Raw genomic sequence first — 144,179 nt, forward strand, 5'->3', positions numbered from 1 at the left:
TCAATGTAATGTCGTTTTTCTCCCACCCGATTTTGGATGATATGCCCGTTTGTTCTTATTTTGCATAAATAATTTTATATTGAACAACTTTTTTCATTTATTGAAGAAAACGCCTAACTAGATATATGACAAGGCTGTTGCATTGATTTTAGTGACGCCTAAAATCTCGATGATTGGTGAACTTGAACAATATTGAGGTCTATCTGGTGCTCGGACAAAACTCTTGATATGAAGTTCAAGTTGGTGTACATGTTCAAAAAAACTGTAAAGAATGGTCACCTCTTTGATTTCTTCCTGATAAGAGTTACGAATACACTAAATATTAATTACATCTTGTGTGGATTACTGTAATGCTAGATTGACCTATGACACCGTCACACGCCAGGTCAATGCAAACACGGTTACTAATAACCGAGATGCAAATCAAATCAACAGTTCAGCCTCTGCGATCGCTATCACGGGATACGGCGTACTGGAACTAAGCACTTCACTCCGCAACTTTTAAATACGCACAATACACTTTCACTCAGAGTTATCACAAGAACATATTAAAGCAGAGGAGTCGTCAACTGTGCATGCGTCAGATGGCCTTTGCGTTTTTAGGGTGTGTTGTTATCGTCAATTGGAACTCAATTCCCGCGCGTGCGCAGGTGACGACCCTCCCGCTTTAAAGATAATACAACAATGTGAATAAATCCAACAACTCAACAGCGTTGTAAACTTTCTCATTGTAACAAACTGGACTGTCTATTCGGAAACTCAGCTTTCAATGGTCAAAATGTTAAAATATTTGTTTCTGCAAACGTAATGAAAATATTATTATTAAAAAATAATAATATATACACCTGTCTGTTAGCTTTCAGATCACTTTGAACTTCGACGCTATGCGGCATGCAACGTGCTCGTAAAGAAACAATAATATTCATGTCAATAACGGACAGTCCCGGCAGAGTATGACTGATCGTATGGGGGACATTTTGTCTTGCCTGATACTTGTCTTTTGGTCTGGTGGACTTTTGATCCTGACACCCTTTATTGTAACTCAAGTTTCAAAAATTAACGTTTTCGACTGATATGAGCAATATGCCAGAAAGTGCTAACAAACTCTTTACGAAATATTCCCAAATATGAACTATCATATAGAAAATATGTGCTATAATCACAGATTTTGAAATTCGTGGCGATTTCGGTCCAGTACTTTGTCTTCTCTATATAAAAATGTTTGAACCACGTAATTATAGTTCAGTTTAGTTTAGTTTTCCGACACGATGTTGTACAACATCTCAGTTGTCCGACACACCAGTTGTCCGACATTCTTCTTTATCAAACACCCTATTTGTCCAATCTCTCACTTTTTCAGAACACCACAGCCTGTTTTCCGATGGCGGTGCCATCAATGGTATAGCATATACCAATATACACTGTCGTATTCGCTTATATCTTAACTTTTAAATGATGTATACGTTGTTAGCATGCTTAGTAACTTTTAGAGATTATCTGAACCGCAGATCAATTTTAACACATTTTTACCAGTTGCTACCCTGTATATATAATACTTGAGGACGAACAGGGTCTGCGAGGAGGTGAGGCGATGACCGAATACTAGTGACCATATTGTGTGTCACTTATGATGTTGATTGTTTTTAAATTCAACATACTTGTATTTCTTCACATACGAGAACACCACACTCACCCAAACCATGTCGTGTTTATATTTATTTTATTCCGGAATATCTAGTCCCTTCAAAACCAGACAATTATTACCGTATCTATATCGCAGTGGCGGCGATAGAGGGGACGGTCGCTCACTCGAAAAAATGTTGGTGGGCTCCCCCCTCCCAATCAAGCTTAAACGCCTTGTGTCAGCAAAATTTGCCCCTCAAAATGCAGGAAATAGCGTTTCAGAGAGTCTATATATTTCAAAATTGTTAAGGGGTGCATGCCCCGGACCTTCTATTAAGGTCGTGCCTAAGGCGCAAAGTGGTGAGCAGATCTCGCCCCGTCATGCAAAATTTCGTGATACCACCTCTGCATTTTGTACTATCATATCATATTGTACTACTACTCCCATGACAATCTGATTTGGTATGGTTTGGTAAAAATATATAAAATATAAGATTTTTTTTTAAATAATTTACTACATAGGATTGGGTGTGTGTTTGTGTAAGGATTATGAACATAATTGTTTTTTAATCTATCCCTTGATTGATTGGATGACCTATAATAGACCATTTTCCGTTTACTGCGAGATCCCGCGTTATGCGTGAAATCGAATGTAAAAACAAAACAAACAAAGGCCATAGCGTCACAGTGGCGACAACAACCGCGGGGGATTCAACAACCGCGGCTGACGTTCGGCGCGCATCTTTCACGCAAATTGCGAGATCTCGCAGTTGAACGGAAAATCATCTATTACATTGTGAGTTATATTAATCACAATAGAGATTAAACATTTTTTTAATTTTAGTGGCGGGATCACTATACACCTCATAGCATGCCGACTTCGTTTGTTAACACGCATAACCCCATGGCATTTCATTAGAATAGAGTCTATACACGTACACCTACATTTAAGTGGGGTCATCATCTACTTATATTATAGAAAATCGTATTCAATTTTTCAGCTTAATAATAAAACCTGCTACGGGACAATGACGTCATAGTTAAGATTTTCCGCTCTCTTGTGAGTCAGGTCACGAGCTCTGTTACTAACATAAATGAGATCGAACGTTTCAATTCTAAGTCACATATCGAGCAAAAAATTGGATTTGTGTCGCACTTAAGGTAGGAGGTTATCATTAAAACAAATTATCATGTTTCTTCAACATTTACAATATTGGTTAAAATTACTAGTATGCTTTTGTTCACCGTACGCAGATAACAATATATAGTTACCGAACTACTTTCCGACAAACATAGGTGACATTTTCATGCAAATATTAATTTTGGGGCAATTTTTCATTGTTTCATACGGCATAGCGTTTCCCTAAAACTAAGTATTATGTAGTGACAAGATTGGTACTCATATGGCCAAATCAATAATTGTGTACATTTTCAAGTTTTTAAACCAAAAGGAATCGCGATAAATTTCCGCCTATATTTATATTAGGTCGAATACCCACGAACGACCTTAAACACGGGAGTGGCGGTACTACCCAAGTGTTTAGTCGTGATCACCGATATAAGAGCGTAACCATGGCGATTATAACTTTATTTTATTCCGGATTGATGAGGGGCCATCACTGTGAACAATTTATGCTGATTCGGTAGCGTTGCCATGGAAATATTAACGTCATTTATGAACTTCATTGTCACGAATTAGGTTGCAACATCACGTGACATGTAATCTTTTGAGTCAATCTGACAAATTATAATAATTTTATTCAGTCTGACCTTCTTAGTCAATTCACTCTACAATAACAAAATAGAATAACATATATGAAAAATAAATAATTAAATACTTATTTTAAACAATTAAAGAAAAAAAAATATACAACTAGAATCTGAGTTCAATCGAATTGCCATTATGATTGGATAGTTATAATGTCTTACGGGAGAATGTTCAATATTCGCAAGAAGACGAAAAATGTCAACGGCCTTTTTTTCATAGATGCGCCGGTGCGGTGATTGTTTTCTCCTGGTTAACATGGCGTTGAATATACGAGGATGTTAAGGAATAACGGATAAAAAGAATCATTTAAATACGGACAAACATATATATTTACGGTATATATTGTACTATAGCTACATGTACTATGGCAAATTTGAAAATCTATCCCATAGAAAAGCTATACGGGAATATATGTGCTGTCCGACTGGGGTGTCATTTCATGCCAGTTGGCATAAAAGGGAGTTATGCCCGGGAGGGGTACTCACATTGAAGTGCTATATATATATATATATATGCCACCACCGTCCCTCGGGGCCTCGGGCGGTGGTGCCGCCAAAAGAGGGTCCCGAAATTACCACTTCTGTCTTAAAAGGGGTATGTTATTTTACCCTGTCTGTCTGAAAAGGGAAAAGGGATATATTTGTTCTGTCTGAAAAGGGAAAAGAGATATATTTGTTCTGTCTGAAAAGGGAAAAGAGATATATTTGTTCTGTCTGAAAAGGGAAAAGAGATATATTTGTTCTGTCTGAAAAGGGAAAAGAGATATATTTGTTCTGTCTGAAAAGGGAAAAGAGATATATTTGTTCTGTCTGAAAAGGGAAAAGAGATATATTTGTTCTGTCTGAAAAGGGAAAAGAGATATATTTGTTCTGTCTGAAAAGGGAAAAGGGATATATTTGTTCTGTCTGAAAAGGGAAAAGGGATATATTTGTTCTGTCTGAAAAGGGAAAAGGGATATATTTGTTCTGTCTGAAAAGGGAAAAGAGATATATTTGTTCTGTCTGAAAAGGGAAAGAGATATATTTGTTCTGTCTGAAAAGGGAAAAGAGATATATTTGTTCTGTCTGAAAAGGGAAAAGGGATATATTTGTTCTGTCTGAAAAGGGAAAAGGGATATATTTGTTCTGTCTGAAAAGGGAAAAGAGATATATTTGTTCTGTCTGAAAAGGGAAAAGGGATATATTTGTTCTGTCTGAAAAGGGAAAAGGGATATATTTGTTCTGTCTGAAAAGGGAAAAGGGATATATTTGTTCTGTCTGAAAAGGGAAAAGAGATATATTTGTTCTGTCTGAAAAGGGAAAAGGGATATATTTGTTCTGTCTGAAAAGGGAAAAGGGATATATTTGTTCTGTCTGAAAAGGGAAAAGAGATATATTTGTTCTGTCTGAAAAGGGAAAAGGGATATATTTGTTCTGTCTGAAAAGGGAAAAGAGATATATTTGTTCTGTCTGAAAAGGGAAAAGGGATATATTTGTTCTGTCTGAAAAGGGAAAAGGGATATATTTGTTCTGTCTGAAAAGGGAAAAGGGATATATTTGTTCTGTCTGAAAAGGGAAAAGGGATATATTTGTTCTGTCTGAAAAGGGAAAAGAGATATATTTGTTCTGTCTGAAAAGGGAAAAGGGATATATTTGTTCTGTCTGAAAAGGGAAAAGGGATATATTTGTTCTGTCTGAAAAGGGAAAAGGGATATATTTGTTCTGTCTGAAAAAGGAAAAGAGATATATTTGTTCTGTCTGAAAAGGGAAAAGAGATATATTTGTTCTGTCTGAAAAGGGAAAAGGGATATATTTGTTCTGTCTGAAAAGGGAAAAGAGATATATTTGTTCTGTCTGAAAAGGGAAAAGAGATATATTTGTTCTGTCTGAAAAGGGAAAAGGGATATATTTGTTCTGTCTGAAAAGGGAAAAGGGATATATTTGTTCTGTCTGAAAAGGGAAAAGAGATATATTTGTTCTGTCTGAAAAGGGAAAAGGGATATATTTGTTCTGTCTGAAAAGGGAAAAGAGATATATTTGTTCTGTCTGAAAAGGGAAAAGGGATATATTTGTTCTGTCTGAAAAGGGAAAAGGGATATATTTGTTCTGTCTGAAAAGGGAAAAGAGATATATTTGTTCTGTCTGAAAAGGGAAAAGGGATATATTTGTTCTGTCTGAAAAGGGAAAAGGGATATATTTGTTCTGTCTGAAAAGGGAAAAGAGATATATTTGTTCTGTCTGAAAAGGGAAAAGGGATATATTTGTTCTGTCTGAAAAGGGGCCCATATTTCCCAAAGACTGTCTCTAGAGCTTGAGTCAGGAGAATGAAGCTGATTTTTTCTTTCTGTAACTTCATTTTGATCGTCAAAGCATTTTAATTTTTTTTCTTTCAAGTCCACCTACTGTTCCCTTGGTACCCTTATGATTACTGTCTGGAAAGGGGTGTCAAATACCACAGTTTGTCTGAAAATGGGTAGACAATTTGAGTTTATTTCTGTCTGATAAGGGGTAGGGGTTTCAAACAACCAGCTTCACACCCTTTTCAGTATTTGGGAGGGGTATGTCATTATTGACACGTTTATGTTCTAAAAGTTCTAACAATTCTTGGGATAACGCACGAAAACTGTTATTCGGTAGTCGTCTTTGACCTTATCAGGTTTCCCCAACAGTCGATGGGAAGCCAAGATGGCTACAACTCGTAATCTTTTTTTTCAATTTTACTCGATTTATTATTTAATTTTTTTTTACACATATCCATTTCTGGGCAACATAAACTAAAAACACAATTGTGTAGGTTGGCATTTCACAGGCGATTTTAATTAAAATAATGTTATTTTAGATGAAGCGCTATACATGTATTTACAAAACGAAAACGTCTTTTATCAATCTTTTGAATCGAAGGCTTTCTTTTCCAAGGCAAACATATTAGGTGGGCTATAAAACTAGCTGCAACAGCTATTTATCAAATGACTGTCATTTACTGTATCCTATCTCTCTTAAATAACGTAAAAACTCACCTGGCAAAACATTAAATTTAATAACACTCATGTACTTTTTTTTTATGTTTTTTTTTCTGGTTTGGCCTTCTTGAAAAAGGAATTCTTTCCAAAGTGTTCGGCCAATCAAACTTGATTATTTTAAGTTCGATAGGGGACCCTAAACAAACATGGCGGCGCCCACGGAGTAACTTAGTAGTTGAAGCTCTCATTCAAATATCGGCCGAAACGCACAGTGATAATGAAATTTTCTTAAAATATAATGTCTCGACTTGTGCTTGTTGGATTGCGTTCAAAACGGGTGAGTAAACATGGTTTACAGTTTGTTTAAAGACGGACACCGTGTACCCAGCACGTATTAGGTCGGGACACCGTCCCTCAAGGTGTTGAGGGACGGTGGTCGGGATAAACGGCAACGTCGGTGTACAGTCCGGACCCTGAACCCGATGTAGTACTACATGTATTGTGTAATCCTTTTTCATTACTCCGTGTACACGGCTGTTTAGAGTTTTTTTTTTCTTCATTTGTACTTGATGCCTGACGAGGCCGCGTGTGTTGCGCCTTCCGCGCCGCTCCAAACCCAACACACTTTAATAGTGAGGTCAGATGCCGTTCGGCCGGCGTGGGCCTACTGACGCCCACATGCAAGGCTATTGACGACAAGGTCCCAATAAAAACAAGCACATTCACAGACCTACAGAGATATCCTTTAGTGTACTAGTACATAGATTTCAATTTATGCTACGTGTAGTTCAAAGCATCCAAGAAATGAAAATAATAATTACTACCTTATACTAAAATATGTTTGGATATTTAGAGTACTAACAAATTTCCACTTCCGGTCTGGTTAGACCTAAAATACACCACGAATATATATTCACTTTTGTGATATAATTTTTGGTATGTGTTGATTCTTGGATATTTTATCTTCGTCGTCCTGTACTTTGTTTAGTAATTCAAACTTCTCAGTTTGTGTGAAAAGGGCAAGTTTCGCGATTTTGACATTGAAAATGCCTTTGCTTCATTATTTTCTGAGGGACGGCCGCTTAGGTAAGTGCTTTGTAACTTACAGCACATGAACCTAAAAACGTTAGGTAATCAAACAAAAATGACGTTGTACTAAAGTCCAAAAAGTACGTTCAAGGTCTTCATTTTTTTCGTAGCATAAAAACGATTTACTCCCTCGCTTATTGTGACACCCTCAAATCAACTGAGTCAAAATGGTATAAGTATCCATTTCACGTCACGACTGGAAAAAGTAATTTTTTTGCTTGACGTGTTCATTTGCCTTCAATTACGTTTCAGTATTCTGAGTCTTGCCGATAACATTTTGGTTCAAATCCACATAGCTATCGCCGAAAATTTCTCTGTCAACTAACATGCCGGAAAAACAAATTAGCATAACAATGCGTTCGAAGGTTGTCGCCATTTTATTCGACTGCTTTCCACACCAGTGCCACACCACATACATGTACAACTAAAACATTTAAACGTTTGTTGGGAAATTCACGTGTAAATTGCGTTTTTAAGTCGCGTACCATAAATTGCATTTTACAGTCCCTCAAGTTTGTTCTAAAGACTGCAGTCGCACCAGAGATAACTAGAATATTGATTCGTTTCAAAAACGTTTAAAAATGTTTTTGACCTTTGTGAATTGATGATAAGCGAACAATCATTGTAGATTGGCCCTTACTTTCTGTCGATCAGAAACGCAAGGGAGATAAGACTCGATTTTCATAGACGCAGGTCATTTAGATCGGACAGCTACATTGTTTCAGGTTCGTTTTTGTTTTGGGTGAATATAGAACATGTTCAAGCCCAAAATTGTAGCAATAATGTTCATGTCGCTGTACGTTAAAACACACTCTCGAACTTGACAACATTCACTTACGGACCACTAAGATTGATGATCCGATTGCTGACTGGGATAGCTGCATTTAGTGTTCATTTCTATGCAATATAAAATCATATCGATGCTGTGGGCGACGAAGGCTGACAGATTGTTTTGGTTCTGTAGCCGGCTCACATGGCACGGGCAACTGACATTAGCTGAATTTTTTTTACTATTCTTACTATTCTAGCATCATTGCACTGTATTCCATTAATGAACGAAGTTTACATAACAATCTTATGCTTACAAATCATCCCATAATTATTGACAAGTTGTTACTAGCTTATACTAAAACAAGCCGGTAGGCTGGTTGGCAATTGGCTCCGCTCAAAAAACAAGCAACATGTTTTCGGTTGTTGCCATGGTAGGCACCGGGCATCGTATACAAAGTTCACCAAAAAAAACACTCAGTCTTTAGAAGTTACTTTATTTTATTGTCAAGACATATTCTGTTGTTAAATTTATTATTTCCAACCGTTTTGCGATAGTATTTTCTAGATTGAAGGCAGCATTTACAGTTTATTCAAAGTTCAAAGTTGCATTGGGATTATGTTGATACAGTGTAACAATGTCGGCGCCAGTGATCCCTTACCAGTGTGCAACGTAGCCAAAATAAAAAGCATGATCATTTGAACATGGCTATATTTACAAAACTTGTAGGAGAAAATAAATGTGGGGGAGAAATATTCAAAAATCAGTTTTTGGCTGTTGCAATGACAGTGCTGGACCAGGATTTTTTTCCAATTAGTGACAGTAAAACCTACCTGTCAAGTATGAACAAAATCAGCCAAGCCAAAAAAATCACAGAGGAGTTAAAAGCCATTGCTGATGAAAAGTTACCTCCACTTTGAGGACAATTTTCTCGGTAATGAAAATAGACATGAGAAAAACAAACACCTAAGCTGAGTATAATGAGCTACATGTATGGTGGGCCAGAATTTGTGTTCAGATTTTACAGTGAAGGTGTGATTTGCCTGCCAAGTTTGAACCAAATCGGCTCAGCCAAAAAAATCACAGAAGAGTTAAAAAGCCATTTTTGGTGAACAGTTACCCCAACTTTGGGGTCAAATTTCTCAGTAATAAAAAAAAAATCAAAAATTCAAATAGTAACTTTGTGCCCACACTCAAGCTGAGTAGAATGAGCTATGTTAGTGGTGTTTTAGCCCAAATATCCCAGATACATTTGGCGCGAAGCTATCCAAAAAAATTTGTTTGGCTGCTGCTATGCCAATGGTGGGCCACATTTTTTTTCAGATTTTTTCCAATAACTAGGGTGAAGGTGTGACATACCTGCCAATTTTGAGCGAAATCTGCCAAGCCAAAAAAATCACAGAAGAAATATTTCGTGAAAACACTGGAAATCACACACACACTTATACAAACCTACAAAAGTGATTATAAGGGCAATTCCAGCGGATCGCCAAAAAGTGATTTTAAGGGCAATCCTAGCGGAGCGGATCGCCAATATGTTATTTAGAGTACTAACAAATTCCCATTTCCGGTCCAATTAGAATTAAAAACACCACGAATATTCACTTTTGAGATTTTCAGCTTTGTCGTCCTGTACTTCATTTAGTAATTCAAACTTCGAAATCGAAACCGCCTTGGCTTAATTATTTGCTGACAAGTTGACAATACCTAATAGTGCTAAATCGCCAGTTGTGAACTTTATCAGGATTCCCGTATGAAGTTATACAATATTCTGGCAAGGAAAAATATTGATTACTGTTATATAATAAACTATGAAATAATTAATATTTCATTTTTATATCTTTATTTATTAAAATATATACACATTATATCTAATTGGGGTGGGTGTTGCCAAGCAAGTTTATATAATATAAACAAATATTTTCGTTAATAACACTGACCGCGAAATACGCCTTTGAGAAGTATTACTATTTTATATTGCAATTTCTTTCAATTTGAATTAGTTGTATTGCAATGCATTAGTAATAATGTAAATATATACATGTATATACATTTTATTATTTCATTGTTGAGACTGAGTTATACAGTTTGTTACATACTACAATTTATCTATATTTGAAAACGGTTGTGGGGATAATTAATTTCAATAAACAATATTCAAATATCCTTTAAAATCATACCAATAAAATCATAAGGATAATGTTTACTCGTCTTTGAAACTAGAGGCATTATCAGAGCATGGGTCTTATTTTGGAACTCCTGCCAGGATGGTATTCCCAGAATAGCGCCAGTTGTTAAAGAAACATATAACTTTAATTCATAAAACATTAAGGATGAAAGAACCAGTTACTGAGACAGAGCCCTGCTCCCCGAAAACTCACTTACCGCGAAACTCACCGTGAAGCTACTAGTAATAATGAGATAAAATATTTGTTACCACATCTTCTACCCTGTTTTTATTTTCTGTGAATGACGATTTATTTTTTAAAATGTGGTAGTAACATTGTTCTTCATGATAATTTAGAAAATGATTTCATCTATAACATGAGAAATACTGATGCGAATTAGTTCAAATTTTCATTGTGCATTTTATTCATGTATATAATTGTAGTAATGGAAATTAGAATGTTACAAATACACATAAAGTGAATTTATTGCCAAAAATGTTAAAAAAATAAAAATCGTTATTTTAGTCGTGAAATATAGAATGACACTTTTTTGTCACCTTTTTGTGGTCAACAGGTAATATATCACCTATATACATTGTAACCTACTCACATCGGTAAATTCTATACAATATAAGGAAATTTGAGCATTTGGTAGAAAAACATAAAATTGAATATTTTCAGTTTTGTTTCCATGACAGCTATTTTATATTAGCATGTTTGGCACTAGTGCCTGTATGCTATCATGTTCTAAACTTTCAGCCAATTTGAAGTTCAACTTTTGAAGTTATAGATGAAATCATTTTCTCAATTTCTGACAACAGATTCTATGATGTCATACTTTACCCATAATCCTTTGCTGAAGAATCAAGATGGCGGACTACATAAATTGATGAAAATTTGAATATCTAGAGAATGAAAATGGATATAAAAAAACTGTAAATTGCATGTTCGTACATTTGCCAAGTTCTTTTATATGGAAGTATTATGTTGTTAGCATTGACTTTCTTTTTAAGCAGTCTTGCATATACACGTATGGGTTGATCACAAGTCTCTGTGATCAAAACACATACATAAATTAAATAGTTTTGCGACTTACATACGCCATCTGTTACTCAAACTTCAATCATTTATGAGTAAAATGTGTTTTGTTAAAGTAATTTGTATACATATTCATAACACTTTTCATGTTCTCCCATTTGGTTTTATATCCCTTTTGATAATGGTGTGATCCGGCACTTTGAAATCTGACACCAAAATTAAAAAATTCATATAGCTGAACAGTTACATGTAGCTGGTTTGCTGACTGTTTTGCAATGTATGTTTACTAAACATTATGACACCTGGTGTAATGAGCCATGTAGGCATCAATGACTCCTACTCAGATCCATACACCATGGAACTTTAGCGAGGTTTCCACAAAGTCACATCTGTTAGTGAATGAAGCTGAGACAGTAGTGAGAAAACTTGGTCAGGGTTTGGATCAAAACTCTTTATGCTGTACAGCTCCAGGTAGGATTTGAGTCTAGGAGGTACCATGCATGTTGATCTGGTATATAAAATGCACTATGTCATCTGTTGCTTGTTAATAGGGGATTTTCCGTACAATTGCGAGATCTCGTGAGATGTATGAAAAACGCGCGTCGAACGTCTACCGCAAAAATCGAACGATTTGATTTTGAACTAGAATTTCTTTATTTCGTAACTCACATCGACTGGCCGATCTTCGACAGAGGAATATTGCTTCTGAATACCCTTACTTAATCGAAATTGCCTATCATCAAATGTGGACAGCACATTATTAAGCATGGAAATGTCCCCCAAAATACTTCGCGTTTGTCGAATCCCACGCGATGTTTGACGCCACTACGACGCTATGACCTTTGTTTGTCCTGTTTTTACGTTCGATTTCACGCATAACGCGTGATTCTCGCAGTGAACGGAAAATGGTCTATACATTTGCACATGTACAGGTCAATAACCAATCAGCACATTCATGTTCAATGTCACTGGATTATTTATCAACCCTTCGAATGTTATTGTCAACTTATGGCCTCATCTACAAAATAATTTTGTGCAATCTGCTCTTCACCACATGAAAAAATTGACAAACCTTTTGATTAAAAACTAAAACCAATATCTGAAACAGTCTGTATGGTCCAAAATGATGACGAAATATAGTGATTATTTTCAAATGTAGTATATTTGCACTGTATTTTGAGCAGGAAAAATATCTGGCACTCAAATGGTTAAGTGGTGATCACAATGCATCATATTCAACGTCGGTCTCATACATGTACATGTATATACAACGCATGTAAAATACACGGAATACATGTATGTGCTGTGTTACAACCACCTAGTTTAACATCAATAATTATTATAGACCATTGTCCATTCACTACGAGATCCTGCATTATGCGTGAAATCAAACGTAAAAACAGGACAAACAAAGGTTGTAGCGTCGTAACACCGCGTGGGATTTGACAAATGCGAAAGTATTTTGGAGGATATTTCCATGCTTAATAATATGCTGTACACATTTAATGATAGGCTATTTCGATGAAGTGAGGGTATTCAAACGCAATATTACCCTGTCCAAGATCGGCCTTTTGATGTGAGCTACGAAATAAAGAAATTAGAGTTTAAAATCAAATTTTTGCAGCTAACGTTTGCTGCGCGTCTTTCACTCAACTCGCGAGATCTCACAGTTGATTGGAAAATCACCTATAGGTAATTAAATTAATTGAAATACATGTATTGTTTATTTCAGGTTGTGTTCCCGCACAGGGCTTGGCTCTGTGCCTCAGCTCTTCCATGTGCCGGACCATTCAACATTCAAACTGTGAATAGTTCTACCCATACATCACTGTATGAAACACTATTTTATAAAGACTCACCTCCAGTTTGGTTTGCCCAACAAGTACTTGAAACAGGACACGATTTCACCAATCTGCCATGGTGGGCTTCTATAATATTAACCACTTTTGCATTACGAACTGCGGTGACGCTACCATTTGCTGTTTATCAGCATTACATCTTTGCCAGATTGGAACTTTTACAGCCACAGATTGCGCAATATGGAAGGCAGCTACAGGTCTATGTCAAACAGAAAGAAGTTGATGAAAATTGGGGAAAAAATAAATCAAGAGTTTATTTCAAAATGCAGGTACAGTATATTGTATCTTGATAATATACAGGCTTTAAATGGTGTGCTTGTTATCTAGTTTAGGCTTTTTTTTTTCAAATACGTAATTTGTTTATTAATTTATCATATATTTTATTTTAATGCATTATTTATTTACTGATAATTTTGGTAATCGTGAAATTGTATAATCACATCGTTAGTCTATCATATATGACAAACTGTATACACTGCCGTGTTAGGTTTGTGATCCCCTTTATTTTGTTAATTTTTTTTGAAGTATTACAGAGTTTCAAACAAAGAGTATAACTTTCCATTAGGCCAGACTTTTTTTATTCCTTGTTTCTCGAGTTTTTATAAGGCAATTTTTTTGAGGAAGGCGAAAAAAAAATAAAATTAATTCTTTTTTTTCCATTAGATTTGTGTGATTCCCAAAGAATTGTAAATGAGATCATTGATCAAAGAGAAGAAATGAAATAACATTTTATTCCATGTATAACCTTGTTTCTCATCTGCGCAAGACTTTGATCATGATACTCCCATGAAAATGCAACTTGGGTTTGTTATGTGGCGGGCGGAAACAAATGAAGATAAAAACAAGTTTTTTTTAGCAATTTTTTGCACTTACAAGTCGGCGGACGCGAGAAATTACGCTGAAATAAAATTTAATTTTTATTTCATTTTCGGCTCCTGTTCATTCAGCGGGTTCGCGAAACAAAGGATACTGTGGAATACTTTATTTTCGCTGGAATTTATTTTCGCTGAAAAGGCTTTTTGGGCGTTTTGCTTGGAATATATTTTCACTGATTTTTGATGAGATTAATGTAAAATATAGGGAAAAATGTATATTCGCTGGATTTTATTTTCACGGAATCATCCCTTCAGCGAAAATAGCGAAAATAAATTCCAAGCGAAAATAAAGTATTCTACAGTAATAAAAGTCTGGCCTTATTGAACAGATCATGATTTACTTTTTTCTATTTAGTTTTAACTCCATATTTATCTTAAAAATTTGGTCTGTATACAATGTAGCAATGAGTCTATTCATAAACTGAAACTACTGAACTAAATGGTCTGAAATGTTCTATAATGATAGGACCCCACCCTGGTTTACAAGAATTTTGATTGGTCAATTGATTCGGTAGCCATCTAGGATTGGGAGTGGTCAATTGGTTCGGTAGCCATCTAGGATTGGGAGTGGTCAATTGGTTCGGCAGCCATCTAGGATTTAGAGTGGTCAATTGGTTCGGTAGCCATCTAGGATTGGGAGTGGTCAATTGGTTCGGTAGCCATCTAGGATTGGGAGTGGTCAATTGGTTCGGTAGCCATCTAGGATTGGGAGTGGTCAATTGGTTCGGTAGCCATCTAGGATTGGGAGTGGTCAATTGGTTCGGTAGCCATCTAGGATTGGGAGTGGTCAATTGGTTCGGTAGCCATCTAGGATTGGGAGTGGTCAATTGGTTCGGTAGCCATCTAGGATTGGGAGTGGTCAATTGGTTCAGTAGCCCTCTAGGATTGGGAGTGGTCAATTGGTTCGGTAGCCATCTAGGATTGGGAGTGGTCAATTGGTTCGGTAGCCATCTAGGATTGGGAGTGGTCAATTGGTTTGGTAGCCATCTAGGATTGGGAGTGGTCAATTGGTTCAGTAGCCATCTAGGATTGGGAGTGGTCAATTGGTTTGGTAGCCATCTAGGATTGGGAGTGGTCAATTGGTTTGGTAGCCATCTAGGATTGGGAGTGGTCAATTGGTTCGGTAGCCATCTAGGATTGGGAGTGGTCAATTGGTTTGGTAGCCATCTAGGATTGGGAGTGGTCAATTGGTTTGGTAGCCATCTAGGATTGGGAGTGGTCAATTGGTTCGGTAGCCATCTAGGATTGGGAGTGGTCAATTGGTTCGGTAGCCATCTAGGATTGGGAGTGGTCAATTGGTTCGGTAGCCATCTAGGATTGGGAGTGGTCAATTGGTTCGGTAGCCATCTAGGATTGGGAGTGGTCAATTGGTTCGGTAGCCATCTAGGATTGGGAGTGGTCAATTGGTTCGGTAGCCATCTAGGATTGGGAGTGGTCAATTGGTTCGGTAGCCATCTAGGATTGGGAGTGGTCAATTGGTTCGGTAGCCATCTAGGATTGGGAGTGGTCAATTGGTTCGGTAGCCATCTAGGATTGGGAGTGGTCAATTGGTTCGGTAGCCATCTAGGATTGGGAGTGGTCAATTGGTTCGGTAGCCATCTAGGATTGGGAGTGGTCAATTGGTTTGGTAGCCATCTAGGATTGGGAGTGGTCAATTGGTTCGGTAGCCATGTAGGATTGGGAGTGGTCAATTGGTTCGGTAGCCATCTAGGATTGGGAGTGGTCAATTGGTTCGGTAGCCATCTAGGATTGGGAGTGGTCAATTGGTTCGGTAGCCATCTAGGATTGGGAGTGGTCAATTGGTTCAGTAGCCATCTAGGATTGGGAGTGGTCAATTGGTTTGGTAGCCATCTAGGATTGGGAATGGTCAATTGGTTTGGTAGCCATCTAGGATTGGGAGTGGTCAATTGGTTCGGTAGCCATCTAGGATTGGGAGTGGTCAATTGGTTCGGTAGCCATCTAGGATTGGGAGTGGTCAATTGGTTCGGTAGCCATCTAGGATTGGGAGTGGTCAATTGGTTCGGTAGCCATCTAGGATTGGGAGTGGTCAATTGGTTCGGTAGCCATCTAGGATTGGGAGTGGTCAATTGGTTCGGTAGCCATCTAGGATTGGGAGTGGTCAATTGGTTCGGTAGCCATCTAGGATTGGGAGTGGTCAATTGGTTCGGTAGCCATCTAGGATTGGGAGTGGTCAATTGGTTCGGTAGCCATCTAGGATTGGGAGTGGTCAATTGGTTCGGTAGCCATCTAGGATTGGGAGTGGTCAATTGGTTCGGTAGCCATCTAGGATTGGGAGTGGTCAATTGGTTCGGTAGCCATCTAGGATTGGGAGTGGTCAATTGGTTCGGTAGCCATCTAGGATTGGGAGTGGTCAATTGGTTCGGTAGCCATCTAGGATTGGGAGTGGTCAATTGGTTCGGTAGCCATCTAGGATTGGGAGTGGTCAATTGGTTCGGTAGCCATCTAGGATTGGGAGTGGTCAATTGGTTCGGTAGCCATCTAGGATTGGGAGTGGTCAATTGGTTCGATAGCCATCTAGGATTTGGAGTGGTCAATTGGTTCGGTAGCCATCTAGGATTGGGAGTGGTCGCTTTCTGAGGGTTTCTCAACCACTTAACCTACATGTATTTATTTGATATAAAAGTTGTTTTTGGCAACAATGACTAAAGCACATTTAAAGTTTGAGAATTTTTTGGGGGTTGGTTATGTGGTTTGGTCGCCATATTGGATTTCTACCAAACAAAAAGTAGTTTTTTACTGATGTCTCAGTTACCATATTTCTTCAAACTTTGCCATGTTGCATCTCTCAAATTATTCGGGTGATTTTTCCTGCCATCATTGATTTTCAACAAAAATGACTGAAAGTTGCTTAAACTCTTGAACATGATATTTTGGGAAAGAATGTATTGCCAAAGCTTTTTAAGGGGAATATAATATCAGAATAATAATTCTGATCAATCTCATGGTTTGGCTGCCATCTTGAATTTTTTGGGAAAAATGCCAAAATGTTACACATTTGTTTCTCATGAGTGCTTTAACCGACTTGTTATTAGTCCCTGTTCGAACGAAGTCCGACAACGGGGACTTATAATTCGTCTGTGCGTCCGTCCGAAGTCATATCTCAGAATCCCTTTGACCGATTCTGTTCATTCTTTGCATGCGCCTAGTACGTTATGTGGGACATATGCACATGCAGTGGTTTAGCGATTCGATTCAAAATGGCCGACTGGCAGCCATCTTGTTTCTTGAAAATGTTGTATTTTGGACATGCTTTGTCAGTTTTTATTCACACTTGGTACATAGATTATACATGTTAGGATACATGTCCATGATGATTTATTTCACAATTGGATCAAAGATGGCCGACTGGCAGCCATCTTGTTTTTTGAAAATGTTGTATTTTGGACATGCTTTGTCAGTTTACATTCAAATTTAGTACATAGATCATACATGTTAGGATACATGTCCATGATGATTTATTTCACAATTGGATCAAAGATGGCCGACTGGCAGCCATCTTGTTGTTTGAAAATGTTGTATTTTGGACATGCTTTGTCAGTTTTCATTCAAACTTGGTACATAGATTATACATGTCAGGATACATGTCCATGATGATTTATTTCACAATTGGATCAAAGATGGCCGACTGGCAGCAATTTTGTTTTTGAAAATGTTGTATTTTGGACATGCTTTGTCAGTTTACATTCAAATTTAGTACATAGATCATACATGTTAGGATACATGTCTCCGACCGTCCGTGAGTTCCTGAGTCTGTCTGTCTGTCCGTCCGTCGGTGTGTCAGTCTGTCTAGAGTCATATTTCAGAATCCTGTGGACCTATTCCGTTCATTCTTTGCATGTGCCTAGTACCTTATGTGGGACATATGCACATGCAGTGATTTAGTGATTCGATTCAAAATGGCCGACTGGCAGCCATCATGTTTTTTGAAAATGTTGTATTTTGGACATGCTTTGTCAGTTGCCATTCAAACTTGGTACATAGATTATACATGTAAGGATACATGTCCATGACGATTTATTTCGCAATTGGATCAAAGATGGTCGACTGGCAGGAATCTTGTTTTTTTTATGCGGTATCTTGGACGTGCTCTGTCAGTTTTCATTCCAATTTGGCACATACATGTACTTTATACATGTTAGGATGCATGTCCATGACAATTTGTTTCAAAATCTTGTCAAGGATGACCGATTGACAGCTATCTGACTTTTTGGCCTTACTACTATATTTCCACAATTTATGTACCATTTTCATTTGTATTTGGCACATACATACATGTTTCATAATCAGATCAAAGATGGTCGAATAACGACTGTTTTTATGGCCATATTACTACTACACGGAACACGTGTTTTGATGTAAATAAACAATCTGTTATACGCCAATTGGAACTCAAGTTTCAAGGACACGCTCCCGACAACCCCTCCGCTTTAATATGACGAGCACAAAGAAAACTTTCAATAATTTAACGGGGACTGTGTCCCCTTTTCAATGACTTGTTTTGTATATTACTAATATGGGTAAAGCTTCTTACAGGTAAAAATAAAATAATTTTATCAGTCATATGGTTTGGTAGCCATCTTGCATTTTTGGCAAAATTTACTACAATTTGGGACCTTTATTTCTCAGGAGTGCTTTAAAGGCCCAATTCATTTGCCCCGGGCAAGTGTGAATTGGAGGTGTGGCTATGTTAATAAGTGTTGTTAATCACTTGCATAGCCTATGACGCATCCTGTTTCAGCGGTCCAACATCACGTTACTGCAGCACATTGACAGCAGTTAATTATTCAAGATTAGTAGCGCGTCCCTTTCCCCGGTTCCTGTTTTTGACTTTTATCCGCCAAAATCTCAACCCGTACACTATTTATTGTCATAAATACTACACACAGTCACTGCTGTGATATTCATAGTCAAAATGCATCCACTTTGGCACGACATAATAGACCTGTAAGTTCGAGAAAACGCGTTTTTACCAGAGCTTGGTTTGAACTGTTTACTACAGCATGACAAGCAAGGAAATAATCCCTATTGTTTAGGAGCGTATTTATAGTATACCTGGGCCTTTAACCGATTGACTTGACTTAAAAAATGATTGATCAGTCACATGGTTTGGATGCCATCTTTGATTTTCAGCAACAATGACTGCAATGTTGTGCATGTGTGTCAATTTTGTGAATGCTTTAACCGATAAACTTGCTATGTTGCATGTATGACCAAAGCATTTTCTGAGAAAAATAACATATATATCAGTGTGTACACATTAACACATATTCAGCCATCAAACTCTGCAGCTTTAGTTGATTCTGAATTCCATATAGAATGTCATGTTCAAGATCAGACCGATCTGTCTGAGAGTAAATGATTTATTGCTGATAACAGCAAATTTATTTTTCAATTTCCAATATAATTTGTTGAGTGAAATAATACAGTGAATTGTTTTTTAATGAAAGACCATGTTCTGAATCGGCAGTTGTTCGGGACAACCACTTCTGTAGTAGGGCAACAAAAAATGTTTGTTCATTGTGACAACCTTGAAAAAAAAATGAAGAAACCACACTACACAGAGTAGTATTACCATAGTAACTGTATTATTGCTGATAAAAATAGTTTTTAAATATTTTGAGCAGAAAACACACAATTATTCAGCTTTATTTTGAAATATTATTCTATTGGACAATCAAGTATTTGTTTGTGAACTTTTGTGAAAGTTGAAAAATATTTGATTTACCAGTAATGTCTTGTTTAATCCTTAGATGAAGAAAGTTGTGACTGCGTTGTATATTCGTGATAACATCCATCCATTTAAAGCTAGCCTTCTACTCTGGGTTCAGCTACCTATGTGGGTATTCATATCATTTGCATTGAGAAATATGACTGGTGCATTTCCTGGAAAAGTAGCCCAAGGTATACTATCACGCAGTGAACTTTCAGATTTCATGCACGTTGTATACACAGTCAGCTGGTGCACAGCCAAAACCAAAATTGTCATCTAACTGTAATGCCCTCGCTGATTGGCCACTGAGTTGGAAAGAATTTTTTTGGTTTCAAATACCCCAGGAAAGTGTTCTATGTTCTTTATGTATTTTCCACACAAAAACGATGACTTTGAATGAATGTATTTAGCGGTTGGCTTAGTATTATCTTAATTGATCGTTTGGCTGTGAAAGATTGGTACTTTTTTCTGATTTGTAGGAATCTGAAAAATGCAATTCACAACTTGCCTCTTTCAAGATGGCTGCCCCCATAGAGTAAATATCACATCTATTTTATTATCACTTGTGCGCCAGCTGGCTGTGATTGTATACATCATTTTACAACACAATGTGTGCTGCTTTTATATATACTGGGTTGGGATGAACATCCAGCTGCATTATGGGATGAATACATTAGTAATGTGGCATCATATGGTTTGAAAGTTTGATTATATACTGTAGAATACTTTATTTTCGCTTGGAATTTATTTTCGCTATTTTCGCTGAAGGGATGATTCCGTGAAAATAAAATCCAGCGAATATACATTTTTTCCTATATTTTACATTAATCTGATCAAAAATCAGTGAAAATAAATTCCAAGCAAAACGCGCAAAAAAGCCTTTTCAGCGAAAATAAAGTATTCCACAGTATTTAAATTGTTACATGTGTATTTCATTTCAAGTTTTGGTGATTTCCCAGAATATCCATGAATATAAAACCCAGTGAATATGATCAAAACAGTGAAATTAAATATCTATAAATGTTAGTACTATCAACACAACAAATCCATGCCCTTCATTTTCATAAATTTCCTACTTGGCCAATAGAAAAATTTTGGAACATTTTTGAATGACACCATTATGCACTGGGCTCATCAAATGGCTGATTGGATTAAACTGGCATAGATATTTGTAAAAATAATGGAATGGGTTTGTTGTGTCGGTAGTACATTACAATAATTACACTCGATTTCTTTTTCCAGAATTTGGCCCTTTGGTACCATCTATGGCCACTGAGGGCGCTCTTTGGTTTCCAGATTTAACCTTACCTGATCCCTTTGTGATATTACCAATCATTCTTGGATTGAGTAATTTACTGGTGATTGAGATGCATGCATTGAGATCTACAAAACCAACCAAATGGCAAGGAAGAATTACAAACCTCTTCCGCTTTTTCTCAGTTGCTATGGTACCATTAGCTGCATATCTACCTACAGTAAGTTGGCTTTTGCAATATCTGTCTATGGTGGTGGTGTTGTTATTGTTTTTGACTCCATCATAAGTTACAATATCCAATTTTTTTTAAACTTAGATATATTAATTGGTTTGAGAGATTGACAAAGTGCAATTTTGGTATGTGTTCCATGTATACTTTACTCAAAATAGTCTTCTTGTTACAACAATTTATATTTGAGAATCTTCAAATTTGGTGCAACTAGCAAATGGAATTTCTAAGATATGGGGTCAAACTTGAACAGAATGAAAATCAGCTGTTAGTAATACACTCTCCAAGTGTACTAAGCAGATACAAGGGTAAATATAAATCAAAGACAACTTTGAAAAAGCCGAGTGTGCTGAGATTATTGGAGGCATATTATAATTAATTCCAAAATTTAAAATTAGCCTTGCAAACAATCTTGTCAGCTATTCGAGATGCACAACATAAATAAAATGAGATCCATATTATTAAAGTTTATAATATATTATAATAAATTTGATTGTACATCTGTGGTTTGCACTCTAATTTATTCCAGAACACCTCTACCACAAGTTCAATTTAAATCTGTCTAATAATAATTAGATAATCAATATGCATGGTTTTCAACATTAAACTAATCACGTCTGGATTATTCTAGAGCATCTATGAACCAAATTTCATTGTAAATTGGGAAATTAGTATGCTTAAATTTCAATCCAAAACTAATCAGGTTCAAGCATTGTTTCCAGGCTATTATATACCAAGTCTTATTGAAATGTAATAATTGTTTTTTGACAAATTGGGTAATTACATGTATTATGCATAGATTTTAACCCAAAACAAATAAGGCCAGAGTATTGTTCCGGGGCACATATGTACCAAGTTTCATTAAAAAGTGGTGATTACTTTAAAAAAACTTTATTTTTGCTAATAGAATGATTCAGTGCGAATATATAATAATTTTTTCCTATATATAACATTCAACTTGTCAAAAATCAGTGAAAATACATTCCATACAAAAAGTCTTTCTTTTCAGCGAAAATTTATTCCAGCTAAAATAAATTATTTTACAGTACTGAGTACTTGAGATATCAGTTGGAAAGCCGAAAATTGACTAATTATGCAATTATTATGTATGAATATTAACCCAAAACTAATCGGGTCTGTGCATTGTCCCAAAGCATCTATGAAATCTGACCAGCATTTCCTTGGTGGAACATACAAAATGTAAGAGACTTCCATTGTGTGCTTAGACATGGGAGTCAAAACTGCAGGGTTTTCCCACCTTTTTCCAAATCTGGCTAGTATTTTATTTTGCACAGGACATTGAGGTTAATACAATATATGTAGTATTAATTGAGCAACCCGTTGGCCAGTACTTTTCTTGCCAAATTTAGCTTAGATGTGTTGCATTATTCAGTAAGGCACATTGAGATTAATACAATATATGTAGTATTAATTGAGCAACCTGTTGGCCAGTACTTTTCTTGCCAAATTTTGCTTAGATGTGTTGCATTATTCTGTAAGGCACATTGAGATTAATACAATATATGTAGTATTAATTGAGCAACCTGTTGGCCAGTACTTTTCTTGCCAAATTTTGCTTAGATGTGTTGCATTATTCTGTAAGGCACATTGAGATTAATACAATATATGTAGTATTAATTGAGCAACTTGTTGGCCAGTACTTTTCTTGCCAAGTTTTGCTTAGATGTGTTGCATTATTCTGTAAGGCACATTGAGATTAATACAGAACATTACATTTTTCTTGTCCATTTAACATGGGAGCCCTTCCTAGATGACCGATAACATTTTACTCAATCTCTTTCAAGGGCATGTCTCTGTATTGGGCATCATCGAGTGTATATGGACTTGGACAGAACTTACTACTAAAGTCGCCCAAAATGAGACGAATTTTTCAGCTTCCACATGTACCAAGCGAAAGCACCACACCATACAAGGATATGATGAAGCTGGCAAAAATAAAGTTCCTGCGACAGTCTGAAAGTAAATGATTGCTGGGACATGCATGAAGAATCTGCCGATGTCCATTTAAGTTAACTTCTGACATTTCATTCACATTATTATAATAAAGGTTCTTTAATCACAAGTTAATACTACATGTATTTCTTTCACAGCTACATTTAACAATCAATTCAAATTTCTACAGGGCATGCAAAATTATTGTTTATACAGATTTGCACTCAAAATTAATCAGTCTTGTCTATATTGTATGGATGTTGGAGGCTATGGTTGTTTGTAATCAGCAGTGGAAGGAATTTCATTCTTTTCGATTCCCCGGTGCCTTTGCAGTTAGTACATTTGTGTATAAGTCTGTTCCACCTGTGCATCTCAAGAACAAATCAGATTTCAATGAAAATTCTTGCATAGATGCCCTGTTCTTACTAATTAGCATAAATTAACCACATTATAGGTGCTCCAGACAACTGGAATACCACTCCTATATGCAGTTGCTTTCGGGTTGAAAGCCATGCATATTAATCCGTTTGTCAATAAGCATAACTAATATCTCTGGCACTGTTGCAGATAGGAACATGCAACTGGTGCTATAATTTTGTCTGGTTGTGATTTTATTAAATATTTATAATTGTTGTACCATAGACACTTGTAACCAACCTAAGTTTTTAAATGCCTTACCAGTTCTATGAGAAGCACGAGTTACTGTAAATATAAATGACAAAATTAGATATTTCAATGATTATGCATTTCTAATATCTTTTAACACACTGGAATTCAAAGTTTTCTTGGACTTCACCCTACTGTTAGCAGGGATTAATTTTTCCTCTAATAGTTTCAAATTGATTACCATTTATAACTGCTGGTGCATCTGACAAACTACCAGGACAAGCAACCAATTTGCACAAGTTTGTTGGATTGCATCTCATTAACATTAGTCCTAGAAAGCAGTTTGTAACCAAATTCATTCCTCTCATTCAGCAATTTATTTCATATTTGTGCACAGAAAATTGAGGTGCATCAATAAATAAACACTCCATAGATTCCAGGCTACACATCACAAGGAGTCTGTATAGTGTGGAACACTCCATAGATTCCAGGCTACACATCACAAGGAGTCTGTATAGTGTGGAACACTCCATAGATTCCAGGCTACACATCACAAGGAGTATGTATAGTGTGGAACACTCCATAGATTCCAGGCTACACATCACAAGGAGTATGTATAGTGTGGAACACTCCATAGATTCCAGGCTACACATCACAAGGAGTCTGTATAGTGTGGAACACTCCATAGATTCCAGGCTACACATCACAAGGAGTATGTAAAGTGTGGAACACTCCATAGATTCCAGGCTACACATCACAAGGAGTCTGTATAGTGTGGAACACTCCATAGATTCCAGGCTACACATCACAAGGAGTATGTATAGTGTGGAACACTCCATAGATTCCAGGCTACACATCACAAGGAGTATGTAAAGTGTGGAACACTCCATAGATTCCAGGCTACACATCACAAGGAGTCTGTATAGTGTGGAACACTCCATAGATTCCAGGCTACACATCACAAGGAGTATGTATAGTGTGGAACACTCCATAGATTCCAGGCTACACATCACAAGGAGTATGTATAGTGTGGAACACTCCATAGATTCCAGGCTACACATCACAAGGAGTCTGTATAGTGTGGAACACTTCATAGATTCCAGGCTACACATCACAAGGAGTCTGTATAGTGTGGAACACTCCATAGATTCTAGGCTACACATCACAAGGAGTCTGTATAGTGTGGAACACTCCATAGATTCTAGGCCAACAGCCATATGTATTGCAGTCACAACCGTGTATAGCGACCAACCAAGGTACTTCATTAAAATTGTTATTATATGGTGGTATTGATTTTTACAAACTGAGAAGGTACTGTTGCAACAAAAATACATTTATTGTAGTTGATCAAAATCAAGTCATATCAGCAAAAATATTGCTAAATGGTTGATCACACAAGATGTGCATCTTTAAACACACTTGGCGCCTCCAATACTGCAAAAGAGAGGTAACGTTTGGCAGATGGTCACCAACTCAGGTTAGACTCTCGCATTTATAAGGATATCACTCTTGCACACTTATTAAAGCAAAGAACAAACAAATGTACAACATTTTATTTAAAGAGAAGTTATATTCATGGAACACTGAAAAGTTACAATAGCAATAGGAATTTTTTTTTTTTCAAATGAAATGGTAAATGTTTTCCTTGTTTGAAATCTGGGAAACTTCTATTTCTTCACTTTTGTCACAGTCAGTAAAAAATGTACACGCATTTATTTCTCGTTCTTGGGCTCATACATTTTTTTTTATGTCGGATCAAATTTGCAACTGCTGCAAAAGAGTTTGTTCTAATACCTTGCCATCCAAACTGCATGTATGCAAGATTGTACTACAAGTCAATGGGTTTTCTTTATCCACCATTAACATTGTATTTACAATTGAAAAGAAAAAGGTTGAGAAAGGGTAATTTCAAGGAAACTAGGTTAAAGCTTTTTATTGTTTAACATTCCACTGCGAGACAATATAGACTGATTCATTCACACAAAAGATAAGCTGGGAAACACAGAAATATGTGAAGAAGCTTTAGTAGTAAGAGAATTTCCAAGAATTTCCAAGAGAAGGGAGAAGAGGTAAATATATTAGTCTAGTAGTCACACCAGGCAGGATTCAATACTTTTTACATCCTTTGACAGCACTTGAATTAGAAACAGAGGTGAATCCGAGGACAAATCTGAACATGTATTTAACACTGCTTAGCAGCTCGCATCATTCCCGAGAAATAAAATAGCCCAGGGAAAGAAACTGACCATAGAACAAGTCACCTTTGTTGAAATACATGTTTGGCAAGTTTTGATTAAAAATGATTGTCATGAAATTGTATTCTAATTTGTGTATACAGCCCAAAAATGTTGCTCTGTGGAGTATCTCTGATGGCAGGGTTTTACAGAATGACGAGGGAAACAAAGATGAGACTAATCCACAGAGCAAAACACTACCAGCTTCGGTTACTCTGCCAAAGGATGACAAAGCAGATCGCCTCATTGCTACACTACACAGCATCACGTTTACTTTTTAAAGACTTTCCATGAACCACATTTACAAAATTGCGAATACCAAGTAGGAAAAATTGACCATTAGTAAGAATAAAAAAGGAACGCCTTTCATGTTTTTAAAAATTCTAATGAATTTTTTCATTGCTATTTTTTTTGAATGCCACGTGGATTGCCTGAGTATTTCTCCCATCTGCTCCTTAGCGATGTCACCATCACTGGTACATTCCAGTTTATATTTTGCCAAGCACCGTAAACTTTTTCCCAATTTATCCAGCACATCTGTTTTGCTCAGTGCCTACACAAGAATATCAAGCAGTTTTGCCAAGTTCAAATATACAATTACATGATAAAACAGGCGCATTTTGAATAACTGTAAAAGTCACATTTGTGTAGCTAATTCCACAAAATACATAAAATGGGTTCCCTCTTAAAGTTAACCCAACAATAAAAACATCCAACATTTCACAGAAAAGAAAATCTTAAATAATTTAAACCAATTGTATAACCAACTTGACTCCACAATTCATCAGAGCCTTAACAAAAAAAAAAAATCAATTTTCACCTGATCAAGGTGCTGATGCATTTTATTACAATATCTAACACTATTTGGCAAATAAGTGAACAGTGTTTTTAATGAAGAATACAATAATGTCCCACATATAGTCAAAAAGTATAAAAAAAAAAGTTTTGCTTTTCACTGAGGAGCTTGGCAAAACAAAACAGACCTCTGTGGCGGCAATCAGATCGTGTTCAGTGACAAAATTCAATCCACATGGTCCTAACCATTTGATTTACAAAAGTTGGCTTAGGTAGCTTGAATAATTTTTAAATCTATAATGTTAAATTTTTTTTATGTTTTATTTTTTATTATTTTTGAATTAAATAATGGAATATCATTATGTCACAAGAAGTGTAATAGTCGATATGGGAAAAATGTCTAGTATGTATGCACAGTGTACCCTATTTCAACAAAGTAAAAAAATGGTGGATTGCAAAGCACTGATTCACTTCCTTGCAGTCTCAGATTGTTGGCCGCCTTGTGATAAAACACGTCTCTCCTCCCACTACGACACTGCACAAACCCCTCAACATATAGAAACATAAAAGACTTCCAAGTAGAAATATTCCCTGCCCATTAATGAATTACACAAAAAATGTCTGAAAAAGAAGTGATATGCACAAATCACAAATTTCTTGATTATTGAACCAATTTAAAGCAGACAAGACAGATAAATACAGCAGGCATAGAATTACCACCCACCCACAGAAAATGCATACCCTCCCCTGACCCTACCCATTTAACCCCCATCGATACAAAGCTCACTATACCAGTTAGCAAACTGTGTACCCTGTCTCCGCAAAGACAGATAAGAGAGGGGTTTTTCCTGTGCCAGTGTCTTAGCGCTGGAGTAGTGCGTGTAGTCATAGTGACAGGTAGTAGACTGTTAGGAAGCTGCTGGTTTCACATCCTCTCCCACTGAGCCTCTACGAGGTGGCATTCTCTCGTTAACTTTGTCAAGTCCCTTGGCTTCTTCGAAGCTTGTGATTTTATGAGATGGAGAAAATCCACTGATTGCTGTAGGAATACAATGATATCAAAACTTAAATATCATATCTGAAATAATCAGGATTGTGTGGCTAAATTGAATCAAATGTATAGCAAAAATAGTTCCTTTGTTCCACATTTGGAAGCCTATTTTGTACAATCAGGAACAAATATCGAAGATTATATATTTTCATGGAATCATAACTTTTTGTTTCCAAAACAATCTCATTCAAATTGTGTTTTTGACATCACTGCAGGCAGGTTATTCATGCACATCATTTTGCTTCAGATTTCATTTTTGTAGTTTGCCTATGTTTCTCAGATGCACTTCCATCGATCTTGTTTAAATTTGGTACAAAGGCAAGACATGGTTTGCATATTCTCGTTTGGTCATGATAAAATTTAACAGCCTGTTAAATAAACAAGCATGATTGGGTTAATTTTATTCAAACTTGGTCTGTACATCACAATAGATAGGTTACTCATGCACGCCATTTTGTTGCGGGATCTGACTTAAAAAAAAAACAAGTCATTGTTAATGACATATTCTAACGGGGACTAAGGGAAAATGTTATTCATGCCAAAAATCATTAAAGTAATACATGTATGCACCAAAGGCATAGTTAATAATTTAATAAGTGAATAATTGGCTGGTTTAGTATCAACAGAAATTAGATGTATTAAATGATGTAATATATGGTCAGAAATTAAAAAGGATATGCTATTCAAGCATCCAATCTGAATATCATTTGTTCAGATTCATGTACAGAAAACACAAAATGTATCATGGACATGTATCTCAACATGTATAATGTTGAATGAAAAATCGACAAATCCTATCGAAGATACCACATTTTCAAAAAAACAAGATGGATGCCAGTCGGCCATCTTTGATCTAATTATGGAACAAACTGACATTGACATTTATTCCTACATGTACGAATGATGTGCCAAATATGAATGAAAATGGTCCATAAGCTTGAATAAAAACCAACAAAGCATGCATAAGATACCACATTTTCAAAAAACAAAATGGCTGCCAGTCGGCCATCTTTGATTAGTTCGTGAAACGAAATCTTTGAAACAGCGGCACTAATCAAAAATTATTGGTATTAATTTAAACCTCGTAAAAAGGAAGAAGTGAAAGAATACAAACCACTTGTAAGAGTAGCTTTTCCTCCTGATAATGCACCAAGTGGAAGAGTACCGGTCGGTGTTAGTCCTTTGAGCTGCAATACGCTTTCACTCTCCTCTCTGTAACAATGATATGGTGACGAGGAAAAAAAATATATGGTATTAGGGACCTAGTTTTCAGTAGCATTAATCATTAAGCATATGTGCAAAGAAAAGCAAAATGGGATTGTCAGTTTTACCAATTTCTCGATTTTCATTGATATAATCAATGCTGTCCAACCACATTCACCACTTTTTTTGTCTTGCGAAAAAGAAAAACAGTTTAAACAAAGCAAATAAAGTTAAAAAAACGACTTGCCTCAGTACGGAGAAGACTCTTGCCATTTTACCAATTGCTCGTATCTTGTTTCTAATAATCTCTTTGCGAGCAGCTGCTGACCCACCTGACGGGGAGACTACATTGTATCATAGTGCATGGACAAGTGACTGTCACAATCACAAAAGTTTAGATACTTACTCATACATATCCATTAGTAATGGCATGGATGTAGGGGAAGCTACAGATCAAATGAGTACAAAATAGTGCATCCATGATAAGGAGGCTGCCAAAGAAAAGTTAACAGGCAATGAATCTAATGTCTGCAAGCTATGCCACATCATGCAAATGTACCTATAGTATAGTGAGTGCAACAAACCTATCCAACAAAGTGAAATGGTTAACTTGATTAGCAATTTTTCCAAGCACGCACATGTCTGTCAGCTATGGATAATTTGAAAGAAAACAAAATTATGATAGGGACTGGGGTTCACTCAGATTAATCTTTTTAAAAATTTGAGGAATCAGCATGATTTTTTGAGACTATGACATGGAAGCCATCTAAGTATTACAACATGATGAATATATTAAAGCAACATTGACTTGGATATTGCACTTTTACAAGGCTATTTACTTTTAAAAGCAACTCTGCTACTAATCACTCCAGAACCATCCATGTATTGCCATCACATCTTGTGAAAGATGAAAAACGTCTCAGACACAGACACATCAAATATTCATGTAGAGATTACAATAAGCACCTCATGAAAATCCTTCATGGTGTTACATGCTGAGATGGTGTGAATGAGAAGAGACATACACATGCATTACACTCAATGTTTAGTCAATGAGAGATAGGTAAAAGTTACAAATTGTAGAGGTGGTGATGAGAAGAAAGATGGGAACGGAATCACTTACCGTTGCTGAGGCCTGCACGTAATAGGGAAAAGTAGAATGGGGCAGAAGCAAAATAAAAGTGTGGGTTAGTTCAACAACAGTACAGACCTTGTATTAGGCAAGCGATATTAGCAAGATAATGCCTGATGGTAAGGTAACTTGGACTGCGTCACCCAAGACCATCCCTGTGCACGTTCCACAGCAAACGTTAGCTAGCTAGCAACTGTTAAGGGCATAAAGCTGTCTAGTCATTCACTTCAACTACTGTGGCACACAACAAAAAACACACACACTTACTTTTACTCTTTACACTGTCGCCTATCAATTCTGTGATGTCAGGACAGGGTAGGTGGACGGAAGTAAGCAAAAACCAATCTCAGTACGGGCAGTTTGTGATCAAGTACAAGCCTATACACAACACACTATTATAATAGTAGTTGACTCAGTACAATCCATAGTTGGCAAACAGTGCATCCTAATGCTTAGTTAACTCCACACACAAGATACCATGCATTGTGTCCCATTGCAGCAAAATTTAACCCTCAGTTGGTCATTTTAATACTCTCTTTCGTAAAAATTAGTAATTGTTGGTAATGAGTATTAAAGAATAATTATAAAACCCATGCAAAGTAAGAAAGCTAGAATAACCTTATACAGTAGAAATATTAGTGAGATAAGCATGCATTAAATGTATGCAGCTGATGATCTGAATGCAACGAGTTCAAGAGAAATTGAAGCCTAACTTCATAGTATTGAACAGTCACATATTATCTAATCTTTCTAGTGTTCAGAACATGCTGATAAGTAACAGCTCAAGTAAGAATTAGGCAGAGCTGAAGTCTATTGTCTTGCTTATCAGATATTGCATGTAGCAAACAAGAATCGGTATTCAGATTGTACACTTGTAGAATCAAGATAAATCTAAATCCATTCATGGATTGGGGAACTCTGCTTTACAGTAAGAAGAACCTCCAAGGAAAAACTAAGCAATTTAACATGTCTGTTATCAGCAGGCAATATGCATTATTTTTTTCACTTAGCAAAAAGTGCTTTTCCCCAATACACCAGGTTAAGCAAGTTACTGCAAGTTATATATATTGAAGCGTACATTTCACTGCGAGTAAAGCCATTTAAAGCTATTAATTTGATTTTTTTTAACAAATTTTACAACAGTCAATTATTAGAGCACTAAGAATTATATTAAATGTAAAAAAAAAAAGTCATCTGAGCTAAAATTAAATCAAATTTACTGCAAATCTTAAGGCATTCAAAAGTCCAATTTTTCTTCAGCCATGAACGACAGTCAAAACACATTACCTCTAAATATGGAAAAATAAAGGTCATCAAAATCTTCCCAGTGCATTTATTAAACTAGTGTTGATAGTTTAGAGTAAACCTGTCTTGTACAGTGTATAATACACACAAATGCTGATAGACTAACAGTTTTTGCACTTCACTGTTACTTCAATATTTTGAGAATAAAGTAGTCTGAGGAAAATCCCAATTATGTATTGCAGAAACATGTTAGCAATCATTACTCCAAATCTGAAGTCAATTTAACAAGCCATTTTGGAGATCAACTACTTTATAGATCATTTTTTGATTGGCAGAATTAGAACAAAGATATAGACTAATTGGCATACATGTATCAATGGATGAATAGTGCAGTTGCTAACGTAACATCGATTTTCTTTTTTTTTTTTTTAAATGGCATGAAATATGTGCCTAATGTTTTATGGTAAGCAGATGGAAGAGCATCTTCATTTTTTTTCATGTGAGCTGTATTAATTACTTAAAATACTTGCAAATATACTATCTGCAGTTCCATTTATGATGGAGCTATATAAATTCAAAAGTATAAAATGCTCATTTTAATCAATTTGCCAAAAAAGGTGCACATCACCCATAAACAGTGTGTGCAATACAAGACAGCATCACTTTTCATTGGAGAGATGAATGCTAAGGTGTTGACAAGTTGTTTTGAACGTGGTCTGCCAACAAATTTGATAAAGCTTCTATTAAACGAAAGAAATTCCTATTAGAGGTTAATACATGTCAATGTCTCCAAATTCTGTCATAACATAAAAAGTCAAATTGTGTGAATGGCGTACTACCAGCAAAGATTCTAGACTCTCCATGCATTTTCTACATATTTAGGAAGGTGTCATATGGTTACACAGTAGCTAAAAATGTCCTAGCTACGAGAATTAATATGTAAATATGCCCTATGGTTACATTACATTACACAGTACCAAACCAAAGAGCTATTATCGCATCCTATAAGCAAGAGACCGAAAGAACTGTTTTTAAATTGAACAACCCACTCAAGAAGGTGGGCATGGAGAGCAAGGAACGGCTGAAAGGGGTAGGGACAACAACAATGCTACAAGGATCCACACATGAATTATTCAAATCATGCCATGCACCAACATTCAATTACACTTCAAAATTCATGCAGATACACCACATACTTATCTTTTTAACCAAGTATGTAAAACGATATAACCCAATGGGGTATTTCAAGATTCTGAAAACCTGACTAAACTAACTTCACAGCTGTAAAAACCTTTGATATTTCCTGGCCATATGCAAATGTTCTTTTGTAAATTACTAATTAATACACGAACCTTAAGCCAAAATATTTACCAAGTACTTTCTATTTCTGTATAATATTAAATTGCTGTATAGGCTACACATGCTGTTATAATTGCTAACTGAACTAGTGCAATTACACATGCATGGAGTAAAAAATAAACAAATGAAAATCACAAACGCTGCAATTGAAAGTGAAGTCATCATGCACGATAATCTACTCTATGGGCAGTGATCAGAGCCAAAAATATTTTCATTGTTTTACTTATTTTACCATTTGATTTTCTGTCTGAAAAATGAGTTAGCTGAACAAATATGGAGGCACACATCAATAGACAGACCTCATATTGCTATTAATAAAAACAAAAAATTCTGGATTTCTAAGTAAAAGGCAGATGATAGATAGTACTAGTCACCGTGCCATGTTGTGTTTGAATTTGATCCCATGTGAATCTGATTGCAAGCTCTTGTGCTTTAAATGATAAAATGGCAGAAAATTCAGAACGAAAAGAAATATTCTACAGGCTGTGACCTTCACCCTTATTCATTTGGCATGTTCTTTTATCGCATAAAAATCTCACATTTCGAAAACTAATGATTGCAACACTTTCAACAAAAATATTCAAATTAATACTTCATTTTAAGTATTCATGTGATTGATATTTCATTGCTACAATATGATACAATAAAACCAAAGACGGTTACTTTATTCTCTGTTAATTTGAAGTTTCATACGACTAAGATAAAACAGAACCCAAGGTAACATGACACCTGACTTGGCAAGGATGGACCAAAGATTACTCAAGTTATCATTAAAAGCTGAAAAAAATCTTGAAAACATTGATGAGGTTTTTATAGTCGATATAATCTAATGAAGTATACTATTAAAAATCAATGCCAGTTTAAACGAGGCATGATCTAATAACCCCCCCCCCCAATAATAAATTAATGCATTTGGAGCCAAATTTTAGACAGTTTACTAACTTTGATTAAATTACAAAAATGGGTCCTCAACTGAACAAAAACAATCCCTAAAAATCTTATTCTTTTAAATTTTACATCTTGTGTGCTAAGAGGCTAAGAGGGGGCATGACCGCATTAATTTGGATATACTATTCACCTGAATCTAGCTATTGCAACTCAATAAAACTGACATGGTAATGAAAATATTAATAATGCACAATATTATTAGAGTGACCTTTATAATTTTGATCAAGGACAATGAGGCACTCTATAAAACAAGATTTTTGAATGACAGTATGTGATTAGAATTACTGATTTTACAGCTGTTCTGTTAGCAAAGGGCAAAGTTGCAAGTCAGATTATGAGGACAATCATGTTACAAAATTCTAGTTAACTCTTTTGGGCGACAGATTTTCCATGCCAAAAGTTTAGTGCTACATTTTGCCTAATTTTGGACCAAATGGACGCAATTTTCTTGATCTTGATCATAATTTACAAAAAACAAAAACAAAAATGTGGGTTTTATTTTGTAAAATGTGGCAAAAGTTGGAAGAGAAATGCCAGCGGGACCTGAATCAACAAGCAGGCATTGCTGCAACCAGTCAAATTTACCAACACGATATTGTGTATGGTACCCAAGTACTATCTTGCAAGTGTAGTGATAGTGATAGTATTAGTACAGGTGGGTGCGTCTTGTCTGATGAGGGCATTCAATTTGACTTGAACCCCATGAGAACAGACAGTGTCATTCTGGTGTAAATATTATGTTTAAGTGGTTGTCAATGAGTGGAAGCAGAGACATTAGGAGCTTTCTAGTTACTAGAAATGGCCCATCCATACCAATTAACTAGGCATTACCATATTTTTGCATTATGGAAATCTGTTTTATCTTCGTTAATTGCTTTTTAATAATTCATGCTAAGATATGCAAAAAAGTACGCACCTTCGAATGAGTCATCACCTTCTGTCATTAGCTCATCGTCTGAACAAATACTCAGCACGTTCACTAACATTTCCGTCACTATTAACACAAACGCATATGATCATTTGTAATAAGCTTGTAACAAAAGAGCAACCTGCAAGGTCAGAAAAACTAACCTCAATCCTCTGAGGGCCATCATTTGTCTAAACTTCTTTGCTAATTTTAATTTTGCACAAAACCAACATAATTTTCTATTGCATACTAATGATGCAGGCATATGGAAAGTGACAAATATCACCATCATATTTTAAAAAGTTGACAACCAAAACTTTCTTAGAATTTAAATTAGGTTCAACGACTGCATGTCAAATGTTAAAGTGTGATTGAAACCAGAGACATCAGATATCGGGGTGATGATAAAAACGTAGAAACACTGGCTTTGGGCATTAATGTACATGCATCTAATGTGGAACTTAATATACCCTGCTCCCATGAGCATTGTTAAACATCTGCACCTCAGGGTTGACACAAAATAAGAGCTACTTATAAACAAAATTTGAAACCTGTTTGACACATCCAAATATATTGCAGTTGTAGTACAATTGTCAAACATCAATAAATTGGACTACACAATTCTATTATTATGCAACCGATTGAAAATTGCAGGCTTATATGCTCAAATTACAGTCTATGTGCATCAACTAATTGAGACTGGCAGGTGTAGAGATGACAATTAACTTGCACATTAGGTATCAAAAAACCCTATCACGATCAAATCAAATACTAACTGTGATACCCAACATGAAATTATCACAATGATAACTATGCATTTCTGCTATAGAAATAATAAATTAGTAAAAAATGCTTATTACCACTGCCAGCCAAGAGCTGCCTGTATTGAGAAAAACACCCCCACAATCTATTAATTTGGTCATAACAGTAAGAATCAAATGATTTATAACCCTATTTTAGCCACATTATAAATTCGTACAAGAGTACATGCAAAGGCAATTTGGGCACAGAGTGTTGGGCTCTTGAATATTTGAATGAAAGCACATGATTGATATTTATTCTAAATATATGCATTTATAAACTAAGGGTACAGCTTCCTGCCTTTCACTGTACATGTTTGAGACATTAATGAACATTTTGACCAGCAATATGTTGAATAGTGCATTGCAGAGTTTGAGCAAAAATCATAGTTCCACTCAAAAGCAAATTAACATTGTATTTATATTTTTTGTGTTTTAAGAAATATTACAAAACATAATTGCGAATATCAAATTGTTAACACTATTTTACTCTTTCATCCTAAATCCATTGAAACTAGGAACATTTTGCCACCCTTCTAAAAATTTCAAATATCCACTTACCCTTTTCTCCAACAAAAGGAAGTGACCACGTGAAAACATCCATAAAATTAGGTAACCAATACGGATGTGGTGAACAATTGAACTGACGAATATTCATAACATTGTTCTCGTATTTCAAAATAGCAGCTGAAAACAAGAAAAAGAATAACTTGTAGTAACTCGTATATTTATAATTTGGCAGCATAAAATATAAATTGTCCGTGAAATGCCATCTGATGTAAGAGTGTTTGAACACTTTGTTTACATCTGACGCAGTTACAATGCAGTGTGTGACTGAAATAGAATTAAGTCACTGAATGCAAAAATCGCGTTAGCAGGAATACACTTTAAATATTTCAACTATATTTTCACATGACTATAGCAGGAAAAGGATGAATAGTAATCACAAGAATACCATCATTAGAAACAATTGTTGAAGCGCATTGTACATTAAATGTATATATTCATGTTAAAACTTGCCTTTATTATTGTACACATCCAAATAATTTGGTGCTGAGAATAAGGTAATTAACACGGGAAATCCTGTTGTCTGACTTTTTCGATACATGCGGTAACTGTAAAAGAATCAGTTGCAATGAATCAGAGGCAACTAGAAAACAGAGCTCATCTGTCGTGCACATTTTGACAGAATACAATTAAGCAATGCTGTATTTGCTCTATTAGAAGGACATGTGATAATAGAGCACATATTGTAAACAATTTTTGCATAAATTGAACATTTTCCATCCAGATCCTGTGGTACGCGATAATCAAATACAAAAACAGGAAAGGTTTTAGCATCGTAGCATCAAAACATCACATGGGATTTGACAAACTATTTTCGGGTATTTCCCCGCTTACTAACGTGTTGTATACATTTGAGAATGAACTATTTTGATGAAGTGAGTTTCTCAATGCCTTATTTCTATCTGATAGGAATTTCAACACTGAACTATTAAAAAAAAATCAAAAATAAAATTATTTAATTTTCGCGACAGGCGTCTTCACCCATTACGCAAGATCTTGCATTTAACATCACCCATTTCATCAGGATACAAAATTTTCAAGTGCCACAAATCAAGACGGCATTGCCTGGGTTCAGTAGGGCCTTGAGAGGCACTCATTTTCCAAAATTGATAAAATTATCATACCGTAGCTTACGGGGATAACGGTGAATATTGAAGGGCATCAAAGTAAACCATATGGGCATCATGATGTTCAAGCCCTGGGTCAGTAAAGTGTTTTAAAACTGCCCTAATTGCCGATACTAAGAAAGTTTATTGAACTCCGCTATTGGCAAGACAGTAAAGAGTTAAATATCTGTTGAAGCACATTCCTGTTTTTGTATGCTGCCCTCAACGGTATCCTTGGAAGTAGTCTATGTAAACATGTAGCTATGAATATCAAACATTAAATTGCAGTTTTTTTTCATATCAGAGGAACATACAGGCACCTGTTAAGTCTCACTTTCATCATAAAGATCTGCAAATGAGAGTCTGGCTTATTACCAAATCAATAAAAGACATTTATGCAGACGTTTATTGTCTGGCATTACAATCCCCAACAAAACATCAAGATGTACAAATCCCAATGCATTAAGATAATATACTATAACATTAACCCCAGAAAGGATTCCCGGCAGACACATGAAAGCTTTACATAAACATTTCATGAGACTATTTACCCTGCATCTTGCGCTTCATGTGCTCGTATTATTGAAAGAAGATTGTTCTGTTGCAAAAATTCACAGCATGCCGGATAACTGCAATTAAAACAGATACAGTATTAAGACTGAATTGAGGACGGTGAATTTCTTTATACCTTCAATTTTAGTATTTTTTAATATCACTGAGATACAGACAATGAGTGGAACATCCATTTTCTCATTCACCTTGGTGTTACTATAGTTAAAGTGTTTGATATCTTGAAAATCAGGAACTAAAAAGGCTAATAACCAAACAGTATTCACTTTATTTCTCAAAACAGTCCTATTTTAATAATCCAGCAAACAAATGCTATGCTTACGTGGCAAATAACATTGTATTTGGTCTTAGTAGTAAATGGGCATATGTAAATTAAGGTGTAATATTTTGGTAATTCAATACAAACAAATGCCATTTTTGGTTTGTATGTGCTTCTACTGCAGATGCGATTCTAACAGCAAATTTTTAATTCAAGTTTTCCAAGAAATTGAAATTTGGAGTTTTTCCAGGATAATTTTGTCCAGATTAAATTTTATGAGTTCCAGTTCCATTACGTATTGCACATACGATCAGTAGCACACAGTAGCAGAAACGTGAAAACACACAAGTTCAGAACAGGTCTATTTGTATGCCCATTTTTTAAACACTAAAATTTTTTGACTGGCGAAAATGCTATTAAAAGCATTATTAAAAGACAGGTATTTGACACACTGCCATCCACTGCACTGTGTGCTGTCAATAACATATGGAGTCAAATGTATGTGGCAGTCTACAAGTTAAAACATTATCGTCCTTTGCACAGAAAGCTGTCAATAACATATGAAGTAAAATTTGTGCAGACGACATGTCAACCCAATAAGACTACAAAATGATGTCATGAAAAATGATTATTTGCTCAAACCAATAACTATTGAAACTGCTTTGCACATTCCATTGTAATTATTCAAAACTATACAATTTGAGATTTGGTTCTGCCATTTTAATATCTAAATCTTGTTGTATGACTACATGTACCGTTACCACTTCATGGAGCATACGATATAATATAAAAATAGCAATGCTTCACAGGATTGGATTTTTTGCTTCAACTCTACAATAGAGCTAGGACATGAATGGGCAATAAGATCCTATTAAAGCAACTGGACTTGCTTTTAGCGTTGACCTACATAACCCATGGTATTTGTAACAGTGGAAACAGAGAAAAGAATGAAATACTATTTGTGGCGCAGATCTCTACACATCCATTTGTGACCAAGTACTATCAAAGCTTTCTTGAGTTGAAAGAATAAATAAGCCCAAACAAATTAAGATAGACAAGTAAAATATATTTACCTATAAAAGTAGGAACACCCTCTAACACTGTTATGACTGAAATGTTCAGTATTCTTTTCATTGCCAAAATCCTCTAATGGATCAGACCATAATAAATCACACATTGGACCAAAAGCTGGCGGTTCCTTGAATCTATCCAACTGTAAGTAAAACAAAATGTGTATTTGTGAGTCACTGCTTCAATCTACAAAGCAGGAGAGGAAGATAAACCCAATACAGGCTGGACTGGAGCAGCAAGCTAGAAAATTAGCGACTTTTTGTCAACTTTAAAGTTTAACTTTACGGTTTATTAGACAGGTGTCCTTATTTGGACGTTTATAAAAATAAATAATGACAATGACATTTTGCATTTGTTTTGTATGAATCATTATGCAAATTGCACAAGTTCCAAGCTTTCAGTTACTATAGATGGTTTCATTTTAAAAAACAAGCCATAGGATTACCCCAATTTCAGGCTTGACTAAATATTTAGGCTGGTCTAAATAAGCCGTGCCGGGAAATTTTTCATCCCAAGTTAGCCTGGCCGGCACTATTAATTGTCATGTTCTAGTGTCAGGTCTCATCACTGTCTCCTAGTTTCACTCGACAGTTCAAAGCAAACCAAATCCTACATCAAATTGATTAGATTGTTTGTGGCCACTCTCCTCTCGCCATCTATGACTCAAATTAGATACGAGAACTCTTGGACAATTTAGGACACCATTATGATAACAAAAATTACACTTTCGTCAAGATTTGCTAAGTAAATACTGAAAAGCAGAGCATTCAGAATGGCCATGTTGGACACTTCGTACACAACAAATCTGCATTTCAAAAATAATGGAGTTTTCAATGAAACTGAACCAAATTTTAATCCACAGAAAAAATCTGGGCAGGCTTTATTCAAATATTTAGTGTAGCTGTACAGTTCTTTTAATCACATTTCCACCTCACTGACTCAAAAATTTAACATAATTATGTCTGAAGATAAAGCTCCTTATTTAATAATGACATCATTAATGAGCATAAATATTTGCTACAAATGTAATCAAGTAACTTGTCATAAATATTCAGTCATATATGTATATCAGTTGGTGTGCTCTGTACAGTGACCTCCTTTTATGTAAATTTACGCATAGATTATTGAATAAAGAACGCAGTATTTTTAAGATATGATCATATCAAATATGTTTTGCACATAATGATACTAGGATATAACACCAAGAAAAATACGTTTCTAGTTTTTGGGTTAATGCTAACAGCAATAAGCTGAGTGTAATACGACAGAAGGCTCATTTCAATCAAAATTGAATCTACCACTTCTGCCATTGTAAAGAAAGAAATTATAAAAAAAAAATAACTTAAAACATGTGTAAAACAAGAATGTTTAATATGCCATCATTTTGAACGACATTGATAAATGATTATTTTAACAAACTTCAAACTATGCTAAAACTTGCACTATAAGCATAACTCCACACCTATTCCTAAATTATCCCCAGGATTGAATAATCCAACAATACTGCACCCACGACATGTATAATTCAAAATGCCGTTCCTATGGCAAGACTTGTACCATATTCTACAAGCCAAATTAACGTGATACCCCCACCCCCCTGGCTTAAATTCAAAATGCAGTTTGAAATGCCCTTAACATGTGCCTCATGGCACCTGCAAATACAATAGCCAAAAATTGACACCTGTTGACAACATAGCAAGATTCGATGCATCATCACATGGAATCAAATCCCACCTTCAAGCAAAATATAAATAATCACGAATTCAATATTGAAAAACTAATCTAAAAATGCTTTTGTTTAAATCTGGTCTAAGAAACACTGATAAAACCCACTTTCAAAGGACACTGTAATAAATACATGTAATGAACACTGACAAAAGAAATGGTACAATCACTTTACTGTAATAAAATCTTTGTAACACAAAAGATGACATTAGCACTTCATATCATATGAGTAGAGTCGTGACATTTAAAATAAGCAAAACGGCAAGCATATCAGTCAGGTTTCATATTCCACGAAAAATTATTACAACAAAACCTCATCTTCAACTGGTTTTAAAATTCAAAATGCCAAAATCAACTTTTCACAATAAAAGTTGTATATAATCTTTCATATTTTATCTGGAGGTAAAAAAAGTGACAAATGCATACAAGTGTACAAAATGTTGGCAGAATAATTATGGCGTTCACATGATTAAAGAGCTGGAGACAAATTGACACACTGGTGATGAGAAAAGAAAATGCAATTAGCATTAATTTATGCCACATTTGGGTAATGTGACCTTTCAGGAACTTGTCCAACCAGTATAGAATTTAAATATATCGTAGAAATCAATAATTACAGGCAGTTATCAGTGACAAACTGATCAGATTGCACTGAAGCAGAACGATATGGTAAATAGGATGACAGCACACAATCTGGGGATGACATTAAGAATCATATCGCATACATTATGGTGTATCTGAAATTCAATTCAAAATTGATTCTTATGAAGGCATGGAACATTGATTTTACAATTCTATAATGTTAAAAGAGGTTATATTACATTCAAAATGCATATTAAACTGAATTAGATTATTTGAACTGCAATTACATGATGCACTAAATATATTTTAAATAGTGACGAAGATAATATCGGGTTAATATATACTATCCTTACTATTTTTCACCAACCATGTACATATGTAGCAGTAACGATAAAAACTGAAAAGAGGAGTCTGGAAGAGACTAGAAAATCTGATCACCCATCACTTAAAGGCGAGCACAGGTCTGGCTTTTAACACTCCGTACATGAAATTTGAGAACTATGAATGAATTCTGTCGATAAAAACAACTTGTATGTGCTGCAAAATACCCTCAATATCGAGTAAACATAGTTGAACTCTGGTGACCTTGTCCTTTGTTATATAATATAATTCCCTTTATCATAGTTTGTTTCAATATAAATATGCATTGTCATAATTAATTTTGAATACAAACAAGTTTTGGGGTTGAAACAACAGTGGGGAATCAGTCTACCGAATGTCCTTAAAAGATGTAAATATCTTACAAAAACATTGGTGCCTTGTTTAATTATTTTAAGGGGCATAATTTCCAGCTTTATTCAAAGTAATTCAGATATTTTAGTATAAAAACAAATGTCTCATTGCAAAAATAAGTGCTGCATTTAGATGTGAATAGATTCATAAAACATGCAAGATAACAGAAAATTTTAGCTGGCTTTAGTCCAAGTATTTTGTACAGGTGTGTCAAAAATTAATGATTCACTGAGACAAATATGAACTGCCTCATTGTGTGACTACTGTATTATATGAAAAGTAAAAAAAAACACCCTTTATGAATAGCTATCATGTTGCAAGCTCTGCTTTGTATGCAAATCAACTTAAATAGTAAGTTGGTGTCCAGTGGAGGGAGAAGTCAACAGTACTGTTGCCTCCTGAGAACCTACATCTTCAAACACTGCAATCTTTGTTTGAAGTGAGTTTTTAAACTAGTATTATAAAAACTCTATCATTCTGTTCTAATAGCTGAAACATATTCCTGTGAGTTTTCATTTGTCGAATGAACTGTTTGTCAAATACAGAATACATGTATTTTAGAACAATTTTCTTTTTAAAATGTGGATGAAATGTTTTGCTTTTAATGTATTTTTTATGTATTGTTTTTGATTTGATAACTTTGAACTAAACAGATTTTCTATTAGCTTCAGATCTTGATCAAAGTTAGACACCCAGTTCATAGGAGTGCTTATATTGATTTTCTGACATCTTGTTTTCTGTAAAGATTTTATTGGTAGGTTTGCAAATGTGTATCAGACACGAGTTGGTTTTGAAACCCAGTATGGGATTCTGAGATGCATTACCAAGGATATTATTACAAGATAAATAATTTGCTTCATTGAACACATACAACAATGCATATTTCCACTGAGATCAGTTACCTTTGATGTGTATCACCAGTGATCAGTCAAGTAGAAACAGTCAAAATATTTTATCAGATTTTCTCAATTTTTGCATGATATTTTCATACAGGACATCTGTTGTTCAAACTCAGGGAAGACTTTATACTGATGAATAAGATGACCAAGTTTGATAAAGTTTGGAATAGAATTAGTAAAGTTATTATGCACACAATAACAATTATTAACGACGACGACGACAACAACAACGACAACAACAACGACAACAACAACAACAACAACAACAACAACAACAACAACAACGCCAGACAAAATTTTTCCCTTAATATACCTTTCCCTTCCATCTTTGATGGCACGGGCAAGGTAAAAACGGGCTGTGAAGTAGACGACAAACGTCCACTTTGCCTGGCGATACTTCGCTTCTAGAGGGCCAGTCAAACTACTTCATCAGTGAACACTGATAATTGAACCCATTCATATGCTAGTACGTCAATCCCATAGAAATGCTACTATGAAGACCTTGTTAACTGACAATTTAAAAGTTGAAACATGGCGAGGTGTTGTGCGTATGAATGCCATAACGATCCATGTTAAGTTTCTCAAAATCCCAAATGAAAAATCATGTTGTTGGTTGCGAGAAATCGACAGAAGAACTAACCTGAAAGTGAAGACAAGTACGGCGTTCTAGAAAATTGACCATTTTCAGATAAAAAATTAATGAAAAAAATTTGTGCTAAAGTAAAGCAGTTCACAGTATTAGGATACAAAAACTGTACGAACTACCCGCTGATTCCCTGCTTTAACTTTGTGTAAAATTAAAATGGCATTTTCATAAATAATTGCCAATATCAGTTATTGCTTTGGATAAGGCAAGAATGCTGAATAAATTGGCATCAACAAATTGGTCAGGATTGTACAAATGAGCTTGAATTCAAGTAGTTTGGATACCAATTTTGTAAATTGCCTGCAAATACTTCAAATGAGATGAAAATCTATTTATACATTATTAATTCCATAATGCATACCTACAAACAATAGCCGACTTAGCACTCAGGATACTCAGCTCCCATCCAAAAATATCATAAATTTCCATTCATTACATTTCTTTGGCATTGTTTTATGAGTGGATTTTACACTTAGCAAACATAAATGTTCACAAAAAACAAAACACATTTTATTATAATTTTGCATACCATCAGAATTTACAATGTAAAAATTATTAGGACCGAGGGGAAAATAGTGTTGATCCTTATGTTCATTGTTTTGATATTTTGCAAAACGACCTTTGACCTGATTTTACTAACCAAGCAACCTGAAACTGCGTCATACTGACAATTCTTGCATATTGGCAATGGCATTTTTAAATTACAATACAGAAGTGAATTATCAATGTTTGAGTATGATCTGTTGATATTTGGCAAAAAAAAAAAAATTACATTTTTGAAAGGTCAACATAGTGTGGAAAAGTATTTAACACCTTTCATGGTCATTGCCTGAGCATGGTTCACCTGTTCATACACAATTCATGGTAGTCAATTTCCATAATAGCCACTATAATTTGATTATTCAAATAGAACAATGTACAATGACCAGCTCAGATGACTAGACAGTCAAATTGGGACATTTTGTAACATATTTTGCACAAACACAATGATTTTTGAATATTCCTAGTTCATCCATGTAAGTGATATGTGCTGATATACGATGGTAGCTCTTAGCTCTCATTTTTGTCATCTGTGAATGACATTTGCAATCAAAAGTTTTCATGTTGGTTTGTAAACAAATGATATCACATTATTATGTTTCTTGAGCATGCACAAAAGCTATGACGCGTTGTTTATTGCTATTAAATACACATACATTGGAAACTGTCTCAGTAGATCACGAACTTGTGCTTGTTGGCAAAAATGTAAACACAATATCTCGAATTCAGTAAGTATTTTACCCTTCCCCAATGTCTTACCTTTTTGATGTCATCCAATGTATGAATTTCCGGTGACAAACCACCATGTACACAAAGAAACTGTTGATTCATAAGAGCTGCTAATGGCAAACAGTCGAATGCTTCCATACAACTATCGTAAACTCTTTCGGTATACTTGATTTTACCTACAAATGTAAAGAAATTTAATTTTTAAGGCTTGAATTTCAATTTTTTTTACGTCACCAAGGCAATCACCTCAGTTAAATTACAAGTCCTGGTGAAACTAGTAATGAAGAAGAATATGGAATGATTAAAAGAGGCCTCATCATAACTGCAGTGTGGAACGTTTCACTGAATGAGAATATCTGAGTCGTTGTCTATTTTTTAAGTTCATGCAAGGAATATTTGTTTTTACAATTTTGTCAGGAATTGTAATTTTCAACAACAAAAATATAATCAAAAATATCTTTTAATATATATTCGTGTGCCTTTCTTACACTGGTCAATAGTTATTTTATACCCATCAATTTATCAAGTTTTAATGTACATTAAAACAAATTAAACTGCTTTTTGATTGGTGACTGGTGCTGGGTAGCACAATCTCTGTGTAGCTTTGCAACAACTCAAACGTTGGTTGGCCACTCAGATGAATGGAAACCAAAACAAGTCCATCGTTTTGGATTATATGTCTGATAAGAACCGATAAAAGACAGGAGATTGACAGATACATATTTATACAGATATAAGACAGGTACTTCCCAAAAGAGCATGGAGCAATTTGCTCTATATTCCAATCTTATGTATAAGTATTCAGATGATGTTTGAATATACAATACTGCACTAAGATCAGTAACACAAAAACCATAGACCAAAGCCCTTTGATTGACATGTTATTGATGTCATGGCTGTCAACGAGATAAGCCTCTGACTATTACAAGTAAAAGCATCCAATATAGGTGACTCGTGGGAGCCAAGTTTTATAGGGTATGGCTTACATTTTGCAAATTCAACACCTTGCAAGTGTATTTGATCACACATTAAAGTTTACTCTTGTATCTGAAGAGATTACATTTTCAGAAATCAATAACCGTCAACTCGAGTGGCGATGCTGGCGAGGCACAAAAAATATAGCTCCACAAACATGACAGGGCAGTGCTCTCCCACAGAGCTTATGGAAATAGGGTTTTCAAGTGTTTGCTAACAATCTATATTGTTAAAAACTACAATAAGGGGGGATTTGTAAGAGCTCAGACATCCCCCCCTAAAGACTTGATAACAATAAGGCTATATGTATAATGAAATAAAGACTGACGCAATAAAGGTACTGCAATGATAGGTACTTACATTCTTGTTTAAAGGTGAAGTATTCTGTAAGATGTCGACATTCGTGATTACCTCTTAGCATAAAGAATGTGCTAGGATAAAGAATTTTCAAAGCCCATAAATAGAGAACACACTGCAAAAAGAAGAGATGTGATTTAGTAACATAAATTGTACTCGTAATTTTCCACGAGTCAAGTTAGTGGACACTTTGGGAGTCTGAGTAAATTTAATGCAGAGCTGTAGTAACATGCACAATTTTTCCTCACAGTGAATGCTTTCTAGTCATCCAAACTGACAAATGACTAAAAAAAGTTGTATCAACTTTTATTTGGGGAGAAAATGACAACATTTGCTTTTGTTGACACCAGATGCAGAAATAACAGCATGCAATGAAACACATTGCATGTAGAGCCAAAGTTCATTAGTACTAAATTTATTGTTAAGGCCAGACTCTCGAAAAATAACTTTACTAACTCAACGAATTGTCTGCTTGTCAAATTACCAAAAATATGTTGAAGGGTAGGGGTGACTGGGTTTGGGTAGAGGTTTAATATCATGCTAAAATCTGTTGATTATGCCGATGTGGTTGAGGAAATACAAAATAACTGACAAACTAATTCTGTCACTGTAACACAGCTTGTTATAACATGCCTTACACAGTTCTTAATAGGAACTAACTCCTTTTTTTATACGAAAAAAAAATTAGTGCTTACATTATACAAACAAATTTTCAAAAATATTAAAATTACCAACTCTTCTCTGTAAGCCATCCAGTGAATAATACAAACTAGAATAACTGCTGCCAATAAAAGCTATGATTAAATAAATCGATAAATTTTTTTTTTTTCTAAATATACTGGCACTATCATGTGACCTACATTTCATCTGTTCTACCTGTAATCCACTCAATGCAAAATAAGGAATGGGTTATAATTCCTGAGCGGCTTGAAGGTTAAAGGTTAAAGGTTACAACAGACAATTTCCAATAGTACAGACATTAAAGAAAGTAGAAAACCATGAATAACACAAAAAGCCCTAAGACAGGCAACTGAACTAAAATATTTTATATATATTTCACTTTAATACAGGAATCTTTAAAAATCAAAAATCTATACATGTCTATTCGTGTTCAAGGTGGGAACTAAATTTGACTAAAACGGATTAAGAAAAATACAGAAATGTTAAATGGAAATGTGTTAAAAGACTGAAAAGAAAATTTGTGATGATAATTTTAGTACTATTAAAATATTATATGCATTCCTGATATTTTTCAGTAATAGAAATATATAGATAGAACAATCACCAGGAATAATATAGAGAATAAGGCATTGTTAATGATAAGATCCCGGCCAGTTTTTAGTGACTGTCAACATTGGTGCAGAGTAATTATTTACATTAGTGACAGACATGATACAAAAGGGGAGCAAGTTTATTTGTGCAATTAAAACATTTTTTAAATTGTAAGAAAGTAGAATGATTTTTTTCCATAATAAAGTTGTTACAAAAACAGCAATTTATTCTATCCAGTTTCCAAGCACCAGGTGAGCCGGCCATTAAAAATAAGACTGCACAATTAAATTCTACAATGCTATAACTTGGGTACTCATTATTTATAACCTACTGCACATGGTTTATTCGTACAAGCACATTGAAAATGCTTCAGGGTTGAGATGTCTTTCTCGTGGGAAATTTCTTTCCCATATGCAGCAAAGCCAAACTTAATCATTTCAAAATTATATTACATTGATTTATCATTAAGCAAATAGTTGACAAATAATCAGAAAAAAATTGATTTTTTTTTTATTTTTAAGGTAGATGAAGCTGACCAATTAAGAGTATTTTTACTCTCAATTTGCAAGCAATATTTTCCCAATTGCTAAACACAGACATTCATGACCTAAATAAACATGCAATCTTTTTAGTTTCTTAGCTGCAATGAAAGATTATCATCTTTTATGTACTTTTTCTTTTATGTGAATATCGTAAATATAAATCCAACAGTTCAAAAATCATAATTTCAGTAACGTGAGCACTGTAAAAAAACTGCAATAAAATTAACGGCATAAAGATTTATTGATTTCATGAGAGTATATGTAAATGAGTATTTTTTGGTTGACTAGTCTGCTGTAAAAAGTCATCTCCAGTTTTCACACCAGAGAAAATATAAATCTTCAACACTTGAAGAGAATTATCATTAATTTAAGGAATTACGTCGCATATTGAGTGAATCGCAAGTCATGATGCTAATTTACTAATCAGGGTTTAAGGCAGTAATAAAGGGATAGCATCAGTTCAAAGTTTGTCAGTTTCAACATAAAATCATGACATCAATGGTGATTATTTGTCCATTGATTGCAGAATAAATGTGGCGGTGATTGAGCAACACACCAAAACGGCTAATCACGCGAGGCAATTGAACAATTACCTTTTGCAGCATTTAACCACAGTGAATAAGTTATCAATGTGATCGATCTAGAATTCTTCTGTGCAGAATACAAAATAGCGCAAGCATTGAAGAGGAAAGCAAAACAAATTGTTTGAATTTATGCGAATGACTGATTTATATACATTTTCTTCTTGGGACGTACGATTTAGAACATTGCATCACTGTTCACTTTCGAGAAAAACAGATGCAAGACAAAAAATAATTGTGCCAATACACACAAGCCACTGGCAGTATCAACATACAGGCATAGAGTAATAACCGTGCACATAGAGGAATTGATAATCTTCAAAAAAATTACTGTATTTGCTTTATCAATATTGCATACACTTCGGTAAATTGACAGGGATACCATTTATGATACAGCATGAAATAAATGAATTTAATAAAATATAATGGCCGATTTTTTTTTCTTCAGTGTTCTCTCATTGACAGATCTTTTTTATGTATATTTAGTTAAGATACCCTTATTGATGCAATTCTATCTATTATTGAATGGTTTTTAACACCTATTCTCACAACTCTTGCATATTGAAGGCAGTCCCCTCACATAAACCCCCAGCAACCAAATTAAGTTTTTTGTACATGCTAAAAAACACTTACCTCTATACTGAAATAACCCCTGTCAACATAATCACCCAAGAAAAGGTACCGAGTAGTAGCAGGATTGCCTCCAACTTCAAATAATTTCATTAAATCGTAAAATTGGCCGTGAATATCACCACACACTGAAATATAAAAATCACTATCAATAAGCTGAGATTAACCACAAATGCAGTATGCTATTTTTAAAAGAGTTAATTTCAAATTACTTCAACCAGACATTGTAGTGACAAAAGGTCAGAACAACCTGCAATATAATCAAACTGTGACCAAATACAGGCATCACCATTCAGGCCAAATAAAAAGAAAAATGTGGTTAATTTTCAAAAATAAAGAAGGTAGGCAAGGTATACATTTTTTCTTGCTTATAATATTTTTTTTTTTACTTGCATACAGAAACTTTTTTTGCAGATGAGTTCATATATCATGCTTATGCTCATGTTTAAAGTTAACTTTGTCTAGTTTTGCACATTTTCAAAGGTTCCAGGGTTTGACAGTAAAAAAAAGAAAGAAAAAGTCAGGTAGGTTGGGTTATATAGGAACACCATTTTCTCTCCCTTGGCCTTACTATATAACCAATGGAGGAATGTAGGAAACTATTTTTCTCTTGAAATTTATTTGTATAGTCTTCAGTGAAAATAAATTCCAGCAAATATAACATAATCTAAAGTATTGCTTTAAGATTAATTATTCATCAAAATATATCCACAACATCTATATGTGCATTTCAATGTTGTATATTGGTTTTCATAATGAAGACAAATTGAATGGGTTTGAAGGTTCTGTAAACAATGATAAAATATTCTGAAAAACCATATGCTTTCATGAAATTTGAAAGCTTGTGTGTATTACTACAGTGAATTATATGAATAAGAAACAACTACAGTTGAAAAGCCAAGGTTTTCAAAGCTGTCAGGTATAGGGATTCCCAATATGACAACATAGCAATTTTAAACAAGTCATGGCATGACACAGTCCCCGTCATTTTATTTGAAAGACTATATTTGAGTGTATATGTACATAGATGTATCTGTATATTGTATGTATCTGTACACATGCATGCAATCTCTTGAAGTGTATTGCATTTTAACAACTCAGGCCTATTTTTTTGTAACAGATTTAAACCAAATCCATCAATGAATACCTGAACTATGGTATCATACGATAATACAGACGAGGAAAAATTCATTAGACAAATGCACCTGATGTTTGTCAGAAATATGGATCCAAAACTACATTTCTTTAATACAAAATGCATTTTGAATCTAATTCGAAAAATACAAGCATCAAGGTCCCATTGTGCTCAATGTATGAACTATGGTTAAGCTGAATTTGTTCATACACTAGATCCAGATCCAGATATAAAGGTGTAGGTATGTGCAAGATACAGGTGGATACAGAGATACAGATGGGGGGTGTCAATTCACAAGTCCTTGTTTTCAAACTAGATGGAATTCTAGTTTGGAAGACAAATATAGAACTAGGGTGACAATGATGTGAAACCATGGATCAAAATTAATACCTATGGCATGGTTTTCACCTAGAACAAATACTTGTATAAAAGTTTCTTTTCAATTAAACTTGTTAATTAGATCAGGAACTTTTATTCTCAAGGCTGGCTGACGACCTGACTTTCAATTCCTACATCCCAGAGCAACCATGCATAGACAATATAAAAAAAAACACCCATCCACACATGGAGAGTTGTTCTTTAACAGTCTGGGTAACAGATGACAGTGAATCAATAAACAGCTGTTTCAACAAAACTGAGGACAACCGAACAAATGCAACAACAGTTATATGAGCAAGGCATAAAAGCTGAGCAGTAGATGATGTAGGTTTATAAAAGTAGGGCACACTAGATAAGCTCAGCAGGTGCATGTAATATAGGTTTATATATGGCATGATCATGATACATACAAGTTTTACAGGAACTGAAATGCATCATCAAGATGTGTGGTATTTTTATTACATATTCTTTTCACAATTAAAGTTTGTTTAATAATGTTCAAATTTGTCTTTTTCACACATGTGCTTATGTTTGGGCTTTTGATCTTTTATTAGAGGAAAGGTGTTTCATTCCAAAAAAATCCTTTGTGTTTGCAGAGGGATTACAGCAGTTACGTTCACGTTAGTCGGGACCTACTTGGGACCCACTCGACCCATGCCGAAATCACGCCCTCATGCTTTGATCTATTATTTGACCTAAACATGGAAAACTATGCGCATATGAAAATAATTGCTATATTGAAATTATATCAAATTGCGGTTATGGTATTTATTACAAGTCATCGTGCACATCAGCGGCAAAAAAGATTTGAAAAACAATTATTTTTTCATGTCGATGTAGCATTGCAAAAAAAAAATTTTGCAGCAGCACATAAATATGTGTCGCCAACAATGTTCTGCACTCATTTTATTCATTACTATGGCATTCGACCATGTATAGCCACACTTTCCTCCATCGTATTGTCACACCAGTATGAATCTGTGTATGTTCTCTTAAATTCACCACCGAGAGCATGATTTCGGCTTGTGCCGAGCGTTCAAATTTCCGCATTTTTTTTTATTCGACATGTGCCGAATCTGTCCCGACCGCTCACATACACATTTCGGCACGTGCTGACTTGGTCCCGAATCTCAGCCAAGATCTCTAAAATGAACACCGCTATTATCCAGTCCCTCATAAAAAAAACAGCTCCGTTGTTAGGAATGCACATTTCAATTAACATGTAGAGAATTTAAGATATCATCACAAAATGAACAAATCTGAGAGGTCCCCCTGTAGTACCAATATAAATAATATCAAAGAAATCAGACTTGCAGTTTTCAACAAGTCGAACATATCACTTTTTACTCAAAATTACAAAACTCATCAAAATTAGAAAATTAAAGATATCATGAAATGAATAAATCTAAGAGAGGAACATATACACTAAAGAACATATACACTAAGTATCAAAGCAATCAGACTTTCTTGAAAAAAGTCAAATCAAAGAAAGCATAGAACTGCGCTGAGAATATTGGAGACATGGAAAAAGCCAAAAATTATGGATAAAAATCACTTGTATCTGCTGACAACAACCTAATAGAAAATATCGTGTGATTATATACATCATCTATAGGGAACAAGGGAACATGGACGCAATGCCCTCATGCCATCCATGGGCATGCATCCCCTTACCCTGGGGAGCAGATCCTCTGGCAACCATAAAATTCTGATTGACCAGGGATCACATGTGGCCACAGTCTTCAACTGTGACCTGTCTGGTAGTAATTTTGGTCCCAAGGAAGCCATAGAATGCTCCATTTTAAGTTAGAATCATCCAAAACTCCACACCCTGGTAGAGAGAACCCCATCTCCAGTGCTCCCTCTTGCAGTTTTTTTCTAGAAAAACCCCTGATCTATGTAACAAATTGTTTGAAAGATTAATGAAGTCAAATGTTCACAAAAATTAGGTCAACCTTTATGAAATGCAGCAGTTATCAACTAAAACCAGAAGATACAATGCAAATAAGGAAGGAGGGGTTGAAATAGGTGATTTTTCGTACAATTGCGAGATCTCGCGAGATGCATGAAAGACGCGCATCGAACTTCTGCCACAAAAAATCGAACGATTTGATTTTGAACTAGAATTTCTTTATTTCGTAGCTTACATTGACCGGCCAATCTTCGACAGAGGAATATTGCTTCCGAATACCCTTACTTAATCGAAATTGCCCATCATCAAATGTGGACAGCACATTATTAAGCATGGAAATGTCCCCGAAATACATTCGCGTTTGTCGAATCCCACGCGATGTTTGACGCCACTACGACGCTATGACCTTTGTTTGTCCTGTTTTTACGTTCGATTTCACGCATAACGCGTGATTCTCGCAGTGAACGGAAAATGGTCTATTAAATGTCCAAAACAATTTTTTCACTTACTCAAAATTGCTGTTTGGGTTTTTAGAACCTCTACATTTCTAACGAGATCAGATTTTGTTAGCAAAAGGGACATAAGAAAATGTTGATACTTGTGGTACTGAATGCATGTAGTATTGAAATAGAAAACATTCTTAGCATCCATGCAGTTATAATTAAATATTACACACAATCAGCATACCTGTAACTGGTGCTTCAATATCTATCATAGTTTTTTCTTGTCGTAATAAAGCTGCTCCTTCATTGATGAGTCTAAGTGCTACTGCTTCCTCTACCCTTCCTTCCACAAGGAAGTGTTGTTTTAAAATGTCAGGTTTAGGTTTCCCATGGCTGTCAAATACTTCTTTCATAGTCAAACGACTTGAAGGTGGAAACGGGACACCTAGAACAAAGTGACAAACTAATTTAATATTTAGTTTTCAAAAACACAGTTGGCTCAAATTAAAATGATACATATTCCATAAAAAAATTACACAAACTCATATATACAGTATATATATACAGTGGCCCCTCGCCAAGTAACCGTGTCTGGATCGAAGCAAAAACCGTGACTTCCCAAGGAGTCTCGTGAAAGAGGGGTTTATGCATTGAAAATTGATAACAATCACACATGGTTTTATTTATAGCAAGTTTTCTTAATTTGACAACATTACAGCATCCATTTCTGCATGGATTCATGCAACTCATTGCAGCAAGTTTTGTAGATCTTTATCAAAGGGGAACAACCAAGAACTACATAAAGTCAGGACCTTCATACCTTGTCAACGACAACCAGTAAGTGTTAACAGCCAATTAAATGCCCGCGACTTAGCTGAAACCGCGACTTATTGAAGCACGAGGGGTCACAGTATATTCAACTGTCTGAAAGCCTCAAATACTTAATCATATTTTTTGGTGCCCCTTCCCATCGAATCTATGGCACACTCGCCCCGGATTTTGACCCTTTTTAATGTTTTCAAAGCAAAGTAGTATTCGAACTGTCTACCGATTACGAGTATGATGCAAGAACCACTATGCTACTGAAGATCGGTACATACATGCAACTACTTTATTAATATAGGACCAAATGGACATAATTTACCATTGCTGTTAGTTATGATAACTATTAACAAAATATGCAAATATACATTTTTTGGTGAAACAAAAATTTGGCATTCAGAGGGTTATTTCAGTTTTTGAAACACCAGAATTTTTTGTATACTAAGGGTTCTATTGTCAAGGCCAAACTATATTAAAAAGCGTCTTATATAGGAAATTCAGGCATGCTTTCTACAACAATGGGCATTGTAGACTCCAGGAAGTAAATTACAAAATCTTATACTAGTACATTGTTTTGTGTACACACAAATACATGTTTATTCAAAAAGTACATAGTGGGATAGAAGACTTGCATACATTGTCTACTATATTAAAAATTTAAGTTACGTTCTAACCAGTAACTAAAATGAAATAAAAGAAAATGGGAATGTTTGCTCACTGGACAAGAAATTATATGCATAGCAAGATATCAGGTATTACGGTAACCCTTTTAGATAAATGTATAAAGTTACGCCATGGATACATGTACATGTAAAAGGTATAAAAGTACATTGAACACAATTATAAGTCTAGCCAGAAAATAGGCCACATGGAGATGATAATTGATGTTATCGATAACATTCAGGGCATCCTGCATATGATCAGAGGAAAAAAATAACCTGTATCACAGTATGGTAATTATGAAAGCAATCATCCAACATATACAGTCATGGTTTTGTAGTCAAAAGACAGGTTTAGGTTAGGTTATAACCAAGAAATTGTGTAAGCAACCAGTTGCTGACAGTCTTGGGTAACCTAATCTTTCCAATGCCAACTCAATGATACAGTTATCCCAGGACGTCACAAAAGTTTGAAATGAAAAAATGGGGGGGGGGGGTTAAGTGAAGTGCCTAAAGCTAACCATTCCAAAAAAGTATCTCATGTCGCCAGTTAGAAATTGTACTGATGGAGTTATTTTTTCACAATCATTCATTACTCCACATTTGTAGTGTTTTTTTTTGATTTCTGCAATTTTTTTTTATCTTACAACAAAAGTTTGCTTTGGTTCGCTTTGATACATGTATTCCCTAAATAATTTCTATAAAGCTAACAACCATTTTGTAAATTATGGCCTTGACAATGGGTGCCCTCCCAATTCCAAGCCCTGCATTTGGGCAGTCGTATATATTCTTTTAGATTTATAATACAATCTGAATATATTCAATGTGTTAAGCTGGTCCATGATAGTCCAAGAACTAACAATGCAGATAGAATGATCAAGAAAGCGTTTTTCCATTCGTAACTCACTGAATTACAGCAATATCTTACTTAAACCATATTCAAGTAGATGGATAATTGAATTGCAAGAAATGACCTGTTAAACAGTTGGAATAAATGGATCAAAAGTTACTGTCTAAAATTATTTTTACTCCTAATTTCAACATTCCTGCTGGAGTAAAATAATTTAAATCATTTTTAAAGAAGTTATGATCAAAGTTATGGTTAACAGAAAGTGTAGACAGCATAAAAGTTGGCAAAACGAGTAGTGCTAAAAGGGTTGAGAGGAGATGTGTAAACTGTGGGAGGACAAGTCTGAACTAAAATCATCAAGGATTCCAATGTTTACACAGCACTCTAAACAAAGCATTAAAAGGATTATTTGATCAGTATTGTCACTATTTAGCAGAGCTTATTTCTCAACAACTGTAATACAAGTGATGCTGATGGAACATGTTCTAACACTAGCATAACAAGATCAAGCCAAACATTAAGAACAAATATTTATTGTCTGCAATTCACTGGTGAAAGGATGACCCCACCTTTTCATTCTTACTCAAAACCCTTTCTCTGCTGGTAGGAAAAATAAAAATCATTGTTAGGCTCAGAGTTGAAGGAATAGATAAGTTGTGAATACTTTTAAGTTGCTGCAAAGCTGATTTTTCTCTTGAGAAAACCCAGTTGACATAGCATAAATTGTTTGTTCAGAACTGGATGCCTATCTCATCATAAACACTATTAAGTAGGTCATCTAGGGCAACTAGTATCTCAATATATCAGGTTGCAAACACCCACAGTTGTAATATTTCCCAACTTTCCCAGCTAAGGTACACATGCATGAGGGATTATATTTTGGACGAAATAGACAATTCCTTTAAACCTTTTATCTGCTCACTGAAATATTCCCCTATATGCAGGAATTTGCATGTAAAAACAGAACAAACAAAGGTCAAAGCATTGTAGTGGTGTCAAAACTTTGCAGGTGATTCAACAGAGAATAAAGTGATAAATACCACAACATTTGATGGTCAGTTTTGATGAACTAAGGGTATCTGAATGCCATATCAGAAAGATCAGCAGTTCAAGTCTGTGCTACAAAAAAAAAAAAAAAATCAAATCATTTGATTTTTTTCTTTACATCTAACACAAAATCTCGTAGTGAACGGGTAAATTAACTACGTCTTGATAAACAGTTTTGAAAAAAAGAAAAGTTGTATTGAAGTTCAAAACAAGCAGCCTGTCGGCTGAGATAGCTCTGCTGTCAGCAATGCACATCACAATTAAAGAACTGAAGATATTATTAGAAAATAAACAATATGTATATAAAGGGCAACTGGACAAATCTGAAAGAGGTCCACATGTAGTGGTAATCGAACATGCGGTTTTCAACAAGAAGTCGAAAATATCATTTTTCCCCCAAAAATGACAGAAATAATTATCAAGATTAGATAATTAAAGATATCATCACGAAATTAACATATCTAAAAGAGGTCCACATGGAGTACCTATATAGGTAATATCAAAACAATTGGACTTGCGGTTTTTAACAAGAAGTCGAAAATATCACTTTTTACCAAAAATGACAAAAATATTCACCAAAATTAGAAAATTTAAGGTATGATCAAGAAATGAGAGGTCTACCCAAGGTACATATACACCAAGTATCAAAGCATTCAAGCTTGTAGTTTTCAAGAAGTCGAAAAAGTAAAACATTGACACGAACGATGACGGACAATCATGATAAAGTCGATAGCGGAGCTAAAAAGTAAACAAGACATAATATTGGAATAATTGCTGATTACGAACGATACCCTCCGACACAAGCACAAACAAAACTTTGATTGATTTATTTCACCAGAAAATTTTAGAGGTCAAGCACAAGCCTATTCATCCACTTTGACTCGAAATGCATTAGTGTACTGAAATATTATAAAACAAGTCATTGAAAAGGTCACAGTCCCCGTTAAATTAAGTTCTCTTTGTGCTCGTCACATTAAAGCAAAGGGGTTGTCGCGAGCATGTCCTTGAAACTTGAGTTCCAAGTGACGTATACAACAGATTGTTTATTTACATCAAAACACGTGTTCCGTGTAGTAGTAATATGGCCAAAAATAAAAACAGCCGTTATTCGGCCAGCTTTGATCTGATTATGAAACACACTGATATGTATGATGTATTTGCCAAATTCGAATGAAAATGGTACATAAATTGTGGAAATATAGTAGTAAAGCCAAAAAGTCAGATGACTGTCATTCGGCCATCCTTGACCAGATTTTGAAACAAATTGTCATGGACATGCATCCTAACATGTATAAAGTACATGTATGTGCCAAATTTGAATGAAAACTGACGGGGCACGTCCAAGATATCGCATAAAAAAACAACAAGATGCCTGCCAGTCGACCATCTTTGATCCAAATGTGAAATAAATCGTCATGAACATGTATCCTAACATGTATAATCTATGTACCAAGTTTGAATGACAACTGACAAAGCATGTCCAAAATACAACATTTTCAAAAACAAGATGGCTGCATGTCGGTCATTTTGAATCGAATCGCTAAACCACTGCATGTGCATATGTCCCACATAAAGTACTAGGCACATGCAAAGAATGAACGGAATCGGTCCAAGGGATTCTGAGATACGACTCCGGACGGACGGACGGACACACGGACACCGAATTATAAGTCCCCGTTTTCGAACTTCGTCCGAACGGGGACTAATAAACAAATTACTAGTTTTGAGGTGCATGCTCCTGGTTTGCTCAATTAGTATTTCAAATTTAAGTTTGACTCTCAGATACAGTTCAGGGGTGAACCATTAGAAACTCAGGTGAGAGAAGAAGTCGAAAATGTAAAGCTCACGCCAACAGATGACAATCGGTAATATAAACCGCTCAGCTCTGTCAACTTTGAAAACTTTAGTGAAGGAAAACAAATATTACATTGTTTTTCTGCCCCCCCCCCCCCGAGTTTCTAATAGTCCACCCCGTATCAGTGTTTTAGACAATTATCCAGCATATGGAATAGATAATTGGATATATGAATTGCAGAAAATATTGTCAAAGATTTTCAGCTTTTGCTTTTTTTTATTTGCATCATGTTCCAAAGTGAAGGGATTCAAAATGAATGGATCAGAGACGCAGCAATTTGAAATAATATTAACATACTCTCACCTTCAAATGTTACAGTTTTTATAAAACCTACACCACAGTTGCAGTAAAAAAAAGTTAATTGTTTTGAAATTTTTTGTTACTAAATAGAAATTGTGTCACTGTAGTTTTTGGCTACTTTCAAGAGCACCCAGTCAGTCACAGTGGTAGTTCGGGAGCCAAGAAAAGACCTTTGTTAGCCCCTGAAGATATAAAGACCTGCTTAGGCTAGAGAAAGAAAAACTGTAATGATAACAAGACTAAAAAATTCCTAAGGTAGAAATAAAGATGTTTTATATGCGACAGCTCCACACAAAACATTGTTCAAGGGAAGCAATTGTGGTTGATTTGTGAACTGTATATGCCTCAAACACTACTGACATTTAAGACTTTGTTATTTCAGACACCAAGAAAGGATTCTTTACTACTCTAGAAATCCTTTACATCTGTAGCAACAGTATTTGTCTGCCATGCTTGTAACCATCGCACCTGTTATGTTCGCATGATTGGACACTATGTCTGCATTAATTGTATTGGAAAGAGTAAACTTGACAACAACAAAAAGAAGATTACAAGTATCAGTCAAACTGACAGGTAATCAACACTCATGGCTTAGTATAACAGGTGGCATATAGTGTAGAAATGGAGAGTACTAATACCGGTGTCAATAAACCCCAAGTTTACAAGCTAAACATAGTCAAACTAAAGAAGCCTTGACCATAATATTTGCATGCAATCACAAAGGTCACTGCCCTGGAATGTCTGTCTGGACTGTATCAATCCCATTAAACAAGTAATCCCATTTCTTTCATAATGTTAATTCAGCTAAGGCATTTTTGGTCGAGCTTGGCACAAAGAGTAGTCCTACAGCCCGGGAGAAAAACTGCTATTCAGACAACTGAATAGAAACTTGCTTGCCTAAACAGACTATCATTTTTAGACATCGAACATTTTGAAATTTCATATGGAAGTGTGAACCACCTAACTAAATTATGAAATCAAAGAAAACTTAGAATACCCAGGTGCTGATAGTAATGGAGAAATATTTAAAATTATTATATTCAAAGTATTAAATTAGCCTTTCAAATAAGAAGCTTGACTACTAACGTGTACACACACTGTTAACTGCATAGACTCCCATTGTGTGCTTCAGACACTGGAGTTAATAAGATGCCAGCATCTAATGCGACATTGTCTGCATCTACCAACACTCAAAACATAAAACACAAGGTACACAAAATATTATGATACAAGGCAAGAAATCGAACTCTTGTACTTTGACCTTCAACTATTATCAGGTCACTGTAATAACAGTGCCTCAGAGGACAGACTTCACTTCCAACATGAATGAGTTGATATTACCATATTTGCTCTATTAGAAGACATCTTTAAAAGAAGAAGTGGGCATAAAATAAAAATATTGAATGCTGGAACTACAACTTATTTTGACTATTGAAGCACCAGGATCATTTACACAACCACATGTGCTGTTGAGTGAATATTATATATGTATATCAGATTGGCAAAGCAATTTTCATCATTTCCACTCAATTCACAATCAGAAACATTTGTGGCTAATAGCTTGGCAACTTAAAAGCCACTGCTATTGTACTGAAAGTTGGTCCTTGCAATGGATTAATTTGTATTTGGATATTTTCTTGCAACATGAATAAGATCATGACAGGATTAAAGCACTAAATTCGTCTCATCTCACATTTCTGCAATACCATTTATTTTCACTAGCATTTAATATCACTTAGTATTTTGAGCATTATCACTAGAATTGATGAAATTTCCAGTGAAACAAGTTATATTGTTATTTTACATGTTCATATGGATTTAACAGATTTCATTTATCAGGAAAAATAAAGCAACTAAACCCCATGAATAATTAATGAATTTACAGCAACATTTTAAGTTAAACATATTTAATTATGTGTGCTTTAAAGCATGTGGGAATTGAGTCCCAAAAGACGATAACAGATGCAAAAAACTCAAAGGCTCATGGGTAGACTCTTGTTTGTAAACTATGACACGCTATGGCCATCTGACGACTCCCCTGCTTTATCCCCTTAAAATGCCTAAATTTTTCCAGCTCAAAATTTTGATGAAACATTTTCATTAATTTCTGGAAATTACTCTCATTGGTAACGGTACATTGTTTTATGAACAGATGTGATCAACTAGTTAAAATGAGGTGATTGCTGGTTCCATCAAATGAATGACAGCCTCTAGATAACGCTGATTTAAAATATCTAGATAGTCATTTGGCAACCAAAGACAAAATTTGGCTGCCAACAAAACTTTTTATCACATAAAACATACCATACAGCACTTCTATCACTTTGTACAGGTAGGTTTCGTTATACATGTATGTAACAATATACATGTATGGAGATCGTTTATGGAGTGATAAACCATGCAGTTTGCAACATGATGCAATTGAAAGTAAAACCTCATCTTGTTGATAAATAAGTGTCAGGCGAAACACTTGGGACATCACATCCCACGTTGAAAACGAAATGTCTGTATGTTGCTGAATTTGAGACAAGACTGTCATGATGTGACAATCAAGATGGCAACATTTGATAATCAAACTTGAGAGCTGAATGAACAAAAAGCAAATCAAAATTGGGGTACCCTAACTTGTTTCCATGGAAACAATGATATTGACCTTAACCAAATATACTTTGCCAGCCATTTTGGATTGGAAAATGAACAAAATGCATACAATGGAAGTTTCATTAAAATAGTCGACAAGAAAGAAAGCTCAGAACAAATATAATAGCAAAGCATATAAAAACGTTAAGTCAACAAAAGATGAGTTACAGCTGACAGGTAACTTCTGCGCAGTGACTAGAAATTTAAGACCAGAATAGATTTTTATGCAGACTCAGATAGTGTAGACAATTTTGGAATAGTTAATGAAAAAGATCAACCGATATAGTCCTTTAGTCTGCGCAAGAGCATCCTAACCAACACTTGCCTAATTCAATAACTATTTGCCCTACTAGCAGTGCATCTCCAACATAAACAAATATAAACCAAAAATTGCATTCGTTGTATACTGAACCCATAGAAACTGGGTATTTTCATCCTACCATATAATAAGAAAATGTGACTTCCAAATATGAAACGATTATTATGCGCGCAAGCGTCTTCTAATAATAAAAACAAACATGGCAGCCCTAAGGGTTTCGGACCAGACACCACACAAAAAAGTTCGCTGAATCTTTTTTAAACTTTTTGGATTTCGGCATTCCTTGATATATCATAATAAGGTTATTACGAAGATACCACAAAGTATGCACCTAGACAGTACGTCTTCTTGCATACTTTTTAGTATCCTCGTAATAACCTCATATTAAAAGAATACTAATGTTTATACAACTACTTCATGCTCTGGGGTCACTCACTTTTTTTACTATGTACTATAATATCAGAAAATATCAGTTCTAGTGAGAAACAAAAATTAAAATAAAAATTAACAAAAATCTTTCAAATGTCACAAAAACAAACTGATGGGTGTGGCAATTTCATAAGCATTATCATGTTTCAGTCATTTAAGATCTTGTCCTTACGGGGCAACACTCAGAAGTTAGTGTATTCAGAAAACTACACCTCTTGCAGTTGCAGCCACACCCACTCACAAGATAACTCAACACAATTATTACATCCAGCAACTTGCTTTACCAGTTTATTGTGAGATGACCAAACAAGCAAATTGCTATCGTGATTAAATTTAGTTATTTCGTTCCTCAAGGCAGACATACTGACTATAACATCAATTATAATGAAATTCAGCCAGCCAAATTCATGAATTTAAATATCGTTGAACATGCGCGCACAGCAAGGCCATTGCTCAACGATCTCAAAAAAATGAAGATCACCTTAACCTTCAGTTTGCACGATTTTGAGAACATTTTATTTCGATGCATGTGGCAACATGTTCACACATGACATTTACGGTAAAAGCATTATTCAATCACAGAGTGTATTATAATTTGGGTATATTTATTTGAGTGAAATGCACCGAATATCTAAGAGCTAGCAGTACCAATACAAGTGTATTCAGGAATGTTATCACGTTGTAGTACTGCAGTAAGGCCTAAACTTCACAGGCAACAAAGATCGATAACAATTCCCAAGGCATCTTTCGCTCAGTGTTTTGTATCCTATCGGAAGTCCTTCCTTCCACGAATATGTGAAAGCACTCAGCTGGGAACATTTTATTTTGAAATTTCAAGATATTCCCTACCAGTTTACCTTTGTGCCTTTTAAAATAGATATTTTCTGTATCATTCTTATTCTGAAAACTTAATCAGAATTAACCTTGAAATTAGGGACAACTACATCACTGTTCAAGCACCAAGAAACACCATAAACAGATTAGTTTATGACTTAAAATTTATTAAAGATACAAATAAAATTTTGATAATTTTAGGCCTAGCATTCATCTCTGCATGTGAGCAAAAATCGTTTTTTTGGCGGTTAAAGAAACGCATTAGAGTGAATTACATCTATTTTTAGCTGTAGGTCACGAACTCTTCATGGTAGACATTTAAAAAAACATGGACGCCACTAAACCACTTTCATTCAAAACATAAGCACATTTGTACTGTACATATGTGACCTCTTTAAACAATGAATAGTAACTTCACATAATAAACATGTAACACCAGAAGTACAAAAAAGGTATAAACATTTAATAATAAATGTTTATCATAACATAACATTTATGTTTTAATACCATTGTAACATAACAACCACCACGGGGACAGACTAATACATTTTTGACACTATGGCTGCCTTTTAGGAAACTGAACTATGAAATCCTTGGTAATGTATACTGATGTATGCATTATTATCATTTAAAGATGCTATGCTACAAACCATATCAATTACGCCCTCAGGGAGAGCATTTGAGTTGGTAGGGGAAATGTGCACTGCATAAAAAACAGTTCCAGGTGCAAATCCAAGATGGCTCACATAATATTTCCAAAATTGAAATAAAATTGACAACAACAATCTTATATAATCATACCATGATGTTTGGAAACTGAACAATCCAAATCGTAATAATTAAAAAAAATTCTCAATATAGCTTTGCCACCGTAAAATTCATGCTTTATTTCTTTTCACACAAAGACAATTTTTTGTAAACAGCCTCTGACCTCTGCCCCCCCCCCCTAGAGTCGCAGTTGTAATAAAATTACATCACTAGACATGAATTGGGGATCCCAACTTTTAATTTATCATTTAATGTACCTTTTGTAATTTTTATTTACAAGCTGTGAATTGTACTCCGTCACGCCCACTATGGTTCAATTTTTTCGCACAGGTACTTCCTTGCATGACCAATTTGGTAAAAATAGGGTCAAAATGTCTCAAAGGATAGAACTAAACCAGGAGGCAGTCAACCAGCGCAAAAGACAAATTATTCAAAAAATATACATCAAATGAATGAAAATAATTTATCAGCTTATGTTATTTTATTGCTACCTTTTGTCTCCTTTAAAAATAACGTTCCCAGTATAGTGTCGGTTTATTTCAAACTCAAGCACAGGAATAATTTCAACAAAATTTTACCCGATTGTTTAAAAAAAATTCATGGGTCTGAATTATTGACAAAAATTAAGATGAAAAAGGGATTATTTTGAAATTTAAATATCGAATGAGCAGTTGCGTTCCCTTGGTTACAATAGCAAACATTTGGTCAGAACAATAGCAGTGATAACATAAATACAAAAGACTACATAACACTGTTGCTAGGGGAAACCATTTTGAATTCTAAAAAGTGAAGCTTGCAACGCAAAAACACAGTCTTCCACCATTTTACACTTTTATCCACTACTAGGTTTTATTTCCGCTGAATTTCACCATTATAAAGTCAACAAAGTAGGAGAAAACACTACTTGAAAAATATTTTCTATGATTTTGGAATACTAATTTAAGCTTTGAGGTAGAAACCTTCTCAAACACAAAAATTTATTTAAGTGTCTTTAAGTTATACACAGGGCCAATATTTTAATTATATCCTTAATATTAATTATTCCCCAAATTTTATTTTTCGCTGATAGCTAAATGCAGTAATTTAAAACCCAGTAAATATACATATTTAACAATTAGAATATATTATTTCCTTCACAAACCAGTATATTTAAAACCAGATATTCAAGCAAAATAATTAAATTAGCTAAAATTAAACCTTGTGAATATTCCTTCTCTCACAAGATGCAGAAACTCAGGCAAAAAAAAAGGTGTGGGTCACTATGCTCTTTTATAACCTCTATCAAGACAATGTTTATTATAAATTCAGTAATGTTACATTTGTCAAGGCAGAGCCCATTGGTTTTACAATTGTAAAGAAGACATGCCTGTATGTCAACGTTTTGAAGATATAGGGATACAGTAATATACCACATGGCGATTGTAGCAGACCAAATTTTGTTTCAATTTGCCTAATTAATGTATTTATAACCAACATTTTCCAGTATTAATTGTGTGAAATAGAGTATTTAAATGAAATAATAAAAAGCAAAGCTATTGCAAGAGAGATTATAATGCACACAAAAATGAAAAACAAAATTAGATGAAATCAAAAGGGGGGAATAGAGTGGAAATGGATAGTGTTCACATCTAGTTAACTTACACTGATGTAGGAGAAAAACAGGTGTAAGCTAGTTACAATGTACATCAGCGTAAATGAGCTTAAAAACAACAGTTTACCCACTTGGAAGCAGAGCAACAGGTTAACCAAAGCACAAAATCGGCATAATCGCAATGTGAACAAACGCAAAACTTGGCTCAAACTGCATTATTCAGCAACTAGGATTTGTAAGTGAATTGGGGCCCTCAACTACATTTTAGTGCCATGGTGAACTGTATTCACATTAACTTGTTTTCAAAGCAGATTCTCACAATATGCGTAGAATTTTCAGTCAGTTTAAAATGTAACATACAGGCCTGTCCATACACTTAGTTGTTAAACATGCATGCATAAAATTATGTACAGAAAATACAGTTAACTGAACTGAAAGTGCTCATCAGCAGGTCAGTGCCATTTGTACACATTATCCAGTACAACCATACACTTAGAAAAGCGCTGGTAAAATTCTAGATTATGATATTGTTATTTTTTTAATTACAGAGCACAACTTACGCCAGCAATTTTTTCCAGTCAGAATGCAGTACATGTCTACTGTTTAATCTATAAACATCAAGTGCTATTTTGGGTAAACAAAGTTCATTTTAACCATAATTTTGACCAACAACCTGTCTATTTTTGATTAACAATAAAATGAGGACCATGTACTTATCAGTTGAGATAACCGGATGGCAATGGAGGGTCAAGTAAGAATCCTTTTAATGATAAAACGTGTGTACCAATGAAACTGCGTAATACTCGGGTTGTCATACTTGCGTAGTCACTTCAATACGTCAAAGCGATTAAGTGCTGGCCACATTATAAAGTTATTATTGTAATAACATCAGTTTAAAACATTATCTACTGATATACCGTTGCCACTCACAAGTGTACTGATACATGACAACATTAACATTTCCGGGATTAGTTACTATACAAAACAGCACTTTGAACCATCAGCTAGCTAAACAGTGCACTCACGATGGATTCACTTTTTTCTGGTAAAATTACCAAATATAAACACTCAAGCAATAATTCAGGTTGAAAAGCAGAGGAAAACAATTTTGTGTTCCTAGTATGGTTTATAATCTGTGAAATTGGGTCAACATTATACCTACACACAAGTTTGATGATACGTTGGCATAATCAAAATTCAAGCTACTGAAGAAGGAAAAACATAATCTGAATCTATCGTCTCAAAACCAATTTAATACATGAAGTGTATTATTACAATATAAACCAACAACAATATGATAGTCAGTAACCTGAAGCTTTGCATCAAGAACTGAAAATAACCTATAATTCAGTATTTGGAAGTAATTGACTTTTTTTGGGGGGGGGGGGAGATGAGAAAAACCTGATGTTGGTTTTGTGTTTATGGTGTCAGTTGTCATAACACTGTTTTGACACAAAAGTCGGTAGCAGTGAATTGTATTCTTTGAACTAACCTCCTGTAATTCTAAGCACAGATAGACTGCTAAGCTACGTGCAGAGAGACTGCTAAAGAAGAACTGCCAGTATGAAGGACTATTTAACAGTAACAAATTAAGAATTAGCGCATACATTTTAAAAACAGAAAAAGGGTGATACGATAAAATACCCTGAAGTGACAGGAAGTGCACTGACTGCAACCAAAAAGACGTTGAAGACATGATGCACTTCCTGCATTAATTTCAAGTTGTATGAAATTGAGGGCTCAAATTTATCTACAACTGTTCAGTACCAGAAAAAATCATTCCAAAAATACTACCAGCTGCTCCAAAGTTAAATAATTTCGGCTAAAGGTCTTGCTCAAAATTTTGAAAAAGAAAAAAAAAAGAAGACATTTTGTGAATGACAAAATTTGAAATCTTTGCCCCATGTCAAAGACATCAGAAAATCCTTTTATAAAGACATTACAAGTGTCAACAGCACATTCCTAGTACATGAATATTAAAAACAATTCAACTGTATCAAAAATAACATTTTCTACAAACATTAAGAACAAGAAACACAATCAGTCAGTATAAAATCAACTTGATTAAAATAGACTTTACAAAAATGAATTGGAAATTTGAGTGACATTCACTCTTGAAATGTCAGTATATGTAAATTTCTAAACTTCTACTTGATCAAAAAGAACTTAAGTGTGTCAGTTGACAAGCTCAGATTATATTAGATGAAAGTATTAGCACTAGAAATTGTATTATCAGTTCTTGAAGGCTTCTAGATATGCTATACGTTCTTAATACTTTATAGTAAATCTTGATCAGTGGCTATGGTCTCCCAGTGTCTGTGTGGCACACTGACCCACGATAGGGGTTGACCCTATTTGATATTCAACTCAAGGTTGGTTTCATCCAACAACTACTACAAAGGCATCAGTTTTTAATACTTTACATTGTTTTGCTAAGATTCCCAACAATCCACTAAATATTTATAATAAAATAATTATTGTATAAAAAACGCATAGTACAGATGTGTATACATAAAATTAATGCTTGAGAAGTGTCAAACTAATAACGTGAATTTGTAAGCTACTTTTTATAGAAGTGACACCGAGCGTTATTACATCATTTTTTTTTTTTTTTTAATGGCAAATAAATCAATATCAATTTGATTTATGGGAAGCATAAGTAGCACTGCTCTGTAAACATTTTTAGAGTTTAAACAGTTCTCCAGTCAGTTCTCTTTTGAGATTTAGTGTATTATACTATTTTTAATCACACTTCTTATTGGTAATATGCAAAACAAAATTATCAACTGAAAGGGAATTGTCATAAGGCTTCCTGTACAAGTAGAAAGAAACCTTGAAAGTGGCTACCTCAAGTGCAGCAAGACATGAAGTCCACATTATAGCAAAAAAAATATGTTAATAGACTACAGCAGAAATAATACAAGAGCTCACTACAGCCTTGGGTTTCAATGACCCTGAATATAGGTATGTTTGAAGTGTACAAAACTTCATTTCCAATTGACTTTTCAAGTGAGTGAATCAAAGTAATTCATTTTACATATATATGCTATTTGGTAGCTCGTTCACATAGCTCAGTCAAAAAAAACCCATTTCCATCTAAATAAAGTCATGAAAATTAATCTGAAACACTTAACATCTATTTCACAAATTATTATGCTGTACCAAGAAAATGCCAAATATACCATAGTTCAAGACATCAAACAAGAACTCTATGGTATGGCCTTGCCTGTAACCTTTCAGAAATATTTTATTCTCAGTAGACAAGAAAGAAAGTAAACCTGCACTGTTTTAGTTTATAAGGTGGTAATTGCAAATTGTGTGACATAATATAAAATTTTTTAATAGACAAGAATTAATCATTTTGAACTGTCAAAACAATTAACGCTAAGAGAATTGCTAATATCAAGGATTTGGAAAAAATTCAAATTTCTGTTAGAAATATAAATATAATTACAAATTAAAAGAATTAGTGTTCCTTTAATTTCCAAAATCCTATTCTAATAATGTGGGAGATAACCGAGTCTATGCAAGGATAACCATTTGTCGAGGCCGTGCAAAGGGAGATAATCCCAAACGTTCACTACTGAATACCTTTTGTAATTCATAAATTTAAGTGATGCTATGGTGTTGTCATTTGCTATACGACAATTGTTGAAGACGCATAGCAACTATGCAGCGTTCTAATCAGAATATAGAAAAACCTGTTGGAGCCCCATTGATTCATGACAGCGCAAAAATTGAATGTTTCACAATTGTTCTATGAAATGAAATTAACATAGCTCACTGATTGCAGCTACACTGTCCGTGATAATTTCAAATTAGAGCATTCATCAGAAAAAATGCAGGTCTACACAATTTGGTTAGTCTATTCATTTAAAATGTACACAATTTGCTTTGCTCAAATCCATCTACATTACCAATTAGCAAATAGGGCATTCTAATTGCAGTTTTACATCTCTATTGTCGGGAGACACCAATCACGGGCAGGTAAAAGGTGGCACAAGACTGATACTAAACATAATGATATATTGAATGCCATGAAAGAGAATTCTGCCTCTTTTCACCTGTAACCACTGATAATTGTAAATTATCAAACTATCTCCTGCATAAAAGCAATAAAATTAATAACTAGTCATGAAAAATTTACACGTTTTCAAACTCTGAATGCGATACAATTTTATAAAAAAAAAATATTTTATAGCCAGATGAAATTACAACATGACTTGTTGACCCTGTAATGACTGTAGTAACAGTTGTGTTGAGATAAACAGTGTCAAGACGTGCATACGTGGTCAAAGTCCAACAATTTCACAAACCATATGAAAATAAGGAACTAAAGCTGTACTATAGTAGCATCCATTGATTATTTGGGGGGAAATGAAAGTGCTGACAAATATTGAATTCTGCTGGGTATTTTGATTCTAAATAATGCAATAAATGAAACCAGACAAAAGGAATGGTACCACCTCTATTCAGTCTCTTTATTTTGTTGGGTGAATGTTATTGCTATAAATCAATCTGAAATCACATTGTAACTGTTTGATAACTAAAGAGACAAAATCACTTAAAAAGGGCTGTTAGTGGCAATTGTGGGGTCTTTAAATCTGTGACCACGGTTGCACATTCATTAATTGATCAGCTGTTTTCTGGCAGGTGGATGCCCCTAACACAATCATACATCAGTACATTAGCAACACATCGTCCAGGAGATCGCCTTCGGCTTGAAATGGGAGAATAAACTCGACACTGCAGAACGTTTCACGAACTCCACTCAATTTTGTGAGCACTACACAGTGGTTTTGATTATATATATATAAAAGGAAAGTCAGAGTCAGTGTGATTCGAATTGAAAGACTTCAATTATATTTTAGTATCTATTTTTATATAGAAACACCAACAGATGACGCTAAAAATAATAAGAATATAAATTATGATTCAAAATTTTAGTGGTAGAAATGTTAATGACCGCTCTATAATCTAAACAACTCAAGCCATTGTCACTGTCAGATAAGTGTCTGTCAGATAGTGGTAAAATACAAGAGTTGTCAGCTGTCATCTCAAGGATGACACCGCGACAGAAACGAAGGATTCACCCGTTTTTATCACATTCTAGTGAAAGGCAGCTCAGTGACATGACAGAAAATTGTTAAAAATCATACTGCTGCTCAACAATTTGATAGAAATTACAATGACAACGTATTAACAGTGCAATTATTGATAAGAATTACTAGGGTTGTATCCATTCAAGATGGCGGACTGTTTGAATCGGTAATGAGAAAGGATAGCTTATTCGGATACTCACTTTTCACTACCCGGTCCAGAGTGGACATTTTGCCATCGGTCTGCGCCATGGCTGATGGCTTGAAGAATAAAAATACAGAGCACTAATAGTCCGATGGTAATGTAGTTGTTGTGATCTAGTCGGATTCTTTCTTCTAAATACTAAAATTCTATAGGCTGCATAACCTGTCAGGAATCCGTTCTCAAGATGGCGTCAACAACATCTCATTTGCATACTAATGCAATGCGCATGATCAGTTTACCGTTATATGTAAAGGTCGGGGGGAAAAAAAAGAGTTCATTTTATGTATTCTGCATTTATGCTATCTGATCTAATTAATGATGAAATTTTGGAATTTTTATAAAAAATGGTCGATCAATTCACGAAGGTAAAAGAAAAGAAACCATTATTAACAAACCTAAATTTGAAATATAATACATATTACAATTTATGGAACTCACTATAAATGAGTATGGGAAATAAAATTAATACTAGTGTGAATTTGGTAACATTTTAAGCAAATAAACAAACACACAATTTAACTTACAATTTTTTTTTACTGTGATTTTTTTTTTTTAATTTAGTAATGAATATTTGTATTTATCATTTCGTTGGAAGAGTAGTAGACTAAAACGCATCTGTCTCTTAGGAATCCTGTAAAAGCCAGTTTTAGAGATAAAATCAGTAATATCATCAATCCTTTGCAAAATAATGATTTATCGTCCAATTACCCATGCATCAGTGAAACAAACCACATATTTATAGAAGAAATATTGTGGTTTTTCAGGCTAATTGCACACTCCCGGTCACCAAGATTTTTTTTTATTTTTTTTTATTATTATCTTTAATAGTAGGGAGTAATTATTTATAATTTATAATTTTTAATATTTAAGCCATACCAATATTTTAATCGATAATAATTAATAATTATTTTTAAGCAATTAAAAGGTGCTTTTTCGAATAGCGTTTCCATTGTTTAAAATTTAAATATATAAATTATTACATATCTATGAGTAAAATATGTATTTGTGATCTAGAAAGAAATCAATCAATAAACATATTTTCAAAAGTAGTGGGTAGATACAAGTCATCAACCACAGCTACCACACAGAATACAAAACCATATTAATATTTCTTACGACTCCAAGTTAGTTTCTGTTCCATAAAGTTCAATTGTTTAGTAATGATATATTAATTATTATTATTATTATTATTATTATTATTATTATTATTATTATTATTATTATTATTATTATTATTATTATTATTATTATTATTATTATTATCTTTCCATTTGTCATATAAACGTTTTTATAAATTACTCTATATTTTTTAGAATCATTATTTAACAATATAAACCAAAAATTACATGTACCATAATTGTATACAATGTTAAATAAATAATATCAATTCTATTTCATTTTATTCTACATACAAATCAAATTTAAACCATTTGACACTTTAATGATATATTGGTGAAAACACGATTGTGCGATGGAATACCATTCTGTTGCCATGGTTACATATATCTGAGAAAGAATATTTAATTTAAATATGTTATTGAATAGATCACGCATTATGATGCGTTGAGTTCTTAGAAAATTACCACACCGTGAATGAAGATGGTACGTGAAATGGACATAATATGAATTCATTTTTATTACACAAGAACATCAAGCTGATCTTCCCATGGTGGCGTAGAAGCGCTGGTATATTGATGCGTTGTGTTTCGGAATTCGATCCAAAGCGTTGCCAAGTATAAGCATGGTTATGCACGACCCGGGTATGATTTTTCTAAATATGTTAGCAGGTGCAGCAAATTGCGAAACAATAGTGTAATGAATCATTGAAAATGTCCATTGAGTTCCCAAGTCTGTTTTCCATCAACATAGACGCATAAATCAGTTGGGTGTTACCTTTGATTTCCCTGGAGTTCAAGATTTGACCCGGTTCCCACAAAATGGCAGCCATACGCCCTCTGCTATGAGTACATATAACAATCTATGTTTTCTACCATTATAATTCTATATTTCATCTCTCTTGTTCATAGTACTTTTTCTGGCAACCATATATTTTCTCAGAACTCAAAGTAATTGCAAAGTAACACACCTCAAAGGAAATGACAAAAAAAGTATAATCATAAAACACAAATAAACATGTACACATATTTGAACCAGGAAAGAGATAAATTGCAGTTCATTATTACCCTAAACCATGAACGGTTTTCTACCACCTTTTTCTAATGGTTAGCCCCTTAGTAAGTATTTTTCTGAAATTTGTTGCAGACACCCCTTCTTACTATAACATGTACAGAATAATAATAAAAAAATGTTGTACATCCATGTAACCTTCCTTGAAACCTTGCATAAATTAATTAAGGTTAATTGGTGTTAATCGCCCGGGGTGTCTCTGTTCAACCTTCTGTTTCATTCTGCATCAGAACCATTAGCCCATCGCCGATAAATGGGATGTACGCAACGAATCATAAATTATACATTTGGTAAATATCACTGAAATATGTAGAGATATGTGACAAAATGAAATTGGCAAGTCATAATAATCATTTATAACTTAAAACGAGTTACACTCTTTCAATAACATTGTATCCATTCTCTACTTCGAATATTCGAAATAAACATACACATGAAATACGATGGATGCTATACCCCAAAGGACTGAAATACAACAATACCTAAATCAACACCGAGACTGAAGACAAAAGGGCTTCACGCATTTATATATTACGTCTCAGTGAATCCACTGAATATAGCAATTATATTCCAATCTAAATATATTCTAATATATATTTTCCATTATTAAAGAAGCAATATGAACAAAACATAAATATATTACAAATTGTTGATCGATACTTCATGCTGTAGACCAATATCGAATTATGATTTATAACTAAAAATGTTGTATTTACAACACACACAACAGTATTCTCATTAGATGAATAATCAAAACACGAATACCCATCATTATCACAGTACGTTCTAAAAACAACCTCTGCAGAATGTCATTGTTTCATTGAAAGAATACTCAAATGTGTGAGACAAGAATAGTGTTTTCAGTTTATGGTATCTCATAACTAATGTATTCATCAATGTACTTTATCAAACAACAATATTAAAAATTAAATTATCTAATCCATATTACACCCTCAACACTCACCCATGATGGTTACAGGAACATAAGAAAAATTACAGCGAGAACAAAACTCTTTTCACGTGGAAGGTGCTTACGTAAGACAGTGTTGGTTCTTTGGTATTCTACGATAATCTAATCCCAAATTTGTAATGACCAAAATAATACCCCCAAAGAACATATGCTGATTTCGGTTGATGATTTTCCCAGTTTGCAATTCGTCTTCTCTGGGTTTAGGTGAATGCACGCCACTACCGAAATACTGAGTAAGAAAAAACGTGCTGGTGAACGCCCTCTAAACCCACTCATGCAGGACAATATTACAAATTTAGAATTTTTTTTATTTTTTATTCCATCCACGAATCTGCCAGAAAACGTGTACCTGTAAAATTGAAAAGTTATATGCGTTTTATAGATTAGTATATAATTGCTATGTAATGTATAAAGTGAATTTATAGATGGGTATCCCACCAATGTGATTGATCAATTGTAGCATTCATTGTTGTCTTAGTTTTAGTTGTTAAGACACACGATATCTACAGCAGCAAATTATTGCATTACTTATTAGTGTATTATATTTTTATGGACAATGTTCATTGTTAATAAATATGACTAGTTTGTGCACCCGAAGCCACGCGCATACATTATAAGTGTATGTCATTTATTTTGATAAAGTTAACAGATTAGCCTGTATTAAAAATATGCACCCTGGGTAAAATAATGTTTCTGTGTCAGAAACAGAGTTGGTTTAGTGAAGCAGTAGCTGCATTTGTTTCACAATTGCATACCCGTTTCGATTGATGTTCCAAAGACGCACAATCACAAGTTGATTTCATCAAGCTTTCTTTATGTACCATTTTCATTCAGTTAGTGAGACCAATTACATATATGACGTCAGAACAAGGTGTGCACACGATTTATCAACCAGGCGTCTTCCATCTAATATAGAAACGACACAGAATGTAACAATAGGCTCCATGAATAGACATATGCCCTCTATAGACAACTTAGGGAAACTGTATGTATGCGAGACGTAGTTATGCCCTCATCTCAGTTGTACTGCCATTATTAAATCTATATAATACAACACCGTCTGATACCCGTGATAATAACAAAACAGAAATACGTTTTTTAAGGATTGAATGTTCACGATACGTTTTAATAATTTTCATAATTTTTGGTGTATGAAAATACATTTGTCTGCAACATCATTAAAAATATGAATAATATTATATTATAATATAATTTATAAATAATATTGAATGACAAATGAGAATTAACATACAAGTAAAGTAAATTCATTAATTTGTATTTCACTCAAATTCTATAATTTGGGTATACAACTTTTATCTTTACCTTTATCGCCACATTTTCAGCCTGGGTCACATAATATTATATTTTTTTCGAGCGTTTATGTATGGAAATTTAAAGCAATTTTACTCGCATGACGACACGGAATAACGTTTACATGTAATATATTTTGCTTTAAGCGTGAAACTGAATTACATATCGCTGACGGGGTGTCTTAATGGACCGAGGATAATTGTGAATATCAACATATACTCACAGTTACATCAACTGTCAAATTGTCGCGAGTTATCACAGTTACTGAATATTAACCGTGGAATTATCAGGGAATTTTTGGCGTGCGTGTGCCGACGCGTCTGTTCCCTTAATTATTTAACACAGTGAGCAATGAGATAACATTCATTTTATTTCTCATGTTACCTATATTTTCATGTCTCCATTTCGCTGCGAGAGGGCGAACACTGCGACAAAAACACGCACCTGTTATAGCCAATGATTTTCAATAATATAGCGGTAGGTGATTTACAATTGTGACTCACGACACAGGGTACAGATACCAAACTGATACCGACCCGTGTAACACGCATAATGGTGACTGAACAGCTGATTTCACCGGGACTCTACCGGACTGCTCGCGTTAAGTATAATTACATTCATCATTGCACTGTCGTTATGGTGATGCCGTGCCATATTGGTAAACAATACAATCGCATCCATCCATGCACTGCAATCTTGATGACAGATCAGAAATAGACCAGTCATATAATGCCATATCGGTAACCAATAAAATAACATCCATCCATCCATGCACTGCAATTTTGATGACAGATCAGAAATGGACCAGTCATATCATGCCACATTGGTAACCAATACAATTACACCCATCCATGCACTGCAATCTTGATGACATATCAGAAATAGACAAATCATATCATGCCATATTGGTAACCAATACAATTACACCTATCCATGCACTTCAATGTGGGTGACAGAACAAAAATGGTGCAGTCATGCCATGCCATATTGGTAACCAATACAATCGCACCCATCCACGCAATGCAATGTTGGTGAAAGATGAGAAATGGACCAGTTATAACATACCATATTGGTAACCAATACAATTACACCCATTCATGCACTGCAATCTTGTCTTGATGACAGATCAGAAATGGACCAGTCATATAATGCCACATTGGTAACCAATACAATTACACCCATTCATGCACTGCAATCTTGATGACAGATCAGAAATGGACCAGTCATATAATGCCATATTGGTAACCAATACAATTATACCCATCCATGCACTGTAATCTTGATGACAGATCAGAAATGGACCAGTCATATCATACCACATTGGTAACCAATACAATTACACCTATTCATGCACTGTAATCTTGATGACAGATCAGAAATGGACCAGTCATATCATGCCACATTGGTAACCAATACAATTATACCCACCGATGCACTGCAATGTTGGTAACTGATCAGAAATGGACCAGTCATATCATACCACATTGGTAACCAATACAATTACACTAATCCATGCACTACAGTCTTGATGACAGATCAGAAATGGACCAGTCATATCATGCCACATTGGTAACCAATACAATTACACCCATTCATGCACTGCAATCTTGATGACAGATCAGAAATGGACCAGTCATATAATGCCATATTGGTAACCAATACAATTATACCCATCCATGCACTGTAATCTTGATGACAGATCAGAAATGGACCAGTCATATCATGCCACATTGGTAACCAATACAATTACACCTATCCATGCACTGCAATATTGATGACATAACAGAAATGGACCAGTAATATCATACCACATTGGTAACCAATAAAATTACACCTATCCATGCACTGCAATATTGATGACATAACAGAAATGGACCAGTCATATCATACCACATTGGTAACCAATACAATTACACCTATTCATGCACTGTAATCTTGATGACAGAACAGAAATATACTAGTCATATCATGCCATATTGGTAACCAATACAATTACACCTATTCATGCACTGTAATCTTGATGACAGATCATAAATGGACCAGTCATATCATGCCATATTTGTAACCAATACAATTAGACCCATCCATGCACTGTAATCTTGGTGACAGATCAGAAATAGACCAGTCATATCATGCCATATTTGTAACCAATACAATTAGACCCATCCATGCACTGTAATCTTGATGAAAGATCAGAAATGGACCAGTCATATCATGCCATTTTGGTAACCAACACAATTACACCTATCCATGCACTGTAATGTTAGTGACAGAACAGAAATGGGCCGTTCATATCATGCCATATTGGTAACCAATACAATTACACCCATCCATGCACTGCAATCTTGGTGACAGATCAGAAATGGACCAGTCATATCATGCCATATTTGTAACCAATACAATTAGACCCATCCATGCACTGTAATCTTGATGAAAGATCAGAAATGGACCAGTCATATCATGCCATTTTGGTAACCAACACAATTACACCTATCCATGCACTGTAATGTTAGTGACAGAACAGAAATGGACCAGTCATATCATGCCATATTGGTAACCAATGCAATTACACCCATACATGCACCACAATCTTGATGATGGAACCGAAATGGACTAGTCAAACCATGCCATATTGGTAACCAATACAATCGCAACCATTCATGCACTAGCAAGGTTGGTGAAAGATGAGAAATGGACCAGTGATATCATGCCATATTGGTAACCAATACAATTACACCCATCCATGCACTGCAATCTTGATGAAAGATTTGAAATGGACCTGTCATATCATGCCACATTGGTAACGAATACAATTACACCCATCCATGCACTGCAATCTTGATGACAGATCAGAAATGGACCAGTCATTTCATGCCATTTTTGTAACCAACACAATTACACCCATCCATGCACTGCAATCTTGACGAAAGATCAGAAATGGACCAGTCATATCATGCCACATTGGTAACCGATACATTTACACCCATCCATGTACTACAATATTGATGACAGATCAGAAATCGACCAGTCGTATCATGCCATATTGGTAACCAATACAATTTCACCCATCCACGCAGTGCAATGTTGGTGACGTAACAAAAATGGTCCAGCCATACCATGCCATATTGGTAACCAATACAATCGCACCCGTCCATGCACTGCAATCTTGGTGAAATATCTAAAATGGACCAATTATATCATGCCACATTGGTAACCAATACAATTACACCAATCCATGCACTGCAATTTTGATGACAGATGAGAAATGGACCAGTCATATAATGCCATATTGGTAACCAATACAATTACAACCATCCATGCACTGCAATCTTGATGACAGATCAGAAATCGGGGGGGGGGGTTGCATGACACGATTGGTTGAAATAATCGTCTTATTTGCATAAATTAATATTCATGAGCAATGAAAAACTCGTCTTTTCAGTAAAATTGTGCCAAAATGCTTTCCGATAGCATACATGTTTGTTCTAAATTGACTGATTCTATCGTTACAAGCTGAAAAAAATAATCGGAAAAATGATGTAAAGGTATTTTTTGAGACACGTTTTCGATCGGACTCCAGCTAACTGTTGAAAGTAAGCACATGTTTTCTCTTTACCATGATCATAGCAAGTTACGAAATTAATGGAGAATGCAGAGGCACGTTTATATTTCACTCTAGTACTATTGCTCAAAATTGCTCAAAATGTTTTCGGTGACTTTTATCAGTGGCAAGTTACCTAATTAGTATGCATTTCGAGAAACTACAGTGTGTGTGCATGCGCAGTTTGAAATGGAACAGTTTTGAACGCAATAAAATCACGCGTAGAACTCGGGCTCCAGCAAGAAATTGTGGCGTTAAACTGGTTGTCGGTTGAATTGTTTTGCAAAAGACATAATTTTGGAGCCTGCATTTGTCTATGAAAAGTTTTGTTGAGGATTATTCTGTAAAGAAATTGCTGAAATTATTTCATCTGTTTATAAACGGGACGTTGTTGTTTTGACGTTGGGCTACGGACGACTGACGTCAAAACGTTCCATTCAGATCGGATGGCGCCCTCTCGTGCCAATCCCCCCTGTCAGAAATGGACCATTCATATAATGCCATATCGGTAACCAATACAATTACACCCATCCATGCACTGCAATCTTGATGACAGATCAGAAATGGGCCAGTCATATAATGCCATATTGGTAACCAATACAATAACACCCATCCATGCACTGCAATATTGATGACATAACAGAAATGGACCAGTCATATCATGCCACATTGGTAACCAATACAATTACACCCATTCATGCACTGCAATCTTGATGACAGATGAGAAATGGACCAGTCATATCATGCCAAAATTGGTAACCACCACAATTATACCTATACATGCACTGCAATCTTGATGACAGATCAGAAATATTCCAGTCATATCATGCCGTATTGATAAACAACAAAACTACACCCATCCATGCCATATTGGTAACCAATACAATTACACCTATCAATGCACTGCAATGTTGGTGAAAGATGAGAAATGGACCAGTGATATCATGCCATATTAGTAACCAATACAATTACACCCATCCATGCACTGCAATCTTGATGACAGATCAGAAATGGGCCAGTCATATAATGCCATATTGGTAACCAATACAATAACACCCATCCATGCACTGCAATCTTGATGACATAACAGAAATGGACCAGTCATATCATGACACATTGGTAACCAATAAAATCACACCCATCCATACACTGCAATATTGGTGACAGATCAGAAATGAACCAGTCCTATCATGCCATATTGGTAACCAATGCAATCACACCCATACATGCACAGCAATCTTGATGACAGATCAGAAATGGAACAGTCATATCATGCCATATTGGCAACCAATAAATTACATCCATCCATGCACTGCAATCTTGATGACAGATCAGAAATGGACCAGTCATATCATGCCATATTGGCAACCAATACAATTACACCCATCCATGCACTGCAATCTTGATGACAGATCAGAAATGGACCAGTCATATCATGCCATATTGGTAACCAATACAATCGCACCCATTTATGCACTGCAATCTTGATGACAGATCAGAAATGGGCCAGTCATATAATGCCATATTAGTAACCGATACAAATACACCCATTCATTCACTGCAATGTTGGTGACAGAACAAAAATGGTCCAGTCATACCATGCCATACTGGTAACCAATACAATCGCACCCATTCATGCACTGCAATCTTGATGAAAGATCAGAAATGGGCCAGTCATATCATGCCACATTGGTAACCAATACATTTACACCCATCCATGTACTACAATCTTGATGACAGATCAGAAATGGACCAGTCATATCATGCCATATTGGTAACCAATACAATTACACCCATCCATGCACTGCAATGTTGGTGACAGAACAAAAATGGTCCAGTCATACAATGCCATATTGGTAACCAAGACAATCGCACCCATCCATGCACTGCAATCTTGGTGAAAGGTCTAAAATGGACCAGTCATATCATGCCATATTGGTAACCAATACAATAACACCCATTCATGCACTGCAATCTTGATGACAGATCAGAAATGGACCAGTCATATAATGCCATATTGGAAACAAATACAATTACACCCATCCATACACTGCAATCTTGATGACAGATCAGAAATGTGCCAATCATATACTGCCATATTGGTAACCAATACAATAACACCCATTCATGCACTGCAATTTTGATGACAGATCAGAAATGGACCAGTCATATCATACCATATTGGTAACCAATACAATTACACCCATTCATGCACTGCAATCTTGATGACAGATCAGAAATGGGCCAGTCATATCATGCCATATTAGTAACCGATACAAATACACCCATTCATTCACTGCAATTTTAGTGACAGATCAGAAATGGGCCAGTCATATCATGCCATGATAGTTACTAATACGATTACACACATTTTTGATCTCCAATTACACTTATCCATGCACTAACAATTTTGATGACAGAGCAGAAATGGGCCAGTCATGTCATGCCATATTGGTAACCAATACAATTACACCCTTCCATGCACTACAATTTTGATGACAGAGCAGAAATGGGCCAGTCATGTCATGCCATATTGGTAACCAATACAATTACACCCTTCCATGCACTGCAATCTTGATCACAGATCAGAAATGGGCCAGTCATATAATGCCATATTGGTAACCTATGCAATTGCACCCATACATGCACCAAAATCTTGATGATAGAACAGAAATGGACTAGTCATATCAAGCCACATGGGTGACCAATATAATTACACCCATCCATGCACTGCAATGTTGATGACATAACAAAAATGGACCAGTCATATAATGCCATATTGCATACGACTACAATTACACCAATACATGCACTGCAATTTTGATGACAGAACAGAAATGGGCCAGTCAGAGCATGCCATATTGGTAACCAATACAATTACCCGCATCCATGCACTACAATCTTGATGACAGATCAGAAATGGGCCAGTCAGAGCATGCCATATTGGTAACCAATACAATTACACCCATCCATGCACTGCAATCTTGGTGACAGAACAAAAATGGTCCAGTCATATAATGCCATATTGGTAACCAATACAATCACACCCATCTATGCCCTGCAATGTTGGTGAAAGATGAGAAATGTACCAGTCATATCATGCCACATTGGTAACCAATAGAATTACACCAATCCATGCACTACAATCTTGATGACAGATCAGAAATGGGCCAGTCATATTATGCCATATTGGTAACCAACACAATTACACCAATCCATGCAGTGCAATCTTGATGACAGATCAGAAATGGGCCGGTCATATAATGCCATATTAGTAACCGATACAAATACACCCATCCATTCACTGCAATTTTAGTGACAGATCAGAAATGGGCCAGTCATATCATGCCATGATAGTTACTTATACGATTACACACATTTTTGATCTCCAATTACACTTATCCATGCACTGCAATATTGGTGACAGATCAAAAATGAACCAGTCCTATCATGCCATATTGGTAACCAATGCAATCACACCCATACATGCACAGCAATCTTGATTGCAATCTTGACAATCGCACCCATTCATGCACTTGCAATGTTGGTGAAAGATGAGAAATGGACCAGTGATATCATGCCATATTGGTAACCAATACAATTACACCCATCCATGCACTGCAATCTTGTCTTGATTAAAGATCTGAAATGGACCTGTCATATCATGACACATTGGTAACGAATACAATTACACCCATCCATGCACAGTAATCTTGATGACAGATCATAAATGGACCAGTCATTTTATGCCATTTTTTGTAACAAACACAATTACACACATACATGCACTGCAATCTTGATGAAAGATCAGAAATGGACCAGTCATATCATGCCACATTGGTAACCAATACATTTACACCCATCCATGTACTACAATCTTGATGACAGATCAGAAATGGAACAGTCATATCATGCCATATTGGCAACCAATAAATTACACCCATCCATGCACTGCAATCTTGATGACAGATCAGAAATGGACCAGTCATATCATGCCATATTGGCAACCAATACAATTACACCCATCCATGCACTGCAATCTTGATGACAGATCAGAAATGGACCGTTCATATCATGCCATATTGGTAACCAATACAACCGCACCCATTTATGCACTTGCAATGTTGGTGAAAGATGAGAAATGGACCAGTGATATCATGCCATATTGGTAACCAATACAATTACACCCATCTATGCACTGCAATCTTGTCTTGATGAAAGATCTGAAATGGACCAGTCATATCATGCCACATTGGTAACGAATACAATCACACCCATACATGCACAGCAATATTGATGACAGATCAGAAACGGAACAGTAATATCATGCCATATTGGCAACCAATAAATTACAACCATCCATGCACTGCAATCTTGATGACAGATCAGAAATGGACCAGTCATATCATGCCATATTGGTAACCAATACAATTACACTATCTATGCACTGCAATGTTGGTGACAGAACAAAAATGGTCCAGTAATACCATGCCATATTGGTAACCAATACAATCGCACCCATTCATGTACATGCAATGTTGGTGAAAGATGAGAAATGGACCAGTGATATCATGCCATATTGGTAACCAATACAATTACACCCATCCATGCACTGCAATCTTGATGACAGATCAGAAATGAACCTGTCATATTATGCCATATTGGTAAAGAATACAATTACACCCCTGCTTGCCCTGTAATTTTAGTGAACGATCAGAAATGGGCCAGTCATATCATGGCATATTGGTAACCAATACAATTACACCCATCCAAGCACTGCAATTTTAGTGACAGATCAGAAATGGGCCAGACATATCATGCCATGATTGTTATTAATACAATTACACACATTTTTGCCCTCAAATTACATCCATTCATTTACTGCAATCTTGGTGACTAAACAGAAATGGACCAGTCATGTTATGCCATATTGGTAAACAATACAATTACACCCATCCATGCACTGCAATTTTGATGACAGATGGGAAATGTGCCAGTCATATTAAGCCATATTGGTAACCAATACAATTATACCCACCGATGCACTGCAATGTTGGGACAGATGAGAAATGAACCAGTCATATCATACAATATTAGTAACAAATATAATTACACACATCCAGGCACTGCAATATTGATGACAAAACAGAAATGGAAGAGTCATATAATGCAATATTGGCAATCAATATAATTACACCTATCCATGCACAGCAATGTTGGTGACAGAACAGAAATGGACCAGTCATATCATGCCATATTGGTTACCAATACAATTACAAACATCCATGCACTACAATCTTGATGACAGAACAGAAATGGGCCAGTGATATCATGCCATATTGCATACCAATACAATTACACCAATCCATGCACTGCAATGTTGATGGCAGAACAGAAATGGGCCAGTCATATCATGCCATATTGGTAACCAATGCAATTACACCTATCCATGCACCGCGATGTTGGTGACAGATCAGAAGCGGGCCAGTCATATCATGCCATATTGGTAACCAATACAATCATACCCACCGATGCACTGCAATGTTGGTAACAGATCAGAAATGTGCCCGTCATATTATGCCATATTGGTAACCAATACAACTACACCCCTGCTTGCGCTGCAATTTTAGTGAAAGATCAGAAATGGGCCAGTCATATCATGCCATATTGGTAACCAATACAATTACACCCATCCAAGCACTGCAATTTTAGTGACAGATCAGAAATGGGCCAGTCATATCATGCCGTGATAGTTATTAATACAATTACACACATTTTTGCCCTCAAATTACACCCATTCATGTACTGCAATCTAGGTGACTGAACAGAAATGGACCAGTCATGTCATGCCATATTGGTTACCAATACAATTACACCCATCCATGCACTGCAATTTTGATGACAGAACAGAAATTGGCCAGTCATATCATGCCATGATAGTTACTAATACAATTACACACATTTTTGATCTCCAATTACACTTATCCATGCACTGTAATCTTGATGACAGAACAGAAATGGACCAGTCATATTAAGCCATATTGGTAACCAATACAATTATAGCCACCGATGCACTGCAATGTTGGTAACAGATCAGAAATGGGCCAGTCATATTATTCCATATTGGTAAAGAATACAATTACACCTATCCACGCACTGCAATTTTGATGACAGATCAGAAATGGATCGTTCATATCATGCCATACTGGTAACCAATACAATTACACCTATCCACGCACTGCAATTTTGATGACAGAACAGAAATCGGCCAGTCATATTAAGCCATATTGGTAACCAATACAATTATACCCACCGATGCCCTGCAATGTTGGTAACTGATCAGAAATGGGCCAGTAATATCATGCCATATTGGTAACCAATACAATTACACCTATCCATGCACTGCGATGTTGGTGACAGATCAGAAGCGGGCCAGTCATATTAAGCCATATTGGTAACCAATACAATTATACCCACCGATGCACTGCAATGTTGATGACAGATCAGAAATGGACCAGTAATATCATGCCATACTGGTAACCAATACAATTACACCTATCCATGCACTGCGATGTTGGTGACAGATCAGAAGCGGGCCAGTCATATTAAGCCATATTGGTAACCAATACAATTATACCCACCGATGCACTGCAATGTTGGTAACAGATCAGAAATGTGCTAGTCATGTTATGCCATATTGGCAACCAATACAACTACACCCCTGCTTGCGCTGCAATTTTAGTGAAAGATCAGAAATGGGCCAGTCAGAGCATGCCATATTGGTAACCAATACAATTACACCCATCCATGCACTGCAATCTTGGTGACAGAACAAAAATGGTCCAGTCATATAATGCCATATTGGTAACCAATACAATCACACCCATCTATGCCCTGCAATGTTGGTGAAAGATGAGAAATGTACCAGTCATATCATGCCACATTGGTAACCAATAGAATTACACCAATCCATGCACTACAATCTTGATGACAGATCAGAAATGGGCCAGTCATATTATGCCATATTGGTAACCAACACAATTACACCAATCCATGCAGTGCAATCTTGATGACAGATCAGAAATGGGCCGGTCATATAATGCCATATTAGTAACCGATACAAATACACCCATCCATTCACTGCAATTTTAGTGACAGATCAGAAATGGGCCAGTCATATCATGCCATGATAGTTACTTATACGATTACACACATTTTTGATCTCCAATTACACTTATCCATGCACTGCAATATTGGTGACAGATCAAAAATGAACCAGTCCTATCATGCCATATTGGTAACCAATGCAATCACACCCATACATGCACAGCAATCTTGATTGCAATCTTGACAATCGCACCCATTCATGCACTTGCAATGTTGGTGAAAGATGAGAAATGGACCAGTGATATCATGCCATATTGGTAACCAATACAATTACACCCATCCATGCACTGCAATCTTGTCTTGATGAAAGATCTGAAATGGACCTGTCATATCATGCCACATTGGTAACGAATACAATTACACCCATCCATGCACAGTAATCTTGATGACAGATCATAAATGGAACAGTCATATCATGCCACATTGGTAACCAATACATTTACACCCATCCATGTACTACAATCTTGATGACAGATCAGAAATGGAACAGTCATATCATGCCATATTGGCAACCAATAAATTACACCCATCCATGCACTGCAATCTTGATGACAGATCAGAAATGGACCAGTCATATCATGCCATATTGGCAACCAATACAATTACACCCATCCATGCACTGCAATCTTGATGACAGATCAGAAATGGACCGTTCATATCATGCCATATTGGTAACCAATACAATCGCACCCATTTATGCACTTGCAATGTTGGTGAAAGATGAGAAATGGACCAGTGATATCATGCCATATTGGTAACCAATACAATTACACCCATCTATGCACTGCAATCTTGTCTTGATGAAAGATCTGAAATGGACCAGTCATATCATGCCACATTGGTAACGAATACAATCACACCCATACATGCACAGCAATCTTGATGACAGATCAGAAACGGAACAGTAATATCATGCCATATTGGCAACCAATAAATTACAACCATCCATGCACTGCAATCTTGATGACAGATCAGAAATGGACCAGTCATATCATGCCATATTGGTAACCAATACAATTACACTATCTATGCACTGCAATGTTGGTGACAGAACAAAAATGGTCCAGTCATACCATGCCATATTGGTAACCAATACAATCGCACCCATTCATGTACATGCAATGTTGGTGAAAGATGAGAAATGGACCAGTGATATCATGCCATATTGGTAACCAATACAATTACACCCATCCATGCACTGCAATCTTGATGACAGATCAGAAATGAACCTGTCATATTATGCCATATTGGTAAAGAATACAATTACACCCCTGCTTGCCCTGTAATTTTAGTGAACGATCAGAAATGGGCCAGTCATATCATGGCATATTGGTAACCAATACAATTACACCCATCCAAGCACTGCAATTTTAGTGACAGATCAGAAATGGGCCAGACATAGCATGCCATGATTGTTATTAATACAATTACACACATTTTTGCCCTCAAATTACATCCATTCATTTACTGCAATCTTGGTGACTGAACAGAAATGGACCAGTCATGTTATGCCATATTGGTAAACAATACAATTACACCCATCCATGCACTGCAATTTTGATGACAGATGGGAAATGGGCCAGTCATATTAAGCCATATTGGTAACCAATACAATTATACCCACCGATGCACTGCAATGTTGGGACAGATGAGAAATGAACCAGTCATATCATACAATATTAGTAACAAATATAATTACACACATCCAGGCACTGCAATATTGATGACAAAACAGAAATGGAAGAGTCATATAATGCAATATTGGCAATCAATATAATTACACCTATCCATGCACAGCAATGTTGGTGACAGAACAGAAATGGACCAGTCATATCATGCCATATTGGTTACCAATACAATTATAAACATCCATGCACTACAATCTTGATGACAGAACAGAAATGGACCAGTCATATCATGCCATATTGGCAACCAATACAATTACACCCATCCATGCACTGCAATCTTGATGACAGATCAGAAATGGACCGTTCATATCATGCCATATTGGTAACCAATACAATCGCACCCATTTATGCACTTGCAATGTTGGTGAAAGATGAGAAATGGACCAGTGATATCATGCCATATTGGTAACCAATACAATTACACCCATCTATGCACTGCAATCTTGTCTTGATGAAAGATCTGAAATGGACCAGTCATATCATGCCACATTGGTAACGAATACAATCACACCCATACATGCACAGCAATCTTGATGACAGATCAGAAACGGAACAGTAATATCATGCCATATTGGCAACCAATAAATTACAACCATCCATGCACTGCAATCTTGATGACAGATCAGAAATGGACCAGTCATATCATGCCATATTGGTAACCAATACAATTACACTATCTATGCACTGCAATGTTGGTGACAGAACAAAAATGGTCCAGTCATACCATGCCATATTGGTAACCAATACAATCGCACCCATTCATGTACATGCAATGTTGGTGAAAGATGAGAAATGGACCAGTGATATCATGCCATATTGGTAACCAATACAATTACACCCATCCATGCACTGCAATCTTGATGACAGATCAGAAATGAACCTGTCATATTATGCCATATTGGTAAAGAATACAATTACACCCCTGCTTGCCCTGTAATTTTAGTGAACGATCAGAAATGGGCCAGTCATATCATGGCATATTGGTAACCAATACAATTACACCCATCCAAGCACTGCAATTTTAGTGACAGATCAGAAATGGGCCAGACATAGCATGCCATGATTGTTATTAATACAATTACACACATTTTTGCCCTCAAATTACATCCATTCATTTACTGCAATCTTGGTGACTGAACAGAAATGGACCAGTCATGTTATGCCATATTGGTAAACAATACAATTACACCCATCCATGCACTGCAATTTTGATGACAGATGGGAAATGGGCCAGTCATATTAAGCCATATTGGTAACCAATACAATTATACCCACCGATGCACTGCAATGTTGGGACAGATGAGAAATGAACCAGTCATATCATACAATATTAGTAACAAATATAATTACACACATCCAGGCACTGCAATATTGATGACAAAACAGAAATGGAAGAGTCATATAATGCAATATTGGCAATCAATATAATTACACCTATCCATGCACAGCAATGTTGGTGACAGAACAGAAATGGACCAGTCATATCATGCCATATTGGTTACCAATACAATTATAAACATCCATGCACTACAATCTTGATGACAGAACAGAAATGGGCCAGTGATATCATGCCATATTGCATACCAATACAATTACACCAATCCATGCACTGCAATTTTGATGGCAGAACAGAAATGGGCCAGTCATATCATGCCATATTGGTAACCAATGCAATTACACCTATCCATGCACCGCGATGTTGGTGACAGATCAGAAGCGGGCCAGTCATATCATGCCATATTGGTAACCAATACAATCATACCCACCGATGCACTGCAATGTTGGTAACAGATCAGAAATGTGCCCGTCATATTATGCCATATTGGTAACCAATACAACTACACCCCTGCTTGCGCTGCAATTTTAGTGAAAGATCAGAAATGGGCCAGTCATATCATGCCATATTGGTAACCAATACAATTACACCCATCCAAGCACTGCAATTTTAGTGACAGATCAGAAATGGGCCAGTCATATCATGCCGTGATAGTTATTAATACAATTACACACATTTTTGCCCTCAAATTACACCCATTCATGTACTGCAATCTAGGTGACTGAACAGAAATGGACCAGTCATGTCATGCCATATTGGTTACCAATACAATTACACCCATCCATGCACTGCAATTTTGATGACAGAACAGAAATTGGCCAGTCATATCATGCCATGATAGTTACTAATACAATTACACACATTTTTGATCTCCAATTACACTTATCCATGCACTGTAATCTTGATGACAGAACAGAAATGGACCAGTCATATTAAGCCATATTGGTAACCAATACAATTATAGCCACCGATGCACTGCAATGTTGGTAACAGATCAGAAATGGGCCAGTCATATTATTCCATATTGGTAAAGAATACAATTACACCTATCCACGCACTGCAATTTTGATGACAGATCAGAAATGGATCGTTCATATCATGCCATACTGGTAACCAATACAATTACACCTATCCACGCACTGCAATTTTGATGACAGAACAGAAATCGGCCAGTCATATTAAGCCATATTGGTAACCAATACAATTATACCCACCGATGCCCTGCAATGTTGGTAACTGATCAGAAATGGGCCAGTAATATCATGCCATATTGGTAACCAATACAATTACACCTATCCATGCACTGCGATGTTGGTGACAGATCAGAAGCGGGCCAGTCATATTAAGCCATATTGGTAACCAATACAATTATACCCACCGATGCACTGCAATGTTGATGACAGATCAGAAATGGACCAGTAATATCATGCCATATTGGTAACCAATACAATTACACCTATCCATGCACTGCGACGTTGGTGACAGATCAGAAGCGGGCCAGTCATATTAAGCCATATTGGTAACCAATACAATTATACCCACCGATGCACTGCAATGTTGGTAACAGATCAGAAATGTGCTAGTCATGTTATGCCATATTGGCAACCAATACAACTACACCCCTGCTTGCGCTGCAATTTTAGTGAAAGATCAGAAATGGGCCAGTCATATCATGCCATATTGGTAACCAATACAATTACACCCATCCAAGCACTGCAATTTTAGTGACAGATCAGAAATGGGCCAGTCATATCATGCCGTGATAGTTATTAATACAATTACACACATTTTTGCCATCAAATTACACCCATTCATGTACTGCAATCTTGGTGACTGGACAGAAATGGACCAGTCATGTCATGCCATATTGGTAAAAAATACAATTACACCCATCCATGCACTGCAATTTTGATGACAGATGAGAAATGGACCAGTAATATCATGCCATATTGGTAACCAATACAATTACACCCATACATGCACTGGAATTTTGATGACAGATCAGAAATGGACCGTTCATATCATGCCATATTGGTAACCAATACAATTACACCTATCCGCGCACTGCAATTTTGATAACAGATCAGAACTGAACCAGTAATATCATGCCATATTGGTAACCAATACAATTACACCTATCCATGTACTGGAATTTTGATGACAGATCAGAAATGGACCGTTCATATCATGCCATATTGGTAACCAATACAATTACACCTATCCGCGCACTGCAATTTTGATGACAGATCAGAAATGAACCAGTAATATCATGCCATATTGGTAACCAATACAATTACACCTATCCATGCACTGCGATGTTGGTGACAGATCAGAAATGGGCCAGTCATATAATGCCATATTAGTAACCGATACAACTACACCCATCCATGCACTGCAATTTTAGTGACAGGTCAGAAATGGGCCAGTCATATCATGCCATGATAGTTACTAATACAATTACACACATTTTTGATCTCCAGTTACACTTATCCATGCACTGCAATCTTGATGACAGAACAGAAATGGGCCAGTCATATTAAGCCATATTGGTAACCAATACAATTATACCCACCGATGCACTGCAATGTTGGTAACAGATCAGAAATGGGCCAGTCATATTATTCCATATTGGTAAAGAATACAATTACACCTATCCACGCACTGCAATTTTGATGACAGATCAGAAATGGACCGTTCATATCATGCCATATTGGTAACCAATAAAATTACACCTATCCACGCACTGCAATTTTGATGGCAGAACAGAAATCGGCCAGTCATATTAAGCCATATTGGTAACCAATACAATTATACCCACCGATGCACTGCAATGTTGGTAACTGATCAGAAATGGGCCAGCCATATTATGCCATATTGTTAAACAATATAATTACACGCATCCAAGCACTGCAATCTTGATGACAAAACAGAAATCGGCCAGTCATATCATGCCATATTAGTAACCAATACAATTATACCCACTGATGCACTGCAATGTTGGTAACAGATCAGAAATGGTCCAGTCATACTATGCCATATTGGTAAAGAATACAATTACACCCCTGCTTGCTCTTCAATTGTAGTGAAAGATCAGAAATGGGCCAGTCATATCATGCCATATTGGTAACCAATACAATTACACCCATCCAAGCACTGCAATCTTGATGACAGATCAGAAATGGGCCAGTCATATCATGCCATATTGGTAACCAATACAATTACACCCATCCAAGCACTGCAATCTTGATGACAGATAAGAAATGGACCAGTCATATAATGCCATACTGGTAACCAATACAATTACACCTATCCATACACTGCAATTTTGATGACAGATCAGAAATGGGCCAGTCATATCATGCAATTTTGGTTACCAATACAATTACACCAATCCATGCACTACAATCTTGATGACAGATCAGACATCGACCACTCATATCATGCCATATTAGTAACCAATACAATTACACGCATCCATACACTACAATTTTGATGACAGATCAGAAATGGACCATTCATATCATGCCATATTGGTAACCAATACAATTACACCTATCCATACACCACAATCTTGATGACAGATCAGAAATGGACCAGTCATATCATGCCATATTGGTGACCAATGCAATCACACGCATCTATACACTACAATTTTGATGACAGATCAGAAATGGACCATTCATATCATGCAATATTGGTAACCAATACAATTACACCTATCCATGCACTGCAATCTAGGTGACAGATCAGAAATGGACCAGTCATATCATGCCATATTGGTGACCAATGCAATCACACGCATCTATACACTGCAATTTTGATGACAGATACACTTATGGACCATTCATATCATGCCATATTAGTAACCAATACAATTACACCCATACATGCACCACAATCTTGATGACAGATCAGAAATGGACCAGTCATATCATGCCATATTGGTGACCAATGCAATCACACGCATCTATACACTGCAATTTTGATGACAAATACACTTATGGACCATTCATATCTTGCCATATTGGTAACCAATACAATTATACCCACCGATGCACTGCAATGTTGGTAACTGATCAGATATGGGCCAGCCATATTATGCCATATTGTTAAACAATATAATTACACGCATCCAAGCACTGCAATCTTGATGACAAAACAGAAATGGGCCAGTCATATCATGCCATATTAGTAACCAATACAATTATACCCACCGATGCAATGCAATGTTGGTAACAGATCAGAAATGGGCCAGTCATACTATGCCATATTGGTAAAGAATACAATTACACCCCTGCTTGCCCTGCAATTTTAGTGAAAGATCAGAAATGGGCCAGTCATATCATGCCATATTGGTAACCAATACAATTACACCTATCCATGCACTGCAATCTTGGTGACAGATCAGAAATGGACCAGTCATATCATGCCATATTGGTGACCTATATAATTACACCCATTCATGTACTGCAATCTTGATGACAGATACACTTATGGACCATTCATATCATGCCATATTAGTAACCAATACAATTACACCCATACATGCACCACAATCTTGATGACAGATCAGAAATGGACCAGTCATATCATGCCATTTTGGTTACCAACACAGTTACACGCATTTATACACTTTAATTTTGATAACAGATACACTTATGGACCATTCATATCTTGCCATATTAGTAACCAATACAATTACACCCATCCATGCACTGCAATTTTGATGACAGATCAGAAATGGACCAGTAATATCATGCCACATTGGTAACCATTACAATTACACCAATCCATGCACTGCGATGTTGGTGACAGAAGAGAAATGGGCCAGTCATATCATGCCATTTTGGTTACCTATACAATTACACGCATCTATACACTGCAATTTGTTTGATGACAGATACACTTATGAACCATTCATATCATGCCATATTAGTAACCAATACAATTACACCCATCCATGCACTGCAATGTTGGTGACGATGAGAAATGGGCCAGTCATATCATGCCATTTTGGTTACCAATACAATTACACGCATCCATACACTAAAATTTTGACGACAGATCAGAAATATACCATTCATATCATGCCATATTGGTAACCAATACAATTACACCTATCCATGCACTGCAATCTTTGTGACAGAAGAGAAATGGGCCAGTCATATCATGCCATTTTGGTTACCTATACAATTACACGCATCTATACACTGCAATTTGTTTGATGACAGATACACTTATGAACCATTCATATCATGCCATATTAGTAACCAATACAATTACACCCATCCATGCACTGCAATGTTGGTGACGATGAGAAATGGGCCAGTCATATCATGCCATTTTGGTTACCAATACAATTACACGCATCCATACACTAAAATTTTGACGACAGATCAGAAATATACCATTCATATCATGCCATATTGGTAACCAATACAATTACACCTATCCATGCACTGCAATCTTTGTGACAGATCAGAAATGGACCAGTCATATCATGCCATATTGGTGACCCATATAATTACACCCATCCATGCACTGCAATTTTGATGACAGATCAGAAATGGACCAGTCATATCATGCTATATTAGTAACCGATACAAATACACCCATCCATGCACTGCAATTTTAGTGACAGATCATAAATGGGCCAGTCATATCATGCCATGATAGTTACTAATACAATTACACACATTTTTGATCTCCAATTACACTTATCCATGCACTGCAATCTTGATGACAGAACAGAAATGGGCCAGTCATATTAAGCCATATTGGTAAACAATACGATTATACCCATCCATGCACTGCAATTTTGATGAAAGATGAGAAATGGACCAGTCCTATCATTCCATATTTGTCACCAATACAATTACACCTATCCATGAACTGCAATTTTGATGACAGGTCAGTCATGTCATACCATATTGGTGACCAATATAATTACACCCATCCATGCACTGCAATTTTAGTGACAGATCGGAAATGGGCCAGTCATATCATGTCATATTGGTAACCAATACAACTACACCCATGCAAGCACTGCAATTTTAGTGACAGGTCAGAAATGGGCCAATCATATCATGCCATGATAGTTACTAATACAATTACACACATTTTTGACCTCCAATTAGACCCATCCATCCACTGCAATCTTGATGACAGAACAGAAATGGACCAGTCATATCATGCCATATTGGTAACCAATACAATTACACCCATCCATACACTGCAATGTTGGTGACAGATCAGAAATGGACCAGTCATATCATGCCATATTGGTAACCAATGTAATTACACTCATACATGCACCACAATCTTGATGGCAGATCAGAAATGGACCATTCATATCATGCCATTTTGGTTACCAACACAATTACACGCATCTATACACTGCAATGTTGATGACAGATACACTCATGGACCATTCATATCATGCCATATTAGTAACCAATACAATTACACCTATAAATGCACTGCAATTGTGATGACAGATCAGAAATGGGCCAGTCATATAATGCCATTTTGGTAATCGATACAAATACACCCATCCATGCACTGCAATTTTTGTGACAGATCAGAAATGAGCCAGACATATCATGTCGTGATAGTTACTTATACAATTACACACATTTTTGAACTCCAATTACACTTATCCATGCACTTCAATCTTGATGACAGAACAGAAATGGGCCAGTCATATTAAGCCATATTGGTAACCAATACAATTACACCCATCCATGCACTGCGATGTTGGTGACAGATCAGAAATGGGCCAGTCATATTATGCCATATTGGTAACTAATACAATTACACCTATCCGTGCACTGCAATCTTGATGACAGAACAGAAATGGGCCAGTCATATCATGCAATATTGGTAACCAATACAAGTACACCCATGCTTGCCCTGCAATGTTGGTGAAAGATCAGAAATGGGCCAGTCATATCATGCCATGATAGTTACTAATACAATTACACACATTTTTGCCCTCCAATTACACCCATTCATGTACTGCAATATTGGTGACTGAACAGAAATGGACCAGCCATGTCATGCCATATTGATAAACAATACAATTACACCCATCCATGCACTGCAATTTTGATTACATATAGGAAATGGACCAGTAATATCATTTCATATTGGTAACCAATACAATTACACCCATCCAAGGACTGCAATTTTAGTGACAGATCAGAAATGGGCCAGTCATATCATGCCATGATAGTTACTAATACAATTACACACATTTTTGCCCTCCAATTACACCCATTCACGTACTGCAATCTTGGTGACTGAACAGAAATGGACTAGTCATATCATGCCATATTGGTAACCAATGCAATTACACCCATCCATGCACTGCAATCTTAATGAAAGATCAGAAATAGACCAGTCATATAATGCCACATTGGTAACTAATACAATTACACCCATCCATGCACTGCAATCTTGTTGACAGATCAGAAATAGACCAGTCATATAATGCCATATTGGTAACTAATACAATTACACCAATCCATGCACTGCAATCTTGATGTCAGATCAGAAATGGACCAGTCATATAATGCCATATTGGTAACCAATATAATTACACCCATCCATGCACTACAATCTTGGTGACAGATCAGAAATGGACCAGTCATATAATGTCATATTGGTAACCAATGCAATTACACCAATCCATGCACTGCAATCTTGATGACAGATCAGAAATGGACCAGTCATATCATGCCATATTGGTGACCAATACAAATACACCCATCCATGCACTGCAATTTTTGTGACAGATCAGAAATGAGCCAGACATATCATGTCGTGATAGTTACTTATACAATTACACACATTTTTGAACTCCAATTACACTTATCCATGCACTTCAATCTTGATGACAGAACAGAAATGGGCCAGTCATATTAAGCCATATTGGTAACCAATACAATTACACCCATCCATGCACTGCGATGTTGGTGACAGATCAGAAATGGGCCAGTCATATTATGCCATATTGGTAACTAATACAATTACACCTATCCGTGCACTGCAATCTTGATGACAGAACAGAAATGGGCCAGTCATATTAAGCCATATTAGTAACCAATACAATTATACCCACCGATGCACTGCAATGTTGATGACAGATCAGAAATGGACCAGTCATATCATGCAATATTGGTAACCAATACAAGTACACCCATGCTTGCCCTGCAATGTTGGTGAAAGATCAGAAATGGGCCAGTCATATCATGCCATGATAGTTACTAATACAATTACACACATTTTTGCCCTCCAATTACACCCATTCATGTACTGCAATATTGGTGACTGAACAGAAATGGACCAGCCATGTCATGCCATATTGATAAACAATACAATTACACCCATCCATGCACTGCAATTTTGATTACAGATAGGAAATGGACCAGTAATATCATTTCATATTGGTAACCAATACAATTACACCCATCCAAGGACTGCAATTTTAGTGACAGATCAGAAATGGGCCAGTCATATCATGCCATGATAGTTACTAATACAATTACACACATTTTTGCCCTCCAATTACACCCATTCACGTACTGCAATCTTGGTGACTGAACAGAAATGGACTAGTCATATCATGCCATATTGGTAACCAATGCAATTACACCCATCCATGCACTGCAATCTTAATGAAAGATCAGAAATAGACCAGTCATATAATGCCACATTGGTAACTAATACAATTACACCCATCCATGCACTGCAATCTTGTTGACAGATCAGAAATAGACCAGTCATATAATGCCATATTGGTAACTAATACAATTACACCAATCCATGCACTGCAATCTTGATGTCAGATCAGAAATGGACCAGTCATATAATGCCATATTGGTAACCAATATAATTACACCCATCCATGCACTACAATCTTGGTGACAGATCAGAAATGGACCAGTCATATAATGTCATATTGGTAACCAATGCAATTACACCCATCCATGCACTGCAATCTTAATGAAAGATCAGAAATGAACCAGTCATATAATGCCATATTTGTCACCAATACAATTACACCTATCCATGAACTGCAATCTTGATGACAGATCAGATATGGACCAGTCATATAATGCCATATTAGTAACCAATACAATTACACCCATCCATGCACTGTAATCTTGATGACAGATCAGAAATGGACCAGTAATATAATGCGATATTGGTAACCAATACAATTACACCCATCCATGCACTACAATCTTGGTGACAGAACATAAATATACCAGTCTTATAATGCCATATTAGTAACCAATACAATTACACCTATCCATGCACAGCAATCTTGATGACAGATCAGAAATGGACCAGTCATATCATGCCATATTGGTTACCAATGCAATTACACCAATCCATGCACTGCAATCTTGATGACAGATCAGAAATGGACCAGTCATATAATGCCATATTGGTAACCAATATAATTACACTTATCCATGCACAGCAATGTTGGTGACAGAACAGAAATGGACTAGTCATATCATGCCACATTGGTAACCAATACAATTACACCCATCCATGCACTGTAATCTTAATGAAAGATCAGAAATGGACCAGTCATATCATGCTACATTGGTAACCAATGCAATTACACCAATCCATGCACTGCAATCTTGATGACAGATCAGAAATGGACCAGTCATATAATGCCATATTGGTAACCAATACAATTACACCCATCCATACACTACAATCTTGATGACAAATCAGAAATGGACCAGTCATATCATACCATATTGGTTCCCAATACAATTACACCCATCCATGCACTACAATCTTGATGACAGATCAGAAATGGACCACTCATATCATGCCATATTAGTAACCAATACAATTACACGCATCCATACACTACAATTTTGATGACAGATCAGAAATGGACCATTCATATCATGCAATATTGGTAACCAATACAATTACACCTATCCATGCACTGCAATCTTGGTGACAGATCAGAAATGGACCAGTCATATCATGCCATATTGGTGACCAATGCAATCACACGCATCTATACACTGCAATTTTGATGACAGATACACTTATGGACCATTCATATCATGCCATATTAGTAACCAATACAATTACACCCATACATGCACCACAATCTTGATGACAGATCAGAAATGGACCAGTCATATCATGCCATATTGGTGACCAATGCAATCACACGCATCTATACACTGCAATTTTGATGACAAATACGCTTATGGACCATTCATATCTTGCCATATTGGTAACCAATACAATTATACCCACCGATGCACTGCAATGTTGGTAACTGATCAGAAATGGGCCAGCCATATTATGCCATATTGTTAAACAATATAATTACACGCATCCAAGCACTGCAATCTTGATGACAAAACAGAAATGGGCCAGTCATATCATGCCATATTAGTAACCAATACAATTATACCCACCGATGCAATGCAATGTTGGTAACAGATCAGAAATGGGCCAGTCATACTATGCCATATTGGTAAAGAATACAATTACACCCCTGCTTGCCCTGCAATTTTAGTGAAAGATCAGAAATGGGCCAGTCATATTATGCCATATTGGTAACCAATACAATTACACCCATCCAAGCACTGCAATTTTAGTGACAGATCAGAAATGGGCCAGTCAAATCATGCCATGATATTTATTAATACAATTACACACATTTTTGCCCTCAAATTACACCCATTCATGTACTGAAATCTTGGTGACTGAACAGAAATGGACCAGTCATGTCATGCCATATTGGTAAACAATACAATTACACCCATCCATGCACTGCAATTTTGATGACAGATGAGAAATGGACCAGTCATATAATGCCATATTGGTAACCAATACAATAACACCTATCCATGTTATGCAATCTTGATGACAGATCAGAAATGGACCAGTCATATCATTCCATATTTGTAACCAATACAATTACACCTATCCATGCACTGCGATGTTGGTGACAGATGAGAAATGGGCCAGTCATATCATGCCATTTTGGTTACCAATACAATTACACCCATCCATGCACTGCAATCTTGATGACAGATCAGAAATGGACCAGTCATATAATGCCATATTGGTAACCAATACAATTACACCTATCCGTGCACTGCAATTTTGATGACAGATCAGAAATGGGCCAGTCATATCATGGCATTTTGGTTACCAATACAATTACACGCATCCATACACTACAATTTTGATGACAGATCAGAAATAAACCAGTCCTATCATGCCATATTGGTAACCAATACAATTACATCTATCTATGCACTGCAGTTTTGATGACAAAACAGAAATGGGCCAGTCATACCATGCCACATTGGTGATCAATATAATTACACTCATCCATGCACTGCAATGTTGATGACATAACAGAAATGGGCCAGTCATATCATGCCATATTGGTAACCAATACAATTACACCTATCCATGCACTGCGATGTTGGTGACAGAAGAGAAATGGGCCAGTCATATCATGCCATTTTGGTTACCAATACAATTACTCCAATCCATGCACTACAATCATGATGACAGATCAGAAATGGACCACTCATATCATGCCATATTAGTAACCAATACAATTACACGCATCCATACACTACAATTTTGATGACATAACAGAAATGGGCCAGTCAGATCATGCCATATTGGTAACCAATACAATTACACCCATCCATGCACTGCAATCTTGATGACAAAACATAAATGGACGAGTCATATAATGCCATATTGGTGACCAACGCAATTACACCCATCCATGCACTGCAATCTTAATGAAAGATCAGAAGTGCACCAGTCACATCATGCTACATAGGTAACCAATACAATTACACTAATCCATGCACTACAGTCTTGATGACAGATTAGAAATGGGCCAGTCATATCATGCCATATTGGTAACCAATACAATTACACCTATCCATGCACTGCAATCTTTATGACAGATCAGAAATCGACCTGTCATTTCATGCCATATTGGTAACCAATATAATTACACACATCCATGCACTGCAATCTTAATGAAAGATCAGAAATGGACCAGTCATATAATGCCATATTGGTAACCAATGCAATTACACCCATCCATGCACTGCAATCTTAATGAAAGATCAGAAGTGGACCAGTCATATCATGCTACATTGGTAACCAATACAATTACACTAATCCATGCACTACAGTCTTGATGACAGATTAGAAATGGGCCAGTCATATCATGCCATATTGGTAACCAATACAATTACACCTATCCATGCACTGCAATCTTTATGACAGATCAGAAATCGACCTGTCATTTCATGTCATATTGGTAACCAATATAATTACACACATCCATGCACTACAATCTTGATGACAGATCAGAAATCGACCAGTCATATCATGCCATATTGGTAACCAATACAATTATACCCATCCATGCACTGCAATCTTGGTGACAGATCAGAAATGGACTAGTCATATCATGCCATATTATTAACAATACAATTACACCCATCCATGCACTGCAATTTTGATGACAGATCAGAAATGGACCAGTAATATCATGCCATATTGGTAACCAATACAATTACACCTATCCATGCACTGCGATGTTGGTGACAGAAGAGAAATGGGAGAGTCATATCATGCCATTTTGGTTACCAATACAATTACACCAATCCATGCACTACAATCATGATGACAGATCAGAAATGGACCACTCATATCATGCCATATTAGTAACCAATACAATTACACGCATCCATACACTACAATTTTGATGACATAACAGAAATGGGCCAGTCATATCATGCCATATTGGTAACCAATACAATTACACCCATCCATGCACTGCAATCTTGATGACAAAACATAAATGGACGAGTCATATAATGCCATATTGGTGACCAATACAATTACACGCATCCATACACTACAATTTTGACGACAGATCAGAAATGGACCATTCATATCATGCTATATTAGTAACCGATACAAATACACCTATCCATGCACTGCGATGTTGGTGACAGAAGAGAAATGGGCCAGTCATATCATGCCATTTTGGTTACCAATACAATTACACCAATCCATGCACTACAATCATGATGACAGATCAGAAATGGACCACTCATATCATGCCATATTAGTAACCAATACAATTACACGCATCCATACACTACAATTTTGATGACAGATCAGAAATCGACCAGTCATATCATGCCATATTGGTAACCAATACAATTATACCCATCCATGCACTGCAATCTTGGTGACAGATCAGAAATGGACTAGTCATATCATGCCATATTATTAACAATACAATTACACCCATCCATGCACTGCAATTTTGATGACAGATCAGAAATCGACCAGTCATATCATGCCATATTGGTAACCAATACAATTATACCCATCCATGCACTGCAATCTTGGTGACAGATCAGAAATGGACTAGTCATATCATGCCATATTATTAACAATACAATTACACCCATACACGCACTGCAATGTTGGTGACAGATCAGAAATGGACCAGTCATATCATGCTACATTGGTAACCAATACAATTACACTAATCCATGCACTACAGTCTTGATGACAGATCAGAAATGGACCAGTCATATCATTCCATATTTGTAACCAATACAATTACACCTATCCATGCACTGCGATGTTGGTGACAGATGAGAAATGGGCCAGTCATATCATGCCATTTTGGTTACCAATACAATTACACCCATCCATGCACTGCAATCTTGATGACAGATCAGAAATGGACCAGTCATATAATGCCATATTGGTAACCAATACAATTACACCTATCCGTGCACTGCAATTTTGATGACAGATCAGAAATGGGCCAGTCATATCATGGCATTTTGGTTACCAATACAATTACACGCATCCATACACTACAATTTTGATGACAGATCAGAAATAAACCAGTCCTATCATGCCATATTGGTAACCAATACAATTACATCTATCTATGCACTGCAGTTTTGATGACAAAACAGAAATGGGCCAGTCATACCATGCCACATTGGTGATCAATATAATTACACTCATCCATGCACTGCAATGTTGATGACATAACAGAAATGGGCCAGTCATATCATGCCATATTGGTAACCAATACAATTACACCTATCCATGCACTGCGATGTTGGTGACAGAAGAGAAATGGGCCAGTCATATCATGCCATTTTGGTTACCAATACAATTACTCCAATCCATGCACTACAATCATGATGACAGATCAGAAATGGACCACTCATATCATGCCATATTAGTAACCAATACAATTACACGCATCCATACACTACAATTTTGATGACATAACAGAAATGGGCCAGTCAGATCATGCCATATTGGTAACCAATACAATTACACCCATCCATGCACTGCAATCTTGATGACAAAACATAAATGGACGAGTCATATAATGCCATATTGGTGACCAACGCAATTACACCCATCCATGCACTGCAATCTTAATGAAAGATCAGAAGTGCACCAGTCACATCATGCTACATAGGTAACCAATACAATTACACTAATCCATGCACTACAGTCTTGATGACAGATTAGAAATGGGCCAGTCATATCATGCCATATTGGTAACCAATACAATTACACCTATCCATGCACTGCAATCTTTATGACAGATCAGAAATCGACCTGTCATTTCATGCCATATTGGTAACCAATATAATTACACACATCCATGCACTGCAATCTTAATGAAAGATCAGAAATGGACCAGTCATATAATGCCATATTGGTAACCAATGCAATTACACCCATCCATGCACTGCAATCTTAATGAAAGATCAGAAGTGGACCAGTCATATCATGCTACATTGGTAACCAATACAATTACACTAATCCATGCACTACAGTCTTGATGACAGATTAGAAATGGGCCAGTCATATCATGCCATATTGGTAACCAATACAATTACACCTATCCATGCACTGCAATCTTTATGACAGATCAGAAATCGACCTGTCATTTCATGTCATATTGGTAACCAATATAATTACACACATCCATGCACTACAATCTTGATGACAGATCAGAAATCGACCAGTCATATCATGCCATATTGGTAACCAATACAATTATACCCATCCATGCACTGCAATCTTGGTGACAGATCAGAAATGGACTAGTCATATCATGCCATATTATTAACAATACAATTACACCCATCCATGCACTGCAATTTTGATGACAGATCAGAAATGGACCAGTAATATCATGCCATATTGGTAACCAATACAATTACACCTATCCATGCACTGCGATGTTGGTGACAGAAGAGAAATGGGAGAGTCATATCATGCCATTTTGGTTACCAATACAATTACACCAATCCATGCACTACAATCATGATGACAGATCAGAAATGGACCACTCATATCATGCCATATTAGTAACCAATACAATTACACGCATCCATACACTACAATTTTGATGACATAACAGAAATGGGCCAGTCATATCATGCCATATTGGTAACCAATACAATTACACCCATCCATGCACTGCAATCTTGATGACAAAACATAAATGGACGAGTCATATAATGCCATATTGGTGACCAATACAATTACACGCATCCATACACTACAATTTTGACGACAGATCAGAAATGGACCATTCATATCATGCTATATTAGTAACCGATACAAATACACCTATCCATGCACTGCGATGTTGGTGACAGAAGAGAAATGGGCCAGTCATATCATGCCATTTTGGTTACCAATACAATTACACCAATCCATGCACTACAATCATGATGACAGATCAGAAATGGACCACTCATATCATGCCATATTAGTAACCAATACAATTACACGCATCCATACACTACAATTTTGATGACAGATCAGAAATCGACCAGTCATATCATGCCATATTGGTAACCAATACAATTATACCCATCCATGCACTGCAATCTTGGTGACAGATCAGAAATGGACTAGTCATATCATGCCATATTATTAACAATACAATTACACCCATCCATGCACTGCAATTTTGATGACAGATCAGAAATGGACCAGTAATATCATGCCATATTGGTAACCAATACAATTACACCTATCCATGCACTGCGATGTTGGTGACAGAAGAGAAATGGGCCAGTCATATCATGCCATTTTGGTTACCAATACAATTACACCAATCCATGCACTACAATCATGATGACAGATCAGAAATGGATCACTCATATCATGCCATATTAGTAACCAATACAATTACACGCATCCATACACTACAATTTTGATGACATAACAGAAATGGGCCAGTCATATCATGCCATATTGGTAACCAATACAATTACACCCATCCATGCACTGCAATCTTGATGACAAAACATAAATGGACGAGTCATATACTGCCATATTGGTGACCAATACAATTACACGCATCCATACACTACAATTTTGATGACAGATCAGAAATGGACCATTCATATCATGCTATATTAGTAACCGATACAAATACACCTATCCATGCACTGCGATGTTGGTGACAGAAGAGAAATGGGCCAGTCATATCATGCCATTTTGGTTACCAATACAATTACACCAATCCATGCACTACAATCATGATGACAGATCAGAAATGGACCACTCATATCATGCCATATTAGTAACCAATACAATTACACGCATCCATACACTACAATTTTGATGACAGATCAGAAATGGACCAGTCATATCATGCAATTTTGGTTACCAATACAAATACAGGCATCCATACACTACAACTTTGATGACAGATCAGAAATGAACCAGTCCTATCATGCCATATTGGTAACCAATACAATTACACCTATCTATGCACTGCAATTTTGATGACAAAACAGAAATGTGCCAGTCATATCATGCCACATTGGTGATCAACATAATTACACCCGTCCATGCACTGCAATGTTGATGACATAAAAGAAATGGGCCAGTCATATCATGCCATATTGGTAACCAATACAATTACACCCATCCTTGCACTGCAATCTTGATGACAAAACATAAATGGACGAGTCATATAATGCCATATTGGTGACCAATACAATTACACCCATCCATGCACTGCAATTTTGATGACGGATCAGAAATGGACCAGTAATATCATGCCATATTGCATACCAATACAATTACACCTATCCATGCACTGCGATGTTGGTGACAGAAGAGAAATGGGCCAGTCATATCATGCCATTTTGGTTACCAATACAATTACACCAATCCATGCACTACAATCTTGATGACAGATCAGACATGGACCACTCATATCATGCCATATTAGTAACCAATACAATTACACGCATTCATACACTACAATTTTGATGACAGATCAGAAATGGACCATTCATATCATGCCATATTGGTAACCAATACAATTACACCTATCCATGCACTGCAATCGTGGTGACAGATCAGAAATGGACCAGTCATATCATGCCATATTGGTGACCAATGCAATCACACGCATCTATACACTGCAATTTTGATGACAGATACACTTATGGACCATTCATATCATGCCATATTAGTAACCAATACAATTACACCCATACATGCACCACAATCTTGATGACAAAACATAAATGGACGAGTCATATACTGCCATATTGGTGACCAATACAATTACACGCATCCATACACTACAATTTTGATGACAGATCAGAAATGGACCATTCATATCATGCTATATTAGTAACCGATACAAATACACCTATCCATGCACTGCGATGTTGGTGACAGAAGAGAAATGGGCCAGTCATATCATGCCATTTTGGTTACCAATACAATTACACCAATCCATGCACTACAATCATGATGACAGATCAGAAATGGACCACTCATATCATGCCATATTAGTAACCAATACAATTACACGCATCCATACACTACAATTTTGATGACAGATCAGAAATGGACCAGTCATATCATGCAATTTTGGTTACCAATACAAATACAGGCATCCATACACTACAACTTTGATGACAGATCAGAAATGAACCAGTCCTATCATGCCATATTGGTAACCAATACAATTACACCTATCTATGCACTGCAATTTTGATGACAAAACAGAAATGTGCCAGTCATATCATGCCACATTGGTGATCAACATAATTACACCCGTCCATGCACTGCAATGTTGATGACATAAAAGAAATGGGCCAGTCATATCATGCCATATTGGTAACCAATACAATTACACCCATCCTTGCACTGCAATCTTGATGACAAAACATAAATGGACGAGTCATATAAATGCCATATTGGTGACCAATACAATTACACCCATCCATGCACTGCAATTTTGATGACGGATCAGAAATGGACCAGTAATATCATGCCATATTGCATACCAATACAATTACACCTATCCATGCACTGCGATGTTGGTGACAGAAGAGAAATGGGCCAGTCATATCATGCCATTTTGGTTACCAATACAATTACACCAATCCATGCACTACAATCTTGATGACAGATCAGACATGGACCACTCATATCATGCCATATTAGTAACCAATACAATTACACGCATTCATACACTACAATTTTGATGACAGATCAGAAATGGACCATTCATATCATGCCATATTGGTAACCAATACAATTACACCTATCCATGCACTGCAATCGTGGTGACAGATCAGAAATGGACCAGTCATATCATGCCATATTGGTGACCAATGCAATCACACGCATCTATACACTGCAATTTTGATGACAGATACACTTATGGACCATTCATATCATGCCATATTAGTAACCAATACAATTACACCCATACATGCACCACAATCTTGATGACAGATCAGAAATGGACCAGTCATATCTTGCCATATTGGTAACCAATACAATTATACCCACCGATGCACTGCAATGTTGGTAACTGATCAGAAATGGGCCAGCCATATTATGCCATATTGTTAAACAATATAATTACACGCATCCAAGCACTGCAATCTTGATGACAAAACAGAAATGGGCCAGTCATCGCATGCCATATTAGTAACCAATACAATTATACCCACCGATGCAATGCAATGTTGGTAACAGATCAGAAATGGGCCAGTCATACTATGCCATATTGGTAAAGAATACAATTACACCCCTGCTTGCCCTGCAATTTTAGTGAAAGATCAGAAATGGGCCAGTCATATCATGCCATATTGGTAACCAATACAATTACACCCATCCAAGCACTGCAATTTTAGTGACAGATCAGAAATGGGCCAGTCATATGATGCCATATTGGTAACCAATACAATTACACCTATCCATGCACTGCGATGTTGGTGACAGATGAGAAATGGGCCAGTCATATCATGCCATTTTGGTTACCAATACAATTACACCGATCAATGCACTGCAATCTTGATGACAGATCAGAAATGGACCATTCATATCATGCCATATTGGTAACCAATACAATTACACCTATCCATGCACTGCAATCTTGGTGACAGATCAGAAATGGACTAGTCATATCATGCCATATTATTAACAATACAATTACACCCATCCATGCACTGCAATTTTGATGACAGATCAGAAATGGACCAGTAATATCATGCCATATTGGTAATCAATACAATTACACCTATCCATGCATTGCGATGTTGGTGACAGAAGAGAAATGGGCCAGTCATATCATGCCATTTTGGTTACCAATACAATTACACCAATCCATGCACTACAATCATGATGACAGATCAGAAATGGACCACTCATATCATGCCATATTAGTAACCAATACAATTACACGCATCCATACACTACAATTTTGATGACAGATCAGAAATGGACCATTCATATCATGCCATATTGGTAACCAATACAATTACACCTATCCATGCACTGCAATCTTGGTGACAGATCAGAAATGGACCAGTCATATCATGCCATATTGGTGACCTATATAATTACACCCATTCATGTACTGCAATCTTGATGACAGATACACTTATGGACCATTCATATCATGCCATATTAGTAACCAATACAATTACACCCATACATGCACCACAATCTTGATGACAGATCAGAAATGGACCAGTCATATCATGCCACATTGGTAACCATTACAATTACACCAATCCATGCACTGCGATGTTGGTGACAGAAGAGAAATGGGCCAGTCATATCATGCCATTTTGGTTACCTATACAATTACACGCATCTATACACTGCAATTTGTTTGATGACAGATACACTTATGAACCATTCATATCATGCCATATTAGTAACCAATACAATTACACCCATCCATGCACTGCAATGTTGGTGACGATGAGAAATGGGCCAGTCATATCATGCCATTTTGGTTACCAATACAATTACACGCATCCATACACTAAAATTTTGACGACAGATCAGAAATATACCATTCATATCATGCCATATTGGTAACCAATACAATTACACCTATCCATGCACTGCAATCTTTGTGACAGAAGAGAAATGGGCCAGTCATATCATGCCATTTTGGTTACCTATACAATTACACGCATCTATACACTGCAATTTGTTTGATGACAGATACACTTATGAACCATTCATATCATGCCAAATTAGTAACCAATACAATTACACCCATCCATGCACTGCAATGTTGGTGACGATGAGAAATGGGCCAGTCATATCATGCCATTTTGGTTACCAATACAATTACACGCATCCATACACTAAAATTTTGACGACAGATCAGAAATATACCATTCATATCATGCCATATTGGTAACCAATACAATTACACCTATCCATGCACTGCAATCTTTGTGACAGATCAGAAATGGACCAGTCATATCATGCCATATTGGTGACCCATATAATTACACCCAGCCATGCACTGCAATTTTGATGACAGATCAGAAATGGACCAGTCATATCATGCTATATTAGTAACCGATACAAATACACCCATCCATGCACTGCAATTTTAGTGACAGATCATAAATGGGCCAGTCATATCATGCCATGATAGTTACTAATACAATTACACACATTTTTGATCTCCAATTACACTTATCCATGCACTGCAATCTTGATGACAGAACAGAAATGGGCCAGTCATATTAAGCCATATTGGTAAACAATACGATTATACCCATCCATGCACTGCAATTTTGATGAAAGATGAGAAATGGACCAGTCCTATCATTCCATATTTGTCACCAATACAATTACACCTATCCATGAACTGCAATTTTGATGACAGGTCAGTCATGTCATACCATATTGGTGACCAATATAATTACACCCATCCATGCACTGCAATTTTAGTGACAGATCGGAAATGGGCCAGTCATATCATGTCATATTGGTAACCAATACAACTACACCCATGCAAGCACTGCAATTTTAGTGACAGGTCAGAAATGGGCCAATCATATCATGCCATGATAGTTACTAATACAATTACACACATTTTTGACCTCCAATTAGACCCATCCATCCACTGCAATCTTGATGACAGAACAGAAATGGACCAGTCATATCATGCCATATTGGTAACCAATACAATTACACCCATCCATACACTGCAATGTTGGTGACAGATCAGAAATGGACCAGTCATATCATGCCATATTGGTAACCAATGCAATTACACCCATACATGCACCACAATCTTGATGGCAGATCAGAAATGGACCATTCATATCATGCCATTTTGGTTACCAACACAATTACACGCATCTATACACTGCAATGTTGATGACAGATACACTCATGGACCATTCATATCATGCCATATTAGTAACCAATACAATTACACCTATAAATGCACTGCAATTTTGATGACAGATCAGAATTGGGCCAGTCATATAATGCCATTTTGGTAATCGATACAAATACACCCATCCATGCACTGCAATTTTTGTGACAGATCAGAAATGAGCCAGACATATCATGTCTTGATAGTTACTTATACAATTACACACATTTTTGAACTCCAATTACACTTATCCATGCACTTCAATCTTGATGACAGAACAGAAATGGGCCAGTCATATTAAGCCATATTGGTAACCAATACAATTACACCCATCCATGCACTGCGATGTTGGTGACAGATCAGAAATGGGCCAGTCATATTATGCCATATTGGTAACTAATACAATTACACCTATCCGTGCACTGCAATCTTGATGACAGAACAGAAATGGGCCAGTCATATTAAGCCATATTAGTAACCAATACAATTATACCCACCGATGCACTGCAATGTTGATGACAGATCAGAAATGGACCAGTCATATCATGCAATATTGGTAACCAATACAAGTACACCCATGCTTGCCCTGCAATGTCGGTGAAAGATCAGAAATGGGCCAGTCATATCATGCCATGATAGTTACTAATACAATTACACACATTTTTGCCCTCCAATTACACCCATTCATGTACTGCAATATTGGTGACTGAACAGAAATGGACCAGCCATGTCATGCCATATTGATAAACAATACAATTACACCCATCCATGCACTGCAATTTTGATTACAGATAGGAAATGGACCAGTAATATCATTTCATATTGGTAACCAATACAATTACACCCATCCAAGGACTGCAATTTTAGTGACAGATCAGAAATGGGCCAGTCATATCATGCCATGATAGTTACTAATACAATTACACACATTTTTGCCCTCCAATTACACCCATTCACGTACTGCAATCTTGGTGACTGAACAGAAATGGACTAGTCATATCATGCCATATTGGTAACCAATGCAATTACACCCATCCATGCACTGCAATCATAATGAAAGATCAGAAATAGACCAGTCATATAATGCCACATTGGTAACTAATACAATTACACCCATCCATGCACTGCAATCTTGTTGACAGATCAGAAATAGACCAGTCATATAATGCCATATTGGTAACTAATACAATTACACCAATCCATGCACTGCAATCTTGATGTCAGATCAGAAATGGACCAGTCATATAATGCCATATTGGTAACCAATATAATTACACCCATCCATGCACTACAATCTTGGTGACAGATCAGAAATGGACCAGTCATATAATGTCATATTGGTAACCAATGCAATTACACCCATCCATGCACTGCAATCTTAATGAAAGATCAGAAATGAACCAGTCATATAATGCCATATTTGTCACCAATACAATTACACCTATCCATGAACTGCAATCTTGATGACAGATCAGATATGGACCAGTCATATAATGCCATATTAGTAACCAATACAATTACACCCATCCATGCACTGTAATCTTGATGACAGATCAGAAATGGACCAGTAATATAATGCGATATTGGTAACCAATACAATTACACCCATCCATGCACTACAATCTTGGTGACAGAACATAAATATACCAGTCTTATAATGCCATATTAGTAACCAATACAATTACACCTATCCATGCACAGCAATCTTGATGACAGATCAGAGATGGACCAGTCATATCATGCCATATTGGTTACCAATGCAATTACACCAATCCATGCACTGCAATCTTGATGACAGATCAGAAATGGACCAGTCATATAATGCCATATTGGTAACCAATATAATTACACTTATCCATGCACAGCAATGTTGGTGACAGAACAGAAATGGACTAGTCATATCATGCCACATTGGTAACCAATACCATTACACCCATCCATGCACTGTAATCTTAATGAAAGATCAGAAATGGACCAGTCATATCATGCTACATTGGTAACCAATGCAATTACACCAATCCATGCACTGCAATCTTGATGACAGATCAGAAATGGACCAGTCATATAATGCCATATTGGTAACCAATATAATTACACTTATCCATGCACAGCAATGTTGGTGACAGAACAGAAATGGACCAGTCATATCATACCATATTGGTTCCCAATACAATTACACCCATCCATGCACTGCAATCTTGATGACAGATCAGAAATGGACCAGTCATATAATGCCATATTGGTAACCAATACAATTACACCCATCCATACACTACAATCTTGATGACAAATCAGAAATGGACCAGTCATATCATACCATATTGGTTCCCAATACAATTACACCCATCCATGCACTACAATCTTGATGACAGATCAGAAATGGACCAGTCATATCATGCCATATTGGTAACAAATACAATTACACCCATCCACGCACTGCAATGTTGGTGACAGATCAGAAATGGACCAGTCATATCATGCTACATAGGTAACCAATACAATTACACTAATCCATGCACTACAGTCTTGATGACAGATTAGAAATGGACCAGTCATATCATGCCATATTGGTAACCAATACAATTACACCTATCCATGCACTGCAATCTTGTTGACAGATCAGAAATCGACCTGTCATATCATGCCATATTGGTAACCAAAACAATTACACACATCCATGCACTACAATCTTGATGACAGATCAGAAATCGACCAGTCATATCATGCCATATTGGTAACGAATACAATTATACCCATCCATGCACTGCAATCTTGATGACAGATCAGATATGGACCACTAATATCATGCCATATTAGTAACCAATACAATTACACCCATCCATGGACTACAATCTTGATGACAGATCAGAAATGGACCAGTCATATAATGCCATATTGGTAACCAATACAATTACACCCATCCACGCACTGCAATGTTGGTGACAGATCAGAAATAGACCAGTCATATCATGCTACATTGGTAACCAATACAATTACACCCATCCATGCACTGTACTCTTGATGACAGATCAGAAATGGACCAGTAATATAATGCAATATTGGTAACCAATACAATTACACCCATCCATGCACTACAATCTTGGTGACAGAACATAAGTATACCAGTCTTATAATGCCATATTGGTAACCAATACAATTACACCTATCCATGCACAGCAATCTTGATGACAGATCAGAAATGGACCAGTCATATCATGCCATATTGGTTACCAATACAATTACACCAATCCATGCACTGCAATCTTGATGACAGAACAGAAATGGACCAGTCATATCATGCCATATTGGTTACCAATACAATTACACCCATCCATGCACTACAATCTTGATGACAGATCAGAAATGGACCAACCATATCATGGCATATTGGTTACCAATACAATTACACCCATCCATACACTACAATCTTGATGACAGATCAGAAATGGACCAGTCATATCACACCATATTGGTTACCAATACAATTACACCCATCCATGCACTACAATCTTGATGACAGATCAGAAATGGACCAACCATATCATGCCATATTGGTAACCAATATAATTACACCCATCCATGCACTACAATATTGATGACAGATCAGAAATGGACCAACCATATCATGCCATATTGGTAACCAATATAATTACACCGAACAATGCACTACAATCTTGATGACAGATCAGAAATGGACCAGTCATATCATGCCATATTGGTAACCAATACAATTACACCCATACACGCACTGCAATGTTGGTGACAGATCAGAAATGGACCAGTCATATCATGCTACATTGGTAACCAATACAATTACACTAATCCATGCACTACAGTCTTGATGACAGATTAGAAATGGACCAGTCATATCATGCCATATTGGTAACCAATACAATTACACCTATCCATGCACTGCAATCTTGTTGACAGATCAGAAATCGACCTGTCATATCATGCCATATTGGTAACCAACACAATTACACACATCCATGCACTACAATCTTGATGACAGATCAGAAATCGACCAGTCATATCATGCCATATTAGTAACCAATACAATTACACCCATCCATGCACTACAATCTTGATGACAGATCAGAAATGGACCAGTCATATAATGCCATATTGGTAACCAATACAATTACACCCATCCATGCACTACAATCTTGATGACAGATCAGAAATGGACCAGTCATATAATGCCATATTAGTAACCAATACAATTACACCCATCCATGCTCTGTAATCTTGATGACAGATCAGAAATGGACCAGTAATATAATGCAATATTGGTAACCAATACAATTACACCCATCCATGCACTACAATCTTGGTGACAGAACATAAATATACCAGTCTTATAATGCCATATTGGTAACCAATACAATTACACCTATCCATGCACAGCAATCTTGATGACAGATCAGAAATGGGCCAGTCATGTCATGCCATATTGGTAACCAATACAATTACACCCATTCATGCACTGCAATCTTGATGACAGATCAGAAATGGACCAGTCATATAATGCCATATTAGTAACCAATACAATTACACCCATCCATGCTCTGTAATCTTGATGACAGATCAGAAATGGACCAGTAATATAATGCAATATTGGTAACCAATACAATTACACCCATCCATGCACTACAATCTTGGTGACAGAACATAAATATACCAGTCTTATAATGCCATATTGGTAACCAATACAATTACACCTATCCATGCACAGCAATCTTGATGACAGATCAGAAATGGGCCAGTCATGTCATGCCATATTGGTAACCAATACAATTACACCCATTCATGCACTGCAATCTTGATGACAGATCAGAAATGGACCAGTCATATAATGCCATATTGGTAACCAATATAATTACACATATCCATGCACTACAATCTTGATGACAGATCAGAAATGGACCAGTCATATCATGCCATATTAGTTACCAATACAATTACACCCATCCATGCACTGCAATCTTGATGACAGATCACAAATGGACCAGTCATATCATGCCCTATTGGTTACCAATACAATTACACCCATCCATACACTACAATCTTGATGACAGATCAGAAATGGACCAGTCATATCATTCCATATTGGTTACCAATACAATTACACCCATCCATGCACTACAATCTTGATGACAGATCAGAAATGGACCAACCATATCATGGCATATTGGTAACCAATATAATTACACCCATCCATGCACTACAATCTTGATGACAGATCAGAAATGGACCAACCATATCATGCCATATTGGTAACCAATATAATTACACCGAACAATGCACTACAATCTTGATGACAGATCAGAAATGGACCAGTCATATCATGCCATATTGGTTACCAATACAATTACACCAATCCATGCACTGCAATCTTGATGACAGATCACAAATGGACCAGTCATATCATGCCATATTGGTTAACAATACAATTACACCCATCCACGCACTGCAATGTTGGTGACAGATCAGAAATGGACCAGTCATATCATGCTACATTGGTAACCAATACAATTACACTAATCCATGCACTACAGTCTTGATGACAGATTAGAAATGGACCAGTCATATCATGCCCTATTGGTAACCAATACAATTACACCTATCCATGCACTGCAATCTTGTTGACAGATCAGAAATCGACCTGTCATATCATGCCATATTGTTAACCAACACAATTACACACATCCATGCACTACAATCTTGATGACAGATCAGAAATCGACCAGTCATATCATGCCATATCGGTAACCAATACAATTATACCCATCCATGCACTGCAATCTTGATGACAGATCAGATATGGACCACTAATATCATGCCATATTAGTAACCAATACAATTACACCCATCCATGCACTACAATCTTGATGACAGATCAGAAATGGACCAGTCATATAATGCCATATTGGTAACCAATACAATTACACCCATCCATGCACTACAATCTTGATGACAGATCAGAAATGGACCAGTCATATAATGCCATATTAGTAACCAATACAATTACACCCATCCATGCACTGTAATCTTGATGACAGATCAGAAATGGACCAGTAATATAATGCAATATTGGTAACCAATACAATTACACCCATCCATGCACTACAATCTTGGTGACAGAACATAAATATACCAGTCTTATAATGCCATATTGGTAACCAATACAATTACACCTATCCATGCACAGCAATCTTGATGACAGATCAGAAATGGACCAGTCATATAATGCCATATTGGTAACCAATATAATTACACCTATCCATGCACAGCAATGTTGGTGACAGAACAGAAATGGACCAGTCATATCATGCCATATTGGTAACCAATACAATTACACCCATCCATGCACTACAATCTTGATGACAGATCAGAAATGGACCAGTCATATCATGCCATATTAGTTACCAATACAATTACACCCATCCATGCACTGCAATCTTGATGACAGATCACAAATGGACCAGTCATATCATGCCATATTGGTTACCAATACAATTACACCCATCCATACACTACAATCTTGATGACAGATCAGAAATGGACCAGTCATATCATTCCATATTGGTTACCAATACAATTACACTCATCCATGCACTACAATCTTGATGACAGATCAGAAATGGATCAACCATATCATGGCATATTTGTAACCAATATAATTACACCCATCCATGCACTACAATCTTGATGACAGATCAGAAATTGACCAACCATATCATGCCATATTGGTAACCAATATAATTACACCGAACAATGCACTACAATCTTGATGACAGATCAGAAATGGACCAGTCATATCATGCCATATTGGTAACCAATACAATTACGCCTGTCCATGCACTGCAATCTTGAATTTTTCATGGTGAGGTCATCAATTAACTTGCTCATAATGACGTGGTTGTATGTGGATGGCCTGTTAATTAGACCTTTAATTCATAACCCTAAAATCTTGTTTATTCCTCAAGATGAGATGCAATGTAGCTTGTGTTCAAATGGATATCAAATGGCAATGGATATCACATGCTGTGATCTATAAGGTTCACACATAAACCAGAAAAGCACTAGGGATCCTAAACACCTCAATCGCCCTTGGAGATGCTTCTCCATTTGTTTCTACCTTGGCTAACCCTCATTATGGTTGTAATAGCTGTATTGTATTGGCTATTGTAGCATGGAAGGATAACATGAATATACTTGGTGTTGCTATCCCTATACTACCACCAATGGGTCTGGTATAGGTGGATGTGCTCTGATGGTGTGATCTAAGCATCATCTCCATTGCTCAGTGTAGAACAGTAAACACCAATGTGAGCATGACATAGCTTGTAGGCATAAGAGTCAAACAATTCTGGTCACACTGACAACCACTTCTGTGGCATTGTGGGTAGGTCATGTGGCAGCACCTATCTATCAGTATAATGACAGTTGATGCACAAACTTGACCAGAATTGGGCTATCAACATCATGTAAGTGGTGGTTGACATTGACAGTTTGTTTCTATTCATAGATTGATCTTTTGAGCTTTAAAGCACCAAAGTTTCATTATTGTTACCTGTTGCAATCAAACCTTCTGATTGTTGCATAGATATAAAAAAGTGGGGCATGCAAATATGCCATTTCATACGATGCTAAATGTTTTATTTCTTTCTTTGAGAGCTAACATTGTTTCTAACATAGCTTTTTGCCACATATGTGTAAGGCGATTCATTAATTTCTTGATAAGTGTCTAGTACATTCAAATAACAATCATCATCAATGTTTTCATTATCATCAGTAACTGTGATATATTACTCTGGCCTTCTACTCAGTCAGTTTGGCCTAACCCTCATTCCACCTTCCCTTTCTGTAGAAGTTCGAGATCATAAGCTTGAGATTCACTTTAATGTTTTTCGGATCAGGACATTATTGACAATTACTGGCTTTGCATAATCTTCATCTTATAGGGACAAGTTTTCCAGTTGCTGGATGCATTTTTTGACCACTTTGTTGCTTTTTAATGCTTCTTTGATTTTTTTGAAATGTTTGCTTCTGTTCTCCCCTTGAGGTACTACGGCAACAGCATGTTTGAATTGAGGGGGAGTCCTTTAACATCATGGCTATTAAAAGACTGTCACTTATTATCCCACCTACAGCTTTGAGTGACGTAACAGCACTTTTGGCTCTTATTATATAGTGTGTCAGCTCGTTTTACAAGGCTATAAATCAGGGCTTTCTTAGCCTAATGTAATGTTCGCATAAAAATTGGAGAGCCCTGTGTCCATCATTGTTTGCTTCTCAAGTAACTAGTGATGGACTCTATATCACTGAGGCACTGAGCAAGTTTGGCGCATGCATCCCTGTTTTGCCTACATCTGGTTCTTCAACGTCTTGGGTTGGAGTGATAACTCCATCCTTCATTCACCTTCCAACGTTCAAAGATTCACCCTATTAAACAATAATCGCGTTCTGGGTTATGATGGTCCATCATGTAAATAACAAAGATAGAATATCAATGGAAGTGATCTATGTGTACTTAGCAGACAAAATTATTTGAACATACACATACATACAGGAATTGTGGATTATATATAACAGTGCCTAAGAAAACACATCATATATACAATTGAACTACCTCAAGTTAAGTTTATCCTGGCACTTTTTGATTTAGTCTTAAGTTTTATGACAGCAGTCTATCAACATTTCTCATTCCATAGACAAAAATAAATTTGTCATTTTTGTTTTCAAATCTATTTTGTCTTTTATTTTTTTAATTTTGTAGCATTAGTAAAAGATTCTGTGCATTATGCTTCAATTTCTAGTCGCTGCCATTTATTAGTATTTTTACCTCAACATAATCTAATATTGAGGTTTGAATACAACTCAATGGGTTAACTTTCTGATTAGGCTGTTCTTTGGAGTCCTCAGATGCCAATAAAATAGATCAAGTAAGCGCTCCAGTGCTCTCTCAAGTTCTAATTTAAGAAGAACTGTGGTAGATTGCAGGAGGCAGGAGGTAAGGTAAGTTTATCGAAATATTTTGAGAGTGATTTGTGTATTTTACTGCTTTCAGTCATACTTACCCTACCATAATCTAATAGATTTACTATGAATCAGAAAAAGTGCAGAATCTTGATTGAGATAGGATCCACCTTTTTCAACCCTGATGTATTACAACGCAACTGACACTGCTAGTAGTTTTGTAATAACGGGAAAACATTGAGGTCTAATGACACTATTTAATTCTCTTGGTGTATGCATCAGAGTAAATAGGACAGATTTGCATACTTGAAATGATCTTGACTACTGAACAGTGATAGTAACTTCGCCAACAAATCTCTAACTTTCTGCGGTATCACACCTACCCATACCAGAACCTTCGGCAGAGCCATTGGTAGTTTTGTGATCAGAGTAAATAGGACAGATTTGCATACTTGAAATGATCTTGACTACTGAACAATGATAATACCTTCGCCAACAAATCTCTAACTTTCTGCGGTATCACACCTACCCATACCAGAACCTTTGGCAGAGCCATTGGTAGTTCTGTGATCAATGGAGCTTCCTTGATCCTGATCATATTTGACTACTGAAAGGGAGCCCTAGTCTTTTATCATGGTGGTCCAGTTGCAGATCATGACATTAACAACTTTGTTCTCAATGTATGCACATGTTAAGGCAGTAGTTAAAACCCCACATGGTGTGACTGATCTGTTTAAAATTGAAACAGGTCTGCAACAAGGTTCAGTTATTTCCCCATTACTTTTTTGTTTTTATATAAATGATATAGAAGAAGCTCTTACACAAGGTGTTGAAACTGTAATCTATGTAAACACTTTAAAATTAATGTATTTATTATATGCTGATGACCTCGCATTATGAGGAAATCTGAAAAGTGGTTTTGGAACTGGAATGAAATTGAAATAGTCTCAAAATATAACTATTTGGGGGTTCTTTTTTCTAGTTCAGGTATCTGGTATCAGGCCCAAAAACACATTGCTGAACAAGCAACGAAAGCCATGCACAGTATTAAAAGTATTCTTTATAAATATGATGGGTTCAAACCAGCTATTGCGTGTCGTGTTTTTGACTGCAAAATTCTCCCAATCCTGCTTTATGGCAGTGCAATATGAGGAACACATAAATCTTACGATATAGAAACAGTTCATCATAAATTTTGTAAATTTGTTTTAGGGGTACACCCAAAGGCCACAAACTGTGCTGTGAGGGGGAAGTTGGGAAGACATCTAATTAGAACACATGTGAACAAAGAAATAATTCGGTATTGGTTAAAATGTATAGGTGGTGATTCCTCTGTTTTAGTAAAAGAATGTTATGGCTATCAATATGACAGGGTAGAAAGGGGATTTAATTGTTGGGCAACATATGTTAAGGATTTGTTATGTAATTTTGGTTTTGCACACGTATGGGAAAGCCAGTATGTGAATAACCCAAATTGTTTTCTGCTACAGTTTAACCAACGGTGTCTAGATATTTCCCAGCAACAATGGCATGATCAGATTGGTAATAGTTCAAAATTATGCACTTATTCTAAATTTAAAAAAATTATTAGCCGGGGAAAAATATCTGGATTCTATCACCATAAGTGTTTTTAGAAAATCTCTCACTTGTTTTAGGATATCTGCTCGTGATTTCATGATTGAAAAGGGTAGGGCATTGGGAATACCACTTGACCAAAGATTGTGTCCTCTTGGTTGTAATCACATTGAAAACGAGTTCCATTTTCTATTACAATGTCCCAAATTTGAGGAAATTAGAACTCGTTTTATAGACAAGTTTTACTATTGCCCAGCGCTTGAATGGAAATTTATTTTGCTACTGCAATCTGAAAATACACATACAATACAAAATCTTGCAAAATACGTATTCTACTCTTTACAAAAACGTCATAGTTTGTTGGAGGGAAATTTAACTGAAATATAAATTTAATTTGGTATTCATAGGTGAAGTACAAGTTTGTAATATTCAGACAAGCAGTAGCAGTGATTATTCTTGTCAAACGATCTATTTATTTATTTGTGTTACATTTAAGTGTGTACATTATGGCCTATGGCCAATGGTACTGAATAAATATATACCATACCAGATCATGACATAAATATTTTACAGCCAAGTGTTTTGCAATGCACAGTTTCTGTTGTGTATTTGGAATTCATCCAAATGGGATTAACAAGTACACTAATGGTAACAATTCTTTTGGAGTGACAAAGTAGTTACTCTTTGGTTTGCTTCTTGTTCTGTTACAATTCACAATAACGTTCTACTTTGAAGTGCAACCAATACAGCACCTATCCCCTCCTAACTAAAATCAATATCTGAATTACGACCATGCACCTGGATATGCTATGATAGGGCAAGCAAGCATCCAGGTCCAGGTGAAAAATACATGTAACTCTTCACTGTGACAACTCACTACCTAAGTCTTTGACAAAGCATTGATGACACTTGCATCACCATCTGGGGTGGTCTTCCATTCTTTATTAGCTCTCACCTTATCTGGATCTATTCTAACACCATCTAGGTTCACTTGAAAAGGAAACACTTGTTTTGTTTGATATTCAACTTCTCATACATTGAAACACTTCAGTCATGTACTGTATTTCTTCTACCATCGCATCAATCAGAATTATGGGAACCAGGAGTTAAAATTCATTAAAGTAAATTTAGTCATTCAATAAGGGAACGAAGGAATATATATTGATGTTGAGAAAGGAAACGATGTAGAGGGTTGTGATGGGAGTTATAAATGATGAAAGTCAAACTACAGGGCGTTGCTTTCCAGCTGTACAGCCCGCTACATGCCACAAATGCAGACTTAGCAAGTCTTCATTAACCTCAACCTGCCATTATCCAGATGACTCCATAAGTCTCCAGACAAACTGGCCAAGACTTCTCTCAGTATGCCTCTATTTGTTATATTATTGAATTTCTTGTAGTCAACGCCAACACTTATGATGCTGGACTTCTGCAACAAAACTACATGTGAAGCCTATATTGGTAAGAAAGGCTTTATGTAGCCTAACCACACCATGACCACCACCTATCTCTCTGCTTCCTGACATTTGCAGATCTTGGTGGCTAAATAATATTTCCTGTCTTTGTGTATATCCTGGATATGGGATTTCTTGTTAATGAAACCCTAAATATTAAGTTATATACATCCAAGTATATAGTAATAATGATGTCAATGTCAACAAAACTATAGTGACAGTGACCAAAATTATAAGCATGTTATTTTAGTGACCAATAAAAATATACCATGATAACACATCAGTCATAGCAAATGCTATATATATTATATATTTTTAGTATATTCACATAATAGAAATACACCAATTCGTAGCGTATAATTACGATGACCAATCATAAATAGACCATTCATATCATGCTGGTGACCAAACAGTTATAAACTCATTATACACAATGCTATATTTGTGACCAATACTAATACACCATGGTGACCAATCAGTTATAAACTCATTACACACAATGCTATATTTGTGACCAATACAAATATACCATGGTGACCAATCAGTTATAAACTCATTACACACAATGCTATATTTGTGACCAATACAAATACACCATGGTGACCAATCCGTTATAAACTCATTATACGCAATGCTATATTTGTGAGTAATACAAATATACCATGGTGACCAATCAGTTATAAACTCATTACACACAATGCTATATTTGTGACCAATACAAATACACCATGGTGACCAATCAGTTATAAACTCATTATAAATAATGCTATATTTGTGACCAATACAAATATACCATGGTGACCAATCAGTTATAAACTCATTATACGCAATGCTATATTTGTGAGTAATACAAATATACCATGGTGACCAATCCGTTATAAACTCATTATACGCAATGCTATATTTGTAATACAAATATACCATGGTGACCAATCAGTTATAAACTCATTACACACAATGCTATATTTGTGACCAATACAAATATACCATGGTGACCAATCAGTTATAAACTCATTATACACAATGCTATATTTGTGAGTAATACAAATACACCATGGTGACCAATCCGTTATAAACTCATTATACGCAATGCTATATTTGTGACCATTACAAATATACCATGGTGACCAATCAGTTATAAACTCATTATACACAATGCTATATTTGTGAGTAATACAAATACACCATGGTGACCAATCCGTTATAAACTCATTATACGCAATGCTATATTTGTGATCATTACAAATATACCATGGTGACCAATCAGTTATAAACTCATTATACACAATGCTATATTTGTGAGTAATACAAATACACCATGATGACCAATCCGTTATAAACTCATTATACGCAATGCTATATTTGTAACCATTACAAATATACCATGGTGACCAATCAGTTATAAACTCATTATACACAATGCTATATTTGTGAGTAACACAAATACACCATGGTGACCAATCCGTTATAAACTCATTATACGCAATGCTATATTTGTGGACCATTACAAATATACCATGGTGACCAATCAGTTATAAACTCATTATACACAATGCTATATTTGTGAGTAATACAAATACACCATGGTGACCAATCCGTTATAAACTCATTATACGCAATGCTATATTTGTGACCATTACAAATATACCATGGTGACCAATCAGTTATAAACTCATTATACACAATGCTATATTTGTGAGTAATACAAATATATTGTTTCATGACCTGCAATTATTGTGACAAATAGTGAGCTATATTTGTGACAAATACAAGTGTTTGCAATTAATGATGGAGACATTTGAAATGAATTACTAAATACAAATATGTACTGTCAATCTTTCCACCACCAGACTTCATTGCCCAAACACTCTGTACTTTTTTTCTTATATTCTTCATTATTTCTGGAAATGAACCCTAATTTGAACCCTGAAGCAAAGTGCAGACTATAAACAGGACTTTTTGTGAATTTGCGATGAAAAGAGGAAACTGGTGGTGAAAGGTTAACTTTGCAATTTCACAATCTATTGAAAATGGTAAAATTTGTAGCAGTGAAAATTTCTCCAGGGTCTAATTATATAGAGTGTCAGTCAGTGAGTGACTTCAACAAGAATGTCATAATATCCTTAAATCAAGGTAATTCCTAGCAGCAAAATTTACAATGAACATATCGTTTAGTATTTGGCACAATGGTGTACGCTATTACACATTTTTTTATTTACAAAAGTCTTTTAGCATAATGGATCAAAATAAGTGTATTTCGACATTTGGTATTTAAACACCTACACAAGATAGTCAATGCAGAGTACATGTAAATTATTTGGTTGCTTAGAAACAACAAGACAGAATGATGGAGCAAGATTCCTTGAGGAATCAATATGCATATCACCTCCAAACATGAATCAGCCTTTAAAAGCAAATTAGGAATTCTCCATTTGAAAACTATTGGGGGGGGGGGCAATAAGGATTTGGGAGAGAAAAAATTGTAAAAAAAAAAAATGACTTCTTACTTTGAAAGAATTGGGGACGGGGTGAATAAAATAAATGTTGCTGCATACATATGTGAATGGAGCATTTGCGTTAAAATTCTCCTCCCTGATTTCAAATGAGTAATCTTCTTCTTTTATTCCTTGGATAACAAAAATGCTAGTTTTTCAGCTCCAATTACATCCCATTTTATTTTTACAAGATAAATGATCTGAAAGAAGACCCTGTATCTGTGTAGTTTCATTTATGCTCCATTTAACACAGTAATGCTTACAGTATCCAATGTGACCACTAATGTAGTAACTAATCTGGAAATATGAAAAATTTGGGTTATATTTTCAGGTTCATTTTAGGCAGCATGACAACCATTATGACTTATGATTCATAAATATCAGTTGTTACCAAAAACAATTTTTCTTGACAAAATCTTGATTGGTTCATGTGATAACCAAAAACTGTAAGTTGGTTTTTTAGTGCCAAAATTTCATCTAAATAATTTCATCTCTATAATTAGTATTAGTTAGCAAATACTGTAAAGCCAGTTATTTTCACCATTTCGATTTTTTGACCGTAATCAAGTTCACAAATTTGTGACAGCAACAATTAGTGCTATTGTTATTTTCCATGGTCACTTGAATTTAATTTAGCAAATTTTACTAATCAGTAAAAATAGTGAAATTAAAACCCATTTATAATAACACTGGTATACCAAAAATGACAACAGTTTCCTTTGCCACAATGAAAATATATTTTGTCATGAACAAAAATATTGAAAATGATACAAATGTCTAATTTGTTCACCCATCACAGAACAAAATTCTCAGATATATCCATTCCATAGGAAAAAAATCAGTAAAATGAACAAAACATGATCTTTTCATTATTTGCAGTCACCTTGTATATTTAACACAAAATGAAAATTACATGATTTTACTTTTGAGAAGTACAACAAAAAAACCTGCATGTGTTGCATTCACGCTGCAAAATAATCTTTGTATGCACGTACTCAGAATTTGACTTTCGTTTACACTGAAATATCAAAAATTATATGGACCTTTGACTCGTCAAAGTCCATTGACACATAGAAACAAACAACTCTTCTACATGATGTACATGTATGTATACCAGAGGTGTGATGCATTCCAATACATTAATGCAAATTTCGGTGTTCATGCTGGCAAATATGTAAACTACTAATCAGATCTCCTTAATTTACATACTTATACATATCATTCAATACATACTATGAAGTATTCACTATCTCAGGTAACATCAATTTTCCTTTTCACACTAGTCAACATCTGATCAATCCAATGAATGGAGTCTTTTCAATCACTATCTATTCAGTAGCGGAATACGATGAAAAAATACTGTAATTACTGTATATCCTGCAATCCATCACAACATGAATATACCCATAATTTGCTCATTATCTTGGACGTGTCTAATCTTCCCAGACACCAGTATTAAAATGGCATGGCAAAAATGTAAATTAAAAAAACAGACATTCTTTTCTTAGATGATGCTTCACAGCGCAAGAGAATTAAATTTATTCATGGGATTATTATAGTAAATCAAGAAAGTCATGGAACTGTACAGATTTCCCTCAGAGGGTGATGGTGATACAAATAAAAGAACTTAATCTGAAGATTTCCTGACAAAAAGCGATTTCATTTCACATTGCAGGATTATTTATCACTCATCAGAGTCGCATTAACTTTCATAAAATATAGTCATAGAGACAAAAACTATACATTTATACATTAATTTTTATTATGGTTGTACGAAATTGTGAAACATTATGTATATGCATGAATTGTTGGAAACATTTGATGATTCCCTAAATTTTCTGAGTAATTGCGTTCAAAATATAAGGTAAAATGAATTCTATTTCCACTGTAACATCCCACCTGAGAAAATAGCTAAAAATAAATTACAAGTGAAAGTAATAAAGAATATTCTGTATTGTATACAAGAAGCAATCAGACTCAACGGAAGTAATTATTAGGTGCACAGCAGACACTTCTCAATTATTGAGTGGTTATATCTATAAAATACACTTCTTGTAATCACAGAAATATGCAGTAATTTTGAAATACAAAGGGATTGTGAAAATTATTCTGAATTGGTATCAGACTAAATGAGACCCCAACTTACGTCAAAATCAATTTACTAATTGAAGTGCAGGAAGCAACTTCTGTGGTTTATATCCGGGTAATTATGGCGTGTAATGACGTTAACAAAACAAAGACAATTGACAATGCTTTGACATTTAGGTAGTCAACTACCTTAGCTGGGGTGTCATTCATTGTATTTGTTTCACTGTATTTGCTCTAATAGAAGCACAGATCTGACAGAGGTTTATATGGATGAAGTCAAATGAGAACACCAAATTAAATCTGGGATTTTGACTATTACTGTATTTGCTCTAATTGTTTCTATGGTCAATATAATAATATTTTTAAATTCAATAAACAACAAAGATGATTTTTGTTTTTTGTGCACTTTGAAAAAAGGGAATTTGGTGTTTGAAATTCTTTTTAATAATTACACTATCACTAATTATCAAATAAATCTCCAGTAATGTGTTCATGTTTCTGGCTTATGTGTTACGCATCACACCATTGGATGATGGTTTGCATAATAAACGCTATCCAATCAAATATCACTTTTTAAAACCATATCACAGATATACTGTAGAATACTTTATTTTCGCTTGGAATTTATTTTCGCTGAAGGGATGATTCCGTGAAAATAAAATCCAGCGAATATACTTTTTTTCCTATATTTCACATTAAACTCATCAAAAATCAGTGAAAATAAATTCCATACAAAACGTCCAAAAAGTCTTTTCAGCGAAAATTAATTCCAGCAAAAATAAAGTATTCCACAGTAGTCAAACCTGTGTATAGCAACCACCCAGGGAACTTCATTAAGACAGGTATCCTTTATAATAATAATAATATTTATCAGATGCATAAAATCCTTAGAAAAGGATAAAAAAAAATTTAAAAACTATAATCTAAAAAGAAAATAAAAGAAAAAAGCCTATTCTAAAAATATAAAACAAATCAAAAACAAATATGAATGAACAATAAAGACAATTTGCAACCAATGGTGAATGCAGAATATAGAATGAACACAAATTGTAACCTAGCTAATACACTGATAGTTGTTGCTGTTTTGTTCCATAGCAGTTTTTTAAGAAGCCAGCTAAGGCTGATGCTGGCGAGTATGGTTTCCCATAATCAATATGAATTTATTATTTTTCTTTATCAAAATTTGGAACTTTATTTTGTGCAGTCAGGAATAATTTGTCCCTGTGACTGTAAGCTGGACATTTCATTACAAAATGTTGCTCATCCTCAATTATATTTTGGCTGCACATACATGTATCACATATCACTTTTATCCAGAGGCACATTATTATGTCTGCCTTTCTCAATTTTAAGGTCATTGTTGCTTGTCCTGAATTTTGCAATTAACCTTCTAAGACCATGGTTCTGTATATCGATTAAGTAATTTTCAATTTTTAAATCTTGTATAAAAAGTCTGTATGTTCTTAGTTTGTTTTTAGCCAAGGTTTGTTTTCTATTATCATTATGCATGTCTAAAATTCATTGGTTTTCAAATTCTTTGTTTATTTTTTTATGAATAAATTCTAAATTTCTCTTATTTATCTTGAGTTTACAATGGTAACAACATCAATATCTTGCATGAGGGTTTCTACACTTGTAAACCATTTACTTTTTATATTCTTATTTACTTAGTAGGCGTCTCTTAACAATGGGTTATCAGAGTTTGTTACCCGGTTGAAGTACTTAAATCGTTGTTTCTTGATAAAACAGTCAATGGGGTACCTTCCTCGCTCACCATAAACAGCCATTTTTTTGGTGTGAATTTGGAGAGACCAAGAATGAACCGACAAAATGAAAGATGGACATCCTCAATTGCAGACTTAGTTGTGCTTTCATCACCCCAAACATCACTACCGTACACAATAATGGGTCTTATCAGTTTGTCAATTTAAGTGTATAAACACACAAGAGATAATCACCTGTTAATTGGTGGGAGGAGCAATAGTTTGACTCTGATAAAATGCTGCCTTGAAATACCATGCAAATTTAAACGCAATAATTTCAAAGTTGTTTTTATCAGTCGATTTAATTAATGAAAAAGTAGGAAAAGATAAGCATTACTGTAGTTATCATAGTGGATGGTAATAGTGGTGAACTAAAATGACCCATGAGCACTTGGTTCAATCTCTGGAATTGAGTGATTCCTCTTCAAATATAGAATACTGCTATCCAAATAATTCATTAAATATATTTTGAAACATATATTCAACAAGATTCAATGACATATTGAACCAATCATTTATTGGAAGCCCATTATGATTAAAATTTGAAGATACATGTAAAATTGTAATACTGTACATTACCGTATATAAATAATAATATATGCCTAAAAAGAACAAACTGCAAACTGCTGCTATTATTCAACAATCTTTATGTGAAAGGAGATAAACCGTGCACACAGAAGGAATTGGATCTAAAATGTATTTAATACAATTAATATCTCAATACTGTCAGAATAAATAAATATCAGGCTTTCTAGCTATCAATGAAATCTCAGTTATTATCTATGAATAAACAGTTTTCAGTACGTAAATTAGCCGCAACCATGAGACAAATTTCTGGGGAGAAGACTGTATTCAGTCTATAAATACAATTCTTGACATACTTCTGGTTTAAGGAGAAGATAAGCAATAAGCTTATCTGGAAGTGGAAGTTGATGGATTTTGTTGTGGCAGTAATGTTTAAGATTGAATCTGATAACACAGCGACAGAGATGGCGCAAAGATCTAGGATTGCAGGATAAATAGTGTAAATTTCTGCTGAACTCTGTATGACGATACTGTAATTCTCTTGGAAAAAGCGGCAGCAGTGTTTTCAGTGCATTGTCAACATAGTCATAAGAGCTGATTATCATAATAATGCTCAGAATATTATATGGACATGTTTTAGCGACTGCCTGGAGTATGTTCTGTTTCAGACAGATCTGTTTGATGTTAGCTCCATGGTTAAGTAGGGTCTGCAGACACAATGCTGGTACAAGAGGTAATTCCTCTTTCTGTATCTTAGCAACAGAGAACAGTGGGGATTGATGGTAAATATCAATGATGTTTGGATCTGCGCCATGTTGTAAGAGAATATTTATTGCTTCAAGGCAGACTTGTTTTGTGGCTAACTGCAGCGATGTATTATGAAACTGATCTGATGCATTCACATCAATTTTATGTTCCAGTAACAACTGAATGATGGGTAAATTAAGTGGATAAGAAGCAGCTAGTATTAACGGTGTTTCATTCAATTGAGTCCGACTGTTTGCATCAGCACCAGTATTCAGCAACAGATGTACAAGTTCGTATTTACTTAACTGCACTGCAATATGCAGTGGGGTCAATCCAATTGCATTTGGTACGTTAACAATAGCACCATGTGATAGGAGTATTTCTAAGCATACGCTGGAGTTGTAATTACTCATACATGCTAGATGCAAAGCTGTATCATGGCATGGACAAGGCAACAGGTTCACAAGGGCACCACAATCAAGCAGTGTTCGTAGATTCTGTACATAACCGCAAGAGACTGCTATTAATAATGGAGTTGTCTTCTCACACCCACATTGGTAGCGAGCACTACTGTGGAGAGTACGTTGTGTCAATATAACATTAGCAGAGTGCCCGTTTGACAGTGCTTGGTAGAGTCCCTCGTTATCACCATTGAATACGCTGTCATAATACTCGTCATAAAACATGATTTGTCAGTAACCTGAGATAGAAAAAGTTCAATTAACATTTTGGCATCACAACCTTTATCAAAAAGTTATAAATTAACACAGTACATAGATTTTCTTTTCCACTTTATAGGGTTAAATTTATTAGTGATTAATGGTACACCTGAGATGACTGAAATATCGCCCTCTAGTGATCAAACTAAAAAATAAAAAAACACTGAGTGCAGGCAACAACAAAGCAAGGGTGTCACATATTAAAATGAATAGGGGGATTATTTTGTGAAACTAAAATTTGCCAAGGGCCAAAAACAAAACAAAAAATGCAAATAACCCCCCTCCCCCATTTTCAAATGGCTAACCCCTACACAATTGCATCTGCTTTTCCCTTCTCAAGTTGGACATTGAATACAATATATCATTTCCCTGTTTCACATTTCATTATTCTATACACCTTGTAACACATTGATGGATGATAGAAACCATTTCCACTCTGAGTTAATTAACTTTATTATAATATTTTCAATACACACTTATTTTATATATTTATATATAAATTATTGGATTATTAAACACTAATGAACCTAGTGGGATTATATTTTTATTTTTATCACAAATTTCTACAGTCTGGAGTGAAACTATTGCTGAAATAACACTGAATACAAATATATCATTGCCTGTGCATCATACAATAATTAAGTTGGCACCCAGTGTTCTATTTTATGTGAGTGCCTAGCACACACTGTGAGGTGATTCTGCTTGTTCATGATTTGTTTTTTAAGTCCAACTAATTTTTAGGACGAACTAATGATATTTCCAAAAATACACGCGTTAATAGCTTGCCAAAATGATCCATTGTTAACACAATCCATAGTTATCGGACCATATATAAGACTGGAAAGTGGAAACTCCAGACAACCTTCAGGTAACTTGTACAGTGAAAGTGATAATGCTTATTCAATCTTTCCTTTATTACGTCACACTGTGGAGATATGCACATTATGCATGTGATAATAAAGCAAATACACTCACTTTCAGGTCAAAACTACAAAAGTCAACAAATTAATTAATAATGCAAACCACGATTCCCATAATACAATAAATTAATCACTCATTTCAGAAAATAACCATGGTATGAGAAGGGATATACATTTTTAGCATCAAGTTTCAACGTAGTATAAAATATTGGCTTTTTTAGCAGTAAAAACTGTTGTAGCTTGTAAACCGTCGACTGGCGGATCCAGAAATTCGGTAAGGTTCGCTCTTATTGACGTGGGCTGGGTTTGTCAATTGATTTGTCTTTTTTGGGGGGGGCTGAAGGGGACCTCCCCCTAAATCTGCGCGTGCCGTCACGAAACCGAAGTTTTTCTTTCTTTGATAGTGAGCGCGGACATCGATTGTATGCGGTCGGATATGGGACAGGGAACCACACACGGAGAACCACAGTTATACTCTCGACTCAACGTTTGTGGGCATGTAAGTTATCCTACAAATATCCACCACCCATAGAGACGATGGGTATACACACGGCCGATATACACACAATTCCGAGGAGAAAAAACTATGGCTCGCGCCAGCAAATCACCCAACCAACATACAGATTTTTAAGCCAATTAGTGTTGTTCAAGGTACAATTATTTTCCGGCTGTATGGTTTGTGTCCCCGATGATTTTCTGATCATTGTCTTACCTGACAGGATAAGCAAACCCACTACTCACAGTTATAAAGGAAATAGTAAACAAGGACGCGTAAATTACCCTGATAACTGTCGTCCAAGTGATTACCCAGAGGTTCCGGAAGTGACAGAGCCCTCTATGGTGGCTCACTGATTTACGTTTCATATGAGGGCGCATACTATCGCGAATGCTCATACCACTAATTGAATTTCCATAGACGACAATGTTAACATATGACGAGATTGCTATATGAAAAAATGATGAACAAAGTTGAAAACATGGCTCAAAAATGGGAAATCAACATGCCAGTAATCAACCACATGAAAATAACCAACATGTTGGCCAGCTCAAACTCTTGCAAATCTCAGGTAAACAAGACACACGTACTGTATTTGGATTGCACCTAGAGAAATCACTGGAAAAACACCAAGATTAGAACATCCAAATACACACAGACCCACAGGTACACAGCCGCTGAGTAGTAAACAAAAGACCACATGTTGGTCTCACCTTTTACCCAGGTGATTACGCCCTCAAACAGGGAGCACCTGAGAAAAGAAAATATTTAAAAAATTTCATTGGTTCTTGCAAGGCATTTAAAATGGCTACGAGCAGCCATTGGTTAATTAGTGGCATGAGACCTGTCTAAAGACACTACGAATGTACGAGATTTGTCTGTTGTTAAATGGTCGTGGTTTGCGACGATCTTTAAATCAGAAACAGTGGCTGTGTAGTCATCGTCATTTAGAACAGAGCAAATCTCTTAAAACAGCACCTTCATTGACAGATGACGACAGATCAAAATAATATCGACGTTGGTAGCTACCTCCACGCCACCCACTGTAGTCGTTGTCATTTAAAACAGAGTCAATCTCTTAAAAATGATATCGACCGTGACGTTGGTAACTACCTCCATGTCATCCATTTACGTCATAAAAGCGCTTCGTCACGTGACTAGCGAGCACGACTTCAAGGAAAAGTATATTATTAATATTATATAACTTATACTAAATTCAACAGTTACGCCGTTTTCGGGATATCTGTATCGGGCATTGACTTTGTCACCACTCGTCTACTAACTACATGTAAAGAAAGAGACAGACCTGCAGATTTCTATGGAAACGGATGGGAAATTTGTAATTCTTAAATGTGTATATAATTATTTATTTACTTGAGTCATCAAAGTCATGTTATAAAATATATAAATACCTGAACCTAGCTGTGAACTCAAACGGCATGTATCCATTGCATGGCCATGACGTCACAGATAACGAGACAGCAAATCAATACACCAACTTGAATCCAATCGTTTAAATTTGATTGTTGTACTAAACCTTATTACTAAATGATAAATTATTTTTCTCAATTTTAACCTATTTCTAAATCCCTTTGATAATGTATTACCACTGCATGCAACATTATGAAATATATAATGTTGTATATATACGGACCAATGTCGTCATAGCTGTATTTATGACATATGCCATTCACTTTCAATAAATAATATAAATCATTAAATATGCACTATTTCCAAATATAACATTTTTCAAATTGGCTACCAGCATCAAGAATTTACTAAACATTGTCATTCAAGAAAGTCCATGTTAAGTTACAGGAGCTACAAAAGATAGTCCGAACATTCATGATTTTGCTCATTACAAAATGTATGTAGTTATGATACGTTCATGTTTCCTTTAGTAGATTATATTGTGTATTATAAGGATTGCGTTTTGTGTCAATATCCACCCTCAAAGATAATTTATAAGTTGGATTTTGAAATACGGTGAAATTAAGGTAGCGAGAAGGGAAATTTTCACTTTTTTCTTGATTTTTCAAAAATTGATAAAACGGTTACTTTAGACCTTGATACATCACCCCAGGTTTACAAAATATCGAAATTGCGAAATAACGTTGCTCAAATTAGTGTTTTAAAACACTAGCAGAAAAGACTACAACTGCCGTTTCGTGGATATTTGCATAGTGTTTATCTTTGGAAGGAATTAAATGATAACATCTTATCTGTATACTCTGTTGTTGACGATTCTGATATAACGGGTGATAAGCTTCCAGTTGCAAACAATGCGTGTTTATCTAACGTCCATTGTCAGCATTACTTAGTCATTTTTACAAGGTTCGCCATTTTTGATGTCACGTGATAATTATGTAAACAATGTGTGTCCAGTTTGTGCGAACTTGCACCTCTATACTTAGTCTTTTGATATATATATAACCTAAATTACTGTTCTGAACGAGACAACAGACAGAGAATGTTTTATTTAAAAACGTCACAAAACCTTCTCGCTACCTTAAAGGGCAGTGGTCGTTGAGCAGCGCATGTCCGACATTTGTGTTGATAAATATTGATTTTCCCATAGTGCAATGCGTTTTTTTTTAATGGAAATCACGAGTTCGAGTTTTGACCTGGGTGCAACGTGCACCAATTACCGACGGTGGCTCCTTCTACACCTTCCAATCACCACATAAATTACACAGTTAAAACTTACTAACGTCTCAGTTTGGTCTGCGCAACAGTAAAATATTTTTTCTCAATTTCTGACAACAGTGGATATGATGTCATACTTTACCCCGGCATAATCCTTTGCTGAAGAACCAAGATGGTGGACTATATAATACTGGTGAAAAGTTGAATATCTAGAGAATGAAAAGTGATATAAATAAACTGTAAATTGCATGTGCTTACATTTGCCGCACATCTGGGAGTATTATGTTGTTAGCCTTGACTTTTTCTTTAAATTTCACGAGATTGCTCGCTGTTTTACTATGTCTTCTAACGGCTCTCCTTGTAACTCTTTTTAATAGTTTTTAAATTTCCATTAATCTTGGATCAAAGCTATATTGTTTAACATTTCATTTGTTTGACCATCACCTAGTGTTCCCACAAACTTGCTCCCAAGTCTGCTTGGGTTTGCGAAAAAAAAAAGCGATACACGAAATATAGCAACGAGGGGAGGATCCAGTTGGAGTTATCGGGGTTCTGAAGAAGAGTATAAATTGTATTTATTTGGTTTGTTTATTTTTGTTCACAATGTAGCGAGAAGAACAACTTAAAATTTGGGACCAACCCCATAGTCTCGAAATGTCCACAACAGATATCATCATATGATCTACATGCTAATATCTTGAAAGTAGTATGTGAAATTCATAAACGAAAGAAGATGATGAAATGTCACCTCATAAATAAGAATAATTGATTATTCCATTTTATCGTAAAACTTAGTAGAACATACATTATGATTTATTTGTAGGAACACATCTTGAAATGAGAAAGCTTTCATTCTACCCCCCCCCCCCCCCATTGCATCGTTAATTTCCAGCTCTCCACACTGGGGTGATTGCATACGTTGTGAGAAATCAAATTATAAGTTATAAGACTCCAACCGCTACAGCAGCGTAAACCCGAGGCCAAAGCTGATAATAGTCGATTTGCATGAATTTTAACTGAAATATTGCACTACCTTAATGCACTCGAACAAGTCAGAAATGCACATAAAACAACGACTTGCTTGTGTATATTTTAATATTCGTGAAATACTATAGTGCAGAAACCTAACGCGCAATGTTTATAACGGTTAAGTTTGACTTTAGAAGAACATATGCCAGACGACTCATGTTTTATCCACGCTTTCCCTTATACCTTGACGTTGTAGAGTTGTCTTTATTTATTTTTCTTCACCTAGGATATTTTTTATTTCCCCGAAATCAAGTTCGCATACTAGTACTACTTACAGGGTTGAGTACATAGTATTTTGTTACGTTAATAGAACAGTGGTGTATATGTGTTTAGATAGTCACCACCAAGGGGTCACACCATGTAGTTCGACTGGATTGTGACCACACACATCCTTCCACGACATCCCTTTTCGACGAAACGATTTTCAACGTAGACGATGCTCTTTCGACCATGCCCATGTACTCTTACACAAAAGTGTTTTTTATGCGAGCGCCATCAATCGTCAATAAACAGAGATGTCTTATTATCTCTAGGCCAGGGAAGAAGTTTCTTCCTGTGCGTTCTATTTGAACATTTTATTTAATGCCAAAAATAGTTTTTTGTTTTTTTTTTAAAAATCAATGTACGTCAACTCAAGCAAGTGAGCATGGGTAAAATATAATGTCTTTAAAAGGAGACTTTTGAGAAAGATTTATTCAAATGAGGTGGCTTCCTTAGAAGGGGCATATCATTAATATGCAAATTAGCTGCACGGTGTCTGGGTGAAGTTTACATATTCAATACCTTTCAGAAATATCAGAGGTAAGTCGATTATAACTCACTTTAAGGTTTATGCGACTTCATAAGGACAGATTGATGTTAATGATACGATATATTGATAGACATTTTAGCTGACAAATCTGGCGCCGGAAAAATCTTGCGTTGAATGAGCCCGGTGTTGACCCATGAACTACTGTGCGTTAATTTGTCCCGGTTGAGTTTCTGCTGCTGTGTGCGCTGATCACAACTTTTCTTTCGACAACTACCTCCGGTATTGTTTATAGCAAAGGCTGAGATTCAAAAGTCCTTGGCTTTATACTGTAACCCGACTCGCCTATATCTATATCGCCCTAGTTTGCGAGTTTTCCGTCGACTGGTGTGTCAGGGCTGTCGATCAACGCTGAAAGTCGGGCGATACTCACTTAGTCAGTGCAACAGCTGATTTGAAGTTGTGGATCTATGCTCGCTTGTCTACTTGGAAGTAATTTCCTCTGCATTGCATGGTTCATTCAATGGCTCGGTTAATGCTTGCGATAATACTTTCCGCAGCTGAGTGCCCGGAACTGCTGTAAACGTATTCAAACCCACGGGTCGCCCGTGCACTGAAGCAGACATTCTCTTTTAACCGCCTCCTGCTAAGTTTCCGTCTCACTCTCCGATTCACTGCGCTACACCCATTCACTGACTTGACTGAGTAAAGATTTTTTTACAGGAAAGAGCACGGTAGAGCAACCAAGCAGTTGCACGATCGTACATTATCATCGTGACATGAGACGATATCTATAGTGTAGATTTCCAGCAAGATGATTTACCGGTCCATGCCAGCGGATCTTTTAATCCCACAACTGTGAGAAGAAATAGCTTTGGATTGTTAAGCGAAGTCTGCTTTCGTTGCCCAACGTGACCGGAACCGATCGAAGGCCATCACGGAATATTTCGCCTATAAATTGTATTGCAGTATATAAACTCATGGCTGTGCGTGTATTGTTATTATTAGGTATACTTGTCGTCAGTATACAGCTAACTTTGGTCAAAGGTATGTACTCAAAAATAATTTTAATATGGAAATATAATTTTCAAAGTTGAAGCCTAGTGCCTAGGGTCCATAAAGAAACGAAGTCTGCATTTTTAAAAGTCAATTTTACCTGCATTCCGTGATAAACTTTATTTATAACTAATTGAAAATTTGAATAAAAAAAAGGAAGAAAAAAAAATTTTGCTATATAAACCAAGTTTAAGTTCATGGAGGTGGCATATCAATTCGATTGAAATTGACCCCTATGGTGGCTGCCGCATATTTAAAAGCTGTTACATGGCAGACACACTGCTGGAATCCAAATGTTTTTAATAAGATTAAAGAAACAATTTTAATGTTCAACTTCATCACTAATATAACAAACTGATCACCAAGTTTGAATTACTTAATTGCATTAAAAATAATTAGTAATGAAAAAGAAAATAACTGGTGGTGTTTATTTGTTTAACCTAATCAAGAATTTGACCCATATCAATTTTTGATAAGGAGAAACAACTGCATATTTTTGCACAAAAATGCAGATGGTGATGTAATAATTAACATCTTTTGACATCTCTGAGGCTGATATTCTCAATTCCTAAGATTCCAACTCGTAAACTGGCTGAACTGAGGCTCTGTAGTAAATTGACCTTCAGTCTCCAGGAGCCAAGCCTATCTAAACACTTCAAGTTTAAATTTAAACACTGAAACTAGGAGGAACAGTATGTTTCTATTTTGAAAGGCTTCCAACATCACGTTTTTTGCACTTGACCTAAAATAGAGGTGGAGATGAATATAGGACAGATATATAAAGACTTCAGGACAACAAGAATCAACATTAGATAAATGCCAAAAATACAGAGGTATTAGAACACTGTTATGTGCGTTACTTTAAAATAATGTTTTATAATAGTAATACTGCTATTTTATTAACAAAGAAAACACCATAGTAAAACACGTACAGATGAAATTGTAGTCAAATTATAATAATCACACAAGTTTAATCAAATCATGGGTTTTTAGAGTGTTACTTTTGAATTCACAAAAATTCCTAAATTTGATTTAAATAGAATTGAAGAATATTTATTTATAATTCGTATAAATTCCTTTCATTCATTCATGAGTAGATCATCTAATCTGTTGAAAATAAATCACAACTTATATTTCCTTTGCCATCAAATTTGTCTACAAATTAACTAAAAGATATTTCTTTCCCCAAACTTACATATTTATAGACACAATTATCATATTTACCTATGGTAATATTGAAACATTATATTCCGTAGACTGTGTAATAATAATGTAATCTTTATTGCTGATTCAAACCCTTTTTGATTGCATTTATCATTATTTTGTTGCAAACAGTTTGCAAAGATTTTGAAAAAACTGGCAAAGGTCATATCCTGTTCGTTAAATTTGGCCACTGATCAGGTACTTTTAGGTCAATATAAAAAAGCAAAAAGATTCTGATCAATTTATTTTCCAAAATCAATGCATGCATTTCTAAATTTTATTTTCTCTAGTCTATTATGTGATATATGTCACAGAATAATTGAGAATTTGCAAGATTCATTTCCATGAAAAACTAAAATTCGGCCAAAAGTTATTTTGAGAAGAAGAAAGATTATGTCGCTTATGGCTTTCTCACTCTTGACAAGATCTCAGTGGACATTTATGAATAAATTCTATTGGCACAACATCCCCTGATTCTAATTTGATCCTCAAGTCACATACTGTAAAATACTTTATTTTAGCAGGAATCAATTTTCGCTGAAAAGACTTTGGGTGTTTTGTATGGAATTTATTTTCACTGATTTTTGTCGAGTTGAATGTAAAATATAGGAAAAAAGGTATTTTTGCTGGATTTTATTTTCACTGAATTATTCCTTCAGCGAACATATCGAAAATGAATTCCAAGCGAAAATAAAGTATTTCACAATATCTGAGTGAAAATCCATATCTGCTTGCAAGAAAAAATAAATAAATAAAAAATAAAATTTTCTCTTTTCAGGTGTATGTGTTCATGAAGGACTTTCCTACCTGGTAAGTGTTATAATTTCAAACAAATTTTAGATTAAATATGTATTTATTGCCATAGTTCTGCATAATAATTGTACATTTGCATATTGTGATACTAATTTACATATCATGTGACTAATTTGCATATTATGATGCTAATTTGCGTATTGCAATGCTAACTTGTGGATGCTAGGAGCGTTTATACCAGGTGTGTACGTAAAGCTGCTAAAAGCCACCAAAGTATTCTCGGTTGTAAAAAACTCCTACTATTGTGGGATAGTTCAAGTGGTATCAGTGGATAACATAATCTATCTTCACTTGATAGACTTTGAATAAGTTAAATAATTGTAATGTCTACTTGAAGGTATTAAAAATGTTGCAGTAACTGATGGAAAAAACTTGACCTTTGAACTCATATGACATGCGTATACAAGTGACGTGCGATGTATGCAAATATATCAAATCAAATTGCACTTTACATTGATCTTACAAGTTACAAAAATTCTTAAACGTGATCAATTAATTTCTTAATCTCAACATTTCCTGTATGTATGCAAAGATTTTAATGTCAACAGCAGGTTGGACAGGACAGGTAGCCGTGTTGCGGCTACTTCAGATGCAACTTCAAGTTGATAAAATAAGTTTTTGAAACACACTGACCCATGTCCTCAGATGGTTATCGGCTACTTTGTTCCAAATATAGTACACCTCTGGCAGTAAAACTCTGATTACAATGTTTTTGTGTGTTTAATTTAGGGCAAAACTCTGAGCTGACTATTTGCATCAGAGTCAAGTAAGATAATACCATTAGTGAGCCATTGTTATACAACCGGTCTGCAAACAACTAAATATAAATAAGTTCTTGTTAAAGTATTCATGTTTAGAAACTTTAAAGAAACAACATTGTTTTCTTCACTGATGTATACAATAATTAAAATAGACAAGACTATTGTAATTAATGCGAGCGAAGTTGTGTATGGTAGCCTGAGGGCAAAGGAAACGTGCATGATAAATTAAGGCTGAGCAATCCTGAACAATGCATCGATTTTTTTTATTGCCATTCATCATTATATTGTACACTATTCATTCTTATTTATCCATTGGTTTATTTATCCATGTTACGTACATAATATATGAATTGACTGAAATTGCGTTTATTATGTGTTCCAGTTCAAACCAATGAATAGCTATTTATCAATTGATTGCCCATTCTTAGCTTAAATTTGTGTTTTTTTCAACATATGTGTATGTGAGGCATATGAGGGCCAACTGTCCACGTTTTTGTCGGTGTTGTCGTTAAATACATGCACTAATATGAGTAAAAGTTTTATTTATTTTAACTCATCACACTAAAAAGTGTTTGGTTTTCAATTTGTAAAAATTTGTTAATTTCCATTTCACACCAATCAATCAATCAAACAAAATATAGTTGTTGACTTTAGCATTTGATAACTATCTTAGATGTTTTAATTTGTTTTCATATGTTTTATTGATATTAATTATTGAAAGGAACCGATTACTGAGTCTAATGCTAGTTTGTATATAAACAAACAAAGATATTTGCCAATACATGTACATGTGCCCAGTACGTTTACTTAGGATGCATATCAAATACATATGGTATGATGATTTTGTCTCTTTCAGAACAATTGTTGTAGGTGTGAATTACTCAAAATAAATGTTGGATAACCCAACTATCACATTCTTATAAATGAAATGTTAATTACGATAATAACGGGCTAAAAATCTGAGTTTGACAGACTGCTGGTTTCCTACTGTGTAACATTACTTGTAATGCAATAAACAAGCAGTGGAAAATATGTGTTCACACACCTGTGTTATAACTTGTATTTTCACCCAATATGGAGGCCACACACGCTGAGACGTATCATATTCTCTACTTGAAGAAAGTATTCAACCTTTTCTCTTCTTCTCTATTGTATAAATTCCGCAGTGGGTTTTCTATGTTGAGTTTTAAAACACTAGGCTACCTGAACTGATTTTATGTGATTTGTTAATAATTAAAATATACACATATTAGAGGCGAGTTGTTCTTCAACATTATGTTAACAATAGTCAGTTCGTATTGTTGTCATTTCTTGGATAGTTAGTTATTCTCGTATTCACATTTGTAAAATCAATACTCTAAGCTCAAAAATTCTGAAAACTGTTTTAGTTTAATTTTTTCAGTTTTATGTTTCCATAAGGACGAAATATCAAAAATAGAGTCTCTGTTACTCTCTGTCAGAATGAACACTTTGAATGTTAAAGTCGACTTTCATCAAATTTCACAAAATAAATTCCATGTTTTTTAAAAATTGTTATCAAGACCTATAACTGATCTGAAATGTAAACGAACGGAAACAACAACAACAACGGAAGTATCGAGAAATACACAAAATGTGAACTGTATCAAATTGTAGTGGCAAAAAAAAAAATACATACAAAAGATTAACAATCCCAATGAAATGTTCACTCGACAATAATGTTTTGTAGAAACAGTCACTTTTAGATGCACTTATTGACACATGCATGTTCATTTTTCCGTAACATTTTGGTTCTGGAATGTATTGTTTTTTGGGCTGGCTATAATTGTAAAAGATTGCTCTGTTTCATTCTCTGTTTATACTTGCTGCTGTGTACATTGGCTAGCTGTTATTCTTACTAAACCTTTGGTTTTGACTGGGGCAGTATAAACAAAACTTGTGCAACAAAATAAGCGCTATTAAGAGTGTTTGTTGGTACCGGTACAACTCAACTATACTTTTTACACCTCAATGCCGACCCTCCACAGAAAACAAAGCGGCCGGTGTGAAAAGGTTTGTTATGTTTCACCTGCCGAAAGGATATAGTAGTCGATATTGCAAACAAAAGTTTTGAGAAAACAAAACAGGCTTTGCTGGTATGTCTGACTTATCTGAATTGAGATGTGGGGCTCATATTTAAAATATCGTCTAAATATAAATGGTACAATAGATAAAAATGTGTAATTTTTGTAAATATATATAAACGACATTCAACACTTGTTTACTTTACACTTGAACTTAACTTCTTTTCACTTTTACTCTCTAATTTTCTCGCCATAATTTTGTTGCCACTTTTTGCATCGTTTTTTTTTGTATACAAATTAATTGGCATAATTGTACATTGATCAAACTTTTTTGAAAATATAAATAAAGTATGTGGCATTATTTTGTGAAAGGTACAAAAGTTGACATTTGCATTCAAAATATTACGATAGCAACAGAGGAAAAATATGTTGATAATTGGGTTGTCAAAGAAATAATTGTGTGCTGTAAATTGCTTATTTTTTACTGATAGGGATTATCCGGATTTAAATGATTTTATAACATATTTTGTAAAAACCAAATTTGGTGAAAGTCGCGAACATGCAGAACCTCAGACAAATTTTTACTGTTACAAAATGCTATTTACTGACTTTTGAAAATTTGTCTTGCCAAATTAAAGCGGTTTACAGTAGATGCACATGTAGTGGGTTTGAAGGAGATTATGAGTACACATGTTTAATTTCTTTATTCGTTTACCCGGCAACAGCTCCAATATCATGAAAGAACTTTGTAGATTTCTGTAACATTTTCAGTAACTAAATCTCTTGAACAAACAATACCTGGAAATGCACACATTTCTGTTATGTATCACAGCTTTCTAATAGTTACATTGTTAAACTTATATGTTTCATAAGATATAGAGACTGTCTTAATTGAAAATTATAATAGTATCATATACCCCTATTCACAATAAACTTTCAACTGTTGCCCAATATTGTTTGGTTCAAATTTCCATGAAGTATACTGAACACATTTTGAAAAATATTTCCAAATAATATTAATTATGTATTTTTGGTTCAAAATTCTGAATGAAATTTGAAAAAATTACAGAAATTATACATCTTAAACCAAATTATCGAGAAAAAAAAATATGTAGAAATTTGTGTGGCTTTTTTATGATAGATGATGAACAAGTTTGTTCAACTTTAACATTAAAAGTGTTTAAGCTTGATGTGGTTACAATTGTGCCCTGAACTGTTCAGTGAACTCAGTAATCAGGTTCGCTATACTGACTCCAAATCTTCTGAAAGTTGTCAAGTTGAGCCACTTCAAAATGCTTTTGACCGAGAACTTACATCCAGATAACAAATAAATTCCACCAAATTCTTATGATCCTTTTATACTTAAGAAGATGGGTTGCTGGTGTTGCAAGGTCACATGATACTTAAGCTGTGCTAGTACATAGCTGAATTG

The 144,179-nt window shown here is 35.6% G+C and overlaps 3 protein-coding genes across 7 annotated transcripts; 1 reads left to right on the forward strand and 2 right to left on the reverse strand.

The window, feature by feature from the left end:
• The first annotated feature begins 6,520 nt into the window (after nt 1-6,520).
• Nucleotides 6,521-23,430, forward strand: LOC100377335 (cytochrome c oxidase assembly protein COX18, mitochondrial-like). Its single transcript, XM_002737271.3, has 5 exons — nt 6,521-6,666; nt 13,126-13,521; nt 19,899-20,049; nt 21,101-21,333; nt 23,148-23,430. The coding sequence occupies exons 1-5, from the start codon at nt 6,628-6,630 to the stop codon at nt 23,328-23,330; spliced, it is 1,002 nt and encodes a 333-aa protein (XP_002737317.1). The 5' UTR covers nt 6,521-6,627; the 3' UTR covers nt 23,331-23,430.
• A 2,006-nt stretch (nt 23,431-25,436) lies between these two features.
• On the reverse strand, nt 25,437-70,836 carry cna1 (calcineurin A protein catalytic subunit). Of its 4 annotated transcripts, none has more exons than XM_085493475.1 (14): nt 70,643-70,836; nt 53,471-53,671; nt 49,362-49,486; nt 46,337-46,448; nt 45,032-45,177; nt 39,151-39,290; nt 37,800-37,877; nt 36,596-36,690; nt 36,137-36,262; nt 34,785-34,862; nt 30,308-30,319; nt 29,432-29,504; nt 29,096-29,193; nt 25,437-27,969 (listed from the first exon to the last, which is right to left on the reverse strand). In XM_085493475.1, the coding sequence occupies exons 1-14, from the start codon at nt 70,689-70,691 to the stop codon at nt 27,839-27,841; spliced, it is 1,464 nt and encodes a 487-aa protein (XP_085349601.1). In that variant the 5' UTR covers nt 70,692-70,836; the 3' UTR covers nt 25,437-27,838. The 4 variants fall into 4 exon arrangements, with proteins under 4 accessions (XP_085349601.1, XP_085349602.1, XP_085349600.1 ...); NM_001165007.1 differs by lacking the exon at nt 30,308-30,319 and adding an exon at nt 30,584-30,613 and having other exon boundaries at nt 25,511-27,969; nt 29,432-29,516; nt 70,643-70,823; XM_085493476.1 differs by lacking the exon at nt 30,308-30,319.
• A 58,686-nt stretch (nt 70,837-129,522) lies between these two features.
• On the reverse strand, nt 129,523-133,127 carry LOC102802791 (ankyrin repeat and SOCS box protein 18-like). Of its 2 annotated transcripts, none has more exons than XM_078011391.2 (2): nt 133,040-133,127; nt 129,523-131,014 (listed from the first exon to the last, which is right to left on the reverse strand). In XM_078011391.2, the coding sequence occupies exon 2, from the start codon at nt 130,998-131,000 to the stop codon at nt 129,900-129,902; it is 1,101 nt and encodes a 366-aa protein (XP_077867517.1). In that variant the 5' UTR covers nt 131,001-131,014; nt 133,040-133,127; the 3' UTR covers nt 129,523-129,899. The 2 variants fall into 2 exon arrangements, with proteins under 2 accessions (XP_077867517.1, XP_006819684.1); XM_006819621.3 differs by lacking the exon at nt 133,040-133,127 and adding an exon at nt 132,666-132,766.
• Between the last annotated feature and the right edge of the window lie 11,052 nt (nt 133,128-144,179).

This window comes from Saccoglossus kowalevskii, chromosome 19, assembly GCF_978046115.1.
Source record: "Saccoglossus kowalevskii chromosome 19, keSacKowa6.1, whole genome shotgun sequence".
Lineage (NCBI taxonomy): Eukaryota > Metazoa > Hemichordata > Enteropneusta > Harrimaniidae > Saccoglossus > Saccoglossus kowalevskii.

Excerpts from the sequence above, each read along its gene's own strand:
- LOC100377335 (XM_002737271.3), top strand. The coding sequence starts at position 6,628 with ATGTCTCGACTTGTGCTTGTTGGATTGCGTTCAAAACGG. Across the intron at positions 20,050-21,100 it reads TCCTGGAAAAGTAGCCCAAG|AATTTGGCCCTTTGGTACCA; the intron begins GTATACTATCAC and ends TTCTTTTTCCAG. Across the intron at positions 21,334-23,147 it reads TAGCTGCATATCTACCTACA|GGCATGTCTCTGTATTGGGC; the intron begins GTAAGTTGGCTT and ends ATCTCTTTCAAG.
- cna1 (NM_001165007.1), bottom strand. The coding sequence starts at position 70,691 with ATGGCGCAGACCGATGGCAAAATGTCCACTCTGGACCGGGTAGTGAAA. Across the intron at positions 45,178-46,336 it reads CTTCACCTTTAAACAAGAAT|GTAAAATCAAGTATACCGAA; the intron begins GTAAGTACCTAT and ends TTACATTTGTAG. Across the intron at positions 27,970-29,095 it reads AAAAGCTACTCTTACAAGTG|CAATCAGTGGATTTTCTCCA; the intron begins GTTTGTATTCTT and ends GTATTCCTACAG.
- LOC102802791 (XM_078011391.2), bottom strand. The coding sequence starts at position 131,000 with ATGTTTTATGACGAGTATTATGACAGCGTATTCAATGGTGATAACGAG.